The sequence below is a fragment of the Phyllobates terribilis genome, unplaced genomic scaffold, assembly GCF_046119375.1.
Source record: "Phyllobates terribilis strain yellow unplaced genomic scaffold, ASM4611937v1 Scaffold_11__3_contigs__length_659146591, whole genome shotgun sequence".
Lineage (NCBI taxonomy): Eukaryota > Metazoa > Chordata > Amphibia > Anura > Dendrobatidae > Phyllobates > Phyllobates terribilis.
Window position 1 is genome coordinate 345,601,866 of NW_027362771.1, and position 133,525 is coordinate 345,735,390.

The 133,525-nt window shown below is 44.8% G+C and overlaps 2 protein-coding genes across 4 annotated transcripts; one reads left to right on the plus strand and one right to left on the minus strand.

Moving 5' to 3' along the window:
* Positions 1 to 60,697: 60,697 nt before the first annotated feature.
* Positions 60,698 to 90,938, plus strand: PPIB (peptidylprolyl isomerase B). The gene is made up of 5 exons (XM_073652841.1): positions 60,698 to 60,917; positions 82,510 to 82,623; positions 84,829 to 84,922; positions 86,604 to 86,788; positions 90,505 to 90,938. The coding sequence occupies exons 1-5, from the start codon at positions 60,783 to 60,785 to the stop codon at positions 90,625 to 90,627; spliced, it is 651 nt and encodes a 216-aa protein (XP_073508942.1). The 5' UTR covers positions 60,698 to 60,782; the 3' UTR covers positions 90,628 to 90,938.
* Positions 90,939 to 91,449: 511 nt separating this feature from the next.
* On the minus strand, positions 91,450 to 121,471 carry SNX22 (sorting nexin 22). 3 transcript variants are annotated; one of them, XM_073652843.1, is made up of 7 exons: positions 121,149 to 121,471; positions 112,121 to 112,204; positions 110,638 to 110,742; positions 100,907 to 101,001; positions 99,559 to 99,591; positions 95,396 to 95,463; positions 91,450 to 92,392 (listed from the first exon to the last, which is right to left on the minus strand). In XM_073652843.1, the coding sequence occupies exons 1-7, from the start codon at positions 121,209 to 121,211 to the stop codon at positions 92,280 to 92,282; spliced, it is 561 nt and encodes a 186-aa protein (XP_073508944.1). In that variant the 5' UTR covers positions 121,212 to 121,471; the 3' UTR covers positions 91,450 to 92,279. The 3 variants fall into 3 exon arrangements, with proteins under 3 accessions (XP_073508944.1, XP_073508943.1, XP_073508946.1); XM_073652842.1 differs by having other exon boundaries at positions 99,559 to 99,594; XM_073652845.1 differs by lacking the exon at positions 121,149 to 121,471 and adding an exon at positions 120,849 to 121,020 and having other exon boundaries at positions 99,559 to 99,594.
* Between the last annotated feature and the right edge of the window lie 12,054 nt (positions 121,472 to 133,525).

Genomic DNA, 133,525 nt, shown 5'->3' on the forward strand with positions numbered 1-133,525 from the left:
GATAGGGCAAACCTGATGAGGGCTCGAGATGATGATAGGCCAAACCTGATGAGGGCGCAATATAATGGTAGGCCAAACCTGATGAGGGCGTGAGATGATGGAAAGCCCAACCTGATGAATACGAGAGATGATGTTAGGCCAAACCTGATGAGGGTGCGAGATAAAGGTACGCCAAATCTGATGAGGGCGCAATATAATGGTGGGCCAAACCTAATGATGGTGCGAGATGATGGAATGCCCAACCTGATGAATATGTGAGATGATGTTAGGCCAAACCTGATGAGGACGCGAGATGATGATACGCAAAACCTGATGAGGGTGCGAGATTATGATAGGCCAAACCTGATAAGGGCGCGAGATAAGGGTACGCCAAAGATGATGGTATGCCAAACCTGATGATGGCGTGAGATGATGGCATACCAGACCTTATGAGGGTACAAGATGATGATAGGGCAAACATGATGAGAGCACGAAATGATGGTATGCCTAACCTAATGATGGCGTGAGATTATGTTAGGCCAATCCTGATAAGGGCACAAGATGATGATAGGTAAATCCTGATGAGGTCGTGAGGTGATATTAGGCCAAAGCTGATGTGGCCGCGAGATGATGTATGTCCAAACGTGATGAGGCCGCGAGATGATGGAAGGCCAAACCTGCTGAGGGCGTGAGGTGATAATAGGCCACACCTGATGAGGGCGCAAGATGATGATAGGCCAAACCTGAAAAGGCTGCGAGTTGATGGTAGGCCAAACCTGATGAGGGTGCGAAATGATGGTAGGCCAAACATGAGATCATGGTATGCCAAACTGATGAGGGCGTGAGATGATGTTAGGCCAATCCTGATAAGGGCGCGAGATGATGATAGGCATTTCCTGATGAGGGCACGAGGTGATAATAGGCCACACCTGATGAGGGCGCAAGATGATGATAGGCCAAACCTGAGCTCATGGTAGGCCAAACCTGATGAGGGCGCGAAATGATGATAGGCCAAACCTGAGCTCATGGTAGGCCAAACCTGATGAGGGCGTGAGATGATGTTAGGCCAAACCTGATAAGGGCACGAGATGACGATAGGCAATTCCTGAAGAGGGTGCGAGTTGATGGTAGGCCAAACCTGATGAGGGCTCAAGATGATAGGCCAAACCTGATGAGAGCGCGAGATAAGGGTATGCCAAATCGGATGAGAGCACAAGATGATGGTATGCCAAACCTGATGATGGAGTAAGATGATGATTGGCCAAACCTGATGAGGGTGCGAGATTATGATAGGCCATACCTGACGAAGTCTTTAGATGATGATAGGCCAAACCTGTTGAGGGTGCGAGATTATGATAGGCCATACCTGATGAGGGCTCGAGATGATAGGCCAAACCTGATGAGGGCGTGAAATGATGGTAGGCCAAACCTGAGATGATGGTAGGCCAAACCTGATGAGGGCACAAGATGATGATAGGCCAAACATGATGAGGGTGTGACATGATGTTAGGCCAATCCTGATAAGGGCATGAGATTATGATAGGCAAGTCCTGATGAGAGCGAGAAATGATGGTAGTCCAAACCTGATGTGATGGTAGGCCAGACCTGATGAGGGCGGGATATGATGATAGGCCAAACCTAATGATGGCACGAGATGATGGTAGTCCAAGCCTGATTGGTGCGCCAGATGATGGTAGGCCAAACTTGATGAGGGCGCGAGATGATGGCAGGCCAAACCTGATGTGGCCACGAGATGATTGATGTCCAAACGTGATGAGGCCGCGAGATGATGGAAGGCCAAACATGATGAGGCTGTGAGATGATGTTAGGCCAATACTGATAAGGGCACGCGATGATGATAGGCAATTCCTGATGAGGGCGTGAGGTGATAATAGGCCACACCTGATGAGGGCGCAAGATGATGATAGGCCCAACCTGAAGAAGGTGCGAGTTGATGGTAGGCCAAACCTGATGAGGGCGCGAAATGATGGTAGGCCAAACCTGATATCATGGTAGTTCAAACCTGATGAGGGTGTGAGATGATGTTAGGCCAAACCTGATAAGGGCACGAGATGATGGTAGGCCAATCATAATGAGGGTGTGAGATGATGATAGGCCAAACCTGAAGAGGGCGCGAAATGATGGTAGTCCAAACCTGAGATGATGGAAAGCCAGACCTGATGAGGGCGCGAGATGATGGTAGGCCATGCCTGGTAGTTGCGCCAGATGATGGTAGGCCAAACTTGATGAGGGCGCGAGATGATGGCAGGCCAAACCTGATGAGGGCACGAGATGATGGCAGACCAGACCTTATGAGGGTACAAGATGATGATAGGGCAAACATGATGAGAGCATGAGATGATGGTATGCCTAACCTGATGATGGCGTGAGATGATGATTGACCAAACTTGATGAGGGTGCGAGATTATGATAGGCCATACCTGATGAGGGCTCGAGATGATGATAGGCCAAACCTCATCAGATTTGGCCTATCATCGATATAATAGTAGGCCAAACCTGATGAGGGCGCGAGATAAGGGTACGTCAAATCGGATGAGAGCAAAAGATGATGGTATGCCAAACCTGATGATGGCGTAAGATTATGATTGGCCAAACCTGATGAGGGTGCGATATTATGATAGGCCAAACCCGATGAGGGCTCGAGATGATGATAGGCCAAACCTGATGAGGGTACGAGATAAGGGTACGCCAAATCTGATGACAGCACAAGATGATGGTATGCCAAACCTGATGATGGCATGACATGATGATTGGCCGGCACCTGATGAGGGTGCGAGATTATGATAGGCCATACCTGATGAGGGCTCGAGATGATGTTAGGCCAAACCTGATGAGGGCGTGAGATGATGTTAGGCCAATCCTGGTAAGGGCATGAGATGATGATAGGCCAAACCTGATGAGGGCGCAAAATAATGGTAGGCCAAAACTGAGATCATGGTAGGCCAGACCTGATGAGGGCGCGAAATGATGATAGGCCAAACCTAATGATGGTGCGATATGATGGTAGGCCAGACCTGATTGGTGCGCCAGATGATAGTAGGCCAAACTTGATGAGGGTGTGAGATGATGGCAGGCCAAACCTGATGAGGGTGCGAGATGATGGCAGACCAAACCTGATGAGGGTACAAGATGATGATAGGGCAAACATGATGAGAGCACCATATGATGGTATGCCAGACCTGATGATGGCGTGAGATGATTATTGGCCAAACCTGATGAGGGTGCGAGATTATAATAGGCCATACCTGATGAGGGCTCGAGATGATGATAGGCCAAACCTGATGAGGGCGCAATATAATGGTAGGCCAAACCTGATGAGGGTGTGAGATGATGGAATGCCCAGCCTGATGGCTACGAGAGATGATGTTAGGCCAAACCTGATGAGGGTGCGAGATAAAGCTACATCAAATCTGATAAGGGCACGAGATAATTGGCCAAACCTGATGAGTGCGCGAGAGGATGATTGGCCAAACCTGATGAATACGTGAGATGATGTTAGGCCAAATCTGATGAGGACGCGAGATGATGGTAGGCCCAACCTGATGAGGGCGCGAGATAAGGATACGCCAAATCTGATGAGAGCACAAGATGATGGTATGCCAAACCTGATGATGGCGTGAGATGATGATTGGCCAAACCTGATGAGGGTGCGAGATTATGATAGGCCATATCTGATGAGGGCTCGAGATGAAGATAGGCCCAACCTGATGAGGGCGCGAGATGATGTTAGGCCAAACATGATGAGTGCACAAGATGATGGTTGGTCAATCATGATGAGGAAGTGAGATGATGTTAGGCCAAACCTGATGAGGGTGCATGATGTTGATAGGCCAAACCTGATATGGACGGGAAATGATAATAAGCCAAACCTGATGAGGTCGCAACACTATGATAGGCCAAATCTGATGAGGGTGTGAGATGATGATAAATCAAACCTTATGGGGCACAAGAATGATACGCCAAACCTGAGATGATGATAGGCCAAACCTGATAAGGGTGCGAGATGATGGTAGGCCAAAACTGATCAGGGTGCGATATGATGGTAGGCCAAACTTGAGGAGGGTGAGAAAGGATGGTAGGCCAAACTTGATGATTCCGCAAGATGATGGAAGGCCAAACCTGATGAGGGCGTGAGATTATGTTAAGCCAAACCTGATGAGGGTGCGAGATGATAATTGGCCAAACTTCATGAGAGCGTGAGTTGATGGTAGGCCAAATCTGATGAGGGTTCGAGATCTTGATAGGCCAAACCTGATGAGACCACAAGATGATCGAAGGCCAAACCTGATGAGGCCGCGAGATGATGGAAGGCCAAACCTGATGAGGGCGTGAGATGATGTTAGGCCAGACCTCATAACGGCACGAGGTTATGATAGGCAAATCCTGATGAGGTTGCGAAGTGATGATAGGCTACACCTGATGAGGGTGCGAGATGATGATAGTCCACACCTGATGAGGGTGAGAGAACATGATAGGCTAAACCTGATAAGGGCATGAGACGATGGAATGCCCAAATTGATTAGTGCGTGAGATGATGGTAGGCCAAACCTGATAAGGGCACGAGATGATAGGCCAAACGTGATGAGGGTGCGAGATGATGATAGTCCAAACCTGATGAAGGCACAAGATGATGGTGGGCCAAACCTGATGAGGATGCGAGATGATGATAGGCCAACCTGATGAGAGCATGAGATAAAGGTAGGTCATACTGAGATGATAATAGGCTAAACCTGATGAGGGCGCGAAATGATGATGGGCCCAACCTGAAGAAGGCGCGAGATGATGGTAGGCCAACAATGATGAGGGCGTGAGATGATGTTAGGCCAAACCTGTTGAGGGAGCGAGATGTTGATAGGCCAAACCTGATGAGGACGGGAAATGATAATAAGCCAAACCTGATGAGGTCGCGAGATGATGATAGGCCAAATCTGATGAGGTTGCGAGATGATGATAAATCAAACCTGATGGGGCACAAGATTGATACGCCAAACCTGAGATGATAGGTCAAACCTGATGAGGGTGCGAGATGATGGGAGGCCGAAACTGATCAGGGCGCGATATGATGGTAGGCCAAATCTGATGTGGGTGCAAGATGATGGTAGGCCAAACTTGAGGAGGGTGAGAAAGGATGGAAGGCCAATCTTCATGAGTCCGCAAGATGATGGTAGGCCAAACCAGATGAGGGTGTGAGATTATGTTAGGCCAATCCTGATGAGGGCGTGAGATGATGATAGGCCAAACCTGATGAGGGTGCGAGATGATGATTGGCCAAACCTCATGAGGGCGTGAGATGATGGTAGGTCAAACCTGATGAGGGCTCGAGATTATGATAGGCCAATTCTGATGAGGCCGTGAGATGATGGAAGTCCAAACCTAATGAGGGCGTGAATTGATGTTAGGCCAATCCTGATAAGGGCACGCGGTCATGATAGTGAAATCCTGATGAGGGCGAGAGGTGATAATAGGCCACACCTGATGAGGGCGCGAGATGAAAATAGGCCAAACCTGAAGAGAGCGTGAGATGATGGTCGGCCAAACCTGATGAGGGCGCTAAATGATGGTAGGCCAAACCTGAGACGATGGTAGGCCAGACTTGATGATGGCGCGAGATGATGATAGGCCAAACCTGATGAGGGCGCAAGATAAGGATACGCCAAATCTGATAAGGGTGCGAGATTATGATAGGCCATACCTGATGAGTGCTCGAGATGATGATAGGCCAAACCTGATAAGGGCGCGAGATAAGGGTACACCAAATCTGATGAGAGCACAAGATGATGGTATGCCAAACCTGATGATGGCGTGAGATGATGATTGGCCAAACCTGATGAGGGTGCGAGATTATGATAGGCCATATCTGATGAGGGCTCAAGATGAAGATAGGCCAAACCTGATGAGGGCGCGAGATAAGGGTATGCCAAATCGGATGAGAGCACAAGATGATGGTATGCCAAACCTGATGATGGCGTGAACTGATGATTGGCCAGACCTGATGAGGGTGCGAGATTATGATAGGCCATACCTGATGAGGGCTCGAGATGATGATAGGCCAAACCTGATGAGGGCGCGAGATAAGGGTATGCCAAATCTGATGAGAGCACAAGATGATGGTATGCCAAACCTGATGATGGCGTGAGATGATGATTGGCCAAACCTGATGAGGGTGCGATATTATGATAGTCCCAATCTGAAGAAGGCGCAAGATGATGTGAGGCCAATCCTGATAAGGGCACGAGATGATGATAGGCCAAACCTGATGAGGGCGCGAAATAATGGTAGGCCAAAACTGAGATCATGGTAGGCCAGACCTGATGAGGGCGCGAAATGATGATAGGCCAAACCTAATGATGGTGCGGTATGATGGTAGGCCAGACCTGATTGGTGCGCCAGATGATAGTAGGCCAAACTTGATGAGGGCGCGAGATGATGGCAGGCCAAACCTGATGAGGGCACGAGATGATGGCAGACCAAACCTGATGAGTGTACAAGATGATGATAGGGCAAACATGATGAGAGCACAATATGATGGTATGCCAGACCTGATGCTGGCGTGAGATGATTATTGGCCAAACCTGATGAGGGTGCGAGATTATGATAGGCCATACCTGATGAGGGCTCGAGATGATGATAGGCCAAACCTGATGAGGGCGCAGTATAATGGTAGGCCAAACGTGATGAGGGCGTGAGATGATGGAATACAAAGCCTGATGAGTACGAGAGATGATGTTAGGCCAGACCTGATGAGGGTGCGAGATAAAGCTACGTCAAATCTGATAAGGGCGCGAGATGATTGGCCAAACCTGATGAGTGCGCGAGAGGATCATGGTCCAAACCTGATAAGGGCGCGAGATGATGTTAGGCCAAACCTGATGAGGGCTCGAGATGATGGTAGGCCCAACCTGATGAGGGCACGAGATAAAGGTACGCCAAATCTAATGAGGGCGTTAGTAGATGGTAGGCCAAGCCTGAAGAGGGCAGGAGATGATGGTATGCCAAACCTGATGAGGACGAGATATAATGGCGGGCCAAACCTAATGAGGGTGCGAGATGATGGTATGCCCAACCTGATGAATACGTGAGATGATGTTAGGCCAATTCTGATGAGGACGCGAGATGATGATAGGCCAAACCTGATGAGGGCACGAGATAAGGGTATGCCAAATCTAATGAGAGCACAAGATGATGGTATGCCAAACCTGATGATGGCGTGAGATGATGATTGGCCAAACCTGATGAGGGTGCGAGATTATGATAGGCCATACCTGATGAGGGCTCGAGATGATGATAGGCCAAACATGATGAGGGCACGAGATAAGGGTACGCCAAATCTGATGAGAGCACAAGATGATGGTTTGTCAAACCTGATGATGGCATGAGATGATGATTGGCCAAACCTGATGAGGTTTGGCCTATCATCGCTATATTGGCAGGCCAAGCCTGATGAGGTTGCGAGATGATGGAATGCCCAACATGATGAGTACGTGAGATGATGTTAGGCCAAACCTGATGAGGGCACATGATGTTGATAGGCCAAACCTGATATGGACGGGAAATGATCATAAGCCAAACCTGATGAGGTCGCAACATTATGATAGGCCAAATCTGATGAGGGTGTGAGATGATGATAAATCAAACCTTATCGGGCACAAGAATGATACGCCAAACCTGAGATGATGAGAGGCCAAACCTGATAAGGGTGCGAGATGATGGTAGGCCAAAACTGATCAGGGCGCGATATGATGGTAGGCCAAACTTGAGGAGGGTGAGAAAGGATGGTAGGCCAAACTTGATGATTCCGCAAAATGATGGAAGGCCAAACCTGATGAGGGCGTGAGATTAAGTTAGGCCAAACCTGATGAGGGTGCGAGATGATAATTGGCCAAACTTCATGAGGGCGTGAGATGATGGTAGGCCAAATCTGATGAGGGATCGAGATCTTGATAGGCCAAACCTGATGAGACCACGAGATGATGGAAGGCCAAACCTGATGAGGCCGCTAGATGATAGAAGGCCAAACCTGATGAGGGCGTGAGATGATGTTAGGCCAGTCCTCATAACGGCACGAGGTTATGATAGGCAAATCCTGATGAGGTCGCGAGGTGATGATAGGCCACACCTGATGAGGGCGCGAGATGATGATAGTCCACACCTGATGAGGGTGAGAGAACATGATAGGCTAAACCTGATAAGGGCGTGAGACGATGGACTGCCCAACCTGATTAGTGCGTGAGATGATGGCAGGCCAAACCTGATAAGGGCACGAGATGATAGGCCAAACGTGATGAGGGTGCGAGTTGATGATAGTCCAAACCTGATGAAGGCACAAGATGATGGTGGGCCAAACCTGAAGAAGGCACGAGATGATGGTAGGCCAATCATGATGAGGGCGTGAGAGTATGTTAGGCCAAACCTGATGAGGGCGCGAGATGTTGATAGGCCAAACCTGATGAAGGTGCGAGATGATGATAAATCAAACCTGATGGGGCACAAGATTGATACGCCAAACCGGAGATGATAGGTCAAACCTGATGAGGGTGCGAGATGATGGGAGGCCGAAACTGATCAGGGCACGATATGATGGTAGGTCAAATGTGATGTGGGTGCAAGATGATGGTAGGCCAAACTTGAGGAGGGTGAGAAAGGTTGGAAGGCCAATCCTCATGAGTCCGCGAGATGATGGTAGGCCAAACCAGATGAGGGTGTGAGATTATGTTGGGCCAATCCTGATGAGGGCGCGAGATGATGATAGGCCAAACCTGATGAGGGCACGAGATTATGATAGGCCAATTCTGATGAGGCCATGAGATGATGGAAGTCCAAACCTAATGAGGGCGTGAGATGATGTTAGGCCAATCCTGATAAGGGCACGAGGTCATAATAGTCAAATCCTGATGAGGGCGCGAGATGATAATAGGCCAAACCTGAAGAGAGCGTGATATGATGGTCGGCCAAACCTGATGAGGGCGCGAAATGATGGTAAGCCAAACCTGAGACGATGGTAGGCCAGACCTGATGATGGCGCGAGATGATGATAGGCCAAACCTGATCAGGGCGTAAGATAATGATAGGCCAAACCTGATGAGGGCTTGAGATGATGATAGGCCAAACCTGAAGAGGGCGTGAGATTATGTTAGGCCAATCCTGATAAGGGCACGAGATGATGATAGGTAAATCCTGATGAGGGCGCGAGGTGATGTTAGGCCAAACCTGATGAGGGCACGAAATTATGGTAGGCCAAACCTGAGATGATGATAGGCCATACCTGATGAGGGCGCGAGATGATGGCAGGCCAAACCTGATGAGGGCATAAGATGATGTTAGACCAAACCTGATGAGGGAGTGAGATGATGGTAAGCCAAACCTGATGAGGGCGCGAAATGATGGTAGGCCAAACCTGAGATTATGGTAGGCCAGACCTGTTGAGGGCGTGAGATGATGATAGGCTAAACCTAATGATGGCGCAAGATGATGGTAGGCCAAGCCTAATTGGTGCGCCAGATGATGGTAGGCCAAACTTGATGAGGGCGTGATCTGATGTTAGGCCAATCCTGATAAGGGCATGAGATGATGATAGGCAATTCCTGATGAGGGCGTGAGGTGATAACAGGCCACACCTGATGAGGGCGTGAGACAAGGATACGCCAAATCAGACGAGAGCACAAGATGATGGTATGCCAAACCTGATGATGGCTTGAGATGATGATAGGCCAAACCTGATGAGGGTGCGAGATTTTGATAGGCCATACCTGATCAGGGCTCGAGATGATGATAGGCCAAACCTGATGAGGGCCCGAAATGATGGTAGGCCAAACCTAAGATGATGGTAGGCCAGACCTGATGAGGGCGCAAGATGATGATAGGCAAAACCTGATGAGGGCGTGAGATAATGTTACGCCAATCTTGATAAGGGCACGAGATTATGATAGGCAAGTCCTGATGAGAGCGAGAAATGATGGTAGTCCACACCTGATGTGATGGTAGGCCAAACCTGAGATTATGGTAGGCCAGACCTGATGAGGGCGTGAGATGATGATAGGCTAAACCTAATGATGGCGCGAGATGATGGTAGGCCAAGCCTAATTGGTGCGCCAGATGATGGTAGGCCAAACTTGATGAGGGCGTGATCTGATGTTAGGCCAATCCTGATAAGTGCATGAGATGATGATAGGCAATTCCTGATGAGAGCGTGAGGTGATAACAGGCCACACCTGATGAGGGCGTGAGACAAGGGTACGCCAAATCAGATGAGAGCACAAGATGATGGTATGCCAAACCTGATGATGGCGTGAGATGATGATAGGCCAAACCTGATGAGGGTGCGAGATTTTGATAGGCCATACCTGATCAGGGCTCGAGATGATGATAGGCCAAACCTGATGAGGGCCCGAAATGATGGTAGGCCAAACCTAAGATGATGGTAGGCCAGACCTGATGAGGGCGCAAGATGATGATAGGCAAAACCTGATGAGGGCGTGAGATAATGTTACGCCAATCTTGATAAGGGCACGAGATTATGATAGGCAAGTCCTGATGAGAGCGAGAAATGATGGTAGTCCACACCTGATGTGATGGTAGGCCAAACCTGAGATTATGGTAGGCCAGACCTGATGAGGGCGTGAGATGATGATAGGCTAAACCTAATGATGGCGCGAGATGATGGTAGGCCAAGCCTAATTGGTGCGCCAGATGATGGTAGGCCAAACTTGATGAGGGCGTGATCTGATGTTAGGCCAATCCTGATAAGTGCATGAGATGATGATAGGCAATTCCTGATGAGAGCGTGAGGTGATAACAGGCCACACCTGATGAGGGCGTGAGACAAGGGTACGCCAAATCAGATGAGAGCACAAGATGATGGTATGCCAAACCTGATGATGGCGTGAGATGATGATAGGCCAAACCTGATGAGGGTGCGAGATTTTGATAGGCCATACCTGATCAGGGCTCGAGATGATGATAGGCCAAACCTGATGAGGGCCCGAAATGATGGTAGGCCAAACCTAAGATGATGGTAGGCCAGACCTGATGAGGGCGCAAGATGATGATAGGCAAAACCTGATGAGGGCGTGAGATAATGTTACGCCAATCTTGATAAGGGCACGAGATTATGATAGGCAAGTCCTGATGAGAGCGAGAAATGATGGTAGTCCACACCTGATGTGATGGTAGGCCAGACCTGATGAGGGCGGGATATGATGATAGGCCAAACCTAATGATGGCACAAGATGATGGCAGGCCAAACCTGATGTGGCCACGAGATGATGGCTGTCCAAACGTAATGAGGCCGCGAGATGATGGAAGGCCAAACCTAATGAGGGCGTGAGATGATGTTAGGCCAATCCTGATAAGGGCATGAGATGATGATAGGCAAGTCCTGATGAGGGCGCGAGGTGATAATAGGCCACACCTGATGAGGGCGCAAGGTGATGATAGGCCAAACCTGAAGAGGGTGCGAGTTGATGGTAGGCCAAACCTGATGAGGGTGCGAAATGATGGTAGGACAAACCTGAGATCATGGTAGGCCAAACTGATGAGGGCGTGAGACAATGTTACGCCAATCCTTATAAGGGCGCGAGATGATGATAGGCATTTCCTAATGAGGGCGCGAGGTGATAATAGGCCACACCTGATGAGGGCGCAAGATGATGATAGGCCAAACCTGAAGAGGGTGTGAGTTAATGGTAGGCCAAACCTGATGAGGGCGCGAAATGATGGTAGGCCAAACCTGAGATCATGGTAGGCCCAACCTGATGAGGGCAAGAGATGATGTTAGGCTAAACCTGATAAGGGTACGAGATGACGATAGGAAATTCCTGATGAGGGCACGAGGGGATAATAGGCCACACCTGATGAGGGCACGAGATGATGATAGGCCCAACCTGATGAAGGCGCGAGATGATGGTAGGCCAAACATGATGAGGGCACGAGATGATAGTAGGCTAATCATGATGAGGGCGCGAGATGATGGTAGGCCAAGCCTGATTGGCCTACTATCATCTGGTGAACCTAACTTGATGAGGGCGCGAGATGATGGTATGCCTAACCTGATGATGGCATGAGATGATGATTGGCCAAACCTGATGAGGGTGCGAGATTATGATAGGCCATACCTGATGAGGGCTCGAGATGATGATAGGCCAAACCTGATGAGGGCGCGAGATAAGGGTATGCCAAATCGGATGAGAGCACAAGATGATGGTATGCCAAACCTGATGATGACGTAAGATGATGATTGGCCAAACCTGATGAGGGTGCGAGATTATGATAGGCCATACCTGACGAGGTCTTTAGATGATGATAGGCCAAACCTGTTGAGGGCACGAGATAAGGGTACGCCAAATCGGATGAGAGCACAAGATGATAGTATGCCAAACCTGATGAGGGTGCGAAATGATGGTAGGCCAAACCTGATGAGGGTGCGAAAAGATGGTAGGCCAAACCTGAGATCATGGTAGTCCAAACCTGATGAGGGCGTGAGATGATGTTAGGCCAAATCTGATAAGGGCATGAGATGACAATAGGCAATTCCTGATGAGGGCATGAGATGATGTTAGGCCAAAGCTGAAGAGGGCGCGAAATGATGGTAGGCCAAACCTGAGATGATGGAAAGCCAGACCTGATGAGGGCACGAGATGATGGTAGGCCATGCCTGGTAGGTGCGCCAGATGATGGTAGGCCAAACTTGATGAGGGCGCGAGATGATGGCAGGCCAAACCAGATGAGGGCACGAGATGATGGCAGACCAAACCTGATGAGGGTACAAGATGATGATAGGGCAAACCTGATGAGGGCTCGAGATGATGATAGGCCAAACCTGATGAGGGCGCAATATAATGGTAGGCCAAACCTGATGAGGGCGTGAGATGATGGAAAGCCCAACCTGATGAATACGAGAGATGATGTTAGGCCAAACCTGATGAGGGTGCGAGATAAAGGTACGCCAAATCTGATGAGGGCGCAATATAATGGTGGGCCAAACCTAATGATGGTGCGAGATGATGGAATGCCCAACCTGATGAATATGTGAGATGATGTTAGGCCAAACCTGATGAGGACGCGAGATGATGATACGCCAAACCTGATGAGGGTGCGAGATTATGATAGGCCAAACCTGATAAGGGCGCGAGATAAGGGTACGCCAAAGATGATGGTATGCCAAACCTAATGATGTCGTGAGATTATGTTAGGCCAATCCTGATAAGGGCACAAGATGATGATAGGTAAATCCTGATGAGGTCGCGAGGTGATATTAGGCCAAAGCTGATGTGGCCGCGAGATGATGTATGTCCAAACGTGATGAGGCCGCGAGATGATGGAAGGCCAAACCTGCTGAGGGCGTGAGGTGATAATAGGCCACACCTGATGAGGGCGCAAGATGATGATAGGCCAAACCTGAAAAGGCTGCGAGTTGATGGTAGGCCAAACCTGATGAGGGTGCGAAATGATGGTAGGCCAAACATGAGATCATGGTATGCCAAACTGATGAGGGCGTGAGATGATGTTAGGCCAATCCTGATAAGGGCGCGAGATGATGATAGGCATTTCCTGATGAGGGCACGAGGTGATAATAGGCCACACCTGATGAGGGCGCAAGATGATGATAGGCCAAACCTGAGCTCATGGTAGGCCAAACCTGATGAGGGCGCGAAATGATGATAGGCCAAACCTGAGCTCATGGTAGGCCAAACCTGATGAGGGCGTGAGATGATGTTAGGCCAAACCTGATAAGGGCACGAGATGACGATAGGCAATTCCTGAAGAGGGTGCGAGTTGATGGTAGGCCAAACCTGATGAGGGCTCAAGATGATAGGCCAAACCTGATGAGAGCGCGAGATAAGGGTATGCCAAATCGGATGAGAGCACAAGATGATGGTATGCCAAACCTGATGATGGAGTAAGATGATGATTGGCCAAACCTGATGAGGGTGCGAGATTATGATAGGCCATACCTGACGAAGTCTTTAGATGATGATAGGCCAAACCTGTTGAGGGTGCGAGATTATGATAGGCCATACCTGATGAGGGCTCGAGATGATGATAGGCCAAACCTGATGAGGGCGTGAAATGATGGTAGGCCAAACCTGAGATGATGGTAGGCCAAACCTGATGAGGGCACAAGATGATGATAGGCCAAACATGATGAGGGTGTGACATGATGTTAGGCCAATCCTGATAAGGGCATGAGATTATGATAGGCAAGTCCTGATGAGAGCGAGAAATGATGGTAGTCCAAACCTGATGTGATGGTAGGCCAGACCTGATGAGGGCGGGATATGATGATAGGCCAAACCTAATGATGGCACGAGATGATGGTAGTCCAAGCCTGATTGGTGCGCCAGATGATGGTAGGCCAAACTTGATGAGGGCGCGAGATGATGGCAGGCCAAACCTGATGTGGCCACGAGATGATTGATGTCCAAACGTGATGAGGCCGCGAGATGATGGAAGGCCAAACATGATGAGGCTGTGAGATGATGTTAGGCCAATACTGATAAGGGCACGCGATGATGATAGGCAATTCCTGATGAGGGCGTGAGGTGATAATAGGCCACACCTGATGAGGGCGCAAGATGATGATAGGCCCAACCTGAAGAAGGTGCGAGTTGATGGTAGGCCAAACCTGATGAGGGCGCGAAATGATGGTAGGCCAAACCTGATATCATGGTAGTTCAAACCTGATGAGGGTGTGAGATGATGTTAGGCCAAACCTGATAAGGGCACGAGATGATGGTAGGCCAATCATAATGAGGGTGTGAGATGATGATAGGCCAAACCTGAAGAGGGCGCGAAATGATGGTAGTCCAAACCTGAGATGATGGAAAGCCAGACCTGATGAGGGCGCGAGATGATGGTAGGCCATGCCTGGTAGTTGCGCCAGATGATGGTAGGCCAAACTTGATGAGGGCGCGAGATGATGGCAGGCCAAACCTGATGAGGGCACGAGATGATGGCAGACCAGACCTTATGAGGGTACAAGATGATGATAGGGCAAACATGATGAGAGCATGAGATGATGGTATGCCTAACCTGATGATGGCGTGAGATGATGATTGACCAAACCTGATGAGGGTGCGAGATTATGATAGGCCATACCTGATGAGGGCTCGAGATGATGATAGGCCAAACCTCATCAGATTTGGCCTATCATTGATATAATAGTAGGCCAAACCTGATGAGGGCGCGAGATAAGGGTACGTCAAATCGGATGAGAGCAAAAGATGATGGTATGCCAAACCTGATGATGGCGTAAGATTATGATTGGCCAAACCTGATGAGGGTGCGATATTATGATAGGCCAAACCCGATGAGGGCTCGAGATGATGATAGGCCAAACCTGATGAGGGTACGAGATAAGGGTAGGCCAAATCTGATGACAGCACAAGATGATGGTATGCCAAACCTGATGATGGCATGACATGATGATTGGCCGGCACCTGATGAGGGTGCGAGATTATGATAGGCCATACCTGATGAGGGCTCGAGATGATGTTAGGCCAAACCTGATGAGGGTGTGAGATGATGTTAGGCCAATCCTGGTAAGGGCACGAGATTATGATAGGCCATACCTGATGAGGGCGCAATATAATGGTAGGCCAAACCTGATGAGGGCGTGAGATGATGGAATGCCCAGCCTGATGGCTACGAGAGATGATGTTAGGCCAAACCTGATGAGGGTGCGAGATAAAGCTACGTTAAATCTGATAAGGGCACGAGATAATTCGCCAAACCTGATGAGTGCGCGAGAGGATGATTGGCCAAACCTGATGAATACGTGAGATGATGTTAGGCCAAATCTGATGAGGACGCGAGATGATGGTAGGCCCAACCTGATGAGGGCGCGAGATAAGGATACGCCAAATCTGATCAGAGCACAAGATGATGGTATGCCAAACCTGATGATGGCGTGAGATGATGATTGGCCAAACCTGATGAGGGTGCGAGATTATGATAGGCCATATCTGATGAGGGCTCGAGATGAAGATAGGCCCAACCTGATGAGGGCGCGAGATGATGTTAGGCCAAACATGATGAGGGCACAAGATGATGGTTGGTCAATCTTGATGAGGAAGTGAGATGATGTTAGGCCAAACCTGATGAGGGCGCATGATGTTGATAGACCAAACCTGATATGGACGGGAAATGATAATAAGCCAAACCTGATGAGGTCGCAACACTATGATAGGCCAAATCTGATGAGAGTGTGAGATGATGATAAATCAAACCTTATGGGGCACAAGAATGATACGCCAAACCTGAGATGATGATAGGTCAAACCTGATATGGGTGCGAGATGATGGTAGGCCAAAACTGATCAGGGTGCGATATGATGGTAGGCCAAACTTGAGGAGGGTGAGAAAGGATGGTAGGCCAAACTTGATGATTCCGCAAGATGATGGAAGGCCAAACCTGATGAGGGCGTGAGATTATGTTAAGCCAAACCTGATGAGGGTGCGAGATGATAATTGGCCAAACTTCATGAGAGCGTGAGTTGATGGTAGGCCAAATCTGATGAGGGTTCGAGATCTTGATAGGCCAAACCTGATGAGACCACGAGATGATGGAAGGCCAAACCTGATGAGGGCGTGAGATGATGTTAGGCCAGTCCTCATAACGGCACGAGGTTATGATAGGCAAATCCTGATGAGGTTGCGAAGTGATGATAGGCCACACCTGATGAGGGTGCGAGATGATGATAGTCCACACCTGATGAGGGTGAGAGAACATGATAGGCTAAACCTGATAAGGGCATGAGACGATGGAATGCCCAAATTGATTAGTGCGTGAGATGATGGTAGGCCAAACCTGATAAGGGCATGAGATGATAGGCCAAACGTGATGAGGGTGCGAGATGATGATAGTCCAAACCTGATGAAGGCACAAGATGATGGTGGGCCAAACCTGATGAGGATGCGAGATGATGATAGGCCAACCTGATGAGAGCATGAGATAAAGATAGGTCATACTGAGATGATAATAGGCTAAACCTGATGAGGGCGTGAAATGATGATGGGCCCAACCTGAAGAAGGCGCGAGATGATGGTAGGCCAACAATGATGAGGGCGTGAGATGATGTTAGGCCAAACCTGATGAGGGAGCGAGATGTTGATAGGCCAAACCTGATGAGGACGGGAAATGATAATAAACCAAACCTGATGAGGTCGCGAGATGATGATAGGCCAAATCTGATGAGGTTGCGAGATGATGATAAATCAAACCTGATGGGGCACAAGATTGATACGCCAAACCTGAGATGATAGGTCAAACCTGATGAGGGTGCGAGATGATGGGAGGCCGAAACTGATCAAGGCGCGATATGATGGTAGGCCAAACTTGAGGAGGGTGAGAAAGGATGGAAGGCCAATCCTCATGAGTCCGCGAGATGATGGTAGGCCAAACCAGATGAGGGTGTGAGATTATGTTAGGCCAATCCTGATGAGGGCGTGAGATGATGATAGGTCAAACCTGATGAGGGTGCGAGATGATGATTGGCCAAACCTCATGAGGGCGTGAGATGATGGTAGGTCAAACCTGATGAGGGCTCGAGATTATGATAGGCCAATTCTGATGAGGCCGTGAGATGATGGAAGTCCAAACCTAATGAGGGCGTGAATTGATGTTAGGCCAATCCTGATAAGGGCACGCGGTCATGATAGTGAAATCCTGATGAGGGCGATAGATGATAATAGGCCACACCTGATGAGGGCGCGAGATGAAAATAGGCCAAACCTGAAGAGAGCGTGAGATGATGGTCGGCCAAACCTGATGAGGGCGCGAAATGATGGTAGGCCAAACCTGAGACGATGGTAGGCCAGACTTGATGATGGCGCGAGATGATGATAGGCCAAACCTGATCAGGGCGTGAGATGATGATAGGCCAAACCTGATGAGGGCTTGAGATGATGATAATCTCACGCCCTCTTCAGGTTTGGCCTATCATCACCTCGCGCCCTCATCAGGATTTACCTATCATCATCTTGTGCCCTTATCAGGATTGGCCTAACATAATCTCACGCCCTCTTCAGGTTTGGCCTATGTTAGGCCAATCCTGATAAGGGCACGAGATGATGATATGTAAATCCTGATGAGGGCGCAAAATTATGGTAGGCCAAACCTGAGATGATGATAAGCCATACCTGATGAGGGCGCGAGATGATGGCAGACCAAACCTGATGAGGGCGTGAAATGATGTTAGGCCAATCCTGATAAGGGCACGCGGTCATGATAGTGAAATCCTGATGAGGGCGAGAGGTGATAATAGGCCACACCTGATGAGGGCGCGAGATGAAAATAGGCCAAACCTGAAGAGAGCGTGAGATGATGGTCGGCCAAACCTGATGAGGGCGCGAAATGATGGTAGGCCAAACCTGAGATGATGGTAGGCCAGACTTGATGATGGCGCGAGATGATGATAGGCCAAACCTGATCAGGGCGTGAGATGATGATAGGCCAAACCTGATGAGGGCTTGAGATGATGATAATCTCACGCCCTTTTCAGGTTTGGCCTATCATCACCTCGCGCCCTCATCAGGATTTACCTATCATCATCTTGTGCCCTTATCAGGATTGGCCTAACATAATCTCACGCCCTCTTCAGGTTTGGCCTATGTTAGGCCAATCCTGATAAGGGCACGAGATGATGATATGTAAATCCTGATGAGGGCGCAAAATTATGGTAGGCCAAACCTGAGATGATGATAAGCCATACCTGATGAGGGCGCGAGATGATGGCAGACCAAACCTGATGAGGGCGCGAAATGATGGTAGGCCAAACATGAGATTATGGTAGGCCAGACCTGATGAGGGCGTGAGATGATGGTAGGCTAAACCTAATGATGGCGCGAGATGATGGTAGGCCATGCCTGATTTGTGCGCCAGATGATGGTAGGCCAAACTTGATGAGGGTGCGAGATGATGGCAGGCCAAACCTGATGAGGGTGCGAGATGATGGTAGGCCAAATCTGATGAGGGCTCGTGATGATCGAAAGCCAAACCTGATGAGGGCGTGAGATGATGTTAGGCCGATCCTGATAAGGGCACGAGATGATGATATGCAAAAACTGATGAGGGTGCGAAATGATGATAGGCCAAATCTGGTGAGGACTTGAGATGATGATTGCCCACACCTGATGAGGGTGCGAGATGATGATAGGCTAAATCTAATAAAGGCGCAAAATGATGGTAGGCCAAACTTGAGGAGGGTGTGATATGATGGTTGGCAAATCCTGATGAAGGCACAAGATAATGATAATCCAAACCTCATGAGGGCTCGAGTTGATGATAGGGCAAACCTGATAGGGACTCAAGATGATGATATGATGATAGGCCAAACCTGATGAGGGCTCGAGATGTTGATAGGCCAAACCTGATGAGAGAGCGAGATGATTGTAGGCCAAACCTGATGAGGGCGTGAGATGATGTTAGGCCAATCCTGATGAGGGCACGAGATGCTGGTAGTCCAAAACTGATCAGGGCGCGAAATGATGGTAGATCAAATCTGATGTGGGTGCAAGATGATGGTAGGCCAAACATGATGAGGACGTGAGATAATGGTACTCCAAATCTGATGAGGGCGTAAGATGATGGTAGGCCAAACCTGAAGAGGGCGCGAGATGATGGTACCCCAAACCTGATGAGGGCGTGAGATGATGAAAGGCCAAACCTTATGAGTGCGTGAGATGATGATAGACCAAACCAGATAAGGGTACGCAAAATCTGATGAGGACGCGATATAATTGTAGGCCAAACCTGATGAGGGCGCAAGATAAAGCTACGCCAAATCTGATGAGGGCACGAGATGATGGTAGGCCAAATCTGATGAGGGCGCGAGATGATAGGCCAAACCTGATGAGGGCGCGATATAATGGTGGGCCAAACCTGATGAGGATGCGAGATGATGGAATACCCAACCTGATGAGTACGTGAGATGATGTTAGGCCAATCCTGATGAGGGCACGATATGATGGTTGGCCAAATCTGATGAGGGCGCGAGATAAGGGTATGCCAAATCGGATGAGAGCACAAGATGATGGTATGCCAAACCTGATGATGGCGTGAACTGATGATTGGCCAAACCTGATGAGGGTGCGAGATTATGATAGGCCATACCTGATGAGGGCTCGAGATGATGATAGGCCAAACCTGATGAGGGCGCGAGTTAAGGGTACGCCAAATCGGATGAGAGCACAAGATGATGGTATACCAAACCTGATGATGGCGTAAGATGATGATTGGCCAAACCTGATGAGGGTGCGTGATTATGATAGGCCATACCTGATGAGGGCTCGAGATGATGACAGGCCAAACCTGATGAGGGCGCAAGATAAGGATACGCCAAATCTGATAAGGGTGCGAGATTATGATAGGCCATACCTGATGAGTGCTCGAGATGATGATAGGCCAAACCTGATAAGGGCGCGAGATAAGAGTACACCAAATCTGATGAGAGCACAAGATGATGGTATGCCAAACCTGATGATGGCGTGAGATGATGATTGGTCAAACCTGATGAGGGTGCGAGATTATGATATGCCATATCTGATGAGGGCTCAAGATGAAGATAGGCCAAATCTGATGAGGGCGCGAGATAAGGGTATGCCAAATCGGATGAGAGCACAAGATGATGGTATGCCAAACCTGATGATGGCGTGAACTGATGATTGGCCAGACCTGATGAGGGTGCGAGATTATGATAGGCCATACCTGATGAGGGCTCTAGATGATGATAGGCCAAACCTGATGAGGGCACGAGATAAGGGTATGCCAAATCTGATGAGAGCACAAGATGATGGTATGCCAAACCTGATGATGGCGTGAGATGATGATTGGCCAAACCTGATGAGGGTGCGATATTATGATAGTCCCAATCTGAAGAAGGCGCAAGATGATGTGAGGCCAATCCTGATAAGGGCACGAGATGATGATAGGCCAAACCTGATGAGGGCGCGAAATAATGGTAGGCCAAAACTGAGATCATGGTAGGCCAGACCTGATGAGGGCGCGAAATGATGATAGGCCAAACCTAATGATGGTGCGGTATGATGGTAGGCCAGACCTGATTGGTGCGCCAGATGATAGTAGGCCAAACTTGATGAGGGCGCGAGATGATGGCAGGCCAAACCTGATGAGGGCACGAGATGATGGCAGACCAAACCTGATGAGTGTACAAGATGATGATAGGGCAAACATGATGAGAGCACAATATGATGGTATGCCAGACCTGATGATGGCGTGAGATGATTATTGGCCAAACCTGATGAGGGTGCGAGATTATGATAGGCCATACCTGATGAGGGCTCGAGATGATGATAGGCCAAACCTGATGAGGGCGCAGTATAATGGTAGGCCAAACGTGATGAGGGCGTGAGATGATGGAATACCCAGCCTGATGAGTACGAGAGATGATGTTAGGCCAAACCTGATGAGGGTGCGAGATAAAGCTACGTCAAATCTGATAAGGGCGCGAGATGATTGGTCAAACCTGATGAGTGCGCGAGAGGATCATGGTCCAAACCTGATAAGGGCGCGAGATGATGTTAGGCCAAACCTGATGAGGGCTCGAGATGATGGTAGGCCCAACCTGATGAGGGCACGAGATAAAGGTACGCCAAATCTAATGAGGGCGTTAGTAGATGGTAGGCCAAGCCTGAAGAGGGCAGGAGATGATGGTATGCCAAACTTGATGAGGACGAGATATAATGGCGGGCCAAACCTAATGAGGGTGCGAGATGATGGTATGCCCAACCTGATGAATACGTGAGATGATGTTAGGCCAAATCTGATGAGGACGCGAGATGATGATAGGCCAAACCTGATGAGGGCACGAGATAAGGGTATGCCAAATCTAATGAGAGCACAAGATGATGGTATGCAAAACCTGATGATGGCGTGAGATGATGATTGGCCAAACCTGATGAGGGTGCGAGATTATGATAGGCCATATCTGATGAGGGCTTGAGATGAAGATAGGCCCAACCTGATGAGGGCGTGAGATAAGGGTATGCCAAATCGGATGAGAGCACAAGATGATGGTATGCCAAACCTGATAATGGCGTGAACTGATGATTGGCCAAACCTGATGAGGGTGTGAGATGATGATAGGCCAAACATGATGAGGGCACGAGATAAGGGTACGCCAAATCTGATGAGAGCACAAGATGATGGTTTGTCAAACCTAATGATGGCATGAGATGATGATTGGCCAAACCTGATGAGGTTTGGCCTATCATCGCTATATTGGCAGGCCAAGCCTGATGAGATTGCGAGATGATGGAATGCCCAACATGATGAGTACGTGAGATGATGTTAGGCCAAACCTGATGAGGGCGCATGATGTTGATAGGCCAAACCTGATATGGACGGGAAATGATCATAAGCCAAACCTGATGAGGTCGCAACATTATGATAGGCCAAATCTGATGAGGGTGTGAGATGATGATAAATCAAACCTTATGGGGCACAAGAATGATACGCCAAACCTGAGATGATGAGAGGCCAAACCTGATAAGGGTGCGAGATGATGGTAGGCCAAAACTGATCAGGGCGCGATATGATGGTAGGCCAAACTTGAGGAGGGTGAGAAAGGATGGTAGGCCAAACTTGATGATTCCGCAAAATGATGGAAGGCCAAACCTGATGAGGGCGTGAGATTATGTTAGGCCAAACCTGATGAGGGTGCGAGATGATAATTGGCCAAACTTCATGAGGGCGTGAGATGATGGTAGGCCAAACCTGATGAGACCACGAGATGATGGAAGGCCAAACCTGATGAGGCCGCTAGATGATGGAAGGCCAAACCTGATGAGGGCGTGAGATGATGTTAGGCCAGTCCTCATAACGGCACGAGGTTATGATAGGCAAATCCTGATGAGGTCGCGAGGTGATGATAGGCCACAAATGATGAAGGCGCGAGATGATGATAGTCCACACCTGATGAGGGTGAGAGAACATGATAGGCTAAACCTGATAAGGGCGTGAGACGATGGAATGCCCAACCTGATTAGTGCGTGAGATGATGGCAGGCCAAACCTGATAAGGGCACGAGATGATAGGCCAAACGTGATGAGGGTGCGAGTTGATGATAGTCCAAACCTGATGAAGGCACAAGATGATGGTAGGCCAAACCTGAAGAAGGCGCGAGATGATGGTAGGCCAATCATGATGAGGGCGTGAGATGATGTTAGGCCAAACCTGATGAGGGCACGAGATGTTGATAGGCCAAACCTGATGAAGGTGCGAGATGATGATAAATCAAACCTGATGGGGCACAAGATTGATACGCCAAACCGGAGATGATAGGTCAAACCTGATGAGGGTGCGAGATGATGGGAGGCCGAAACTGATCAGGTCACGATATGATGGTAGGTCAAATGTGATGTGGGTGCAAGATGATGGTAGGCCAAACTTGAGGAGGGTGAGAAAGGTTGGAAGGCCAATCCTCATGAGTCCGCGAGATGATGGTAGGCCAAACCAGATGAGGGTGTGAGATTATGTTGGGCCAATCCTGATGAGGGCACGAGATGATGATAGGCCAAACCTGATGAGGGCACGAGATTATGATAGGCCAATTCTGATGAGGCCAAGAGATGATGGAAGTCCAAACCTAATGAGGGCGTGAGATGATGTTAGGCCAATCCTGATAAGGGCACGAGGTCATAATAGTCAAATCCTGATGAGGGCGCGAGATGATAATAGGCCAAACCTGAAGAGAGCGTGAGATGATGGTCTGCCAAACCTGATGAGGGCGGGAAATGATGGTAGGCCAAACCTGAGACGATGGTAGGCCAGACCTGATGATGGCGCGAGATGATGATAGGCCAAACCTGATCAGGGCGTAAGATAATGATAGGCCAAACCTGATGAGGGCTTGAGATGATGATAGGCCAAACCTGAAGAGGGCGTGAGATTATGTTAGGCCAATCCTGATAAGGGCACGAGATGATGATAGGTAAATCCTGATGAGGGAGCGAGGTGATGTTAGGCCAAACCTGATGAGGGCACGAAATTATGGTAGGCCAAACCTGAGATGATGATAGGCCATACCTGATGAGGGCGCGAGATGATGGCAGGCCAAACCTGATGAGGGCGTGAGATGATGTTAGACCAAACCTGATGAGGGAGTGAGATGATGGTAAGCCAAACCTGATGAGGGCGCGAAATGATGGTAGGCCAAACCTGAGATTATGGTAGGCCAGACCTGATGAGGGCGTGAGATGATGATAGGCTAAACCTAATGATGGCGCGAGATGATGGTAGGCCAAGCCTAATTGGTGCGCCAGATGATGGTAGGCCAAACTTGATGAGGGCGTGATCTGATGTTAGGCCAATCCTGATAAGGGCATGAGATGATGATAGGCAATTCCTGATGAGGGCGTGAGGTGATAACAGACCACACCTGATGAGGGCGTGAGACAAGGGTACGCCAAATCAGATGAGAGCACAAGATGATGGTATGCCAAACCTGATGAAGGCGTGAGATGATGATAGGCCAAACCTGATGAGGGCCCGAAATGATGGTAGGCCAAACCTAAGATGATGGTAGGCCAGACATGATGAGGGTGCAAGATGATGAAAGGCCAAACCTGATGACGGAGTGAGATGATGATAGGCAAAACCTGATGAGGGCGTGAGATAATGTTACGCCAATCCTGATAAGGGCACGAGATTATGATAGGCAAGTCCTGATGAGAGCTAGAAATGATGGTAGTCCACACCTGATGTGATGGTAGGCCAGACCTGATGAGGGCGGGATATGATGATAGGCCAAACCTAATGATGGCACAAGATGATGGCAGGCCAAACCTGATGTGGCCGCGAGATGATGGATGTCCAAACGTGATGAGGCCGCGAGATGATGGAAGGCCAAACCTAATGAGGGCGTGAGATGATGTTACGCCAATCCTGATAAGGGCATGAGATGATGATAGGCAAGTCCTGATGAGGGTGCGAGGTGATAATAGGCCACACCTGATGAGGGCGCAAGATGATGATAGGCCAAACCTGAAGAGGGTGCGAGTTGATGGTAGGCCAAACCTGATGAGGGCGCGAAATGATGGTAGGACAAACCTGAGATCATGGTAGGCCAAACTGATGAGGGCGTGAGATGATGTTACGCCAATCCTTATAAGGGCGCGAGATGATGATAGGCATTTCCTAATGAGGGCGCGAGGTGATAATAGGCCACACCTGATGAGGGCGCAAGATGATGATAGGCCAAACCTGAAGAGGGTGCGAGTTAATGGTAGGCCAAACCTGATGAGGGCGCGAAATGATGGTAGGCCAAACCTGAGATCATGGTAGGCCCAACCTGATGAGGGCAAGAGATGATGTTAGGCTAAACCTGATAAGGGTACGAGATGACGATAGGCAATTCCTGATGAGGGCACGAGGGGATAATAGGCCACACCTGATGAGGGCACGGGATGATGATAGGCCCAACCTGATGAAGGCGCGAGATGATGGTAGGCCAAACATGATGAGGGCATGAGATGATAGTAGGCTAATCATGATGAGGGCGCGAGATGATGGTAGGCCAAGCCTGATTGGCCTACTATCATCTGGTGAACCTAACTTGATGAGGGCGCGAGATGATGGTATGCCTAACCTGATGATGGCGTGAGATGATGATTGGCCAAACCTGATGAGGGTGCGAGATTATGTTAGGCCATACCTGATGAGGGCTCGAGATGATGATAGGCCAAACCTGATGAGGGCGCGAGATAAGGGTATGCCAAATCGGATGAGAGCACAAGATGATGGTATGCCAAACCTGATGATGACGTAAGATGATGATAGGCCAAACCTGTTGAGGGCACGAGATAAGGGTACGCCAAATCGGATGAGAGCACAAGATGATGGTATGCCAAACCTGATGAGGGTGCGAAATTATGGTAGGCCAAACCTGATGAGGGTGCGAAAAGATGGTAGGCCAAACCTGAGATTATGGTAGTCCAAACCTGATGAGGGCGTGAGATGATGTTAGGCCAAATCTGATAAGGGCATGAGATGACAATAGGCAATTCCTGATGAGGGCATGAGATGATGTTAGGCCAAAGCTGAAGAGGGCGTGAAATGATGGTAGGCCAAACCTGAGATGATGGAAAGCCAGACCTGATGAGGGCACGAGATGATGGTAGGCCATGCCTGGTAGGTGCGCCAGATGATGGTAGGCCAAACTTGATGAGGGCGCGAGATGATGGCAGGTCAAACCAGATGAGGGCACGAGATGATGGCAGACCAAACCTGATGAGGGTACAAGATGATGATAGGGCAAACCTGATGAGGGCTCGAGATGATGATAGGCCAAACCTGATGAGGGCGCAATATAATGGTAGGCCAAACCTGATGAGGGCGTGAGATGATGGAAAGCCCAACCTGATGAGTACGAGAGATGATGTTAGGCCAAACCTGATGAGGGTGCGAGATAAAGTTACGCCAAATCTGATGAGGGCACAATATAATGGTGGGCCAAACCTAATGAGGGTGCGAGATGATGGAATGCCCAACCTGATGAATATGTGAGATGATGTTAGGCCAAACCTGATGAGGACGCGAGATGATGATACGCCAAACCTGATGAGGCTGCGAGATTATGATAGGCCAAACCTGATAAGGGCGCGAGATAAGGGTACGCCAAATCTGATGAGAGCACAAGATGATGGTATGCCAAACCTGATGATGGCGTGAGATGATGATTGGCCAAAACTGATGAGGGTGCGAGATTATGATAGGCCATATCTGATGAGGGCTCGAGATGAAGATAGGCCAAACCTGATGAGGGCGCGAGATAAGGGTATGCCAAATCGGATGAGAGCACAAGATGATGGTATGCCAAACCTGATAATGGCGTGAACTGATGATTGGCCAAACCTGATGAGGGTGCGAGATTATGATAGGCCATACGTGATGAGGGCTCGAGATGATGATAGGCCAAACATGATGAGGGCGCGAGATAAGGGTACGCCAAATCTGATAAGAGCACAAGATGATGGTTTGTCAAACCTGATGATGGCATGAGATGATGATTGGCCAAACCTGATGAGGTTTGGCCTATCATCGATATATTGGTAGGCCAAACCTGATGAGGTTGCGAGATGATGGAATGCCCAACATGATGAGTACGTGAGATGATGTTAGGCCAAACCTGATGAGGACGCGAGATGATGATAGGCCAAACCTGATGAGGGCGCGAGATAAGGGTACGCCAAATCGGATGAGAGCACAAGATGATGGTATACCAAACCTGATGATGGCGTGAGATGATGATTGGCCAAACCTGATGAGGGTGCGATATTATGATAGTCCCAATCTGAAGAAGGCGCGAGATGATGTTAGGCCAAACATGATGAGGGCACAAGATGATGGTAGGCCAATCATGATGAGGAAGTGAGATGATGTTAGGCGAAACCTGATGAGGGCGCATGATGTTGATAGGCCAAACCTGATGAGGACGGGAAATGATAATAAGCCAAACCTGATGAGGTTGCAACATTATGAAAGGCCAAATCTGATGAGGGTGCGAGATGATGATAAATCAAACCTTATGGGGCATAAGAATGATACGCCAAACCTGAGATGATGTTAGGCCAAACTTGATAAGGGTGCGAGATGATGGTAGGCCAAAACTGATCAGGGCGCGATATGATGGTAGGCCAAACTTGAGGAAGGTGAGAAAGGATGGTAGGCCAAACTTGATGATTCCGCAAGATGATGGAAGGCCAAACCTGATGAGGGTGTGAGATTATGTTAGGCCAAACCTGATGAGGGTGCGAGATGATGATTGGCCAAACTTCATGAGGGCGTGAGATGATGGTAGGCCAAATCTGATGAGGGTTCGAGATCTTGATAGGCCAAACCTGATGAGACCACGAGATGATGGAAGGCCAAACCTGATGAGGCCGCGAGATGATGGAAGGCCCAACCTGATGAGGGCGTGAGATGATGTTAGGCCAGTCCTCATAACGGCACGAGGTTATGATATGCAAATCCTGATGAGGTCGCGAGGTGATGATAGGCCACACCTGATGAGGGCGCGAGATGATGATAGTCCACACCTGATGAGGGTGAGAGAACATGATAGGCTAAACCTGATAAGGGCGTGAGGCGATGGAATGCCCAACCTGATTAGTGCGTGAGATGATGGTAGGCCAAACCTGATAAGGGCACGAGATGATGATAGGCCCAACCTGAAGAGGCCGTGAGATGATGATAGGCCAAACCTGATGAGGGCGCGAGGTGATGTTAGGTCAAACCTGATGAGGGCACGAAATGATGGTAGGCCAAACCTGAGATGATGGTAGGCCAGACCTGATGAGGGCGCGATATTATGATAGGCCAAACCTAATGATGGCACGAGATGATTTTAGGACAAGCCTGATTGGTGCGCCAGATGATGGTAGGCCAAAGATGATGAGGGCATGAGATGATGTTAGACCAAACACGATGAGGGCGCGTGATGGTGATAGGCCAAACCCGATGAGAGCGCGAAATGATAATAAGCCAAACCTGATGAGGGCACGAAATAATGTTAGGCCAAACCTGATGAGGTTGCGGCATGATGGTAGGCCAAGCCTGATGAGGGCGTGAGATGATGGTAGGCCAAATCTAATATCAAACCTGATGAGCGTGCGAAATGATAGGCCAAACCTGTTGGGGGCACAAGATGATGATATGCAAAACCTGAGATGATAGGTCAAACCTGATGAGGGCGCGAGATGATGGTAGGTCAAACCTGATGAGGGCGTCAGGTGCTGTTAGGCCAATACTGATAAGGGCACGAGATTATGATAGGCAAGTCCTGATGAGAGCTCGAAATGATGGTAGTCCAAACCTGAGATGATGGTAGGCCAGACCTGATGTGGCCGCGAGATGATGGAAGGCCAAACGTGATGAGTACGTGAGATGATGTTAGGCCAAACCTGATGAGGGCGCGAGATAAAGCTGCGTCAAATCTGATGAGGGCGCGAGATGATGGTAGGCCAAACCTGAAGAGGGCGCGAGATGATAGGCCAAACGTGATGAGGGCGCGAGATGATGATTGGTCAAACCTAATGAGGGTGCGAGATGATGGCAGGCCAAACCTGAAGAGGGCGCGAGATGATAGGCCAAACCTGGTGAGGGTGAGAGATGATGATAGGCCATACCTGAGATGATAATTGGCTAAACCTGTTGAGGGCGCGACATGTTGGTAGGCCCAACCTGAAGAGGGCGCGAGATGATGTTAGGCCAAATCTGATGAGGGCACGAGACAAGGCTACGCCAAATCTGATGAGGGTGCAAGATGATGATAGGCCAAACCTGATAAGGGCACGAGATAAGGGTGCACCAAATCTGATGAGGGTGCGATATAATGGTAGGCCAAACCTGAACAGGGCGCGAGATGATGAAAGGCAAACCTGATGAGGGCATGAGATAATGATAGGACAAACCAGATAAGGGTACGCAAAATCTGATGAGGGCGTGATATAATGGTAGGACAAACTTGAATAGGGCGCGAGATGATGATATGCCCAACCTGAAGAAGGCGCGAGATGATGATATGCTCAACCTGAAGAAGGCGCGAGATGATGGTAGGCCAATCATGATGAGGGCATGAGATGATGGTAGGCCAATCATGATGAGGACGTGAGATGTTGTTAGGCCAAACCTGATGAGGGCACGAGATGATGATAGGCCAAATCTGATGAAAGTGCGAGATGATGATAAATCAAACCTGATGGGGCACACGAATGATACGCCAAACCTGAGATGATGATAGGTCAAACCTGATGAGTGTGAGAGATCATGGTAGGCCAAAACTGATCAGGGCGCGATATGATGGTAGGCCAAATCTGATGTGGGTGCAAGATGATGGTAGGCCAAACTTGAGGAGGGTGAGAAAGGATGGTAGGCCAATACTGATGACGGCGTGAGATGATGGTAGGCCAAACCTGATGAGTCCGCGAGATGATGGAAGGCCAAACCTGATGAGGGCGTGAGATTATGTTAGGCCAATGCTGATGAGGGCGCGAGATGAAGATAGGCCAAACCTGTTGAGGGCGCGAGATAAGGGTACGCCAAATCTGATGAGGGCGCGATATAATTGTGGGCCAAACCTGATGAGGGTGTGAGATGATGGAATGCCCAACCTGATGAGTACGTGAGATGATGTTAGGCAAAACCTTATGAGGGCGCAAGATGATGATAGGCCAATCCTGATGAGGGCGCGAGATAAGGGTACGCCAAATCTGATGAGGGTGCGAGATGATGATAGGCCAAACCTGACAAGAGCACGAGATAAGGGTACGCCAAATCTGATGAGGACGCAATATAATGGTAGGCCAAACCTGATCAGGGTGCGAGATGATGGAATGCCCAACCTGATGATTACGTGAGATGATGTTAGGCCAAACCTGATGAGGGTGCGAGATGATGATAGGCCAAAGCTGTAGAGGGCGTGAGCTAAGGGTACGCTAAATCTGATGAGGGCGCGAGCTAAGGGTACGCTAAATCTGATGAGGGCACGAGATGATGATAGGCCAAACCTGATGACGGTGCCAGATAAGGGTACGCCAAATCTGATGAGAGCACAAGATGATGGTATGCCAAACCTGATGATGGCGTGAGATGATGTTTGGCCAAACCTGATGAGGGTGCGAGATTATGATAGGCCATACCTTATGAGGGCTCGAGATGATGATAGGCCAAACCTGATGAGGGCGCGAGATAAGGGTATGCCAAATCTGATGAGAGCACAAGATGATGGTATGCCAAACCTGATGATGGCGCGAGATGATGATTGGCCAAACCTGATGAGGGTGCAAGATTATGATAGGCCATACCTGATGAGGGCTCGAGATGATGATGAGCCAAACCTGATGAGATTTGGCCTACCATCGATATAATGGTTGGCCAAACTGATGAGGGTGCGAGATGATGGAATGCCCAACATGATGACTAGGTGAGATGATGTTAGGCCAAACCTGATGAGGGTGCGAGATAAAGCTACGCCAAATCTGATGAGGGCGCAAGATGATGGTGGGCCAAATCTGATGAGGGTGCGAGATGATGGAATGCCCAACATGATGAGTACGTGAGATGATGTTAGTCCAAACCTGATGAGGCCGCGAGATCAAGCTTCGCCAAATCTGATGAGGGCGCGAGATGATGGTAGGTGAAATCTGATGAGGGAGCAAGATGATGGTAGGCCAAACCTGAAGAGGGCGCGAGATGATGATAGGCTAACCTGATGAGGGCGCGAGATTATGATTGGCCAAACCTAATGAGGGCGCGAGATGATGGTAGATCAAATCTGATGAGGGCTCGACATGATGATTGGCCACACCTGATAAGGGCGTGAGATGATGGAATGCGCAACCTGATGAGTACGTGAGATGATATTAGGCCAAACTTGATAAGGGCGCGAGATAAAGCTACGCTAAATTTGATGAGGGCACGAGATGATGGTAGGACAAACCTGAAGAAGGCGCGAGATGATGGTAGGCCAAATCTGATGAGGGATCGAGATAATGATAGTCCAAACCTGATGAAGGAACAAGATGATGGTGGGCCAAACCTGGTGAGGGTGCAAGATCATGATAGGCCAAACCTGATGAGAGCGCGAGATGAAGATAGGCCATACCTGAGATGATAGAAGGCTAAACCTGATGAGGGCGCGAGATGATGATATGCCCAACCTGAAGAAGGCGCGAGATGATGATAGGCCAAACATGATGAGGGCACGAGATGATGGTAGGTCAATCATGATGAGGGCGTGAGATGATGTTAGGCCAAACATGATGAGGTCACGAAATGTTCATAGGCCAAATCTGATGAGGACGGGAAATGATAATAAGCCAAACCTGATGAGGTCGCGAGCTGATAATAGGCCAAATCTAATGAAGGTGTAATATGATGATAAATCAAACCTGATGGGGCACAAGAATGATACACCAAATCTGAGATGATGATAGGCCAAACCTGATGAGGGTGCGAGATGATGGTAGGCCAAAACTGATCAGGGCGCGATATGATGGTAGGCCAAAATTGAGGAGGGTGAAAAAGGATGGTAGGCCAATCCTGATGAGGGCGTGAGATGATGATAGGCCAAACCTGATGAGGGCGTGAGATGATGATAGGCCAATCCTGATAAGGGCACGAGATGATGATAGGCAAATCCTGATGAGGGTGTGAAATGATGGTAGGTTAAACCTGAGATGATGGTAACCAGACCTGATGAGGGCGCGATATGATAGGCCAAACCTAATGATGGCACGAGATGATGGTAGGCCAAGTCTGATTGGTGCGCCAGATGATGATAGGCCAAACTTGATGAGGGCGCGAGATGATGACAGGCCAAACCTGATGAGGCCGCGAGATGACGGAAGGTCAAACCTGATGAGGGCGTGAGAATATTGTTAGGCCAATCCTGATAAGTGCACAAGATGATGATAGGCAAATCCTGATGAGGGCGCGAGGTGATAATAGGCCACATCTGATGAGGGCGCAAGATCATGATGGGTCAAACCTGATGAGGGCGCGATATAATGGTAGGCCAAACCTATTGAGGGCGTGAGATGATGGAATGCCCAACCTGATGAGTACGAGAGATGTTGTTAGGTGCGAGATAACCTGATGAGGAAGCGAGATAAAGCTACGCCAAATCTGATAAGGGCGTGAGATGATGGGCCAAACCTGATGAGGGCGCGAGATGATGATTGGCCAAACCTGATAAGGGCGCGAGATGATGGTAGGCCAAACCTGACGAGGGCTCGAGATGATGGTAGGCCAAACCTGATGACGGCGCGAGGTAAAGGTACGCCAAATCTGATGAGGGCACTAGTAGATGGTAGGCCAAGCCTGAAGAGGGCGCGAGATGATGGTATGCCAAACCTGATGAGGGTGTGAGATGATGATAGGCCAAACCTGATGAGGGCGCGAGATGATGGAATGCCCAACCTGATGAATACGTGAGATGATGTTAGGCCAAACCTGATGAGGGTGCGAGATGATGATAGGCCAAAGCTGATGAGGGCGTGAGCTAAGGGTACGCTAAATCTGATGAGGGCGCGAGCTAAGGGTAGGCTAAATCTGATGAGGGCGCGAGATGATGATAGGCCATACCTGATGAGAGCACAAGATGATGGTATGCCAAAATTGATGATGGCGTGAGAGGATGATTGGCCAAACCAGATGAGGGTGCGAGATTATGATAGGCCATACCTGATGAGGGCTCGAGATGATGATAGGCCAAACCTGATGAGGGCGCGAGGTAAAGGTACGCCAAATCTGATGAGGGCACTAGTAGATGGTAGGCCAAGCCTGAAGAGGGCGCGAGATGATGGTATGCCAAACCTGATGAGGGTGTGAGATGATGATAGGCCAAACCTGATGAGGGCGCGAGATGATGGAATGCCCAACCTGATGAATACGTGAGATGATGTTAGGCCAAACCTGATGAGGGTGCGAGATGATGATAGGCCAAAGCTGATGAGGGCGTGAGCTAAGGGTACGCTAAATCTGATGAGGGCGCGAGCTAAGGGTAGGCTAAATCTGATGAGGGCGCGAGATGATGATAGGCCATACCTGATGAGAGCACAAGATGATGGTATGCCAAAATTGATGATGGCGTGAGAGGATGATTGGCCAAACCAGATGAGGATGCGAGATTATGATAGGCCATACCTGATGAGGGCTTGAGATGATGATAGGCCAAACCTGATGAGGGCGCGAGGTAAAGGTACGCCAAATCTGATGAGGGCACTAGTAGATGGTAGGCCAAGCCTGAAGAGGGCGCGAGATGATGGTATGCCAAACCTGATGAGGGTGTGAGATGATGATAGGCCAAACCTGATGAGGGCGCGAGATGATGGAATGCCCAACCTGATGAATACGTGAGATGATGTTAGGCCAAACCTGATGAGGGTGCGAGATGATGATAGGCCAAAGCTGATGAGGGCGTGAGCTAAGGGTACGCTAAATCTGATGAGGGCGCGAGCTAAGGGTAGGCTAAATCTGATGAGGGCGCGAGATGATGATAGGCCATACCTGATGAGAGCACAAGATGATGGTATGCCAAAATTGATGATGGCGTGAGAGGATGATTGGCCAAACCAGATGAGGGTGCGAGATTATGATAGGCCATACCTGATGAGGGCTCGAGATGATGATAGGCCAAACCTGATGAGGGCGCAAGATAAGGGTACGCCAAATCGGATGAGAGCACAAGATGATGGTATGCCAAACCTGATGATGGCGTGAGATGATGATTGGAAAAACCTGATTAGGGTGCGAGATTATGATAGGCCATACCTGATGAGGGCTCGAGATGATGATAGGCCAAACCTGATGAGGGCGCGAGATAAGGGTATGCCAAATCTGATGAGAGCACGAGATGATGGTATGCCAAACCTGATGATGGCGTGAGATGATGATTGGCCAAACCTGATGAGGGTGCAAGATTATGATAGGCCATGCCTGATGAGGGCTCGAGATGATGATAGGCCACACCTGATGAGATTTGGCCTATCATCGATATAATGGTTGGCCAAACTGATGAGGGTGTGAGATGATGGAATGCCCAACATGATGAGTACATGAGATGATGTTAGGCCAAACCTGATGAGGGCGCGAGGTAAAGGTACGCCAAATCTGATGAGGGCACTAGTAGATGGTAGGCCAAGCCTGAAGAGGGCGCAAGATGATGGTATGCCAAACCTGATGAGGGTGTGAGATGATGATAGGCCAAACCTGATGAGGGCGCGAGATGATGGAATGCCCAACCTGATGAATACGTGAGATGATGTTAGGCCAAACCTGATGAGGGTGCGAGATGATGATAGGCCAAAGCTGATGAGGGCGTGAGCTAAGGGTACGCTAAATCTGATGAGGGCGCGAGCTAAGGGTAGGCTAAATCTGATGAGGGCGCGAGATGATGATAGGCCATACCTGATGAGAGCACAAGATGATGGTATGCCAAAATTGATGATGGCGTGAGAGGATGATTGGCCAAACCAGATGAGGGTGCGAGATTATGATAGGCCATACCTGATGAGGGCTCGAGATGATGATAGGCCAAACCTGATGAGGGCGCAAGATAAGGGTACGCCAAATCGGATGAGAGCACAAGATGATGGTATGCCAAACCTGATGATGGCGTGAGATGATGATTGGAAAAACCTGATTAGGGTGCGAGATTATGATAGGCCATACCTGATGAGGGCTCGAGATGATGATAGGCCAAACCTGATGAGGGCGCGAGATAAGGGTATGCCAAATCTGATGAGAGCACGAGATGATGGTATGCCAAACCTGATGATGGCGTGAGATGATGATTGGCCAAACCTGATGAGGGTGCAAGATTATGATAGGCCATGCCTGATGAGGGCTCGAGATGATGATAGGCCACACCTGATGAGATTTGGCCTATCATCGATATAATGGTTGGCCAAACTGATGAGGGTGTGAGATGATGGAATGCCCAACATGATGAGTACATGAGATGATGTTAGGCCAAACCTGATGGGGGCGCGAGATAAAGCTATGCCAAATTTGATGAGGGTGCAAGATGATGGTGGGCCAAATCTGATGAGGGCACGAGATGATGGTTGCCCAAACCTGAAGATGGCGCGAGATGGTAGGCCAAACGTGATGAGGGCGCGAGATGATGGAATGCCCAACATGATTAGTACGTGAGATGATGTTAGGCCAAAGCTGATGAGGGCGTGAGATAAAGCTACGCCAAATCTGATGAGGGTGCGATATAATGGTAGGCTAAACCTGATGAGGGTGCGAGATGATGGAATGCCCAACATGATGAGGGCGCGAGATGATGGTAGGCCAAACCTGAAGAGGGCGAGAGATGATAGGCCAAACGTGATGAGGGCGTGAGATTATGACTGGCCAAACCTAATGAGGGCGCGAGATGATGGTAGGTCAAATCTGATGAGGGATCGAGATGATGATAGGCTAACCTGATGAGGGCGCAACATGATGATAGGCCAAACCTGATGAGAGCGCGAGATGATGATATTTCAAATGTGATGAAGACATGAGATGATGGTAAGCCAAACCTGGTGAGTGTGCGAGATAATGATAGGCCAAACCTGATGAGAGTGCAAGATGAAGATAGGCCATACCTGGGATGATAATAGGCTAAACCTGATGAGGACGCGACATGATGATAGGCCCAACCTGAAGAGAGCGCGAGTTGATGTTACGCCAATCCTGATAAGGGCATGAGTTGATGATAGGTAAATCCTCATGAGGGCATGAGGTGATGATAGGCCACACCTGATGAGGGCGCGAAATGATGATAGGCCAAATCTTGTGAGAGCTCGACAGGATGATTGGCCACACCTGATGAGGGTGCGAGATGATGATAGGCTAAACCTGATGAGGGCGTGAAATGATGATAGGCCAAACCTGATAAGGGCGTGAGATGATGGAATGCCCAACCTGATGAGTACGTGAGATGATATTAGGCCAAACTTGATAAGGGCGCGAGATAAAGCTACGCTAAATCTGATGAGGGCATGGGATGATGGTAGGACAAACCTGAAGAGGGCGCAAGATGATGGTAGTCCAAACCTGATAAGGGCGCGAGATGATAGGCCAAACGTGATGAGGGCGTGAGATGATGATTGGCCAAACGTGATGAGGGCGCAAGATGATGGTAGGCCAAATCTGATGAGGGATCGAGATAATGATAGTCCAAACCTGATGAAGGAACAAGATGATGGTGGGCCAAACCTGGTGAGGGTGCAAGATGATGATATGCCCAACCTGAAGAAGGCGCAAGATGATGATAGGCCAAACATGATGAGGGCACGAGATGATGGTAGGTCAATCATGATGAGGGCGTGAGATGATGTTAGGCCAAACATGATGAGGGCGCGAAATGTTCATAGGCCAAATCTGATGAGGACGGGAAATGATAATAAGCCAAACCTGATGAGGGCGCGATATAATGGTGGGCCAAACCTGATGAGGGTGCGAGATGATGGAATGCCCAACCTGATGAATACGTGAGATGATGTTAGGCCAAACCTGATGAGGGTGCGAGATGATGATAGGCCAAAGCTGATGAGGGCGTGAGCTAACGGTACGCTAAATCTGATGAGGGCACGAGCTAAGGGTACGCTAAATCTGATGAGGGCGCGATATAATGGTGGGCCAAACCTGATGAGGGTGCGAGATGATGGAATGCCCAACCTGATGAATACGTGAGATGATGTTAGGCCAAACCTGATGAGGGTGCGAGATGATGATAGGCCAAAGCTGATGAGGGCGTGAGCTAAGGGTACGCTAAATCTGATGAGGGCGCGAGCTAAGGGTGCGTTAATCTGATGAGGGCGCAAGATGATGATAGGCCATACCTGATGAGAGCACAAGATGATTGTATGCCAAACCTGATGATGGCGTGAGATGATGATTGGCCAAACCAGATGAGGGTGCGAGATTATGATAGGCCATACTTGATGAGGGCTCGAGATGATGATAGGCCAAACCTGATGAGGGAACAAGATAAGGGTACGCCAAATCGGATGAGAGCACAAGATGATGGTATGCAAAACCTGATGATGGCGTGAGATGATGATTGGCCAAACCTGATTAGGGTGCGAGATTATGATAGGCCATACCTGATGAGGGCTCGAGATGATGATAGGCTAAACCTGATGAGAGCGTGAAATGATGATAGGCCAAACCTGATAAGGGCGTGAGATGATGGAATGCCCAACCTGATGAGTACGTGAGATGATATTAGGCCGAACTTGATAAGGGCGCGAGATAAAGCTACGCCAAATCTGATGAGGGCACGAGATGATGGTAGGACAAACCTGAAGAGGGCGCAAAATGATGGTAGGCCAAACCTGATAAGGGCGCGAGATGATAGGCCAAACGTGAAGAGGGCGTGAGATGATGATTGGCCAAACCTGATGAGGGCGCGAGATGATGGTAGGCCAAATCTGATGAGGGATCGAGATAATAATAGTCCAAACCTGATGAAGGAACAAGATGATGGTGGGCCAAACCTGGTGAGAGTGCAAGATGATGATAGGCCAAACCTGATGAGGGCGCGAGATGATGATATGCCCAACCTGAAGAAAGCACGAGATGATGATAGACCAAACATGATGAGGGCACGAGATGATGGTAGGTCAATCATGATGAGGGCGTGAGATGATGTTAGGCCAAACATGATGAGGGCGCGAAATGTTCATAGTCCAAATCTGATGAGGACGGAAAATGATAATAAGCCAAACCTGATGAGGTCGCGAGCTGATAATAGGCCAAATCTAATGAAGGTGTAATATGATGATACATCAAACCTGATGGGGCACAAGAATGAAACACCAAATCTGAGATGATGATAGGCCAAACCTGATGAGGGTGCGAGATGATGGTAGGCCAAAACTGATCAGGGCGTGATATGATGGTAGGCCAAACTTGAGGAGGGTGAAAAAAGATGGTAGGCCAATCCTGATGAGGGCGTGAGATGATGATAGGCCAAACCTGATGAGGGCGTGAGATGATGATAGGGCAAACCTGAAGAGGGCGTGAGATGATGATAGGCCAATCCTGATGAGGGTGCGAAATGATGGTAGGTTAAACCTGAGATGATGGTAACCAGACCTGATGAGGGCGCGATATGATGATAGGCCAAACCTAATGATGGCACGAGATGATGGTAGGCCAAGTCTGATTGGTGCGCCAGATGATGATAGGCCAAACTTGATGAGGGCACGAGATGATGACAGGCCAAACCTGATAAGGCCGCGAGATGAAGGAAGGCCAAACCTGATGAGGTTGCGAGATGATGGAAGGTCAAACCTGATGAGGGCGTGAGAATATTGTTAGGCCAATCCTGATAAGTGCACAAGATGATGATAGGCAAATCCTGATGAGGGCGCGAGGTGATAATAGGCCACATCTGATGAGGGCACAAGATGATGATAGGTCAAACCTGATGAGGGCGCGATATAATGGTAGGCCAAACCTATTGAGGGCGCGAGATGAAGGAATGCCCAACGTGATGAGTACGAGAGATGATGTTAGGTGCGAGATAACCTGATGAGGAAGCGAGATAAAGCTACGCCAAATCTGATAAGGGCGCGAGATGATTGGCCAAACCTGATGAGGGCGCGAGATGATGATTGGCCAAACCTGATAAGGGCGCGAGATGATGGTAGGCCAAACCTGATGACGGCGCGAGGTAAAGGTACGCCAAATCTGATGAGGGCACTAGTAGATGGTAGGCCAAGCCTAAAGAGGGCGCGAGATGATGGTACGCCAAACCTGATGAGGGTGTGAGATGATGATAGGCCAAACCTGATGAGGGCGCGAGATAAGAGTACGCCAAATCTGATGAGGGCGCGATATAATGGTGGGCCAAACCTGATGAGGGTGCGAGATGATGATAGGCCAAAGCTGATGAGGGCGTGAGCTAAGGGTACGCTAAATCTGATGAGGGCGCGAGCTAAGGGTACGCTAAATCAGATGAGGGCGCGAGATGATGATAGGCCATACCTGATGAGAGCACAAGATGATGGTATGCCAAACCTGAAGAGGGCGCGAGATGATGATTGGCCAAACCAGATGAGGGTGCGAGATTATGATAGGCCATACCTGATGAGGGCTCGAGATGATGATAGGCCAAACCTGATGAGGGCGCAAGATAAGGGTATGCCTAATCGGATGAGAGCACAAGATGATGGTATGCCAAACCTGATGATGGCGTGAGATGATGATTGGCCAAACCTGATTAGGGTGCGAGATTATGATAGGCCATACCTGATGAGGGCTCGAGATGATGATAGGCTAAACCTGATGAGGGCGTGAAATAATGATAGGCCAAACCTGATAAGGGCGTGAGATGATGGAATGCCCAACCTGATGAGTACGTGAGATGATATTAGGCCAAACTTGATAAGGGTGCGAGATAAAGCTACGCCAAATCTGATGAGGGCACGAGATGATGGTAGGACAAACCTGAAGAGGGCGCAAGATGATGGTAGACCAAACCTGATAAGGGCGCGAGATGATAGGCCAAATGTGATGAGGGCGTGAGATGATGGTGGGCCAAACCTGGTGAGAGTGCAAGATGATGATAGGCCAAACCTGATGAGAGCGCGAGATGAAGATAGGCCATACCTGAGATGATAGAAGGCTAAACCTGATGAGGACGCGAGATGATGATATGCCCAACCTGAAGAAAGCGCGAGATGATGATAGGCCAAACATGATGAGGGCACGAGATGATGGTAGGTCAATCATGATGAGGGCGTGAGATGATGTTAGGCCAAACATGATGAGGGCGCGAAATGTTCATAGTCCAAATCTGATGAGGACGGAAAATGATAATAAGTCAAAACTGATGAGGTCGCGAGCTGATAATAGGCCAAATCTAATGAAGGTGTAATATGATGATAAATCAAACCTGATGGGGCACAAGAATGATACACCAAATTTGAGATGATGATAGGCCAAACCTGATGAGTGTGCGAGATGATGGTAGGCCAAAACTGATCAGGGCGCGATATGATGGTAGGCCAAACCTAATGATGGCACGAGATGATGGTAGGCCAAGTCTGATTGGTGCTCCAGATGATGATAGGCCAAACATGATGAGGCCGCGAGATGAAGGAAGGCCAAACCTGATGAGGTTGCGAGATGATGGAAGGTCAAACCTGATGAGGCCGTGAGAATATTGTTAGGCCAATCCTGATAAGTGCACAAGATGATGATAGGCAAATCCTGATGAGTGCGCGAGGTGATAATAGGCCACATCTGATTAGGGCGCAAGATGATGATAGGTCAAACCTGAAGAGGGCGCGAGATGATGAATGGCCAAACCAGATGAGGGTGCGAGATTATGATAGGCAATACCTGATGAGGGCTCGAGATGATGATAGGCCAAACCTGATGAGGGCGCAAGATAAGGGTACGCCAAATCGGATGAGAGCACCAGATGATGGTATGCCAAACCTGATGATGGCGTGAGATGATGATTGGCCAAACCTGATGAGGGTGCAAGATTATGATAGGCCATACCTGATGAGGGCTCGAGATGATGATAGGCCAAACCTGATGAGATTTGGCCTATCATCGATATAATGGTTGGCCAAACTGATGAGGGTGCGAGATAAAGCTACGCCTAATCTGATGAGGGCGCAAGATGATGGTGGGCCAAATCTGATGAGGGCACGAGATGATGGTTGCCCAAACCTGAAGATGGCACGAGATGGTAGGCCAAACGTGATGAGGGCGCGAGATGATGTAATGCCCAACATGATTAGTACGTGAGATGATGTTAGGCGAAAGCTGATGAGGGCGCGAGATAAAGCTACGCCAAATCTGATGAGGGTGCGATATAATGGTAGGCCAAACCTGATGAGGGTGCGAGATGATGGAATGCCCAACATGATGAGTACGTGAGATGATGTTAGGCCAAACCTGATGAGGCCGCGAGATCAAGCTTCGCCAAATCTGATGAGGGAGCAAGATGATGGTAGGCCAAACCTGAAGAGGGCGCAAGATGATAGGCCAAACGTGATGAGGGCGCGAGATTATGATTGGCCAAACCTAATGAGGGCGCAAGATGATGGTAGGTCAAATCTGATGAGGGATCGAGATGATGATAGGCCAACCTGATGAGGGCGCAACATGATGATAGGCCAAACCTGATGAGAGCGCGAGATGATGATAGTTCAAATGTGATGAAGGCATGAGATGATGGTAAGCCAAACCTGGTGAGTGTGCGAGATAATGATAGGCCAAACCTGATGAGAGTGCAAGATGAAGATAGGCCATACCTGGGATGATAATAGGCTAAACCTGATGAGGGCGCGACATGATGATAGGCCCAACCTGAAGAGGGCGTGAGATGATGTTACGCCAATCCTGATAAGGGCATGAGATGATGATAGGTAAATCCTCATGATGGCACGAGGTGATGATAGGCCACACCTGATGAGGGCGCGAAATGATGATAGGCCAAATCTTGTGAGGGCTCGACATGATGATTGGCCACACCTGATGAGGGTGCGAGATGATGATAGGCTAAACCTGATGAGGGCGTGAAATGATGATAGGCCAAACCTGATAAGGGCGTGAGATGATGGAATGCCCAACCTGATGAGTACGTGAGATGATATTAGGCCAAACTTGATAAGGGTGCGAGATAAAGCTACGCCAAATCTGATGAGGGCACGAGATGATGGTAGGACAAACCTGAAGAGGGCGCAAGATGATGGTAGGCCAAACCTGATAAGGGCGTGAGATGATAGGCCAAACTTGATGAGGGCGTGAGATGATGATTGGCCAAACCTGATGAGGGCGCGAGATGATGGTAGGCCAAATCTGATGAGGGATCGAGATAATGATAGTCCAAACCTGATGAAGGAATAAGATGATGGTGGGCCAAACCTGGTGAGGGTGCAAGATGATGATAGGCCAAACCTGATGAGAGCGCGAGATGAAGATAGGCCATACCTGATGAGGGCGCGAGATGATGATATGCCCAACCTGAAGAAAGCACGAGATGATGATAGGCCAAACATGATGAGGGCACGAGATTATGGTAGGTCAATCATGATGAGGGCGTGAGATGATGTTAGGCCAAACATGATGAGGGCACGAGATGATGATAGGCAAAACCTGATGAGTGTGGAAGATGATGGTAGGCCAAAACTGATCAGGGCGCGATATGATGGTAGGCCAAACCTAATGATGGCACGAGATGATGGTAGGCCAATTCTGATTGGTGCGCCAGATGATGATAGGCCAAACTTGATGAGGGCGCGAGATGATGACAGGCCAAACCTGATGAGGCCGCGAGATAAAGCTACGCCAAATCTGATGAGGGCGCAAGATGATGGTAGGCCAAATCTGATGAGGGCGCGAGATGATCGTAGGCCAAACCTGAAGAGGGCGCAAGATGATAGGCCAAACGTGATGAGAGTGCGAGATGATAATAGGCCATACCTGAGATGATCATAGGCCCAACCTGAAGAGGGCACAAGATGATGTTAGGCCAAACCTGATAAGGGCGCGAGATGATGATAGGTCAAATCTAATGAAGGTGTGATATGATGATAAATCAAACCTGATGGGGCACAAGAATGATACACCAAACCTGAGATGATGATAAGCCAAACCTGATGAGGGTGCGAGATGATGGAAGGCCAAAACTGATCAGGGCACGATATGATGGTAGGCCAAACTTGAGGAGGGTGAAAAAGGCTGGTAGGCCAATCCTGATGAGGCCGTGAGTTGATGATAGGCCAAAGCTGATGAGGGCGTGAGATGATGATAGGCCATACCTGATGAGGGCGTGAGATGATGATAGGCCAAACCTGATAAGGGCACGAGATGATGATAGGCAAATACTGATGAGGGTGCGAAGAGATGGTAGGTTAAACCTGAGATGATGGTAACCAGACCTGATGAGGGCGCGATATGATGATAGGCCAAACCTAATGATGGCACGAGATGATGGTAGGCCAAGTCTGATTGGTGCGCCAGATGATGATAGGCCAAACTTGATGATGGCAGGCCAAAACTGATGAGGCCGCGAGATGATGGAAGGCCAAACCTGATGAGGCCGCGAGATGATGGAAGGTCAAACCTGATGAGGGCGTGAGAATATAGTTAGGCCAATCCTGATAAGGGCACAAAATGATGATAGGCCAATCCTGATGAGGACGCGAGATGATGTTTGGCCAAATCTGATGAGGGCACGAAATGATGGTAGGCCAAACCTGAGATGATGGTATGCCAGACCTGATGAGGGCACGAGATGATTATAGGCCAAACCTAATGATGGCGCGAGATGATGGTAGGCCAAGCCTGATTGGTGTGCGAGATGATGGTAGGCCAAACTCGATGAGGGCGCGAGATGATGTCAGGCAAAACCCCATGAGGGCACGAGAAGATGGAAGACCAAACCTGATGAGTGTACAAGATAATGATACGGCACACATGATGAGAGCACGGGATGATTGAATGCCAAACCTGATGATGCCGTGAGATGATGATTGGCCAAACCTGATGAGGGCGCTAGATGATGATTGGTCAAACCTGATAAGGGTGCGAGATAAAGGTATGCAAAATCTGATGAGGGCACTAGTACATGGTAGGCGAAACGTGAAGAGGGCACGAAATGATGGTACACCAAACCTGATGAAGGCGCAAGATAAGGGTACGCCAAATCTGATGAGGGGGCGAGATGATGATAAATCAAACCTGATGGGGCACAAGATTGATACGCCAAACCTGAGATGATAGGTCAAACCTGATGAGGGTGCGAGATGATGGAATCCCCAACCCGACGAGTACGTGAGATGATGTTAAGCCAAACCTGATGAGGTCGCGAGATGATGATAGGCCAAATCTGATGAAGGTGCGAGATGATGATAAATCAAACCTGATGGGGCACAAGATTGATACGCCAAACCTGAGATGATAGGTCAAACCTGATGAGGGTGCGAGATGATGGAAGGCCGAAACTGATCAGGGCGCGATATTATGGTAGGCCAAATCTGATGTGGGTGCAAGATGATGGTAGGCCAAACTTGAGGAGGGTGAGAAAGGATGGTAGGCCAATCCTCATGAGTCCGCGAGATGATGGTAGGCCAAACCAGATGAGGGTGTGAGATTATGTTAGGCCAATCCTGATGAGGGCGCGAGATGATGATAGGCCAGACCTGATGAGGGTGCAAGATAATGATTGGCCAAACCTCATGAGGGCGTGAGATGATGGTAGGCCAAACCTGATGAGGGCTCGAGATTATGATAGGCCAAACCTGTTGAGGCCGCGAGATGATGGAAGGCCAAATCTGATGAGGCCGTGAGATGATGGAAGTCCAAACCTAATGAGGGCGTGAGATGATGTTAGGCCAATCCTGATAAGGGCGCGAAATTATGGTAGGTCAAACCTGAGATGATGATAGGCCAGACCTGATGAGGGCACGAGATGATGGCAGGCCAAACCTGATGAGGGCGTGAGATGATGTTAGACCAATGCTTATAAGGGCATGAGTTGATGATAGGCAAATCCTGATGAGGGCGCGAGGTGATAATAGGCCACACCTGATGAGGGCATGAGAGGATGATAGGCCAAACCTGATGAGGGCGCGAGATGATGGTAAGCCAAACCTGATGAGGGCGTGAAATGATGGTAGGCCAAACCTGAGATTATGGTAGGCCAGAACTGATGAGGGTGCGAGATGATGATAGGCTAAACCTAATGATGGCGCGAGATGATGGTAGGCCAAGCCTGATTGGTGCGCCAGATTATGGTAGGCCAGACCTGATGAGGGCGGGAGATGATGGTAGGCCAAACCTGATGAGGGTGCGAGATGATGGTAGGCCAAATCTGATGAGGGCTCGTGATGATGGAAAGCCAAACCTGATGAGGGCATGAGATGATGTTAGGCCAATCCTGATAAGGGCATGAGATGATGATATGCAAAAACTGATGAGGGCGCGAAATGATGATAGGCCAAATCTGGTGAGGACTTGAGATGATGATTAGCCACACCTGATGAGGGTGCGAGATGATGATAGGCTAAACCTAATAAGGGCGCAAAATGATGGTAGGCCAAACTTGAGGAGGGTGTGATATGATGGTTGGCCAATCCTGATGAAGGCACAAGATAATGATAATCCAAACCTCATGAGAGCAGGAGATGATGGTAGGCCACAACTGATTTCAAACCTGATGAGGGCTCGAGTTGATGATAGGCCAAATCTGATGAGGGCGCGAGATGATGATAAGCCAATCCTGATGAGGGCGCGATATGATGGTTGGCCAAATCTGATGTGGGTGCAAGATTATGGGAGGCCAAACTTGAGGAGGGTGAGAAAGGATGGTAGGCCAATCCTGATGAGGGCGGGAGATGATGATAGGCCAAACCCGATGAGGGCGCGAGATAAGGGTACACCTAATCTGATGAGGGTGCGATATAATGGTGGGCCAAACCTGATGAGGGTGCGAGATGATGGAATACCCAACCTGATGAGTACATGAGATGATGATAGGCCAAACCTGATGAGGGCACGAGATAAGGGTACGCCAAATCTGATGAGGGTGCGATATAATGGTGGGCCAAACCTGATGAGAGTGCGAGATGATGTAATACCCAACCTGATGAGTACATGAGATGATGATAGGCCAAACCTGATGAGGGCGCGAGATAGGGGTACGCCAAATCTGATGAGAGTGCGAGATGATGGAATGCCCAACCTGATCAGTACGTGAGATGATGTTAGGCCAAACCTGATGAGGGCGCGAGATGATGATAGGCCAAACCTGATGAGGGCGCGAGATAAGGGTACGCCAAATCTGATGAGGGCGCGAGATGATGATAGGCCAAACCTGATGAGGGCGCGAGATAAGGATACGCCAAATCTGATGAGGGCGCTATATAATAGTAGGCCAAACCTGATCAGGGTGCGAGATGATGGAAGGCCAACCTGATGAGGGCGCGAGATAAGGGTACGCCAAATCTGATGAGGGCGCGAGATGATGTTAGTCCAAACCTGATGAGAGCACGAGATAAAGCTGCGCCAAATCTGATGACGGCGTGAGATGATGGTAGGCCAAGCCTGATGAGTCCACGAGATGATGGAAGGCCAACCTGATGAGGGCGTGAGATTATGTTAGGCCAATCCTGATGAGGGCGTGAGATGATGATAGTCCAAACCTTATGAGGGTGTGAGATGATGATTGGCCAAACCTCATGAGGGCGTAAGATGATGGTAGGCCAAACCTAATGAGGGTTCGAGATTATGATAGGCCAAACCTGATGAGGCCGCGAGATGATGAAACCTAATGAGGCCGCGAGATGATGGAAGGCCAAACCTGATGAAGACGTGATATGATGTTAGGCCAATCCTGATAAGGGCACGAGGTTATGATAGGCAAATCCTGATGAGGGCGCGAGGTGATGATAGGCCACACGTGATGAGGGCACGAGATGATGATTGGCCTACGTGAAGAGGCCGCGAGATGATGGTAGGCCAAACCTGATGAGGGCGCGAGATGATGATAGGCCAAATCTGATCAGGGCGTGAGATGATGATAGGCCAAACCTGATGAGGGCGTGAGATGTTAGACCAATCCTGATAAGGGCACGAGATGATGATAAGCAAATCCTGATGAGGGTGCGAGGTGATGTTAGGCCAAACCTGATGAGGGCGCAATATGATGATAGGCCAAACCTAATGATGGCATGAGATGATGGTAGGCCAAGCCTGATTGGTGCACCAGATGATGGTAGGCCAAACTTGATGAGGGCGCGAGATGATTACAGGCCAAACCTTATGAGGCCGCAAGATGATGGAAGGCCAAACCTGATGAGGCCGCAATATGATGTAAGGCCAAACCTGATGAGGGCGTGAGATGATGTTAGGCCAATCCTGATAAGGGCACGAGATGATGATAGGCAAATCCTGAAGAGGGCGCGAGGTGATAATAGGCCACACCTGATGAGGGCGCGAGATGATGATAGGCTAAACCTGAAGAGGGCGCAAGATGATGGTAGACAAAACCTGATGAGGGCGCAAAATGATGGTAGGCCAAACCTGAGATGATGGTAGGCCAGACCTGATGAGGGCGCGAGATGATGATAGGCGAAACCTAATGATGGCGCGAGAAGATGGTAGACCAAGCCTGATTGGTGCGCCAGATAATGGTAGGCCAAACTTGATGAGGGCGCGAGATGATGGCAGGCCAAACCTGATGAGTGCACGAGATGATGACAGACCAAACCTGATGAGGGTACAAGATAATGATAGGGCAAACATGATAATAGTATGAGATGATGGTATGCCAAACCTGATGATGGCGTGAGATGATTGGCCAAACCTGACGAGGGTGCGAGATTATGATAGCCCATACCTGATTAGGGCTCGAGATGATCATAGGCCAAACCTGATGAGGGCGCGATATAATGGTAGACCAAACCTGATGAGTACGAAAGATGATGATGTTAGGCCAAAGCTGATGAGGGCGCGAGATAAAGCTACGCCAAATCTGATAATGGCGCGAGTTGATTGGCCAAACCTGATGAGGGCGCGAGATAATTATTGGCCAAACCTGATAAGGGCGCGAGATGATGGTGGGCCAAACCTGATGAGGGCTCGAGATGATGGTAGGCCAAACCTGATGAGGGCGCGAGATAAAGGTACGCCAAATCTGATAAGGTCGTGAGATGATGGTAGAACAAACCTGAAGAGGGCGCGAGATAAAGCTACGCCAAATCTGATAAGGTCAAGAGATGAGAGGCCAACCTGATGAGGGCGTGAGATGATGATTGGCCAAACCTGATGAGGGCTCGAGATGATGATAGGCCAAACCTGATGAGGGCTCGAGATGATGATAGGCCAAACCTGATGAGGGCTCGAGATGATGATAGGCCAAACCTAATGAGGGCGCGAGATGATGGTAGGCCAAACCTGATAAGGGCGTGAGATAAGGGTACGCCAAATCTGATGAGGGCGCAAGATGATGGTAGGCCAAACCTGAAGAGGGCGCGAGATGATGGTATGCCAAACCTGATGAGGGCATGAGATGATAGAATGCCCAACCTGATGAGGGCGTGAGATGATGATAGGCCAAACCTGATGAAGGGGCGAGATAAGGGTACGCCAAATCTGATGAAGGCACGAGATGATAATAGGCCAAACCTGCTGAGGGTGCAAGATTAAGGAAGGCCAAACTTGAGGAGGGTGAGTAAGGATGGTAGGCCAATCCTGATGAGTCCGCGAGATGATGGTAGGCCAAACCTGATGAGGGTGTTAGATTATATTAGGCCAATCCTGATGAGGGCGTGAGATGATGGTATGCCAAACCTGATGAGGGCTCGAGATTATGATAGGCCAAACCTGATGAGGGCGCAAGATAAGGGTACGCCAAATCGGATGAGAGCACAAGATGATGGTATGCCAAACCTGATGATGGCGTGATATGATGATTGGCCAAACCTGATTAGGGTGCGAGATTATGATAGGCCATACCTGATGAGGGCTCGAGATGATGATAGGCCAAACCTGATGAGGGCACGAGATAAGGGTATGCCAAATCTGATGAGAGCACAAGATGATGGTATGCCAAACCTGATGATGGTGTGAGATGATGATTGGCCAAACCTGATGAGGGTGCAAGATTATGATAGGCCATACCTGATGAGGGCTCGAGATGATGATAGGCCAAACCTGATGAGATTTGGCCTATCATCGATATAATGGTTGGCCAAACTGATGAGGGTGCGAGATGATGGAATGCCCAAACCTGAAGATGGCGCGAGATGATGGTGGGCCAAATCTGATGAGGGCGCGAGATGATGGTTGCCCAAACCTGAAGATGGCGCGAGATGGTAGGCCAAACGTGATGAGGGCGCGAGATGATGGAATGCCCAACATGATTAGTACGTGAGATGATGTTAGGCCAAAGCTGATGAGGGCGCGAGATAAAGCTACACCAAATCTGATGAGGGTGCGATATAATGGTAGACCAAACCTGATGAGGGCGCGAGATGATGGAATGCCCAACATGATGAGTACGTGAGATGATGTTAGGCCAAACCTGATGAGGCTACGAGAGCAAGATGATGGTAGGCCAAACGTGATGAGGGCGCGATATTATGATTGCCCAAACCTAATGAGGGCGCGAGATGATGGTAGGTCAAATCTGATGAGGGATCGAGATGATGATAGGCCAAACCTGATGAGAGAGCGAGATGATGATAGTTCAAATGTGATGAAGGCATGAGATGATGGTAAGCCAAACCTGGTGAGTGTGCGAGATAATGATAGGCCAAACCTGATGAGAGTGCAAGATGAAGATAGGCCATACCTGGGATGATAATAGGCTAAACCTGATGAGGGCGCGACATGATGATAGGCCCAACCTGAAGAGGGCGCGAGTAGATGTTAGGCCAAACCTGATAAGGGCGCGAGATGATAGGCCAAACCTGATGAGAGCGCGAGATGATGATTCGACAAACCTGATGAGGGCACGAGATAAGGGTATGCCAAATCTGATGAGAGCACAAGATGATGGTATGCCAAACCTGATGATGTCGTGAGATGATGATTGGCCAAACCTGATGAGGGTGCAAGATTATGATAGGCCATACCTGATGAGGGCTCGAGATGATGATAGGCCAAACCTGATGAGATTTGGCCTATCATCGATATAATGGTTGGCCAAACTGATGAGGGTGCGAGATGATGGAATGCCCAACCTGATGAATGCGTGAGATGATGTTAGGCCAAACCCGATGAGGACGCGAGATGATGATAGGCCAAACCTGATGAAGGCGCAAGATGATGGTGGGCCAAATCTGATGAGGGCGCGAGATGATGGTTGCCCAAACCTGAAGATGGCGCGAGATGGTAGGCCAAACGTGATGAGGGCGCGAGATGATGGAATGCCCAACATGATTAGTATGTGAGATGATGTTAGGCCAAAGCTGATGAGGGCGCGAGATAAAGCTACACCAAATCTGATGAGGGTGCGATATAATGGTAGGCCAAACCTGATGAGGGCGCGAGATGATGGAATGCCCAACATGATGAGTACGTGAGATGATGTTAGGCCAAACCTGATGAGGCCGCGAGAGCAAGATGATGGTAGGCCAAACGTGATGAGGGCGCGATATTATGATTGCCCAAACCTAATGAGGGCGCGAGATGATGGTAGGTCAAATCTGATGAGGGAACGAGATGATGATAGGCCAAACCTGATGAGAGAGCGAGATGATGATAGTTCAAATGTGATGAAGGCATGAGATGATGGTAAGCCAAACCTGGTGAGTGTGCGAGATAATGATAGGCCAAACCTGATGAGTGTGCAAGATGAAGATAGGCCATACCTGGGATGATAATAGGCTAAACCTGATGAGGGCGCGACATGATGATAGGCCCAACCTGAAGAGGGCGCGAGTAGATGTTAGGCCAAACCTGATAAGGGCGCGAGATGATAGGCCAAACCTGATGAGAGCGCGAGATGATGATTCGACAAACCTGATAAGGGCGTGAGATGATGTTACGCCAATCCTGATAAGGGCATGAGATGATGATAGGTAAATCCTCATGAGGGCACGAGGTGATGATAGGCCACACCTGATGAGGGTGCAAGATGATGATAGGCTAAACCTGATGAGGGCGTGAAATGATGATAGGCCAAACCTGATAAGGGCGTGAGATGATGGAATGCCCAACCTGATGAGTACGTGAGATGATATTAGGCCAAACTTGATAAGGGCGCGAGATAAAGCTACGCAAAATCTGATGAGGGCACGATATGATGGTAGGACAAACCTGAAGAGGGCGCAAGATGATGGTAGGCCAAACCTGATAAGGGCGCGAGATGATAGGCCAAACGTGATGAGGGCGTGAGATGATGATTGGCCAAACCTGATGAGGGCGCGAGATGATGGTAGGCCAAATCTGATGAGGGATCGAGATAATGATAGTCCAAACCTGATGAGTGCACGAGATGATGACAGGCCAAACCTGTTGAGGGCACGAAATGATGATTGGCCAAATCTGATGAGGGCTCGAGATGATGATTGGCCACACCTGATGAACGTGCGAGATGGTGACAGGCTAAACCTGATGATGGCGTGAGATGATGTTAGGCCAAACCTTATGAGGGCGCGAGATAAAGCTACGCCAAATCTGATGAGGGCGCGAGATGATGGTAGGACAAACCTGAAGAGGACGCGAGATGATGGTAGGCCAAACCTGACAAGGGCGCGAGATGATAGGCCAGACGTGATGAGGGCGCGAGATGATGATTGGCCAAACTTCATGAGGGCGCGAGATGATGGTAGGCCAAATCTGATGAGGGATCGAGATGATGATAGGCCAAACTTGATGAGTGCGCGAGATGATGATAGTCCTAACCTGATGAAGGCACCAGATGATGGTGGGCCGAACCTGGTGAGGGTGCAAGATGATGATAGGCCAAACCTGATTAGGGCATGAGATGATGATAGGCCAAACCTGATGAGGGCGCAAGATAAGGGTACGCCAAATCTGATGAGTGCGCGAGATGATGATAGGCCAAACCTGATGAGGACGCGATATAAGGGTACGCCAAATATGATGAGGGCGCATGATGATGGTAGGCCAAACCTGAAGAGGACGCGAGATGATGGTATGCCAAAGCTGAAGAGGGCACGAGATGATGATTGGCCAAATCTGATAAGGGCGCGAGATGATGGTAGGCCAAATCTGATGAGGGCTCGAGATGATGATAGGCCAAATCTGATGAGGGCGCGAAATGATGATAGGCCAAACCTGATAAGGGCGTGAGATGATGGAATGCCCAACCTGATGAGCGACGTGAGATGATATTAGGCCAAACCTGATGAGGGCACGAGATAAAGCTACACCAAATCTGATGAGGGCGCAACATGATGGTAGGACAAACCTGAAGAGGGCACAAGATGATAGTAGGTCAAACCTGATAAGGGCGCGAGATGATAGTCCAGATGTGATGAGGGCACAAGATGATGATTGGCCAAACTTGATGAGTGCGCGAGATGATGATAGTCCCAACCTGATGAAGGCACGAGATGATGGTGGGCCAAACCTGGTGAGGGCGTGAAATGATGTTATGCCAAACCTGATGAGGGCGCGAGATGTTGATAGGCCAAACCTGATGAGGATGAGAAATGATAAGCCAAACCTGATGAGGTCACGAGATGATGATAGGCCAAATCTGAAGAAGGTGCGAGATAAGGATAAATCAAACCTGATGGGGGCACAAGAATGATACGCCAAACCTGATATGATGATTGGCCAAACTTGATGAGGGTGCGAGATGATGGCAGGCCAAAACTGATCAGGGCGCCATATGATGGTAGGCCAAATTTGATGTGGGTGCAAGATGATGGTAGGCCAAACTTGAGGAGAGTAAGAAAGGATGGTAGGCCAATCCTGATGAGGGTGTGACATGATGGTAGGCCAAACCTGATGAGTCCGCAAGATGATGGAAGGCCAAACCTGATGAGGGCTCGAGATGATGGTAGGATAAACTTGATGAGAGCATGAGATGATGGAAGGCCAAATTTGATGAGGGCGCGAGATAAGGGTACGCCAAGTCCAATGAGGGCGCGAGATGATGATAGGCCAAACATGATGAGGGCGCGAAATAAGGGTACGCCAAATCTGATGAAGGCGCGAGATGATGGTAGGCCAAACATGAAGAGGACGCGAGATGATTGGCCAAACCTGATGAAGGCGCAAGATGATGATAGGCCAAACCTGATTAGGGCGCGAGATAAGGGTACGCCAAAACTGATGAGGGCGCGACATGATGATAGACCAAACCTGATGAGTGCGTGAGATAAGGAAGGGTACGCCAAATCTGATAAGGGCTCGAGATGATGCTTGGCCAAACCTGAAGAGGACGCGAGATGATGGTACGCCAAACCTGAAGAGGGCGCGAGATGATGATTGGCCAAACCTGATGAGGGCACGAGATGATGGTAGGCCAAATCTGATGAGGGCTCGAGATGATGATTGGCCACACCTGATGAGGGTGCGAGATGATGATTGGCCAAACCTGATAAGGGCGCGAATTGATGGTAAGCGTTTGTCAAGCGTTTTTAGCATGCGATTTCGCATGCTTTTGTCAAGCGCTTTTCCAAGCGATTTTAGCATCACTTGGAAAAGGGATTGAAAGTTGATCACACAATATAAATCCATGCAACTGCCATGGATTTATATTGTGTGACCAACATAATGTTGAAAAAAAAAAAGAATCATTACGTAAAAAATAACCTTATACACACCTTTCCGGCGGCCTTGGTCTGCTCCCGGCGTCGCTGCTGGCTCCGTGGCGGGTACTGGTAACGTAAAAGGACCTTCCGTGACGTCAGTGGTCATGTGACAAGTCACGCGACCGCTGAAGTCACGGAAGGTCCTTTTACATTACCAGTACCCACCACGGAGCCAGCAGCGACGCCAGTAGCAGAGCGAGGGCCATCGGAAAGGGGTGTATAAGGTTATTTTTTATTTTAATTCTTTTTTTACTTACAGGTGCTATCGTACCCGGGTCTGGAGGAGAGTCTCCTCTTCTCCAGACCCGGGTACCATCCTCGCATTAATCGCATAAGATCCGCATGATTACATGTAGTCATGCGGATCTTATGCGATCCAATGCAAGTCAATGGCGGCAATTTTGCAGCGAAATTGCACTAGAACTGGTCTTGCTGCGGTTTTTACCGCAATGCGAATTCGTAGCGGAAATTCCCGCATGATATGCACAAGCACATGCGGATTTGCATTGCAGTAAAGGGCAGACCTATTACAAGTGATTTTAATGCGTTTTTGCTGCGAAAATACGCTGCAAAACCGCATTAAAATCACTGCATGTGCACATAGCCTAACACAAGTCTTAGGAGACCATTGCTGGCACAGTGCTGATGCGGGATGTCCATATGAGAGCTTGTTCTTTTACAACGAGGAATTTAGTAGTGGGGTGTTGGGCTTATAGCTGCCGCTCACTGTGCTATGGGCACATTTCTATGACTGAGAGCTGCCACCACCTGGGAGAAATAAACTTAAAGGGGTAGTCCACTACTTTAGATTACCCCCCGTCCCCACCAATGTATCCCCCCCCCTAAGACTTTGTAAATGCCTTCCATTGCAGATAATGCCTGTGAGCGGCGCTATCACTGGACGCTCACAGGCATCACGTGACCCCCGGCTGCAGCCGGCTCTGACATCGGCTGATGTCACGACAAGTGCTGGCAGCAACCGGGGGTCTTTTGTCTTCCTGGTTCCACGGTGAGAGATGGGCTGTGGGCGGGGTTACCCCACACGTCACACCCGGCATCCACTGCGCGCTCTGCCTCTCCCCATTCATTGGGAAAGCGCGCGGTGGATGCCGGGTGTGACGCAGGGGGGAGCAGCCATTGCAGGAACCCCAGCACTGAGTCACGCCTCACTTGTCGTGACGTCAGCGGGGCGTCACGTGATGCCTGTGAGCGGCCACCGATAGTGCCGCTCACAAGCAGAAACAACAACGTAAGGTATTTACAATAAGTCTTAGGGGCCCGGGGGGATACATTGGGGGAATAATATAAAGTAGTGCACAACTTCTTTAACCCCTTAATAACATCTGACGTACTAATACGCGTCTGTGCCCTGGGACTTAAGAGCCAGACCCGTATTAGTACGTCATCGCGATCGCGCGCGCACACAGGCTGTGCGGGCGCGATCGCCGCCGGGTGTCAGCTGATTGTCACAGCTGACACCCGGTACTATGTGCAGGGAGCGGTCCTGCACCGCTCCCAGCACATTAACCCCCGAGATGCTGCGATCGAAGTCGATCAAAGTCGATCGCGGCATTGCGGGGGCAAGGGGAGGTGATCGGCGATACTCACCTCCTCTTCCGGCTTCCAGCGCAGTCTGCAAAGGCTTCCCGGGTGTTGCCATGACGACCCGATGTCGTCATGACAACATCCGGGTCACCAGATTGCAGGAAGATTGCTTGGACATGCGCAGTGCATCTCCAAGCAATCTTCACACTGTGCACTTCTGACAGCCTTCATGGCATAGGGATGGTGCTCCATTCCTGTGCCATGCAGGCGATCAGAAAAAAAAAAGTGAAAGTCCCAGAGTGGGACAAAGTAATAAAGTGTATAAACTGTGTGAAAGTGGAAAAAAAAAAAAAAAAAATGTGCAAAAATATTATAAAAAAATAAAAAAAAATAATACACCAAAAATAAAAATATAATGTACCCATCAATAAATATTATTATAAAAAAAATAAAAAAAAAACAATAAAAGTACACATATTTGGTATCGCCGCGTCCGGAACAACCTGACCTATAAAACTGTCCCACTAGTTAACCCCTTCAGTGAACACGGTAAAAAAAAAAAAAAAAAAACGAAGCAAAAAACAATGCTTTATCACCATACCGCCAAACAAAAAGTGGAATAACACGCGATCAAAAAGACGCATATAAATAAAAATGATACCGCTGAAAACGTCATCTCGTCCCGCAAAAAACAAGCCGCCATACAGCTCCATCAGCCGAAAAATAAAAAAGTTATAGCTCTCAGAATAAAGCGATACTAAAAAATATTTTTTTCTATAAAATAGCTTTTATTGTGTATAAGCGCCAAAACATAGAAAAATGATACAAATGTGGTACCGCTGTAAACGTACTGACCCGAAGAATAAAGCTACCTCATCAATTTTACCACATGCGGAACGGAATAAAAAAAAATAAAAAAACAATTCCTGAATTGTTGGTTTTTGTTTATTCTGCCTCCCAAAAATCGGAATAGAAAGCGATCAAAAAATGTCACGTGCCTGAAAATGGCACCAATAACAACGTCAAGTCATCCCGCAAAAAACGAGCTGTCACATGACTGTCTGCCAAAATCTGGAAAAATTATAGCTCTCAAAATATGGCGATGCAAAAACTAGATTTTACAAAAAATGCGTCTTTTAGTGTGTGACAGCTGTCAGTCATAAAAACCCCATATGATTCTGGCATTGCTGTAATCACACCGACCCGAAGAATAAAGTCGTCTAATCACTTATACCGCACAAGGAACGGCGTCAAAAATAAACTCTTGGGTTAGGATTGGGCTAGGGTTAGGGCTGGGTTTGGGGCTAGGGTTGTGCTGGGGCTAGGGTTGTGCTAGGGTTAGGGCTGGGGTTGGGATTTTTTTCAAAAGTAAGAGAAAAAGATGACGATATGGCGACTAGTGTTGAGAGCAAGTGCTCGCTACTTGAGTTTGCATCGGGTGCTCTGGTATGCATTGAGTATCGTGGGTATTTGAGTGACATGCTCGAGTCTCTGCCCCATATGCTTCGCGGCCAAAAAACTTTACGGGGATTGCCTGCCATGCACGAGCGATCCCCGCATGGTTTTTTTGGGGTGTCTAATAACCGTGAAACATGCGGAGCAGGGACTCGAGCATGTCACTCGAGCACACGCTGTACATGGTGCATACCTGAGTACCCGATGCAAACTCAAGTAGCGAGCACTTGCGCTCAAGAATAATGACAACTTATTCAATATGATGACCTAATGTAAACAAATAATGTGCCGTACCTCTGGGTTCAAAATGTTCACTATACACCTTAATAAAATCCTTGAGGGGTATAGTTTCCAAAATGGGGAAACTTGTGGGGGAGCTCCACTGTTTAGGCACATCACGGGCTCTCCAAACGCGACATGGTGTCCGCTAACAAATTGAATGGAAAATCGGATCAAATTGTTAGCGGATGCCATGTTGCGTTTGGAGAGCCCCTGTGTGCCCAAACATTGGAGCTCCCCCACAAGTGACCCCATTTTGGAAACTAGACCCCCCAAGGCACCTATCTAGATGCATAGTGAGCACTTGGAACCCCCAGGTGCTTCACAAATTGATTCGTAAAAATGAAAAAGTGAAAAAAAAAACACTTTTTCATTTTTATGAATCAATTTGTGAAGCACCTGGGGTTCCAAGTGCTCACTATGAATCTAGATAGGTGCCTTGGGGGGTCTAGTTTCCAAAATGGGGTCACTTGTGGGGGAGCTCCAATGTTTGGGCACACAGGGACTCTCTAAATGCAACATGGTATCCGCTAACAAATTGAATGGAAAATCGGCTCAAATTGTTAGCGGACACCACATTGCGTTTGGAGAGCCCCTCTGTGCCCAAACTTTGGAGCTCCCCCACAAGTGACCCCATTTTGGAAACTAGACCCCCCAAGGCACCTTTCTAGATGCATAGTGAGCACTTGGAACCCCCAGGTGCTTCACAAATTGATTCGTAAAAATGAAAAAAAAAAACACTTTTTCATTTTTATGAATCAATTTGTGAAGCACCTGGGGTTCCAAGTGCTCACTATGAATCTAGATAGGTGCCTTGGGGGGTCTAGTTTCCAAAATGGGGTCACTTGTGGGGGAGCTCCAATGTTTGGGCACACAGGGACTCTCTAAATGCAACATGGTATCCGCTAACAAATTGAATGGAAAATCGGCTCAAATTGTTAGCGGACACCACATTGCGTTTGGAGAGCCCCTCTGTGCCCAAACTTTGGAGCTCCCCCACAAGTGACCCCATTTTGGAAACTAGACCCCCCAAGGCACCTTTCTAGATGCATAGTGAGCACTTGGAACCCCCAGGTGCTTCACAAATTGATTCGTAAAAATGAAAAAGTGAAAAAAAAAACACTTTTTCATTTTTATGAATCAATTTGTGAAGCACCTGGGGTTCCAAGTGCTCACTATGAATCTAGATAGGTGCCTTGGGGGGTCTAGTTTCCAAAATGGGGTCACTTGTGGGGGAGCTCCAATGTTTGGGCACACAGCAGCTCTCCAAACGCAACATGGTGTCGCTAACAATTTGAGCCAATTTTGCGTTAAATTTGTTAGCGGACACCATGTTGCATTTAGAGAGCCGCTGTGTGCCCTAATATTGGAGCTCCCCCACAAGTGACCCCATTTTGGAAACTAGACCACCCAAGGCACCTATCTAGATGCATAGTGAGCACTTGGAACCCTCAGGTGCTTCACAAATTGATTCATACAAATGAAAAAGTGTTTTTTTTTTTCACTTTTTCATTGTTACGAATCAATTTGTGAAGCACCTGGGGGTTCCAAGTTCTCACTATGCATCTAGATAGGTGCCTTGGGGGGTCTAGTTTCCAAAATGGGGTCACTTGTGGGGGAGCTCCAATGTTTGGGCACACAGGGACTCTCTAAATGCAACATGGTGTCCTCTAACAAATTTAACGGAAAATCGTCTCAAATTGTTAGCGACACCATGTTGCGTTTGGAGAGCCGCTGTGTGCCCAAACATTGGAGCTCCCCCACAAGTGACCCCATTTCGGAAACTAGACCCCCAAAGGCACCTATCTAGATGCATTGTGAGCACTTGGAACCCTCAGGTGCTTCACAAATTGATTCATAAAAATGAAAAAGTGTTTTTTTTTTTCACTTTTTCATTGTTACGAATCAATTTGTGAAGCACCTGGGGGTTCCAAGTGCTCACTATGCATCTAGAAAGGTGCCTTGGGGGGTCTAGTTTCCAAAATGGGGTCACTTGTGGGGGAGCTCCAAAGTTTGGGCACACATGGGCTCTTCAAACACAACATGGCGTCCGCTAATTATTCAAGCAAATTTTACAATCAAAAAGTCAAATGGCGCTCCTTCCCTTCCGAGCCCTGCTGTGCGCCCAAACAGTGTTTTTTTCCCCAAATATTGGGTATCTGCGTGCCCAGGGGAAATTGCACAACAAATTTTGGGGTCCATTTTGTATTGTTACCCCTGTGAAAATAAAAAAAATTGGGTCTAAAGTAACATTTTTGTGAAAAAAGTTAAATGTTCATTTTTTTCTTCCACATTCAAAAAATTCCTGTGAAGCACCTGAAGGGTTAATAGAGTTCTTGAATGTGGTTTTGAGCACCTTGAGGGGTGCAGTTTTTAGAATGGTGTCACTTTTGGGTATTTTCTGTCATAAAGACCTCTCAAAGTGACTTCAAATGTGATGTGGTCCCTAAAAAAATGGTTTTGTAAATTTTGTTGGAAAAATTAGAAATCGCTGGTCAACTTTTAACCCTTATAGCTCCCTAACAAAAAAAAATTTTGGTTCCAAAATTGTGCTGATGTAAAGTAGACATGTGGGAAATGTTATTTATTAACTCTTGTGTGACATATCGCTCTGATTTCAGGGCTTAAAAATTCAAATTTTGAAAATTGCAAAATTTTCAAAATTTTCGCCAAATTTCCGTTTTTTTCACAAATAAACGCAAGTGATATCGAAGAAATTTTTCCACAATCATGAAGTACAATATGTCACAAAAAAACAATCTCAGAATCAGGGGGATCCGTTGAAGCGTTCCAGAGTAATTACCTCATAAAGTGACAGTGGTCAGAATTGTAAAAATTGGCCCGGTCATTAACGTGCAAACCACCCGCGGGGCTTAAGGGGTTAATTCTCTTCACCGCTTCATAACTCTATTATCCTGCCGATTAACCCTGTAGCTGCAGGTTAAAAGCGTTTGAGGACGTGACAGGTTCTCTTTAAGAAAAGTGTTGAGCTAGCGGACGACCCCTGTAACCAGGCCTGGTACGGCAGCTCTAAAGGAGCCGGCCTCTCGCCTGCTGTTGCAGCAGACACTTCTCGCTAGTATTACGCATTAGGACCCCAGCCGCTCCGCTACCGGCAGCTCCAACACACAGCCCTCAAAGCACCTACTGCCTGAGCCGCGCTGCAGCTCTCCACACAACTGTGTACGAGCCGAAGGGTGATGGTACCACGCCCCTCCCACTCGTACAGCGACCAGTTCTATTGGCTGAATTGTCTGGCATGTCCGCTTCTTATTGGCTGCTCTGACACCCAATAATAAAATCGTAACGTGGCACACATCTGCAGCCTTAATAGGGGTGGCAGAAATATGGACGCGTCTTAATCTAATTCTATTACTAATGCTAAAGAAAGGTCGAGCGACACGTCAGAACTGCTGGAATAATAGTAACCTTAGGAAAGAAACACAAAAACCAATGTTGTGCTATGAGGTCATTAGTTATAAGACGTTAAGTAAACGTGGCTAAGCCTGTTGGTTGTGCGCTAATGCGCCTACTAATCCTATAACTTAGTGTATAAAGTGTCCCTTAAAGGTTATAAGTGGTAATTACTGCCCTTCCCGACATCGGAGTGAACGCTGAATTCCCACACTGTACACCCCTCCACTCGGCGCTTGATGGAATGCTCCGGTCACGGTGACGTCACACCGGCCGGAGCCCATTTTTCTTCCTCTCCGAGGCCTGCTCTCCTCTTTGATGCTTCGGCTGCTGGAGAGAAACATGAAGCTGCTTTTTGCTATTGCCCTCATTGCCGGCTCCATCATCTTCCTGCTCTTCCCTGGAGGCTCCGAGGCTGACGAGAAGAAGAAGGGGCCCAAGGTCACCGTGAAGGTAATGAGCCAGTACAACGGCCCCAGACACTGCAGTCATTGCAGATGCACGAGACGTCCCACAGACGTGACCAGACGTGGCAGGGCCGGGGGAGGCCGGCAGGGTGCTTTGTCCTGTCTGCAGTGTGGTGGCAGAGCAGAGAGCCCCCTCACCCAATGGAAAGAGCAGCAGGAACTGTGTGTGTAGAAATATGGGTGTGTACTTTGTATGCACGTGTATGCATGTGTATATATATGTGTGTGTGTATATACATACATACATACATACATACATACATACATACATACATACATACATACATACACAGGGTCGGACTGGGGTGCCTAGGGCCCACCAGGGGAACTGACTCTAGGGGCCCACACTACAGCCCACCATAAATGGTTTTATTACTTGTTATGCTTTTCTATAATGTACTATGGTTACATGATTGGCCGCGCTGTGGAGCACCAAGCGGCAGGACTTTGTTCGAACAGTCATTCCGTACTGCCAGAGTCCCTTTAATGGTAACTTGTCACCTTGAAAAACGCTATTTATCTGCAGATATAGGGGTAATCTGCAGGTAAATAGGGTTTAAAGCCTGGTTAGACGGCTTATTGGAAAAGCGTTGGCTACACGGAGAAAATGGCATTTTATTCTCCCTGTCGCCACTCCCTTCCTGTTATTGGGTCGGTGCAAGGAGGGAGACATTACAGTCACCGCGAACTACAAAGTAAGCATACTGCAATAACGTCCGGCACCTTGATTGTGACACTTCCATGGAGCCCAACCTCAGGCTGAGCTTCATTGAATGACTAACATGGCAGCAGCACCTGGCAACTAGTGCTGAGCGACCGTGGACGGATAAGGTGTGATCCCAGCATGCTCGAGTGTTGTCTGAGTATCTTGTAGTGCTCTGCTAATATGGTCGAGTCCCTGGGGTAGCATGTTTTGCGGCGGTAGACAGACGCAACACATGCAGGAATTGCCTGTTTGTTAGGTAATCCCTGCATGTGTTGCTTCTGTCTACCGCCGCAAAACATGCTACCCCGGGGACTCGACCATATTAGCAGAGCACTACAAGATACTCAGATAACACCCGAGCATGCTGGGATCACACCTTATGCGACCACGGTCGCTCAGCACTAGTTGCCAGGTTCTGCTGCCATGTTAGTCATTCAATGAAGCTCAGCCTGAGGTTGGGCTCCATGGAAGTGTCACAATCAAGGTGCCGGACATTATTGCAGCACGCTCACTTTGTAGTTCGCGGTGACTGTAATGTCTCTTATCCGACCACGCGCACTCAGTACTACTGGCAACCGAACAGCAACCTGCAACTGCGTCACAGGGGGCTGAAGGGAACAGGTGACTGCATGCACCGGCCATTGTGCTATCTAAATGCTGCTGTCAGTGATTGACAAGGGCACTTAAATACTCAAAACAGCAGCAATCAAGGCGAGCTCTGATCACTGCTGTCACATGCAGACGCTGGCTATGTAACACAGCCGACATCTGCCCAGTATGGAGCAGGCTCAGCTCCTGAACCCGCTTCATACAAGCACATCCCAATGGTGACAGTTATGACAAGGTTAGCAAATTTCACTTGTCTGTTCCTAAATGTGGAAAGACAAATGAAATTCCCTAACACATGTGAAAGATACCTAATAGATTTAGTAAAGGTGCCTCAAGCATATGAATGTTATTACACACCACAATGCACAGTTACATACACGCATCTTACAAAAATACATATTATTCCAGATATGCAGACGCGCACAAACACGTCAGTACATGAATACATCATCTGAACCACCATAAATTGTAATGTCAGGTCAGACCCATATATCTTTGTATCACATAAACCTACAACTCCCAGTATGTTATTAACAATAGAGATACTGGGAGTTGTTATCAGTCATCATCAGACTGCGGACCATACAGGAACCACAGTACTGATGAGACACTGGCCGGATCACAAATGAACATTTACATCCAGGTATCTTACCTGAGACGTCTTCTCTGATTAGAGTCATTCGCTTTCTTTTCGTCTTCTTCTTGTCCAGACCCCTTGATGACTTTTCTCATCCACAGCTCGTCTCTGCAGACTTCCATCTTCTCCGGTCTTCTGCAGCACATCCCGACACGATGCCCTTAAAGATAGCAGCGTCATTATAATGCTCCTGAATAAAAATATCTACACTGAGCCCCTGAATAAACCTAACTCTTACAATGCTCCCTGCACAAAACATGACATACACTCTACCCCTCTTATGGTACCTGCTCTCCACACTGTCCTCTCCTTACCATACTGGGCCCCCTCTTCACACTGTCCTCTCACTCTGTTCCCCCCCCCCCCATACTGCCGCATCTCTATACCTTCCCCCACACTACCTAGTCTCTGTGCTGTGTCACCTCACACTTTTCTCCCTCCATACTGTCTCCTCACACTATTCCCCTACTCTCCATACTGTTTCCTCATACATCCCCATTCTGTTCCCGCACCCATTCCCACCCCTCCCCTAGTTCACCATACTGTTTCTTCACACCTCTCCCCATTATGTCTCCTAAAATTTCTCTCCCATCTCTCCCCAAATATAATAAATCTTCGGAAGAGCACACAGACATGCAGAAGCACGCTTACACACACGAAAACAAGCGCACAAAGACACATACTAAGGGCTCTTTCACACGTCAGTACGTGCGGTGACAGTTTCCACACGTACCAGAGACATTCAAATGAATGTGCACATGTCAGTGTGTGTCCACTTTCCACAGACAGACCATGTGGTGTCCGTGGGCAAAACACGCTGACATGTCTGTTTTTTACCTGCTGCACCTCCCGCAAAACGTCCCGCACACTGATGACAGTTAGCGCTGTTCCCAAGCACCGGGTGCTGAGTGCTGCCCTCATCATAGATCCCTGCCGGCCCTGATAGCAGCAGCAGGGTCAATGATGAGCGTAGTAGTCTAGTCCCGCCGTGTCCAACTGTAAAAATAGGAATAAAATAAAAAAATCCTTATACTCACCTCTCCTAAGTGTCACCCGCTGTAATCCGTGCGAGCGCTCACGCCGAGGAGAATAACTCCTGCAGCGAGTGGACCCCGGAGCTGCGCTCAACAAGCGATGCCCTGTCAATCACTGAGCGCAGCTCTGGGTCCCGCTCGCTGCAGGAGTCATTCCCCTCGGCGTGAGCACTCGCACGGATTACAGCGGGTGACACTTAGGAGAGGTGAATATAAGGATTTTTTTATTTTATTCCTATTTTTACAGTTGGACACGTCGGGAGTAGACTACTACTCTCATCATTGACCCTGCTGCTGCTGATTGCAGCACTGGCAGGGATCTATGATGAGGGCAGCACCCGGCTCTTGGGAACTGCTCTAACTGTACACTGATTACCAAGCGCCGGTATGTGTCACACGGATGACACACAGGTGGACACTGATATCTCCAGTCCCGTAAATATCAGGACATGTGAAAGAGCCCTAATATACACACGCAGATACACATACTCACAGAAATGGGGACACGTACACATACAGGCAAGCACAGACACACTCAGACAATCACACACAAAAATACAGACACGCAGGGAAGCACGCACACACTTGTGAAGACACATATACACACGTAGACATGCAGGCACTCAAATACATACACACAAACACATGCAGGCATATACACACACACAGACACACACACACAGGCATATATATACACACACAGGCATATATATACACACACAGGCATATATATACACACACACAGGCATATATATACAGTGCCTACAAGTAGTATTCAACCCCCTGCAGATTTAGCTGGTTGACACATGCGGAATTAACTTGGCATTGTGACATTTGTACTGTAGATCAGCCTGGAAGTGGGAAATGCACAGCAGCAAATATTGTTTTTGTTTGTTTTTTTTGTTTTTTTTTAAAACGTTAAAAGTTAATTCAGAGTGTCATTTATTATTCAACCCCTCAAACCACAAGAATTCTGTTTGGTCCCCCTAAAGTATTAAGAAGTAGTTCAGGCACCAAGAATAATGAGCTTCACATGTGTGGATTAAAGATCTCTTTTGCCAGCCTTTTCTGACTATTTAAGACCCTCCCCAAACTTGTGAACAGCACTCAGACATGGTCAACATGGGAAAGACAATGGAGCATTCCAAGGCCATCAGAGACAAGATCGTGGAGGGTCACAAGGCTGGCAAGGGGTACAAAACCCTTTCCAAGGAGTTGGGCCTACCTGTCTCCACTGTTGGGAGTATCATCCGTAAGTGGAAGGCTTAGGCTGTGTGCCCACGTAGCATTTTTCAAGCGTATATGCTGCGGAATTTCCGCAGCGTAAACGCTTGAAAAACGCATGTATATCCGCACCCCATGGTCCCCAATGGGATTCCGCAAGTTCTATGCACATGCTGCGGATTTTTCCGCAGCGTTTATGCCGCGTTCAAAAATCCGCAGCATGTCATTTAATTTTGCGTTTCCACAAGCGGAATTGCCTTTGTCCAATGCATAAAAAACGCAAGGCAATTCCGCATGTGGAAAACGCGTGATAAACGCGTGCGGAATTCCGCATGCGTTTTTCCGGGAGAGAACTTGCATTTATGCAGCAGAAATTTTCGGCTTCATAAATGCAACGTGGGCACATAGCCTTATGGAACTACTGTTAGCCTTCCACGACCTGGACAGCCTTTGAAAGTGTCCTCCTGTGCCGAGGCCAGGCTTGTCCGAAGAGTCAAGGCTAACCCAAGGACAACAAGGAAGGAGCTCCGGGAAGATCTCATGGCAGTGGGGACATTGGTTTCAGTCAATACCATAAGTAACGTACTCCTCCGCAATGGTCTCCGTTCCAGACGAGCCCGTAAGGTACCTTTACTTTCAAAGCGTCATGTCAAGGCTCATCTACAGTTTGCTCATGATCACTTGGAGGACTCTGAGACAGACTGGTTCAAGGTTCTATGGTCTGATGAGACCAAGATCGAGATCTTTGGTGCCAACCACACACGTGACGTTTGGAGACTGGATGACACTGCATACGACCCCAAGAATACCATCCCTACAGTCAAGCATGGTGGTGGCAGCATCATGCTGTGGGGCTGTTTCTCAGCCAAGGGGCCTGGCCATCTGGTCCGCATCCATGGGAAGATGGATAGCACGGCCTACCTGGAGATTTTGGCCAAGAACCTCCGCTCCTCCATCAAGGATCTTAAGATGGGTCGTAATTTCATCTTCCAACAAGACAACGACCCAAAGCACACAGCCAAGAAAACCAAGGCCTGGTTCAAGAGGGAAAAAGTCAAGGTGTTGGAGTGGCCTAGTCAGTCTCCTGACCTTAACCCAATTGAAAACTTGTGGAAGGAGCTCAAGAATAAAGTCCACATGAGACACCCAAAGAACCTAGATAGCTTGGAGAAGATCTGCATGGAGGAGTGGGCCAAGATAACTCCACAGACCTGTGCCGGCCTGATCAGGTCTTATAAAAGACGATTATTAGCTGTAATTGCAAACAAGGGTTATTCCACAAAATATTAAACATAGGGGTTGTATAATAATTGACCCACACTTTTATGTTTAAAATTTAATAAAATTCAACTGAGCAACATAACTTTTTGGTTTGTAAGATTTATGCTTCTGTTCATAAAACCTACTCTCGTTTGCAGTTTGAAGGCTCTAACTTATTTGCATCTTATCAAACCAGCTAAATCTGCAGGGAGTTGAATACTACTTGTAGACACTGTATACACACACACACGCGCATACACACACAGGCAGCATATACACACAAATTCATCAAATTCATACAAACACCCACAAATATTACACTACCTGTACAGTACAGACGCACTCTTAAGGCGGGAGACTGCAGTGCAGGGTGCGATGTGACGTCACTTTTAGCAGACGTGCAGCCCTGTCTGCTGAGTGTGACGCTGCAGTGCGGCTCCTGCTCAGCTCCTAGGCTCTCCTGCTCCCAGGCCCCTCCCGCTACTGTCCTGGGCATCGCGGCGGTGAGAGTGCGTGCGCGCGCCCTTAAAGGGCCCGTGACCACTTTTTTTTTTTTTTTTTAAATTCTCCTCTGTCTTCTCTGCAGGGTCCCACCGAGAAATTTCCCGGCACCCCACCAGGCCAGCCCGAGCCTGTGTGTGTGTGTGTGTGTGTATATATATATGTATGTGTGTATATGTATGAGTCATTCCATGTCAAGTGGACCAGTGGTCCCCACTCGACCTTCTCAGATTTTGCTGAAAATTTATAAGGATGTACATGTATGTTTGAAAAGAGGTTCTGTAAATTTTTAGGGCCAGTTCTCAAATACATTGGGCACTGTTGACCTTTTACTGGAGGTTCCACCAAGCCTGCGGCTTCAGCTAAGAGGATTTTGCAAACTTTGGCACATAGCCAGTATAGAACTCTAATGGCTATGATGCTGAAATTTGGCATACTAGCTCAACTTTTGCTGCTAAACACGATAAAATTATTACCGGCTATGACAAAACAATATTTCGGCCGCAATTTTGTGTCAAAGTAGCTTGTAAAACGCGTCGCATAAAATTTATGCCAAACTTTGCCCATATATAACTCAAGACCAAAAACCAATAGTAACTGGTGCTTTGCCCTGTACACCAAACATCTACATGACTTTGCATTGCTGCAATATCACGGTCAAATCATATGTATTTGTGGAAATATTCATACCCACATATGATGAAAAACTTAAAAATAGGTAAAATTCGTTTTTTTTTAGGTCAAATTTCTCAAAAAGGGTACCCCTAAAATATATTAATTCTGATATCATTAGAAAGAGCACATTTTTCTCTACAAGGATCATTGTTTTTTTTTTTTTTTGGAGTCTCTCAGTTTAAGAAAAGAAAAATGCCACTGAACATGGTGTTATTTATGCGCGTAATGCATTGATTTTCAGATTCTTATCACATGTTACAGAGTTGTATTGTTGCTAGCAATGTCTATTATAATCAAAAACCTATAAACCTTTTTGTTTATGAAAAGTTATTGACTATTGTTACATTTTAATGCATATATTTATTTTTTAACGATGGAGAATGAAATTGATGAAGAATCGGCCCAGTGCTCTATCGGCCTTGCGAACAATTCGAAGTGCCACCTTAAGACATTCACCCATAGCAAGGATGAGTTGAAATTGTTTACAAGCTTTGGATTGGATGAACAGAAATTGCTGCGTCGACGAGTGGGACTAAATTTTGACGAACATTCACAAATCTGTTTACACCATGAAGCTTCATTTTGACCAAATATGAGCATTTGCAAAAATCGTGTTGCAATCCTTTTGGGAAGAAAGGTCATAACACCAAAAAGAATTTGCGAGCTATCAATTTGTTAGCAGCTGACCAGTTGAACGAATTTACAAAGAATGTTGTGAAGCCTGGCCAGAAGAGGTGTGCATCATGTCGAAAAGAATTTGCTAACAGGAAAAAATCAGCTGATCCAGTTTCCTCTGAATCAGATCCAGATGGAATGGAATGTTCTCCTGAAAGTCTAAATTCAAGCTTAACATCCATTGGCATCTCTCCTCTGATATATCCACGGGTAAGCCAGCGGGATTCACTTGGATATGCAAGGAGAAAGATAAGCCAGGTACAAAATGCATTTTCTAGCAAGATTGCTTCAATTGGAGGGCTTGAGCCGAAAGACATTGAGCAAACAAAAACAGCACAGTGCAAATTGTGTCTGGATTACAATCACCTTTTGGCAGATTTGAAGCAAAAGCTGCAGGTGTCCAGTCGGGCAGAAAAGGTCCAAATCTTGACATTGGCACCTAAAAGTTGGTCCATTAAGGCTATATCAGACAAATTCAGTGTCTCTGAACGAATGGTCAAACAAGCTCGAAAGCTTAAATGTGAACATGGGATCTTAGCCTTACCTAGAATCAAATGTGGCAAGAAAGTTTCTGAGGAAGTGAAGAAAAAGGTGCAGGCATTTTTTGAGGATGATGAATTCAGTCGAATGTGCCCTGGTAAAAAAGACTATGTATCAGTGCGAATAGCAGGAGATAAAAAAGCTGATACAAAAGCGACTATTACTGAGCAATATGAGGGAAATGTTTGTTGCCTATCGGGATCGGAATGGCCCTGAAATTGGATTTTCCAAGTTTTGTGAGCTTCGGCCAAAGTGGTGCGTAACCGTTGGATCTGCTGGAACACATTCCGTTTGTGTGTGTACCTTTCACCAAAATGTCAAACTAATGCTTGCAGCATGCCCAATCAATGATGACTACAAAGAGCTCATATGCAAAATGGTCTGTGGAATTGAATCCAAGGACTGTATGCTTGGCCGTTGTGATAAATGCCTGGGTCCTGAAGTTTTAAAAGAATTTCTAGTCAATGTGTTTGTCAACAGTGACCCTGAAGATATTATTGAGTTCAAACAATGGATTCACACTGATCAAGACACGCTTGATACCTAACAACTGACTATAGAAGATTTCATTGAAGAATTGGTTTTGAAAATTTCTAAACTTTGTTGCCATCACTACATCGCCAAGCATCAAAGTAGCTATTTGAAATCGTTGAAGGAAAATCTGAGACCTGGAGAGCTTGTGATCCTTATGGACTTTGCTGAAAATTACTCATTTATTGTTAAAGATGCCATTCAAGGTTTCCACTGGGAAAATAGTCAAGCTACAGTACACCCATTTGTAATTTACTTCAAGGAGTTAAATGGTGAAGCTGCGCAGAACATCAACTTGTGCATAATCAGTGATTGCTCACGACATGACACAGTTGCAGTCCACACTTTCTTAACAGTAATTGTGGAGTATCTCAAGACTCTCATCTATGGGATTCGTCATATCCACTACTTCAGCGATGGATCTGCAGCCCAGTACAAAAATTTCAAAAATTTTCTCAACTTGTGCCACCACAATGCTGATTTCAATATCAGCGCTGAATGGAATTTTTTGGTACCAGTCATGGAAAGTCGCCCTGTGATGGGATTGGAGGGACAGCAAAGAGGTTGGCAGCTCGTGCCAGTCTTCAACGCCCAACTGAAAACCAAATACTGACCCCGGTGCATTTATTCAACTTTTGCAACGAGCAACTGCATGGAATCAAATTTTTTTTTTTTTTTTGTTCCAAAAGAAAAAATTGACGAAATACGGGTAGTTCAAGAGGAAAGGTTCAAAGATGGACATACAATTGCTGGAACAAGAGAAAATCACCAGTTTGTGCCAATTGATGACAAAAAGATTTGCATTTCAAGGGTGTCAAATGACCCATCATCTTTCATTGCCCATGTAGATAGATCTGTCAGATCAGAAATGCCTTTTGTGCCAATTGCAAACCTCCAGCCAGGGCAATACACTGCCTGCATTTACGATAGGAACTGGTGGATTGGAAATATTTCTGAAATTTCAGTCGACGACCATGATGCATTAATAAATTTTATGCTTCCTCATGGACCAGCTAGCTTCTTTCACTGGCCTGTGAGAAATGATACATGCTGGATTCCCGAGCAGTCAATCATTGCAATAATTCCAGCACCAGCTGCAACAGCAATGGGCCGACAATACAGCTTCTCTGAACCGATTATGTTGCAAATTCAGCAACAATTCCAGACCACTTAGACTGAACATTATGGCTTGGGAACCAACAAAAGATACCCAATATTAGGCTTGGGATCCTAGGCAAAGACACCCACCCTCAGGCTTCGGAACCTGTGATAAAGAGACCGCCCGCGGCTGGCCTTGCACGGCTATCGGCCATGGCTCCTAGGCGATGGGGCTGCCAATTCTCGAAAGACAGCATTATTACAATTCTTAATAGCATTATAATACCAATTCTTAGGGAATTGGTTGTGGTATAACCACCATGGACCAACGCAAGGGTTTGAATAGTGCAGTTACCATTCATTGCTTATTAATAAATAACACAATGTTCAGTGGCATTTTTCTTTTCTTAAACTGAGAGACTCCAAAAAAAAACAATGATCCTTGTAGAGAAAAATGTGCTCTTTCTAATGATATCAGAATTAATATATTTTAGGGGTACCCTTTTTGAGAAATTTGACCTAAAAATAGGTAAAATTCGTTTGTTTTTTTTAAGTTTTTCATCATATGTGGGTGTGAATATTTCCACAAATACATATGATTTGACCGTGATATTGCAGCAATGCAAAGTCATGTAGATGTTTGGTGTACAGGGCAAAGCACCAGTTACTATTGGTTTTTGGTCTTGAGTTATATATGGGCAAAGTTTGGCATAAATTTTATGCGACGCGTTTTACAAGCTACTTTGACACAAAATTGCGGCCGAAATATTGTTTTGTCATAGCCGGTAATAATTTTATCGTGTTTAGCAGCAAAAGTTGAGCTAGTATGCCAAATTTCAGCATCATAGCCAGTATAGAACTCTAATGGCTATGTGCCAAAGTTTGCAAAATCCTCTTAGCTGAACCCGCAGGCTTGGTGGAACCTCCAGTGAAAGGTCAACAGTGCCCAATGTATTTGAGATCTGGCCCTAAAAATTTACAGAACCTCTTTTCAAACATACATGTACATCCTTATAAATTTTCAACAAAATCTGAGAAGGTCGAGTGGGGACGATTTTTAAAACTGGTCCACTTGATGTGGAATGACCCGTGTGTGTGTGTGTATGTATGTGTATATATATATATATATATATATATATATATATATATATATATATATATATATATATATATATATATATATATATATATATATATATATATATATATATATATATATATATATATATATATATATATATATAATATTCTACGAAAGGATCAGCATGTATACACAGTGTTTAATATATTAGTGTGTGTACATGTATATAAATGTTTACATACTATAAGTACACACGCACACACGTGTGAGGCCACATTTCCATTTCCTCCACTTCCTTTAATCTTCTTGTACATTGTATATCGTCTATATTCCTGTATGGTGCTATCTGTACACTCCCAGAGCTCACAGCCAGTGGTACCTTCTTAGCTGGCGATGGTTGGACTTTAGCCCATAAAAGTACCCTATAAAAATGGATGGTATCAGGTGCAATATAAAACTCTGAACCGTTGGCCAAATCCTGCATCTCCCATTCAGCAGTGAATAGCAGGTACCAATCAGTATGTGCTGTGATTGGACGACTGTGTTCCATCCTTCTCTGTATGGTTACTAAGCTGGTGCCCTCTTGGGTTACCCTTGTAATGACCAGATGATGCAGTCTATTGATTGACTAGTGAGTTTATTTGTTGCAAAAATACATTGATAGGCTGCCCTATTCATCTAAATGAGTGAGACTTATGTAGAAGGGTATGTTCACAGATTCGCTGCTCATTTCCTGTACAGGTTTTCAAGAGGAAGATCCACAGTGTAATACTGTAGTACCAAAGTAGTTGAGCTATTAAGAATTTTTTTTTCCACACACTGCAAACAAAGTTCTGCAAGGAAATTGACAAGCAAAGTGGATTTTAAATCTGCAGCATGTCACTTCTTTCTGTGGAATTTTACTCAATTATTACCACAAAGAATTTTTTTACCAGGATGTATTATAATAACCCAGTAAAACATGAAGTACCAAAATAATTTTAAAATAAATATTTTATTTTAGACACGTTAAAATCCAGAATTAAACCATAAAAAGAGAAAGGTACCAAACATGAGGAGGCAGGAGAAACAATATTAAAATCTTTAGGAAAGCTTGAGTAGTCTTATAATGATTTAATTATGCTGTGGATGAAGCACTCATCATAAAGAAAGAGGTATAGTAGTGTTATATGTAACAGCATGGAGTGTCAAAAAGGAATCCATTTATGCCACACATTGGACCGAATCAACAGGGCAGCAGTGCTATAGCATACTGGTGTTCTCGTGCACAAAGGTGCATAGATCAGCACTATTTATTAATTGCATGACCAGCACCTGCGGCCGAAGTGATCGATCCAGTGCATATAAATATATAGAAATCTCCTGCTGTCACCAACACTTTATACTAAATGAGTACATTCAATACATAGGCATATCTAAACAGTAAAGTGTAAAGTACTTATTCCATACCAATGTAGATACTCCTGCTTCCTGCCCCGACGCGCACGTTTTGCATTAGCTTCTTCGGGAGGCGTGTCACACTAAGGGGTGTGCTCGTTTTTTATGTGGCAACCAGCCAATGAGGGGATAGTGGGCGGAGACGAAACAAATGATGCTAACAGCGTGGAACCAATGGCGCGTGCGAAGACTGAGGCGGCATCCAGGAAAGGAGTCCCGTGATCAGCGGTCACATGCTGGATGACGCTCTCGTCCCCAACAGTAAGTGAAAGCGAGGCTTGATCCGCATTAAAAGACCACGGTACTCAGGACTCGGGGCCGCAACAGTCCGCGCATGCGCACTTACCACATGAAGAGCAGATCATAGATTGGAACGATAAAGAATGAAGTAGAAATAAGAACAAATAAAAGAAAAATTAATAAATAAATAAAAGGGGAATGATACGAAGCTGAATAGATGTGTATATAGAAATAAAAGAATATATAAAAATAAAGATAAAAGAATAATAATAAATAAATAAATAAAAAAAAAAAAAAAGGAGAAAAGCATAAACTCAAAGCGAATGTGGCTTAAATACTTATACCGCGAATGAATGTGCAAATAATCAGCAGATAATAATCTAGCTGATAGATTAATAACACGGATGGTGGTATAAAGTGACAGTGCGAACTAAAAAAGTATAGATAAGTGCTGATGTCATAAAGTACATATTGCTGATGTCATAATGTACATATATAATTATATACTTGGAAATCGAATGCTATGACTACATAAAGTGACTGTACATTACTCACATAAAGTCAACATTATAAAGTGGCAATGTGTTACTCACAACACCTAGACATTATAAAGTGACAATGTGAAATAAATTAATTGCAAAGTAGGTAATATAAAGTGACAGTGCAAACGTAAACAGATGAATAAATGCTGATATTGTGATATACGTATGTATAATTTTATACAAAAATAAAGTGCAATGACAATATAAAGTGACTATACCATAATCACATCACATAAACATTATAGGGTGACGATGCAAAAACGCCAATCAAAAGGTATATTAAAAATAGTCCAAAGAAAAGGTTTATAATAATTTATTCTATCCAGATTCTTCATCATTTCGTACATCAACAATGGTTGGCATCTGCGCATCACAGTCTCATCTCCATCCATATTTGCTAAACCCCAGGTACCAAATACTAAAGATTAAAAAAATTAAAATTAAAATCAAGACAAACAGCACACATCAAATATACGGTTTCAAATCTCATATATCTCAAATAACTCATATAACTCTCACAGGAAGACCCCAAATCCAAAACTCTCATTCAAGCCTTGAGGGGCCAGAGAACCCAACCGATATATCCATCTACTTTCGGTTTTTGCTAATCTTTTGTGTAAATCACCCCCACTAATGCCCATAGTGACTACGTCAATGCCCCTAATTTTTAATAAATGAGGATTACAGTTGTGATACCTCTTAAAATGTTTGGGGATCGTTTTAAGAAGGGAGTCATTAGTGTTAGTTTTGGCTTTCTCAATGTCTAAGCAGTGCTCACGAGTCCTTACCTTGAGTTCTCTACTGGTCAGCCCAACATAGATTTTATTGCAGGGACATTCGGCCAGATAGATGACACCCTTGGATGCACAGGTGATATGGTGGCGAATTTCAAATGTCCGAGACCCATCATGGTTTCTGAAGTTTGTTGTTTTGATTAAATTGCCACAAGCCTTGCATAGACCGCAAGGAAAAAAGCCATTTTTGTATTTAGATGTCTTCTGGGCCTTTGGTTCATAATGGCTATGGACCAGAATGTCATTTAAATTACGAGAGCGTTTAGCAATAATCTGTGGTGAGTCAGGTAGGATTCGTTTGAGAATTGGGTCAGTGGAGAGGACATCCCAATGCTTCAAGATTATGTTTTTAAATTCCGTCCATTGAGAGTGGTAATTGGTAATCAGGCGTACTTGATTGTCAGCCACAGATGATTTTTTGCTGAGTTGATTATTATAGAGCAAAGAATTCCTAGGAGTGATTTTGGCACGTTGGTAGCCTCTCCTAATTGCTCGATGGCTATATCCTCTGGCCCTGAACCGTTCCGATAGTTCATGTGATTGTATTTCAAATTGTTCGTCATTTGAACAGATCCTTTTAATGCGTAAGAATTGGCCAATTGGAATGCCATTGATGGTAGATTGTAGATGTGATGACGATGCATGAAGCAAGGAATTTGTTGCTGTGGATTTCCGGAACAAAGTGGTGGATAACTGGCCATCTGGGTTAGTAGAAATAAGAATATCTAAAAATTCAGCAGTTCGGCCAAATTTATATGTGAGCTTGATATTGTATTCATTGCAATTCAGGTTATCCATAAATACTTTCAATTCATCGCTGGAACCCTCCCAAATGAACATAAGATCGTCAATATAACGAAGCCAGTTGTGGATTTTGTCGATACCAGGCCTTGTTTCGTCTTGCAATATTTGACGTTCCCAAAACCCCATAAATAAATTAGCGTAAGCGGGAGCACAAGATGCCCCCATGGTGGTCCCCTGTAGCTGTAAATAGGTTTTATTGTTAAAAGTAAACACATTGTGAGTTAGTATGAATTCCAGCAAAGCCAAAATTAATTTAGTTAGAGAGTGATCAATATTGCTGGATTGAAGAAACCAGGAGACCGCCATGAGGCCATCACTGTGTCTTATAGAGGTATACAAGGCCTCTACATCTGCTGTCACAATCAGCATATTGTCATTTAGTTGTATATTGTCAAGGCGACGTAGGACCATGGTAGTATCCTTAACAAATGAAGGTAATTCAGAAACAAGTGGTTTAAGATAAAAATCCACAATCTTGCTTATAGTCTCACAGAGACTTTCATTTCCGGAGACAATCGGTCTCCCTGGAGGGTCCAGCGTGTTTTTGTGTATCTTAGGAATCAAGTATAGTGTAGCCAATCTAGGGTTCAGATTCTTATACAGATCCAGAAGTTTTTTGGGGATGATGTGGTCCTCAAAGGCTGATGACAAAAGGCCAAGAAGTTCAGAGTGAAATGCGGTGGTAGGGTTAAAGGTCAATTCTTTGTAGCATTTACGATCCCCAAGTAATTTATTGGCTTGTTTCTCATACATTGAGTTAGGCCACACCACCACATTACCACCTTTGTCAGCCATTTTGAAGACCACATCATCCTAACCCTTCATTTCATCTATAGCTTTTCTTTCTCTAAAACTCAAATTAGACTGGCCTCTAGATTTAAGGGCCAGTTTTTCAAGATCATGTGATACTATTTTAGTAAAAACTTCAACCGCCGGTACAAGAGATAGAGCCGGGAATTTTTTAGTTTGACCTACCAGATGTATAGGGAAGGCATTCACATCTGCAGAACTTTCTTCAGCTAAAGATTGCAAAGTATCCACAGTGTAATACTGTAGTACCAAAGTAGTTGAGCTATTAAGAATTTTTTTTTCCACACACTGCAAACAAAGTTCTGCAAGGAAATTGACAAGCAAAGTGGATTTTAAATCTGCAGCATGTCAATTCTTTCTGTGGAATTTTACTGCAGATTTAACCCTGGTGGGCTTTACCAGTCAAAACAAACAAAATAAATAAGGATGATTTTGTATCCAAGGTGAAACTGTTTTGTATCTGTGCATTTAGATCCATTAACTTGGGATGAGGGAGACTTGTTTAAGAATGAGGCCAAAGTGCATGCTGCAATTTTCTGTGCCGAGATCGCCTGTCCACATGGAAGATTGTACATGTGAATTGGTCCATAGCTCTAATGGGTCAGTGCTGTCTGATACACTTGGACAGCATTCACACATGAACATCATATGTATGAATCTGAAGGCAGAGCTCAAGATTTCTCTGAAATTTTGGGTACAAATCTAAGGATTTTGAGAGATTAGTCTGTGGTTTCCTGTCTGGCATTACTGATGGTGGTGTACACAGATACATGCATACAGGAAACCTTACAGTGCTCCCAAAAATTCTGGCATGTCAGGACGTCTTCCGCATAGCTGCAATGTCCGGTTTCCTGATGCCAGAGGACAGGTGTGCACACATCAAAACTCTAATTTCACATGTTTTTTTCACGTGGAACTTGAAGCAGATGGACTTCCAAATTCGGTGTGAACGTTCCCTAAGTAGGCTGCCTGAAGTACTGGTTCAGCAATGAAGTCTATAGAAAGCATGCATGAGCCTGCAGTGTCAAATATCGATTATCAATGCGTCTTGCTATTCGGATACGCTCACATCTGCTTATAAAATCGGCGAATGAAATGTGAGAAAAAAAATCGCATTGCACTCGTAACAATGTTATTCAATGGAGCAGTGTTCATCTGCAAGTTTTTTTCTCACCTGGAATTGGGGTGACGACAAAATCTGCAGCATGCTGCTCATCAGGGCTGTGGAGTCGGTAGCCAAACCTCCGACTCCTCAATTTCCATGACACCAACTCCACGACTCCCTCATACATGGCTCATGTTTAACCCCTTTACAGCCTGTGCCGTATTAGTACGCACAGGCTGTAATCCCCCGGTTCAGCAGGGGCTCCGGCGTTGAGCCCACACTGAACCGGGCACATGTCAGCTGATTATTACAGCTGACATGTGCGCGCAACAGCCGCGGGTGGAATCGCGATCCACCCGCGGCTGTTAACATGTTAAATGCCGCTGTCAATCTCTGACAGCGGCATTTAACATCGCCGCGCTGGAAGCGCGTCACTTACCCCGCCCATCGGTGACCCCGTCACGTGATCACGGGTCACCGATGGGTGGTCATGACAACCCTGGGTCTGCAGCAGACACCAGTGGTTGTCATGAGCGGGTCGCTATGAGCGCCCCCTAGTGGTCGGCGCTCATAGCACAGGACCATTTCTGCTACATACAGGTGATCTGCTCATCATCTGTATGTAGCCGAGGCGATCAGACAAGTGCTGCGTCTAGTCTCCTATGGAGACTATAGAAGCAAGCAAAAAGTGAAAAAAAAATTTAAAAAAAAAAATAAAAAAAATAAACTTTAAATCACCCCCCTTTCGCACCATTCAAAATAAAATAATAAAAAAAACCGCTACATACACATATTTGGTATCGTCTCGTTCAGAATCGCCTGATCTATTAATATAAAAAAAATTAATCCGATCGGTAAACGGCGTAACGAGAAAAAAATTCTAAACGCCAGAATTACTTTTTTTGATCACCGCAAAATTGCAATAAAATGCAATAACGGGTGATCAAAACAATGGATCTACCCCAAAATGTTATCAATAAAAACTTCAGCTCAGTGCGCAAAAAATAAGCCCTCACCCAGCCCCAGATCCTGAAAAATGGAGATGCTACAGGTCTTAGAAAATGGCACTATTTTTTTTTTTTTTTACCAAACTTTGGAATTTATTTTCACCACTTAAATAAAAAACAACCTATACATGTTTGGTGTCTACGAACTCTTAATGACCTGGAGAATAATAATGGCAGGTCAGTTTTAGCATTCAGTGAATGTGGTAAAAAATAAAAATAAAAAACAACTGTGGCATTGCACTTTTTTTGCAATTTCACCGCACTTGGAATTTTTTTCCCGTTTTCCACGATATGGTAAAACTAGTAATGGTGTTGAAAAGTACAACTCGTCCCGCAAAAAATAAGCCCTCACACGGCCATATTGACCAAAAAATAAAAACGCTATGGCTCTGGGAACAAGGGGAGCAAAAAATGAAAATGCTAAATCCCAGGGTTGCGAAGGGGTTAAGTGATAAATTTACTGTAGCACAGATTCATCTCAGCTAAAATCCTAGACCCTTAGATCAGGAATAGGGCAGACAGTTATAGGACATTTCATAACTTTCCAAAATTCTTATGAAAAAATATTCCCCACAAACTGCATTGAACTACAGTACCCAATTTATTATATATTTTAGGAGTCTGAGTTGATCCATTTTATTCCGACTCCACCAAAACGGGCTCCGACTCCACAGCCCTTCTGCTTATGGCATCGTAAAACGTCTGAGACTCTCCAATGCAAGTCATCGGGTGCGAGAAAAAAAATCGCACAGCACACAGACCATGCGTGTCGTCCGATTTTTGCGCACCCATCTCAAGGGAAACCGACACTTCATCAGCCAAAGTACAGTAAATTCACAGCGTGAACCATCAGAATTGATGTCAGTGAGATTTATAATCAGTTCTTGCATGTGTAGCTTACTGTACATGTATAGCTAATAAAGAAAAAAATGGCATGGCGGTCCCCCTTATTTTTATTACCCAGCTGAGGGAAAGCAGACCGCTGAGAGCTTGTCTTAATAGCCTGGTAAGCAGGCAATAAACATGGAGCTTCCCAGGCTATTATTATTAGCTCACAGTAGTCTACTTAGCCTTTACTGGTTATTAAAATGGGGGGGACCCAAAAGAAAATGACATGCGGTATCCCCTATTTTTAATAACCAGTAAGGGCTAAGCAAACAGCTGCTGACTGATCTTAATAGGCTGGGAAGGAGCCATGGATATTGACCCCCTCCCAGACTAATCACACTAGCCCTCAGTCGCCCCAGAAATGGCGCATCCATTAAATGCTCCCATTCTGGCACTTAGCCTCTGCTCTTCCCGATTGCCCTGGTGCATTGGTAATCGGGTAATAATTTTGGGGTTGATGTCAGCTGTCTAATGTTCGCATACATAAAGCCCATGGATTAGTAATGGAGAGGTGTCTGTCCGACACCCCCATTACTAACCCCTTAATCAAAAATAAATAATTACAGACCCAAAAGTCCTTTAATTGTAAAAAGCACTCTCCGACCTTACTGAAGTCAGCGATCACAGTTCATAGCCGATGAATTGCGATCACCTTACTGACGTTACCGCTTGTCACAGCAGCCAGATTCACATGTTACTCTGTGTGTTCCAGCTGCCGTGCTGAGCCTTCACATTACTACTCATGTCACCACTGACCACCGCATCCAGATGTACCAGAGTCTGAGATTGTCGTAGGTTGTTCTGATTATGGATTTACTGTGGACCCCTTTGCATTATTTTAATTTTTAAAGGTGATAAATTAGTAAAAGAGGGTTGGGGAGTGACTTTTTACAATTAAAGGGCTTTACTGTGTGTATTTCTTTTGACTACGGGGTTAATAATAGGCGTGTCTGATAGACACCTCTCCATTACTAACCCCTGGGCTTGATGTCAGCAGACATTGGACAGCTGACATCAACCCCAAAACTATTACCCCGATTTCCACTGCACCATGGCAATCGAGAAGAGCCAAGGCTAAGCGCCAGAGTTCGCACATCTAATGGATGCGCCATTTCTGGGGCGGCTGAGGGTTAGTGTTTAGTCTGGGTGGGGTCAATATCCATGGCCCCTTCCCAGCCTATTAATATCAGTCTCCAGCTGTCTTCTTAGCCTTTGCTGGTTAATAAAAATAGAAGGGGGGACCCCACTTAATTTTTTTTTTTTTTTTTGGGGGGGGGGGTCCCCCATTTTAATAACCAGTAAAAACTAAATAGACAGCTGTGAGCTGATATTAATAGCCTGGGAAGCTCCATGTTTATTGCCCCCTTCCAGGCTATTAAGACTAGCGCTCAGCAGTCTGCTTTCTCTCAGCTGGGTATTAAAAATAAGGGGGACCCCCACGCCATTTTTCTAAATACAAGTGCATTAAACTACACACGCAAAAAACTGATTACATATGTCTCACTGACATCTTTCCCTCTCTCTGTTTGATTGTTTTATTAGTTAGAAAACTAGCTTGAAATGACAGAGAATTACTGTATGTAAAAGCTGATGTTAAAACCCCACTGCATACGCATGAGAAAAAAAAAATGCACTCTCGCATAGCACTTGCATGACAGGTGAGACAGGTGCTAGGTGAGAAAATCAACGCATGACACTCACCTGACACTTCAACTTTTCTGGCTGAGAATGTCAGCTAATTTATATGCGCAGATATGAGCGAACCCTTATTTTCACTGCAGGAGGCAGCTTTCTATAGTTGTGCTATGTACTCACATTATTAGGACTTAATTTTATGCAGACAGAATAGAATCAAGCCGGCCATAGACATTAGACCAGTCTTAATTCACTGGGGATTTACCATAGTTACTTCTAAACAAGGAAACGAGCTTTGGTAGAGTTTAGTCATCAATATCAAAGTAGCGAGCAACCCAATTCCTTTTTTGTAGTGTCCCACAATCTTTATTGCTGGGCTCTATTACATTGGTCGGCCTCTACAGTTCAGTGTAGTTGATTTTTTATTTTATTTTTTTAGCACATGGAGCAATACACTGATCAGTTTTTCTCACCTCATCAAGCAGGATATCCTCAGAGTACTGAAAACGCATACTAGTTAGTGGGTCAATGTGATAGAGGTATGGGGTGGTCCAGGATTATAAAAATGGTTCTACCTTCTCCAAGAACAGTGCCACCCACATCAGTGGGCTGTGTTTGGTATTGCACCTGATAAAAATAAGTAGGACTAGGTTGTTATGGAAGTCACAGCCAATGGACAAAAGTTGTGCTGTTTGATGTGTGTGTAAAAATAAATAAATAAATAAATATATATATATATATATAATATAAAAAATTATATATCTTGGAGACCCTTCTATTCTTATCTATTTATTTCAAAGTGCCCATGTACCATGACTCTCTTCCTATTGTAATAGCTGAGCTGGGAGGACATGACACACAGTCGGAGAATGTGTCATGGGGTGTCTGGTTTAGACAATATATTATGTGCCTAGTCACATTAATGACAACCTTTATAATTAATCAGATAAACTTAAATGCAGCCTAATAAATGTATGGCACTACCATATAAATAACAAAAACCTACAATGAGTTTGAAGTCAAAGCCATTATAATGCAATGCATCAATCTTTATTAATCAGCAAATAAAAACAAATTTAAAAACTGGGGAAAAAAGTATGGCAGAATCTAAATCCATTCACTGGTCATACAAGATCAATCCACAAGGGGGAGCTCAAACTCCAAATATATTTGGGTTCTCCTATATCTATATTGTGACTATCTATTGCACATGTCACAAAAATGAGAAACGTGAGCTCTGAGACCCCACTTGTGCCCTAAACAAAGGCTTCCCATGTTTTCATGCACAGCCTTATGATTGGGGGTTGGGTTTTTTTGGGCTTCTTGTAAAGCTTTGATACATAGAGGCCGTGTAGGAGGTGGCACGATCTGACCTTTATTTGTATCCTGTTATTATTTTTTTAAATAAACTGTCTTAATGTCAGGATTATTTTTCGGGGCAGACCTGAATCGTAGTGCACCGTCCAGAAAAAAAATATTAACCTTTCGGACTTGAAAAGGACATGTTAAGATTGTATCACGAGCCTTGTCTTAGTCGCAGTGACACTGTATGATTGTTCTATACATCACATTTTATCTGCCAGCTATGGGAAGAATGGGTCTAGCTGCCAACACTGAGTACACTGAATTGTAGGCTGTAAATGTCACTTCTGGATCAATGTTATCAAGTGTTTTCTTTACACACCTCCCGATAAATGTATGATTTTAGAGGCTGACTTGTTGTTTTCCTGAACTTCTCTCTAAAGGTGTTCTTTGATATCAAAATCGGAGATGAAGAGGTTGGACGTGTAGTCATTGGACTTTTTGGCAAAACTGTTCCCAAGACTGTCGACAACTTTGTTGCACTTTCAACTGGAGAGGTGAGAACAGGAGAGCATATACAGGCCTATCCTCATGTAGTATCAATGCTCCTTCCTAGACTGGCACAAGATCTGCAGTCGCACAAAAATAATGAAGTGATTGTCTTATAAAATATTAATTTCCAAGATCATCTGTAACTTTGGCAGGAGACATGATACACATGTAATAGAATGGATTATCAGCAAATCTACTAATGATTATGTATTAATTGGTGTAAAGCTTGCGGTCATATAGATACAATGCTGATCTATTTAATATTAATATTTGACCAACTTTTCTATAGCTTGTCTTTAGCAAGTCCATTGTGTCATTCTGCTGACATGTTTTGAAAGGGCGACACAATGGCTTGTCATTCTTCAGGTGATCAAAATGCCACACTGCAGTTCACACTGAGTTTTTACCCTACATTAAGTGTGTGTGGTTGGAATGCTCTTGACTTGCACACAGGCGTAAAGCCTATAATTACTAAACGGAGGCCAAAAGAGTGCCCATTAAAAATATAGCATCGTTTTGATTTTACAAGCTGTTTTTCTGTACATTCAACTTTGATGTGGTCTGTGGCCATAAATCAGCTGAGAGGAGCTCAGAAAAAGACCATCATAACAGGCTGACTATGGTATTTCATTCTGAAATAACTCATTCATTAGCTAGCAATAGACTGTGCAACACATATCCTATAGAAGCCAATCAGTGCAAAATTTTAATGACAACCAATAGCAAACATTATATTTTGCTCCAGTTACATGCAGTTGAATTGGGAGAAAAAAATACCCCAAAGGTGGACAACCTCTTTAAAGATGCCATTTATGTGCTGTCCGTAATTTTCACTTACCCATAGAATTGTATGGCTAATTTTGATCTGTGACTGGTCAAAAATGGACATGTCTCACAGACTTTTTTTGTAGACCACTCGTTCCGCAAAAAAACACGGACATATGAACAGCCCTACAGACCATAATAGGTACAAGTTCTAACTGTGAGCAAGAACATGCACAGGATTCCCAGACATCTAAATGAAGCCTTATAATGAATGCATAAATAATGCAAAAAAAAAAGTAAGAACTCCAGTTTGCATAAGAACTTCTTAAAGGGGTTTTCCAAGCTTGAGGTAAATATTTGCAATCACTCTATGACTCTTGATTGTCAGATCCTGACAGTGTGCATTGCAAACACTGTTGGCATTCCCCTCAATTGCCAGATCAAGAGGGTGGTCTCATGGCTGTTAGCATATGATCGGCATACTGTCAGTAATATGCCAACAAGATTCTCATCCACTTCTCTCACTATTGAGAGCTATTTGCCTGCAGAGCATTGGGAGTGCCGCTAAATTTGGTGAGAAATGCTAGCGCATCTGATGTATGCGCTGATCATACACATTAAATGCAGATTTTACTGAAACTGTATTAGATAATGATTTGCAGAAATCTCATGTCTATGGCATTCTTAAAGTACAGCTGCTATTCTATAAATGAAGCAGATATGCTTGAGTATCCCTTTTAGTTATGATTGGCTCTGCTCCTTTTGTCTAGTGATCAGGATTCTGAAGTAGTGATGGGTACCCTTTAAAAAGATGGCTCTAATAACTAATGGTTGGTTATATAAGCTAAGCTTTTTCCATTGGAAAATTGCAAAGATTTCTTTTGAATGACTGCAAGCAGAGCTCTTAAACAGAATTAAAGGGGTGGTCCACAACTGGACAACCCCTTCTCAATTGCTATACTCCTCCTTATGAAATAGCAGCCAATACTAGCCTCAGGGCCAGAGAGCAGCAGCTCCCGCTTCTTCCAAGTGTCAGTTTAGTCTGAAGGACGTGAGAGTAAAGTGGCCGCTGATTGGCTGCAAGACTCCCACGACATATCATGCAAGCCCCGGGAGAGCCAGTACGGTCATTGCTGGAACGCCGCCGTCACCGAATCCAAGTATAGATTATTATTTTATAAGGGGGAAATATAGCAATTAAGGAGTTATCCAATTAGTGGACAGCCCCGTTGTACTTTTTCCATATTCAAGGAATAACATTTACCAATATCACACCTTTTTTTCCGGCAGCTGAAATACATTTCTATTTACTCAATTGGACAATGTGGTTATTCATTTTTATTCACCTTCTATTTTAAGGAGTTGTCTAGATTTAATAATATTTGTTATTCTGTTTTTGGATGCAAGTTTCAACGTATCTGATTGGCTTCTTTGTTTTCTTATAGAAAGGGTTTGGCTATAAGGGCAGCATGTTCCACCGTGTGATCAAAGACTTCATGATTCAGGGAGGCGATTTCACACGAGGAGATGGTACTGGAGGTAAGTAAACAGGAAAATATATATAATACTTTTTATTTTTCTATATATAACAAAGGTATTGCGAGTTGGTTTAAAAGTAAGGCATACAGTGCCAGGCTATTTCTGCAGCCCCCTTACGGGTTAATGGTGAGAATCATGCACTTTCACAACTACCTATTATTCATTCCTTGCCTGGATGAGGTTTTCTCTGGCCTCCATTTAGGTATGGTTTTGAAGAGTTAATCCATGTAAAATACTGATCAGATACTGAACATCAGTATTTGTAAGCCAAAACCAGGAGTGGAACAATCAAAGGAAAGTATAATAGAAACACGTCACCACTTCTGTATTTATCACCCACTCTTGGTTTTGGCTTACAAAAATGTAAAATACCGATGTGAATGTGGCTTTTAGACCATATCTGCTAGACATTTCTGACTTACCCTGGAAATGTGGCACAAATGTTCATTGTGGGAAAACGCTGCTAAGAAATAGTGGACAGCTGACTGTGTAATAAGTGTAATTCTATAATTCTGTGTATTTGAGGACTCAACTGCTATTACATAAACCAAGCTTTGCAACCTGTCACATTTGTCTTGTTACTATAAAAAAAAAAGGGAAATAAAGCCAGCACCCATTCATAGAAAAAAAAATTACTATATTGTAAAATCCAGTGATGTGACATTTAAATTGCACCTGTCAGCAAGGATTGTGCTTGGTAAACCACATACACTGTCAGGTGGGCGCCATTACACTGAGTAAAATGATACCTTTGTTGATGAAATCCGTCCAGTGGTTCTTTTATAAACTTTACTTTAATTTCTGATATAATGATATGCTTGTGCTCCGGTGCTCTCATTCTGTATTCATGTTTGCAGGCGCCATTTTGCTTTTGGAAAAATAATTTCTCGGCAATCGAGAAATGCTACTGCGCAAGCGCGGGGGCCATATTGCTGCACACAAATTTCTTTTTCCTCTAGCAAAATGGCATGCGCAGTAGCATCTTGGCAGACGTTAGATGGTACTGCACATGCGCTGGCCGCTACCATTTTGGGGGGAATGTAAATTTCACTTTGTGACACAAATTACACAGTCAGTATGTAAAATAGTATGCAGGTCACTGAAAGCACAGTGACCTGTCAAGAGACCAAAGATAGGAATACATGAATACATAATGATGGCACCAGAGCACATGCATTTCATTATGTCAGAAATTAAAGTAAAGATTATAAAAGAACCACTGGATGGATTTAATCAACAAAGGTATCATTTTACTCAGTGTAACGGCACCCACCTGACAGTGTATGTGGTTTACTAAGCACAATCCTGCTGACAGGTGCGCTTTAAAGGCTTGAAAAGAGTTGCATAGCGTATATGTGTATTGTCTTCATATTCGTTTGGTACATCAGACCAAGCCCACTAGAAGACGCTCACTTCTAAGTGTAAGCAAGGATGCTGTTAAGTGGGATTTTTGGGCGCTTTTATGTGTACTACAAAAGGTGATCTAGAAAATATCTATAGTAAATTGTACTTGTAGTCTTTAGTTACCTTAGAAGTAGTAAATGTCAGTTATCATTTGAGATGCCACATCCAACCTGAAGATGTGTGACAGCTTTGTTTTGGAAGATAGAAGTTGTGTTTTTATAATCTTTGACAAGCCTTTTTTAGTGGAAAGAACCTTCATCTTCTACTTCTAATATAGGAAAAAGCATTTATGGAGATAGATTCCCTGATGAAAACTTCAAGCTAAAACACTACGGTCCATTCTGGTTGAGCATGGCCAATGCTGGAAAGGACACAAACGGTTCCCAGTTTTTCATTACAACTGTTAAAACTACTTGGTTGGATGGAAGACATGTGGTATTTGGCAAGGTTCTGGAAGGAGAGGTAAGATGTTGATTCAATACAGTTACATTTGTGAATAAATTGGCTTAAAAAAAAAAAATTGGATTTTGGGGTCAGACAACTTCTTTAACTAATCTGTGCTGTATTGTATTATAAAACCCAAAATGTATAGGGGTGTTGTTTCTCTCTTTCTGTAACCGCGCTCCCAATCTTGACTGACACTCCCTCTGCATTGGTGCCAGCTGTCAGTCAGGGCCGTGGGCATGGTTACAGCCGCTGTTCGGCTACGTGCAGGCGCCGACCAGAATAACAACGCTATTAACCTGCAGAGTAACCCCCATATCAGCAGGTTAGTAGCGTTTTTTCTGGCGATAGGTTCCCTTTAAACATGTTCAAAGATAATGATACATACAACCCCTGGCAAAAATTATGGAATCACTGGGCTTGGAGGATGTTCATTCAGTTGTTTAATGTTGAAAAAAAGCAGATCAGACATGGCACAAAACTAATTTCAAATGGCAACTTTAGGGCTTTAAGAAACACTAAAAGAAATCAAGATTAAAAATGTGGTACTCAGTAAGGGTAATTTTTTTCAGACCACACAGAGGGAAAAAATTATGGAATCATGAAAAAAACACACAAAAGAACACTCCAATACATCACTAGTATTTTGTTGCACCACCTCTGGCTTTAATAACAGCTTGCAGTCTCTGAAGCATGGACTTAATGAGTGACAAATAGTACTCTTCATCAATCTGGCTCCAACTTTCTCTGATTGCTGTTTCCAGATCAGCTTTGCAGGTTGGAGCCTTGTCATGGACCATTTTCTTCAACTTCCACCAAAGATTTTCAATTGGATTGAGATCTGGACTATTTGCAGGCCATGACATTCACCTTATGTGTCTTCTTTCAAGGAATGTTTTCACAGTTTTTGCTCTATGGCAGGATGCATTATCATCTTGAAAAATGATGTCATCATCCCCAAACATCCTTTCAATTGATGGGATAAGAAAACTGTCCAAAATATCAATGTAAACGTGGGCATTTACTGAAGATGTAATGACAGCCATCTCCCCAGTGCCTTTACCTGACATGCAGCCCCATATTATCAATGACTGTGGAAATTTGCATGTTCACTTCAAGCAGTGATCTTTATAAATCTCATTGGAACGGCACCAAACAAAAGTTCCAGCATCATCACCTTGCCCAATGCAGATTTGCAATTCATCACTGAATATGACTTTCATCCAGTCATCCACAGTCCACGATTGCTTTTCCTTAGCCCATGGTAACCTTGTTTTTTTTCTGTTTAGGTGTTAATGATGGCTTTTGTTTAGCTTTTCTGTATGTAAATCCCATTTCCTTTAGGCGGTTTCTTACAGTTCGGTCATAGACATTGACTCCAGTTTCCTCCCATTCCTTCCTCATTTGTTTTGTTTTGCATTTCCTGTTTTGGAGACATATTGCTTTAAGTTTCCGGTCTTGACGCTTTGATGTCTTCCTTGGTCTACCAGTATGTTTGCTTTTAACAACCTTACCAAGTTGTTTGTATTTGGTCCAGATTTTAGACACAGCTGACTGTGAACAACCAACATCTTTTGCAACATTGTGTTATGATTTACCTTCTTTTAAGCGTTTGATAATCCTCTCCTTTGTTTCAATTGACATCTCTCGTGTTGGAGCCATGATTCATGTCAGTCCACTTGGTGCAACAGCTCTCCAAGGTGTGATCACTCCTTTTTAGATGAAGATTAACGAGCAGATCTAATTTGATGCAGGTGTTAGTTTTGGAAATTAAAATTTACTGGGAGACTCCATAATTTTTTCCTCAGAATTGAGTGATTACATAATTTTTTCCCTCTGCTTGGTCTGAAAAAAATTACCCTTACTGAGTACCACATTTTTTTATCTTGATTTCTTTGTGTTTCTTAAAGCCCTAAAAGTTGCCATTTGAAATGACTTTAGTTTTGTGCCATGTCTGTGATCTGCTTTTTTTCAACAACATTAAACAACTGAATGAACATCCTCCGAGCCCGGTGATTCCATAATTTTTGCCAGGGGTTGTAAATAGACACAGATATATAACTTAACAACCACACAAGACATTATAAAATTGCACCCTTTAATGCCTGGCCTGTGGAGCTTATTGTCCAGCTTTGTATTAACCCAATTAATTGAAAAAATGGCGTGGGATACCCCGACCCATTTTTGATAACCAGCCAAGGTAAAGCATACGGCTGTAAGAAGATATCAGGCTGGGAAGGTCCCAATTCTGGCGCTTTATCCAGCTCTTCCCGATTGCCCTGGTGCTTTGGCAATCGGGGTAATATTTTTGGGGGGTTGATGACAGCTGGCATCAAGCCCTGGGGTTAGTAATGGAGAAGCAGACACCCCCGTTACTAGCCCAGTAATAAAAAGGAAAAACACACACACAAAACTACTTTATTGAAATAAACACTCCCCCACACTTTCCTTTGTTCACCACTTTATTTAAAAAAAAAAAAAAGTCCCGCCCAGGTCAGTCGTAGTCCACCTAATCTGACAGTCTATGAGCCTCGTTGTGACACTCCATAGACTTTGCCAACAGCCACTGTAGGGTCACACTGCCTGTGAATAGCCAACTGTACACTAGATAGATAATAGTCAGACAGATATACACACAGCACATTATACTCGCCTATAAAGAAGCCTTTTCTTTTCTGGGGTTTCAGGACAGCATTGGGTGTTCAGCACCTAGTCACATGAGGCTTTCATGTGACCCAAAGGTCCAGGCTGGATTTTCAGACTATTCTGAGATTGAACAGTGGAGAAAGCTTTCAGCGTTATTCTCCACCATTCTCTGTCTCTGGTAACAGGTGACTGGAGGAGTCCCCTGCTGCCTCACTGTGAGCTGCAGGGGAGAGTCTGGCAGAGACTGGGGGAAGTGTCTGCGGCTGGAGGAGGGGGAGGATCTGGCAGAGACTGGGGAAGGTGTCTGTTGTGACATCACAGAGGAAAACTCCAGTTGGGGAGTGAGCAGCTCCTCCAGAATCAGGAGAGAGCTGCTCACGTGACTCGGTGTGCTACCTAGGACACCATGCAAAATGCTGACAGGGCGTATACTACAAACTGTCAGCATTCTGCAGCTTAGATACACACAAATTATACAGAAAGCCCAGACAACCCGTTTAATGTGTGAGTATACTTGGTGAAATTTGGAGCAACTTCTAGAATTCAATTCCTATAAATTTTTATTTTAAATGTGGGAGGAAATCCAAAAAATGTGCAAAGCTCCTCGGATGGGTTCTAAATAAAAAGTTAAAGTGCAACTGTTTTAGGAAAAAAAAAACACAGAATTCCCTGCTGATCCAGGAGAGCTTTTCCAATGGGCCTTCTCTGCTTCTATGGCAGGTGACTGTCACGTGCCATGCTGTACAGGCATCATGCCACAGCCATGATAGAAGACCGCTGGAGCGTCCACAATGGATATTAGAGTACATTTCTCCTGCTCAATCATTGTATAGTCCAAGCTCTGTGGAATTTGTTGGAGCTATATAACCAACAAGAATTTAATAATGAAGCAAAAATACAACCTAGATGTTCTCTTAAAGGTGGTGTTCCAGTAGGACTCCACCTGTCCGTATAACCTAGCATAGCACACTATCAGAGCAGTTTTAGCGTAATCGCCCTGACCTTTGTATTTCATAGTCTCTGCTACTACATTCCTTTTGTGAGCTTGGGTTTTCATTTCTGTACAATCATGTGTTGTCTCATTTCAGGATGTGGTGAGGAAGATTGAAGCCACCAAAACAGATTCTCGAGACAAGCCTCTTAAAGATGTGGTGATTGTAAACTCTGGCAAGATTGATGTGGAAAAGCCATTTGGAATTGCTAAAGAGTAAACTTCTTGCAGCGTCAACTATACCAGAAATCGCTCTTCCATCACTTGATCAATCGGAGCTCGAGGATATGTTTAACCAGTTGCCTTTGTTCTGTGATGGGCAAAAAGCTCTTTGCCATCTATACAGGGATGTCTGTGTAGCTCAGAACTGATCTATAAGTGACCAAAACAATATGCTGCCCAACACTGTTGGAGCTCCCAGTATACTGACTTACACATTCCACCCACCTCGTGTTTAATGTGTCCAAATTGGGTTGGGGAAAACATAAGAAATGTGTACAATTCCTTGAAATAAACTGGTTTCTACAAAAACTATTGGTTATGAGTAATATTGCTATGCTCTCTTGACACAGTGGTGAGTCTGCCTGCCACGGCCCCATTATCAGTATTTTTTCTCAGGAGTGGGAGCCCAAACCAGGAGTGGGTGATAAATACAGAATGGATGACTTGTTTCTATTATACCTTTTCTCTGATTGTTCCACTCCTGGTTTTGGCTCTCACTCCTGAGAAAAAATACTGACCAAATACTGATAGTGGGGCTGTGGCCTAAAGAGCACTATTGCAAAACTAATCTTATTCACAGCACTGATGGGAAAAGTCAGTAGATGAGATCTTTCCCAGATCTCTCACCACTTGTGAGACCAACACATATTGCAGCAGTTGGCCAGTTGAAACTGCCCATTGATATATTCCATTTCTTGAGAGTTGCTGATAGTTTAATAGCTATGGGTGCTGACAAACACTTGACACTTCATTTTGTATTAGTTTGGAAATGGTTTTCTGTAGTATTATTTATTGTAAGTCACCTGTAAGCTTTCAGAAATATTTTACCCCATCTTTATTTTGCATTAGCCAAAACTTACCGGTACTTCTCTACTTCATAGACAAGTGTCAAGGGAAAATAAAGTGTAAACACATTGCAAATGGTCCCCAAAAAATCTATTCAAATCCACATTACCAGCCAAGGTACATAAGTGTTGTCAGTTTCACATTTCAGCCATTAAAAAAAAAAAAAATTTGAACATACAATTCCTGCTTTACTATAGTGTTAGGATTTCTGATTCACAATCTGTATAATCCGTGGGCTACATTACAGCGGTCACAGTGCATTGGAATCCTAGACGTCCATACGCTGCGCTTTATAGGTGCTCCACTTGATAGTGTTCTGGGGTATTCTGGAGAAGCCCTGTCTGTTGTAAAATTGCTTTGCTTTCTGAAAAATGTACAGTTACATTGCATCATGTCATTATAATATGGTGCTTCATTCATTATAAGTAATTTGTCACCAATGTCTGAAGATATCCCCATAATTGACATTGGTTTTCTGGAGAAAAAAAAAACCTGAAACTAAATTCAGTCCACCAAGGTCACAGTGTGGGGACTTCTTTCCACTGTTTGTACAACATGGTACTGAAAATGGTTTACATCTGTTAATACCATAAGTAGTAATGTGCTTCTCCAATGTTACATGTCATGGTACCGGGGGAAAGTAAAGTCCAGTTGTGCAGGTTCTTGTCTGAACATGACGTGCTTTCTATCCCTAAAATACTGAATCCATATTTCTCAATATGCATATTGTCTATTTATGTTGCAGACAGAAAAGGTAAAATTAACAGGTCCAAATGGAATGATGGTCTTATCAGATTGACATGGTCATGGAGCGGTGTTGCTTGTAGATAACTTTTGCTTGGCTACAGGAGGCTTCTTGTGAGTCTGCTGGTATAGTCCTTGAATTACTCCTTGTAACACTACGTCCTCAAGCAAATCTAATACATAAAAACAAATACATTAAAATATGCCTTTCTGCTGGCAGTATGCAAGTCTGTCCACGCTAAGCATTGCTCCTGAGTGCTAATGAGCTAGGACTTCTACTAATGGACGCCAGGGTATTTTACCGACTGCCAGTACTCGTTTGTTTTTTTTCTTAATTGAATAATATTGATATTCCATAAACTACTAAAAGTGTATTTTTCTTGTAGTCAAAAATAAGGCTGCATTACTTAAGCCAGATGAGTAGAGAAATACAGTGGCTATAAAAAAAAAAAAAAAAAGTTGCATATCCCTGATCAAATGCCACGTAGTCATGTAAATAAAAAAATCAATCAAATTCAGAACCTTTTTCCCCTCCTTTTATTAACCCCTATAATGTGTGCCAGATCCACTGGGAAACACAGCAATTTGAGTGGAAAAAGAAAATAGCATGGTTGCATAAATATGTACACCCTTAAACACTAGTACTTTGTTCAAGTATCCTTTGACTTACTCCTACCCAGAGACTGAATGCTGTGAATCAGCATGGCACATATAGAATTAGCAATCTTTGCCTACTCTTCCTTGCAGTCATGCTCCAAAGCTGTCAGATTGGGAGGGTATCTTCCATGTACAGCATTCTCTTAAAATCACCCTTAGATTTTTAATTGGATTCAGGTCTGGGATCTGGCTAGGCTACTCCAAAACTGATCTGGCAAAGCCATTCTTATTGATTTGGAGGTATGCTTAGGGCCATTGTCATGCTAAAAGGTGAAATCCATCTTTAGCTTTTTGCAAAAGTAGAAAGGGATATACGGATAATTCTGCCGGTCAAAAAGATTTCCAATTGAGGTGATGGTATTGAACAAAGAGCAGTTTTACTAATCTATGTATTTCAGAGTTCAACAACCGCCATCAGGGAAAAAACGCATTGTGGCTTAACCCTTTTTTTTTTTTTTTATTATTCTCCTGATGAAGGAGTTCAACACCGAAATGCCTAGATTAATGAAACTGCTTTGTTCAATACCATCATCTCTATTGGAAATCTTCTTGAACAGCAGCGCAGTAGAATTATTCATATATCCCTTTCTACTATTGTATTTACTAAAGAAGAAAATGAAAAGCTCACCCTCCTTTCTAGTATTGGAGTTGGCTGAAAGGAATCTTTACCGATGGGTGCAGTCTTCAGCTGGCGTGCGCCGCAATGTGAAGAGAAGAGGAATTCCTCTTCCTCTCTCATATTGCATTTACTGCTGGTTTTATTCCAGCAGTTGTGGCTGACGCAACCCAACCAGGGGAGTAATACCATACTGTTTCGCATATGGAAACACTTCTATAAAACACACCTGTAAAAGCGTCTCCATACGCGAAACGGCACCACTGTTTTTCACTGGCTTATTTTTATCATGCTACATGTGCATTTGCTGATGGCTCCATTTTAAGCAACGTTGATAGTGTCGAGGTGTTTCCTTTGTTCTTCCTGGGTTGTGGAGCACTACCATACTATTTACAGTGTTTATTGCCCAGGTGATGCCTTATTGTGCACTTCTTGTGTCACTTTTTAATTATACCATATCTTTAGCTTTTTAGCAGAGGCCTTTAAGGTTTTGACTTAAAAATTGATATTTGGAATTATTCAGAATTCCCTCCACCTCTACTAAAGACAAGTTCCAGATGCCAAAAAAATAGCCCCAAAGTATATACTATTGCCTCCACTGTGGGGGTATGGTGTTCTTTTTCTGAAGCGCAGTGTTGACGTTGTACCAAACATCTTTTGAAATTATGGCCAAAAATGTTCAACCTTTATCTCGTCAGGCCGTAACACGTATTTCCACAGGGTTTTGACAGACTTGATGTAGAGTTTGGCAAAACATAGTTGGGCTTGGATGTTTTTCTTTATAATAAGTTTCCGTTTTGCCACGCTACTGCACAGGCAAGACATATGAAGAATGAGATTATAGTCACATGCAGTACACAACCAGTACTTGCCAAAAATTGCTGCAGCTCCTTTACTGTTGCTGTAGGCCTTTTGGCAGCCTCCCAGGCCAATTTTATTTTTGTCTTTTAATAAATTTTTGAGGGATGTCCAGTTTGAGGTAATGTCACGGTTGTGCCAAGTTTAAAATACTTATAGATGACCACCCTTACAGTATTCCATAGTATATCTAAAGCCTTGGAAATGTTTTTATACCCTTCTGATGACTGTCAACAATATGATCCTTTTGCTTTGTTGTAACCTGTCTACTTATGGCTTTTGCTGTAATATGCAACTAAGAAAATGTCAGGAAAACTCTTCTAGAACATCTGAACTTCGCATGGAATTAATCTGAAGCAATGTAAATGATGGCAGCTGTGTACTGACAGCTATTTACCATGTGTTTAAATGTGATTGGCTAATTTTGAACATAACCACATCCACAATTATAAGAGGGTGTTCACACTTATGCAACCACTTCATCCCCCCTTCCTTTTTTTTTTTTTTTTTTTTTTTAGTTTCTCAATGGATTGTGTACAGGGTATGGGTGACATTAAAGTGTACAGGGTATGGGTGACATTAAAGGTAGAAGAAGTTTTGAAATTGTTCTTTCTAGTATGATTTTTTTTTTTACATGACAAATCTGGCATTTTAACGGGTGTGTAGACTTTTTATATCCAATGTTCTTTAATTATATAGGAATTTCAGTTTTTATTGTAGGTATAAGTCAGAATATCTTTGACTGCAAATGTTGGAAGGCTTTACAGGGGTGGGGTATAGGCTAGCCAACTATTTCTCAGTTTTAATAGTAAAAGCGAGTTTAAAAAAATAAAATTAGTCAAGAAATTACAAGTATATTTTTTATGCATTATCTATGTTTGATGTATTCTAAAGGAACCCTAAACACGGGTAGTAAAATAAAGATGCCCTTTTTTGTTCATGAAAAACATGTGAATTTGCTTTTATACACGAAGGAAAAAGCCTATAATGCCAAATGAATGAACAAGTATTAACAGAATGTCTTTATTAACGGTACATTTCTTACCTGTATCTGGAGGAAAAATATATAGATCCTTGTAAAATCCTACTACTGCCTTGTGTGCTAATTGTGAACTGCAAAGGAAGTCAGGATAAATGTCAATATTTTGTCATTCAGTTATGGCAGAGTACAGACATTGCAGCTGTGGTGTAGTTACTGTTTTTTTCCTTTCTAATTTTCTCACGTTCTCTTTAAACAGAATCTGGGAACCACATAATTAAGAGGAAGAGGCCCTGATTCTAGTGGGGTCATTCCTGGGCTTCTTGCTGTAGTTTTAGTAAAATCACAGTTAGCAGGAGATTAGCCCTATAGGACTATTAAACCTGCTGCAATGCAGTCCTCCATATTCATGAGCTCTGTATAACCCTGCCCCCACCACTGACTGGTAGCCTTCTGCCTATGCACAGTTTACTCAGTGTGGACGGGGTTACACAGAGCTCCGCATTCTCTAACTGCTTGAGCTGCAGCAGAAACAAAGTTATCAAAATTGCAACAAGCAGCCCAGTAGGTGATACAGGGTCTGTGCCCTTACATCTTGCTCTCAGATGGCATAGTAAATTCCTGGTGACAGATTCCCTTTAAATCTTCATTGTCTTAATGAAAAGCCATCCTTTTTTCTGTAAACTACCAACTGTGTGCTGCTTTTTTTTTTACCTGATTGAACAAGGAAATAAAAACCACAAGGCATGCATGTCTCCCATTCTATAAAGTTAATTATTGAAGGCTTGCTGATCTCAAAATATGTTTGTTGAAATTACATGTGTGACCACTAGATGGCGCACTGGATTAAGCAGATGATCACTGAACCAGTAGACAAGTGATAATTAATACTCACAAAACAGATACTAACATTTATATGAATTCCCATAAAGCTGGAAAATTATTATTACATAATAAATATGCCTCAGAGAAATTTAAAACGCAGATATAACTCCAAGTAAATCAAACTTCTGTGAAATCAAACTGTCCACTTAGGAAGCAACACTGATTGACAATCAATTTCACATGCTGTTGTGCAAATGGAATAGACAATAGATGGAAATTATTGGCAATTATCAAGACACCCTCAATAAAGGAGTGGTTCTGCAGGTGGGGACCACAGACCACATCTCAGTACCAATGCTTTCTGGCTGATGTTTTGGGCACTTTTGAATGTTGGTTGTGCTTTCACACTCGTGGTAGCATGAGACGGACTCTACACCCCACAGAAGTTGCTCAGGTAGTGCAGCTCATCCAGGATGGCACATCAATGCGAGCTGTGGCAAGAAGGTTTGCTGTGTGTCAGCGTAGTGTCCATAGGCTGGAGGCGCTACCAGGAGACAGGCCAGTACACCAGGAGACATGGAGGGGGCCGTAGGAGGGCAACAACCCAGCTGCAGGACCGCTACCTCCGCCTTTGTGAAAGGAGGAACAGGAGGAGCACTGCCAGAGCCCTGCAAAATGACCTCCAGCAGGCCACAAATGTGCATGTGTCTGCACAAGCGGTTAGAAACCGACTCCATGAGGGTGGTATGAGGGCCCGACGTCCACAGATGGGGGTTGTGCTCACAGCCCAACACCGTGCAGGACGCTTGGCATTTGCCACAGGACACCAGGATTGCCAAAGTCGCCCCTGGTGCCCTGTGCTCTTCACAGATGAAAGCAGGTTCACACTGAGCACATGTGACAGACGTGACAGTCTGGAGACGCCGTGGAGAGCGATCTGCTGCCTGCAACATCCTTCAGCATGACCGGTTTGGCAGTGGGTCAGTAATGGTGTGGGGTGGCATTTCTTTGGAGGGCCGCACAGCCCTCCATGTGCTCGCCAGAGGTAGCCTGCCTGCCATTAGGTACCGAGATGAGATCCTCAGACCCCTTGTGAGACCATATGCTGGTACAGTTGGCCCTGGGTTCCTCCTAATGCAGGACAATGCCAGACCTCATGTGGCTGGAGTGTGTCAGCAGTTCCTGCAAGATGAAGGCATTGAAGCTATGGACTGGCCCGCCCATTCCCCAGACCTGAATCCGATTGAGCACATCTGGGACATCATGTCTCTCTCCATCCACCAACGTCACGTTGCACCACAGACTGTCCAGGAGTTGGCGGATGCTTTAGTCCAGGTCTGGGAGGAGATCCCACAGGAGACTATCCTCCACCTCATCAGGAGCATGCCCAGGCGTTGTAGGGAGGGCATACAGGCACATGGAGGCCACACACACACACACACACACACACACACACACTATTGAGCCTCATTTTGACTTGTTTTAAGGACATTACATCAAAGCTGGATCAGCCTGTAGTGTGTTTTTCCACTTTAATTTTGGGGGTAACTCCAAATCCAGGCCTCCATTGGTTAATAAATGTGATTTCCATTGATGATTTTTGTGTGATTTTGTTGTCAGCACATTCAGCTTTGTACAGAACAAAGTATTCAATGAGAATATTTCATTCATTCAGATCTAGGATGTGCTATTTGAGTGTTCCCTTTATTTTTTTGAGCAGTGTACATAACATATTAGTATGCTGTATATGAGGGCTGAAAGGTGGTGGCTGTATCCCATATGGTGCAAACCTGGTGACAGGTTCCCTTTTAAAGCCTGTAAAATAAGTAGACATAACAATGTTGTATACAGAGCCTTATTAACCCCTTAATGACCAGGCCAGAAAGAGCCTTAGTAAAAAAAAATATATATAAATAATGTAAAAATGAAAAAATTAATTGACATGACAGTCTGTTTTATGTAAGATAGATTATATGTACCCCAAAACAGAATACAATTTGTGTAATTTACCAAGTTTTTTTGCAACGTAAATATAGGAAAAAAAGCATTGTTTGGTTTAGTTTTATTTTGTTTATATTTTTTACTGTTCATGCTTCACGCCAAATAACCCGTAGAGTGAATGCTTCAGGTTTATAAGGTTCCAAGGATACCTAATATGAGAAGTATAATTTTTGTTACATGGGTGTAATGCTTATTTTAGATGAAAAACATTGGATTTTTTTAAGGTTTTTTTGCAATGGTGACATTACTTTTTTATATATATATTTATTTTTTTTCGCAGAGATCATATAATGTGAATTTTTTTTACATGATCAAGAGATCATGAAAGATTTCTGACGAACATTTTTCTTTTCCACTATAACTGTGTCATCTATAGTAGCCCCAGTTACAGAGGAAAACAGCCCACTGCAGTGGAAAAAGTAAATGGCAGAGCTGATTTTGGTCTGCCCGGACCCAGCAGCTCTGCTATGCTGGCAGGTACCCGATCATCATGCAGGCTCAGATAAGCCCAGTGCAGTAGTGACCACCCACCCTACAATATGGCACAATACCCTTGATTCACTATACACAAAGGCAGCATCTCATCATAGATTCAACAATCTACCCAGTGTATTATTATATTGAATCACAGGTACATTTGTGAATGAAGGGATTGTAATATTTGCATGTAATTGAACAGTGGGCTCTTAGAGTCAATGTTACAGGTGGGCCCTTGGTGCCAAACAGTACGATCATTTTATTGTCAGGTCCTAGAGAAGCACTGGCAGCGCTGATGCCTCTGTACACTACATAACGCTCATTGAGCGCTGTGTAGCCGGCAAAATACAATACAGAACAGGTGATAAACCGCTTCTGTCTTCTTCCCTGGCAGTCTCTCGACAGCTGGGGACCAGGCTTACTCTGCCTAGATTGCAGGAGCTTTAACCCTGCGCCATAAATTTACAATAGTGCTAGGTTAAAGTCTAGAACCATGTGCTACAAATTGACAGTGCTAGGTTGTTATGGTGTTGATGAAAATTAATTAAATTAATATTTGTAAATCATATAAAGGCCACGTTCACATGTTCAGTATTTTAAATCAGTATTTGCAAGACAAAAGCCTGAGCGGAACAATCAGAAGAAAAGTAGAATAGAAACACGTCACCACTTCAGTATTTATCACCCACTCCTGGTTTTGGCAACAAATACTGATGTAAAATACTGACCAAATACTGAACGTAGCCAAATACAGTTAATAGTTAAGTAGTCATTAACTACTCCCTCTCCATTAGCTGAAAACCTCCGCTTCACTGGTATTAAAGGGGTTTTATAATAACAAATACAAAATTACTGATGTCATAATGAAAACAACTACTTGAAAAATTGGTAAAGCATTAAGTGAATGATCAAGAAGAACACTGTACCTGTTTTCTCCTGGAGTGATGTTCGTTAAGAGTCTGCTGGAAAGAGAAGTTGTACATAACTATTTAGTAAACCGCCTTGTTCTCAGTACATACACAATTTTGTTTTGCAGCAAAAATAAAGAAAATTAGGATTTATGGGCCATTTCTCTTTATAAGCTAATTATGTGTCTTGCAGGAGAAATGACAGTATCTAAATCAGGTAACAACAATAGCTATTTGTACCTGCTAGTGAAAATTACAAAGCCTTATAATCGTTCATATTTCCACTTTCTAAGATATCATGGACATAGGCCAGCACGTACCCTTGTAACGCTTCCAAGTGATAACAAATCTCCTAATCAATGCCTTCCCTTCCAGTATATGCGGAAGATTTGTTGCAGACATTTCTACAACAATCATGTGAATTCACTTGGGTTCTTTTCACATCATGTTTTGTCTTTATGTTTGGCCTATACTATGTGTCTGAAAGTTCTTCTAACATAGGCACCAACCCTAAAGACCCAAAATATGGCTACCCCCAGTGTTGGCAGCTGCTGTTCGTGATTTGCACTATTTGCACCAGGAGATGTCATGGCTTTACCAAAGGATGCTAGGACACGGCATTACTTTGTGATATGTAGGATCAACGGGCTGGTCTAGCACTGCGTCCCCTATAACATTTAACCTGTAATATATTCTAATTTAGAGTGATGGGAATATACCTTTTTGGGGGTCTTGCTGGAGATTTTGTATTGGGGTCCAGGAGCATGTTACACCTTAACTATTTTACTCATTTATGTTCTATTTGAAAGGTAAGGAACTTCTGCCTAAGGGTATGTTCACACAATGCGTGTAACTGTAGCAGCAAAATGAATGAGACTCTGAAATCTCATGTACACGCTGCTTTTTTTTTCTTGCAGGTTTGAAGCAGATTCAAATTTCCAGCATGTCAATTCTTTCAGTTTTTGTAGCGTTTTCATCCATTTATAAGAATGGGGAACAAAAAACTTTAAAAAAAAATAATGCATCAAAAACGCTTGTATTTTACGCAGCATTTTTCCTGCCAACAATCCAGTATTTGCAGCAGATTTTTCTGCTGCAAATACTGATCATGTGCACATACCCCAAGAGTGGCATTAACAATATTTACTTTAATTTTATTTATAATACTAGTGTTAAAAGCCCCATCCACTTCCAGTAAAGAAAAGTCCCAGAGTACCCAATCATGTTCTCCTATTTTGTCTTTTCATCCAGATAAATACCATGGGCATCTTTTTCTCTGTCAAGTCAATGTTCCTTAGTGTTGGTTGATCAACCTCGCCATCATGTTTCTATCACATTGTAGAGCACCAAACATTGGAATACTCACCCCAAGCTGCAGTTCTTTTTGCTCTGTGGAAAATGTTTCAGTTTTAAAAAATCTAACAAATCCTTGGGAACTTCCTTGTTAAACCACAAGACTCCCTAAAACAGAACAAATATTTTATTTAAAAAAAAAAAAACAACAAAACATCAGAGGTGGTAAAAAGATTAGACCCTAGACTGCCATGGTACCCAATCACTAACCCTCAATCACTATGTGGAGTGCCTATGGGCTGTCGGAGAAAGCCATTTTTGCCTCTCTCGGTTCCTTTAGATGCTGCAGTCACTAATGACCGCATCTTCTAATGAGTTAGACGGAAGATTCTCTGATCTCGGGCGTTACAGGAGAAGCCCAATTGTCACTCACGGCCAGGCTCCTCATGCAATTTGGGTTGGCACAGCTACTGTGCCCAAGATATCATCCTGATGTTAATGTATGTATTTGAGCCTATAGGTAAGGCAATGACTACATTTTATTGCAAGTAGCTGTCACCATCACTGCCAGGGACCACTGCAATATATTACATTTCCAACGCTCAATATACTGACTTATTGATGACAATGGCATTGTAGCATGATATTATATGGCCACTTTCTTACAAGCACAGTTTGGTCAGTATTTGTAAACCAATACCAAGAATGGAAGAAGTGCATATCTCGCCATGATACATTCTTTTTGCTTTGGCTTTCAAATATTGATACAGAATAATAAATAAAAGGGCATTAAGAGTTATATATTTTTTTTATAACATACATGATTGTGCAGATTTTTCAGCTTATACATTTCATGTTAGATCCTACAATGAAGCCATTCAGTCTTTTGTAAACAATGGCTTCTTGTGAGCATATGGAAGCAATTTAAGGGCTACTCCTGGCCCTCATCCTGGTCAGCCAAGTTGCCATTTCTGTACTTATAGTTCATTTTATTTACAAGTCCAACCGCTCTTCTACAGATTTGTGTAGATTAATTATTGAATTGTGGAAGAAATAATTTAGTGCCTGTGTTAAATAGAGGGACACTATCACTTTCTGATCCTAATTTGGATAAAGTATCTAAAAGTTTGATACAGGATGTGTATTCAACATATTTTAAAAGATGATCTTTTGAGGGAAATATCCTCCATATTGCACCCACATCCATTAGACCCACCTCGCCTCCCATCTACATAGAATTGTATCCATAGAAACTGTCCTCTTCTATGACACCGAGGACACTGGTCAAAAAAGCACGTCAGTGGTCCGTGGCAACCAGATCAGAGCCCTGAGAGCATCCTCATAACTGCCAGCATCCCTGGAGACTCTTGATTTGTAGTCCTTGCGTGATGTCATCTTTGCGGTGTGACACATACATGACATTGTGCCAGGCTACGAATCAAAGGAAGAGAAAGAGGATGCCCTCAGATAGGAGGTGGCACAGGGCTCCTATCCAGCAGCCACTGAATATTCATTTGACCACTAGAACACAGTCCTGCAAATTAAATGGCTCATCTCTATATACCAGTTATATATTCTATGTATATTGTATTGTATGGGGTATACTATATATACACTTTCTGCACAGACACCAGATGGTACACATAAGTCACTGGTACTATAACATTTTTTCATTGCTGTCGAATTAAAATTTACATTGATGACTTGTTTGATCAAGTATGTTTGAAAAAATACACAAAACAATGTATTCATAGATCATGATCTAGTAGACCTATACTTATGTGTGACCACCTTTACTCCAGGAATATGTTTTTTTGTTTAGAAGTGTAGAAAAGCACAGCTCGCGTAGCTTTGCTACACCTCTGAAAACATATATCTAGCTTAAAGATATACGCAAGCATAATATGTAATATGTCTCACCACTATAAACGCTCATCTGAACTGGTCCGAGTGCCATCAGTTTATTCCACGGGCAGCACACAGACAATACAGTCTTGTGAATGTAGCCTATGTAGCAGTCAGAAGTAAATATATTAAAGGGGTTGTCCGGTCTTAATCTACAAGTCTGCATCACTCTATGTGACTGCAGACTTGTGAATGTTCACATCGCATGCACCGCTCACTATGAGGATTCTTCAGTGCCGCTAGTGGCAGGCACGTGACCGCAAGCACATGATATGCATACTTCCGGCCACATTACGACTAGATGTGCCTCACTCAATACAAGTGTATTGCGTGAGCCTGGAAACAGAATACTTGGAATGTGGCCGGAAATACACATATTACATACTTGGGGTCCCATGACGCCAGAGAGTCCTCACAGTGAGCAGTGTGCGCAATTTGAACATTCACAAGTCTGCAGTCACAGAGTGATCACAAACTTGTCGATTAAGACCAGACAACCTCCTTAAGGATGGGCCGCTACTCATGGTCCACTGCTGTGTGCTTGCCCCCCAGGCAAAAATTTGCCAGCCAGCCCCTACCGACGACCCATCTATATACTCTATTTGTGGGGGAAGGGAGGTTCTTTGATAGGAACCATCATGTATGAGCAAGAATGGAAAGACACCCTGTTAAAGATACTGCCATTATGGCAGACTAGAGCTTCCTCTGCAGGGGAAATTCATGGTTGGCAGCAGCTTCTTAAAGTCGGACCTGGTTTCTGGCAGGGTGGGCACTTCTCCTTGAGTGACAGTTGTGATGAGTAACAGAGCTGTAGTATTAGTAGAACTATAAAGCTCAGCACAAGTTCTGATAGAACACATTCAGCCATCAGTGGTTTGCTTTGTTTGTTCTGGAGTATGCACTGCTATCACTATATTTACACAGAATTTCGACAAGCACACAGTTCAGGAAAGTGAGAGCCCTGATTAGGAGACCTGCTCTAAAAGCAGCCAATGGTGGAGGCTGGTGATTTTGCAAGATTGTCAGGCGCTAAGAGGGAGGGGCAGGGAAATGAAAAGCTAAATATTTAGGTACTTTTTTTTTTAAATCAAATATTTATTATTGTTAAAACTTTTTTTGTAACACAACAGTAAAACAAATAAAACAACCCAACCAAAGAAGGGACCCAGTCCCTATTCTATCCCTCCCCCCACAACACATCGCCCTTTCAAACAAAACATTGTGAGTTAAATGTTCCACAGTTCTGTCCACAGCAAATTAACAATCTTACAGTATGAATAGTCACAATTGTATTAAGGGGTATCTAACTCTTGCTTTGGAGCAGTTATATACATGTCTAAAGCAGCCCAATGTAGGATTTTGCACCTGTCAAGTAATCTATACATCAATCATAGCAGACCAAGTCGAAATCTATGCAGTTCTCTGGATGCTAGGCCGGAGCCGTCAATCCATGGAGCCCATATTTTTTCAAATTTAGAGATGGCCTTCCTTTTCAGATATATACTTTTTTCCAGATTTAATAACCAATTAATCTTATTTATAAATTCTGTCACCGTGGGCGCCTGCTCTGATAACCAATGTTGGGCTATTAGTTTCCTGGCCATGTATAACATGCGTGCCACCGCTCTTTTGCCATGTCCGTCAGTGCTCAGATCTTCTATATATCCCAGTATACATACTAATGGTGAGGGATCTGAATCGACTGAGTATGTCCTATCAATGATCGTTATTACATCCCGCCAGAAGTTTTCCAGAGCAGGCAGGTCCACATCATATGAAGCATGTTAGCCGGGGATGTTTTACATCTAGCACATAGGGAGTCTGGTCGAAGCCCTATATCGTGGAGAAATTGGGGTGTTCTATATGACTGGTGCAGCACCTGTAAGTGGGAGAATCTATGTGACTCACTCAGAGATAACTGGGGAACTCTTTCCAGTATTTCAGACCACAGCCCCTCTTCAATAGGGCCTATCAAGCCCTCCCATTTTTCTTTTGATCTTATGGGGTGTTTTGCTAATACCAGGTCCAGCCGACCCCTATAAAGCAATGAGATTAGAATTATGTGAGCTAGCCATTCTCTGTATTATAGCATTTTGAGGAACTCCATTATTTAGGACAAGACCCTCTGCCTGATATGCATGTCGTAACTGAAGGTACTTATAAAATTCGGTGTTGGGCAGTCCATATTCATTTTGTATCTGTGAAAACTCCTTGAGTGAATCTCCCGCTAAAACATGAGTGAATCTTTCTAGTCCTTTTAGACTTCAATTTTTAAACCCTTCCAATTTATATAGGTTAGGGAGCCATGGCGTTTCCCACAGTGATGCAAATTGTGAGATCCCTTGTATCCCCTGTAATTTCCTCACTGCCCACCAAAGTTTGTGCATTAACAGATTAGTTGGAGTTCTGCAAGAGGGTGTCTTAAATTTGTGAGCCTCCAATGCTTCATAGAGTCTGAGTGATTTAAAATGTGATTGGAGTAGAAGACGTTGAGCCCCCCCTCCCACTCCAGGGTCATCCCACCCACGAATATGCTGGAGCTGAGCTGCCATATAATAAACCCACGGATTTGGGACAACAAGGCCACCCATTGTTTTATCTCTTTGCAAAGTTTCCAGTTTAATTCTTGGAGCTTGTTTTCCCCAGATTAGGTCCCTGAACATGCTGTTTACTTTAAGGAAATATCTCTGGGGAAGCCATATTGGAGAATTATGCAATACATATAGCAATTGTGGCATCCAGATCATCTTGACCAAGTTAGTGCGGCCCACCACTGACAGTGGCAATTTAGACCACGTGTCCAGTTTACACTTGAATCTGGCCAGTATTGGGTTGAGGTTTAGTTTCTCATAGTCAATTACTTTAGATGTTACATTAATACCCAAATATTTAAATTCATTAACCACTTGTAAGCCTGAGTCAGTATAGTGAGGTGCATTAATGTTCCCATTATCTATTGGAAGCAGTACTGACTTAGTCCAATTAATCACCAAACCCGAAAATTTCCCAAACTTCTCGATTGTCTCCATAGCTACAGATAATGTTTTGGAGGCTTCCGCTAAAAATAGTAGTGCATCGTCAGCATAAAGCGAAAATTTTCTCCTCTATATTCCCTCTGCGAAATCCCATTATGCCAGGGTGCATCCTGATAGCCGCAGCTAGTGGTTCAATGGCCAGTGCAAACAGTAAAGGGGACAATGGGCAGCCCTGCCGGGTACCCCTCCCCAGTTCAAAGGCTGAAGTAAGACGCCCATTTACCCTTAATCGTGCCAAGGCCTCTCATATAGTAGCTTGATCCATGAAATAAATCCAGCGCCCATACCAAATTTCTCCAAAACTACCCATAGATATTCCCATTCAACAGAGTCAAATGCTTTAGCAGCGTCTAGCGAGCAAATAACCCTGTCTCCTGCATAGTCCACTGGCAACTGAAGATTAAGAAATAGTCTATGGATATTAACGGCTGTAGACCTAGCTGGCATAAAGCCCGATTGATCACTATGTATAACATTAGATATTATGTTATTTAACCTGGAGGCCAGAACTTTTGCTATAATTTTAATGTCCGTAGGTAGCAGGGATATAGGCCTATAGGATTCGGGGAGCAATGGATCCTTACCCGGTTTGGGTATCACTACAATAACTGCTTCTCTCATTGAGAGGGGCACAATGCCTTCCCTGGCTGTCTCCTGGAAGGTGCACCGCAATTGAAGTAGTAATATATCCTCAAATTTCATGTATATTTCCATAGGGAACCCGTCCAACCCTGGTGATTTATTATTGGCCATTGAAGCTGTGGCCATTTGTAACTCCTCTAATTGCAGGGGACTATTTAAGTATTTTTTATCTGCCTCAGAGATAGCTGGAAGATCAATCCCCTCCAAAAAGTCAGGATTTGTTCTCTGCTAAACCGTGTTTTGGTTCTGTATAAGTCCTGATAAAATTCTCTGAAAGTATTTGATATTTGATCTGGCTGATTAACCATTGCACCTTCCTTATTTTTTAAAGCGCCTATAAAGGATGTCCCTATTTGAGCCCTTGCAATCATAGCCAGTAAATGCCCTGCCTTTTCCCCTTCTTCATAAAAATGTGTTTGGGAAAATAGTCGCTTATTCTTATTCTTGGCCTTCTCCCTAATATGTGTGGAGTATGCCTCCTGCGCCTCTTTCCAGGTCATTAGGTCCTCCTCTGTACCTGATTGGACAAATTTATTTTCCGTGAGTCTAACCCTGTCTTGCAAGAATTCCCCAAATTGGTTAGTTTTAGTCTTGGATCTATTTATAGCTTGTATCAAGACTCCCCTCAGACAGGCCTTCATAGCGTCCCATAGTGAGTTCTGCATCACAGAGCCCTTATTTTCTATAAAATTGTTTTGAAGAGCTGATGTAATCAAATTTGTGTCTATGATTTGCAACCAAAAGGGATTCATGGACCATCTAGTAAGGGTAGCTTCCAATCTGGGCAAAAGACATAGGCTCATCATCAAGGGTGAGTTGTCCGACAGTACTCTAGGTAAATATTCCACCCTTTCCACTAAAGGGAGAATGTGTTCTGTTCCTAGTACTAAATCTATGCGGGAGAGGGTGTTATGTGATTTAGAGTATCAGGAGAATTGTTGTGTTTTGGGATATTTAAGACGCCATATATCAGTCAAGGATAACTCTGATAGGAGCTCACCAAACTTAGTTATGGGGGTAGCCTCTGTAGCTGTGTCTGATCTGAATCTATCCCAGTATGGGTGTACAATATTGTTAAAATCTCCCATGCATAGCACAGGGACCCCCGGTACTTTGTCTATGAGTGACGCAATTTCCTTCATAATATTATTATTATAGGGAGGGGGAATGTAGACTGCCACTAGTAATAATTCTTTGGTGAATATTCTACAATGAATCCCAATGAATCTGCCCTCCTCATCCACCTTAGCGGATATCAATTCAAAAGGGATAGATCTATGTACTAAAATACTGACACCCCTCGAGTAACTTGAAAAGGTAGAATGAAAACTATGGCTGATCCATGAACGCTTCAGGGCCGCTATATTACTTTTTTTCTAGATGCGTTTCCTGCAGACATACCACTGCTGGTGAATTTCCCCGTATATATTCCATGACAGCTGTCCTCTTTAAGGGGTCTCCCAACCCTCTCACGTTCCAAGAAAGGAATTTTACTTGGTTAGCCATTAGCATATAACGCATAGGGGATGGACAGGATACGTATGACAAGCGTTAACATAACTCCGGTTCCCAAATACAAGGTTATGATAATACCCCTTTTCCATACAAGATCACTGTAATCCATACGGGTGGCAGAACTGCGCAGTACAATCTATAAACATACAACTTACAAAAACATACAAACAGAAAAATACCGATCCATCCAGAAAAATCAGATGGATGGGGGTACCAGTCCAACTCGCATCCGCACATGAAGCAAGCGAGCAACCTACTAAAAGAGAAAAATAAACGTTTCTTGGGAGCCTGCCATTTTAGGATAATAGACAGAATATCCATTTTCCACTGGGCCGTGGGTTACTTGGTAAGAATTATGACTTCAACAGTCAATGAGATATCTTCTGATGGCACATGACTTAAGTTATACGGCTTCATTCAACGTTGTGGGTTCTGGCGAAGTTGCTGTTCATTTAGATCAAGCCAGCGGAGTGCTTCCTTAGGATTTTCAAAAAAGGAGGTCCCTCCTAGGGCGGCCACTCTGAGTTTCGCCGGGTAAAGCATGGAGTATGGTATTTGTAGCTGGCGTAGCCGTCGTTTCACATCCACAAATTGTGCCCTGCATTTTGACACTTCAATGGAGTAGTCAGGGAAAAAGGACACCTTTTGGCCATTGACAGAGATGTCCCCTTTATCACGAGCTGCCTTAAGGATGCCGTCACGGTCCTTATAGTGGAGCAGCTTCATTAGGACTGGCCGCGGCGGGGCTCCGGGTAACAGCCGAATAGGAACTCTGTGCGCCCTTTCCACAGCAAATAGAGGGGTCAGGTGTTCTGCCCCAAACAGGGAGAGCAGGCATTTCTCAAAATACTCAGTAGGGTTATTGCTCTCGGTTTTTTCAGGGATGCCACTTACCCTTATATTATTCCGCCTGAGTCTGTTCTCCAGATCATCAGTTTTAGCTAGCAATGCCAGGATCTGTTGGTCATGTCTGCAATTGTCACTGATAATTTGAGGCTGTTTATCCTCCAAATCACTAATTCTCCTCTCAGCTGCTGTGGTGCGATCTGTTACTTTATGCAGCCCCTGTCTCATATAGGAAAGTTCTTCCTTAATCTCACCCATTTGATTACTAAGTGAGGACAGGACAGATCCATACTGTGTAACAACCATGAAAACATCCTTAATTGTAGGCTCTTCTGTCTGCTGGGTTGAGAGAGTGCTGAAGGGGTTAACCTCTGGCCGAAGCTGCAGGCAGTTATCTGAGGGGTCAGTATTATCTGTATTGTCACATTCTCCTGGGAGAGCAGAGAAGCCATTAGCCATCCCCTTCATCTGTGCCTGCACTGTATTACTCAAGGGGGCTGCTCTGTTTGTCTTAGCATAACTAGCTAGTTTAACTGCAGCGTTCATGGAAGTAGACTTGCCTGGTGCATCTGGGGATGTGGAAAGCTTCAGTTTCTCGGCGCCATCTTGAGATTGTCTGTCTGCTCCTGCAGTTACCTCACAGTGCCTTCTGCCTGCTTTCCCAGCCATAAAAAAAACTCCTCTGTTGTGCACCAATGGTTACAGGAGCTCAGAGGGAGATGTTATCTCTGGTTTTATTACTATTTAGGGCCCAGTGGAGACTTTTACAGGCTATTGCTCCCAGAGCTGATCTGTCCTGGACCGCTCACATGTCCAGCCAAGCCACGCCCCCAATTTAGTTACTTTTTAATTGTGTCTAATTCACGCAACATTATTTTTTTCTGCTTGTATTATCTCATTTTTATATGACAGGTAAGTCTCATGTGTTTTTTTACATGGCCATTGAGATTGTAAATATAAAAGCAGAAAGCACAACAACACAATACCAATTCAACATGCAAACAGTGGGGGTACGTTATTGACTTGTATCTGTGCAATGTTTTAGCTCCAGACATAAAACGAGCCACTCTCAAGGATCAAAGGCTCATTGTTGGTCTGGAGATATGTGTTAATGAAGTACCCCTACTTTTTAGCATTTTTAATTGCAGTGCTGCCTGCTTTTGTTTTTTTGTCTATTAAGTGTGTATGTTGTAATAGCCAAGGATCCTGAACCCACTTTTTTCCATACTATACTAAGATAGTTATAAACATCCAGATATAATGTATAAATGTAATGCTAAAAATAAACATAACAGACAATCAATCTTTTGTGCAGCCCAAAAAGCAATGGTCACATGTGCTAGAACATTTTCCATTCTCCATTACTGATGGTCTTGTATAAAGATCTTTTGCTGCACTTCTAATACCTTATGTCGTGTTATGTCACGCATGTAATCTGGTGTTGTATCTATATCTATTTATAATTATTTTGACTGTTTTTACATGATTTCTGTTATTTCCCACCGGTGACTGGTGGTTTGTGAATTCCAACCATTTCAGTTCCCTTCATGTTCTTGCTTCTTCTTCCACATCTCCTAAGACAGGACATCATGAATCACTTTCTGTAAATTAGTACTGAACTTCCTCAGACCTTTTTCTTTGTGTCTGTATATATTACACGCACACACACACACGTGTATATTGATGATATTGATAGAACTTACTATTAATATCCTTTCTATGGGGCTGCCAGCAAGATCCCTAATGGAATCCAGGTATCTGAAGGGATGGGTTTTTATTCGGGATCAGAAGGGTTTGGTTTTTACTAGGGTCTTGCATAGCCAATTGTGAACAAATTACTGGCAAAAAAATACTTTCTTACTTGGATGTATGCCTCAAGTCCTTGCCGCCTTTGCTCTTGGACCTTGGACATCCAATTTGGAACCCGTTTAGGTGGAAACTCAGGAACTTTGCATGTCTTCTTGAGCTGCGAAGACAATAAGAATTTCACCCACTTAGCATGACAATTTGGAAAAGGGCGATTGGTGTTGCGCAGCTGCAGACTCTGACAGGAGTAAGCAAGTGACATGGTTTCCTTGTAGACAGCTAAAAATAATTATTATGAAGCCCAGTAGCCCTGTAAACTTGTAGGCAAAACATAAGCTCAAACCGGCACATGATGCCACAACATCCTTATGAGGTTTTGGAGCTAGCAATGAATATTGTGGTACATCACGGAGCATCCCATCATAAATCCCCCTTGTCAATCATTATTAATAAGGTGTTACAACACTGGACTAGTGATAACTGTGTTCTTTTACGGTTTTCTTAAGTGTTTATTTTAATTACAAGTACATTCACATCCTTAGATCAGAATGAGGTGTGGTCTAGTAAACTATGACCGAATCATTCCTGCATTGGCAGAGGCAAGGGAAATCTGTGCATGCATTTCCATGACTGCAAGTACACGTCCCATGAGATTGGACACAAACAATTATTGTTTACAACTGGAATATACAGGGTTCCACAGAGCGCACCTGATGGTCACATTTTTATATATTAAAAGTTATACTGTATTCACTACATATTGAAGTAAAAGCCGATGGAATAGAAAATGTTCAGCTCCCTCAATCTCTGTGGACACCAGCGAAGAACATTTCAGCACAAATCTAGAAAAATCACTGTAGATTGCCTAAGAAAAAAAAAGAAACTACAACATCCATGCCTACCGTGATGCTTCAGTGGTAAACCAAGCGTTATCACTGAAGGCCAAGTGTACAGAGCCCCATGGGGGACTAGAGAAAAGTGCCATTGTGGCACCAGGTGAGGAGAGTATAGTAAAACTTTGAGTGTTTTCTTCTAAATATGAAGGCTATGGATCTGTAGGTATTCCACAGAAATTGGGGATTGTCAAAAGAGAAAGTCTGCAACTAATCAGTCACAAATATTGACATGCTGCAGTCTCAAAAATTAGCACTTTCAGTCAATTTCTCAGTAGAAAAATTCTACAGCGATTGAATGAGATTTGAAGTTTCATCCAACTTGCTGGTACTGTATTCCTCTGTGGATTTCATCCTTAAAATCAGGATGAAAATTCTGCAGGTAAATGTAAATACTCTCTTAAACAGACCTGTTATTTCTGCAATTTTTTTGAATAGTAAAATAAGCTTACATGATCTTAAACCCCTCTAAAAATGCCACTGGGTAACAGTGCAGATTTGTGTAAATAGAAATACATTGTGAAATTATCAATTTGATTTTAGAAATTATAGATCGAGGGATCTATGAGCATTAAGGTTAAGCATCATAGGTTCAATACTTGAAAGTGTACAAACAAATCTAAAAGATGAAGGAAAAATACTTACCACCTTATGGAGTGTATAAAATTCACTATATCGGCGGTCCAGGGTATGTCGACGGCCATTGCATAAGACATCTAATTTGAAGACCTAACAAGAAGAAAGGATTTAATTTATAGCTTATATACAAGAACACATAATGAAAGTTCACATTAAACGTATGTAAACAAAGAATAAAAAAGAGAAAAGTATAGAGCTCACCACGCTTATCCAAACCATGTGAAGCAGACAATAGTGCATCGATGGGTGCCAAATCCTGCTCGTGCGGCACAGCAAAAATAAACCAAAATAGAGGAATTTTTCACACTTCCATCCAATGAATAAAAATGCTTTATTGTAAATCCATAAAAACTAGCAAATACATTTGGAGGTGAATTCAAATAATGAATTTTAAGATGCCTGCAGTCTGATTTTGTATTACCCTTAGCAGACAACCAGTTTCCCGCTTCCCATTAGAATAAACCTGCATGTGTTAAAGGGAGTCTGTCATCACAGAATGACTGTTCAACCCAAGTACAGGCGCTCGGTGCATCATGGCGTGGCCAAACAGTTAAGCGCACCTTCCAATCTAGTACTTATGTTCCCTCTATCTCCACCCCTCCCCACATTCTTTGACAGCTCTGGCTTCATAAAGTCTGAGAACGGCGGAGATAGATGGAAAAGAAGCAGGTGGGAAGGTGTACTTAAATGTTGGCCCTGCCATGATGCACCGAGCTCCTGTTCTTGGTTTTACCACTCATTCTGTGCTGACAGAGTCCCTTTAATGGTGGAGTTGGGTTAAAGAAAAAAAAAAGTTGTTTCTCGGACAGCTATCTTACAGTGCTGGCCAAAAGTATTGGCACCCTTGCAATTCTGTCAGATAATACTCAGTTTCTTCCTGAAAATGATTGCAATCACAAATTCTTTGGTATTATTCTCATTTAATTTGTCTTCAATGAAAAAAACACAAAAATAATTGTCCTAAAGCCAAATTGGATATAATTCCACACCAAACCTAAAAAAGGGGGTGGACAAAAGTATTGGCACCCTTTGAAAAATCATGTGATGCTTCTCTGATTCGTGTAATTAACAGCACCTGTAACTTACCTGTGGCACCTAACAGGTGTTGGCAATAACTAAATCACACTTGCAGCCAGTTAACATGGATTAAAGTTGACTCAACCTCTGTCCTGTGTCCTTGTGTGTACCACATTGAGCATGGAGAAAAGAAAGAAGACCAAAGAACTGTCTGAGGACTTGAGAAACCAAATTGTGAGGAAGCATGAGCAATCTCAAGGCTACAAGTCCATCTCCAAAGACCTGAATGTTCCTGTGTCTTCCGTGCGCAGTGTCATCAAGAAGTTTAAAGCCCATGGCACTGTGGCTAACCTCCCTAGATGTGGGCGGAAAAGAAAAATTGACGAGAGATTTCAACGCAAGATTGTGCGGATGGTGGATAAAGAACCTCGACTAACATCCAAACAAGTTCAAGCTGCCCTGCAGTCCAAGGGTAAAACAGTGCCAACCCGTACTATCCGTCGGCGTCTGAATGAAAAGGGACTGTATGGTAGGATACCAAGGAAGACCCCACTTCTTACCCCAAGACATAAAAAAGCCAGGCTGGAGTTTGCCAAAACTTACCTGAGAAAGCCTAAAACGTTTTGGAAGAATGTTCTCTGGTCAGATGAGACAAAAGTAGAGCTTTTTGGGAAAAAGCATCAACATAGAGTGTACAGGAAAAAAAAGAGGCATTCAAAGAAAAGAACACGGTCCCTACAGTCAAACATGGCGGAGGTTCCCTGATGTTTTGGGGTTGCTTTGCTGCCTCTGGCACTGGACTGCTTGACCGTGTGCATGGCATTATGAAGTCTGAAGACTACCAACAAATTTTGCAGCATAATGTAGGGCCCAGTGTGAGAAAGCTGCGTCTCCCTCAGAGGTCATGGGTCTTCCAGCAGGACAATGACCCAAAACACACTTCCAAAAGCACTATAAAATGGTTTTAGAGAAAGCACTGGAGACTTCTAAGGTGGCCAGCAATGAGTCCAGACCTAAATCCCATAGAACACCTGTGGAGAGATCTCAAAATGGCAGTTTGGAGAAGGCACCCTTCAAATATCAGGGACCTGGAGCAGTTTGCCAAAGAAGAATGGTCTACAATTCCAGCAGAGCATTGTAAGAAACTCATTGATGGTTACCGGAAGCGGTTGTTCGCAGTTATTTTGGCTAAAGGTTGTGCAACCAAGTATTAGGCTGAGGGTGCCAATACTTTTGTCTGGCCCATTTTTGGAGTTTTGTGTGAAATGATCAATGATTTGATTTTAGCTTCATTCTCTTTTGTGTTTTTTCCTTGCAAGCAAATTAAATGAAGATAATAATACCAAAGAATTTGTGATTGCAATCATTTTCAGGAAGAAACTGAGTATTATCTGACAGAATTGCAGGGGTGCCAATACTTTTGGCCAGCACTGTATGTATATGACCAGCTTTACAGAGAATGGGATGAATACTGTATTCTGCAATAATGAATAGCCATCTGCTGGAAATAAAGTCAGTGCAATGACTATTAAAACATAACCTTTAGCTTAACTTCACTTAGATTGGTATGTAATAAAAAGCTTGGATTTCTGGAGTGCTATCTACAATGAAGACAAAGTAGTTTTGCAGAGTGCACATCATAAACTTTGCAGCATATGTACAGCAAGGAGTCTGCTGATATTAATGATACGCGGGCTCCCCCTGCCACCAGTGATTGACAGTTGTCTCCCAGTGCAGAAAGCGGCCAATCACCAGCTGCGGGGAGCCAGTATATCATGCATACATCGATATCTCGCTGGCCGAGTGCGGCAATACTTAAAGATGTAAGAGCTACAGCATAACACCCCTGACAGGTTCCCTGTAATAAGCCAAGATACTAGCAAGTACATTGCTATCGCACTACTTGTCTTGTCATTGTAGGTATTGCCACATAAGTCAGAGCTCTTTATTACAGACCAATAAATGATAACGTTCAGTGAATATTCATGACAAAACACTGCAATAATATCAGTCCAGCAATTTTCTTGTTAGCACATTTTCCATAAATGCTGTATACTAATAGACAACATCTAAATTTATTAAGTAAAGGAGCAGAGCTATTGGGTAAGGAATGTCACAGCCTAAGCAAAGCAATGATGAGATAGAACTATATTCAGTACCACGTTGTCTACATATAATCAGTCAGTCACTCAATTTCATTACTTAGTACTAAAACTATAACCATCTGTATTCTTCCTGGTCAGCCATTAAAAACATGACATGCCAACTCCTAAATAGATATAGCTCTCCAGTTGAGTAAGCGGTGGGATGTGTGGGGGTTTATTAGGGCCACTCAAATATTATGGGGCCACCCATCTTAGACATATTCCGACATGAACCTCACATACGACTTAAAGGGACAGAAATAGAAAAGTGGTGGCTTGTGCCGACATTTTCCAACTCACTAATGTGGAACAACCCTCCTTCCCTCTGCAGTCATTGCTAGGCAAGATCAAATAAAGTGCTGAACCCTATATGTTTATGATTTATATTATGTTGTAAAATACAAAAGTGTAATAGGTAAAAGCATCATAAAAATCTCAACACTTCACAAATGTGACGTGTACAAGTGACAAGCAGGATAATTGTGTAATTGACGTGTTCTCGCCTGTTCTAACTTTTGACATTTGATCTAAGGTCAGATCATGTGACAGACCTGAACTCAGATTCTTTGGCTCTTGGTGAACAAAAACATTCCCCACACCCAAATCCTGTACAATAAAGCGTGTACGATTTCTGCAAACCAGACTGCACAAATCCTGCCCAAAAGAAAGTGACATCCAAGCAGAATCTACACAAGAGGTCTACTTAGGTAATCTCCAAGGGATAACTGCAGTTCTGTCTTTTAGTAAAGCAGTAAAATATATATAGATTTTTGGGGGACTATCAGATTTATCGCAAGACACATTTAGAAGGGTCTATCGCTCTATCTGCAAAATGAAAGATTATAGTTAAAGGGAATCTGTCGGTAGGATCAACTCTCTAAGCAGTCTATATGGGCATGTAGGTCATATATGGGAAGTTGAGTAAAGTGATACCTTGATATCTGTGATCCAATGTCATTTTCTTATAAGTAAATAAGCTGTTAAGATCTATGGGCCGGACACTGATCTGCATGAGGATCTGCCTCCAGAGCTTATTTCCTTGGCAGATTACCTTTATTAATCACCCAATAAAGGCAACAATCTCTACATTCTATCTATAAAAGTGGGTTTCCTAAAAATTCAAATATCACTTCCAAACTTCACTTATCCTAATCACAAAGCCTCATGCACAACAATATTTAGGCTGCGTGCCCACGTTGCGGATTACAAGCGTTTTTAATGCGGAATTTCCGCAGCGGAAATGCTTGTAAAACGCTTGGTAATCCGCACCCCATGGTCCCCAATGGGATTCCGCAAGTTCTATGCACATGCTGCGGATTTTTCCGCAGCGTTTATGCTGCGTTCAAAAATCCGCAGCATGTCAATTAATTTTGCGTTTCCGCAAGCGGAATTGCCTTTGTCCAATGCATAAAAAACGCAAGGCAATTCCGCATGTGGAAAACGCGCGATAAACGCGCGATAAACGCGTGCGGAATTCCGCATGCGTTTTTCCAGGAGAGGACTTGCAGAAATGAAGCAGAAATTTTCTGCTTCATTTCTGCAACGTGGGCACATAGCCTTAGGATCATACAAATATCAATTACAGAAGTAAACCATCTGCTGCCATCTTCCAGGATGATGAAGAGGAAACGAGGGTGGACATTTCAGCAAGGCAATGATCCCAAACACACAGCCAAGAAAACTCTCAATTGGTTTCAGAGAAAGAAAATAAAGCTGCTAGAATGGTCCAGAGAAACACCTGATCTGAACCCAATAGAAAAAGTTTATGGAAAGAAACAATATATTTACTTAATAAATTGGTGATGTGTTAAATACTTATTTCACGTGCTGTATGCTTTATTTTTGCAGTTTACCCTCTTCACTATATAAATTGCTCCACTTTATCTTTTTATTAGTCTATTGTTGCTTTTTATCTTTATAATGATGCATGAGGTTTGAGGGAACATGCAAAGGAAAAGTGGAGGTATGACCGTAGCAAGCTTATTTTAACTGAAGTATGACTGCTTGATGTCTATAGCTCCTTGCCTCTTTTTTGCTTAAAAGAAAAAATATTTATTACCGCCCTAAAGGGTAACCCGAAGTGGAGACGGCAGCTTCATCACAAGTGCTCCTTACATGACCAGCACACTGCCAAGTCACCAATATTGGTTCTTTTATCACACAGTAAATAATGTGCTTGTGACACAAGATAGGGAGACACCTTACAGCAGGTAACCTGATCTGAACAAGGGAAGAACACTACATAGCAAAATGGAAACAAAACCTTTATAAAGGAACAGTCACGTTAATCTAGGCCAGACGTCATATACTGTAGAAGTTATCGCCAGGTCCAGGAATGAGCTTCACTGACATGTGTTTTCTGGTTTGTGAGAGATGCAGTTTCTAAATCAATAGGAGACACTTCAGCAATCAGAGCCGAGGAACCATCTGATGTTTATATTGTTGTATTATTACCATTATTATTAAGCAATGTCTTGCAAATATATTTCTTTGAGGCACAAAAAGGGTTTTGCACCAGGGGTCCAGTTACCTATCAAGATATCCCCATTCTAACCTGAATGCTGATATGGGTCACTACACTTGGCATGTCTGTGGTTTCCCATCTGTTTTGTTACAATAGTCAATCTCCTGGAAATGAAATTCATTAACATCAAAGTAATCTAAATGACTTATGTGCTCGCTTGCTGCCATTGATTGGTCACAAGTTAATGCAATAAGAGAAGAATAGGAGAAAGCAGAATAAAAACAATAGGATCTTCAGCACGTGTGTTACAACTAGAAGAACTACCATCTGAACCAGCATACACAAATACTTCAGTTGTTTGCTTTTTTATTACCTAAATATATTCTATGGGAGCTTTCTACGATTGACAACGGGAAATGGCTGAACAAGTTTTATAGTAGTGTAAAGAAGATGGAAGGCATTTACAACCACACTGACCTCCATTCAATGTATTACTTTAGTAAGAATGGCCACTAAGGGCAGGGGTAGAGTCACAGATGGGCAATTGCCCTAACCATTACCTAAATAGCCTGGGCTAGTATCTTGGTAATGATCCTCCCTCTTCACCACCTTCCCCCCTCCTCTGTCCCCTTCCTTTTTACTCCTCAGTGAGGTTTTAAAACTATTAACTATTGAATTACTTTTTATGAACCTGAATAAGATGTAAACCTATTGTCACAAAGTCAATATTTGGCACTTTGTAAAAACCACATTAACAAAGAATGAACCAGCAGTCATTTTGGTCATTTAGACCCCCAATAATCAACTAATCTTGAGGGGGACAGTGCTGGGAGCTGTAACCTGTTTAACAGAAGAATTATGTCACTACATATTGGAAGATCCAGGATCACATATTTAATAATGCAATACCAGTTTAATAATGATGTACCACTTTACAGTACACCAGTAAATGTGCCCGGCTGTTATAACAACGCTTCACACAGTGCCCTTCCTAATTGTCACGGCCCACTTATAATAATCACAATATGAATATAAGTATACAATCAGCACTGTAATAGAGCGTGCGTGCGTGAATGAGGAAAGGGCAGATAATCTCCAACAAGAACAAAAGCTTGGGAATGGTAATATCCAACAGCTCAATCTTTTTTTGTTCCTCTGACCTCTGCTGTGGAGTTAGGATTCCTCCTTACACAATAATCGTCAGCTAGGTTTGGCCAACATCAGTCTAATGCGTATGGCCAGCAGGTGCAGCAAGCCACTCTGTCTTAGGCTACATTCACACATGCGTGTTACCATCCGATAGAAACATACAGACTTTTCTCAAGTGTCATCCTAGATGTGACAGATTTTTATTATCAGTTTGAATTTTTTCATTGACACAGGCAGACTGTCTGGACTATTTTAATCCATTTGCTCTTAAAGACGTTGTCCACTACTTTATCATTGATGACCTATCCTTAGCATAGGTCATCAAGGTCTGATCGGTTGGGGTCCGACACCTGACACATCAACTGTTATCAGTGTTGGCAGCCACTGGATGGAAATGCTCAACTGCGGAGCTGCTCCGCCTTTGGATAGTGTCCGCAGCTGGGTACTGCACATCCACCTCCTATTCAAATCAATAGGAGGCGGATGTGTAGTACCCAGCCATGGCCACTATCAGAAGGCGGAGCAGCTCCAGTCTACACCGAGAACAGCTGATCGGCGGGGGTGCCGGGTGTTGGACTCCAACTAATCAGACATTGATGACCTCTCCTAAGGATAGGTAATCAATGATATAGTAGTGGACAAACTCTTTAACATATCAGTTCAAAACTGTTGAAATTCAGATAGAACTCTGAAGTACAAAGTCTGTCTTCAGAGTCATCTGTTTTACAGGGATCCCCTTAGAATTTGAAGTTCCACTCCTGCAGGGTCTTTATATTGCCCTTAGTCTTAGACTCACCAGCCGGAGTCTTCACTTTCAATCAGTTTGTGACCTGACAGTTCAGTCCAGTGGTTACCAGGTGAGCCAGAGGTCACTTTTCAATGCAAATCTAGCTCATAGATTTGCATGAGAGCTTATGACCGTTACCTCGGACTTCCAGTCAGTCAGAAGTTGCAGTCACAAGATGGCGGAGCAGGACTGGAGTGGCGCCGATAAAAATTGAAGATACTGGCGGGTAAGTATGAGACTAAGGCTAGGGACCTTAGATCAGTAGCACCACTCCAGCACTGAAATAAAATGCTGGAGTGGTGCTTTAATGGCTGAGACTTATCTGCAAAATAGATAAGTGTACGTGCCCACGATCAGGAGCCGCTGCGTGTTTATGCAGTGTCAAATCCACAGCGTCCAGATGTTACAGCATAGTGGATGGATTTCTAGAAATCCCATGTCCACTATGTGTTGATCTGTGCACCTGCGGATACGGACATGCGGCGCATCCTTCAGACCCGCAGCATGTCGATTTTTCTTGCAGGTCCGCATGTGGACTTTTCCAATAGACTAACATCAATGAGGAAAGTCCAAAAGGGAAAAAAAACATGCGCTGCTCATTTGCATAATGAGGACAGAATCCATGCGGATCCATTTTTAAAACTGAAGTACGTATGTATCAATGAAACTCTATGGGTCTGTGTGCTGTCCGAGAAAAAAAATGTCAGCACTAGGACGTGTCACATGGATGAGTGAATGTAGCCTTATCCTGAATATTTCGGACTATCGCGGGGAAATGTATCTTAGTCCTGGGAAAGAAAAGCCTATCCATGGCACATGAATAGAAAATGGGAAGGTTTTTATCCCCTTCTCCAGTGAGAAAGAAAAGGGTCCAGCTCCGAGCAGAATCTATTATCCCTCAGTATTAGCAGTAAAGCAGAACAGGAGAGTGAATCAGAGGAACTGACTCCAAACCACAGATCAAAGTCTAGACTGGGGGACAGTGCACCATCCTGTAGGGAGGAAGCTTAGGAAATAGGACAACTGGCAGATACACCAACATCAGCAATGCTACATGTGGTACACAGGGACCCCCAATGCCAAGTGTGCCAGGAGGGTCTAAGGAGACAGCATTCATACATTACCAGTAATAAGCATGCCATCTTTATGCTAAAGTTATCATTAGTGCCGAACCTGTGAGGAAACTTGATTTTTTTCCATCTTTGCTTGCTGGTAGTGGTGCCATGCCCTGGCAGGAGTGCTGCAGCCCTGGGGGGCACAGATATGTGAGGACTATGGGACGATACAAGACGTCTGCTGTGTAATACTAAGTGCAAAGCGACTAGGAGGGTAAAGCGATGCCAGCTAGTGTCCGCCTCACACTGTGGGCAGATGTGCCAGCTGAGGCTGTCAGGGCACCGTGCAGACAAAGCCCCCAGCTGCCCCCTCACAGTGCCCGGCAGCTGAGAAGAATGGGCAGAGGCTGCCACCTACCGTGTGGGTCTTGTCAGACTTGTACAGCTGGTGCCCCACTGACGGGACGTGCACTTCCAGCATTCTCCCCCTCCGTGCAGCCAGGATGGAGCTGACAAGGCGCCAGGCTCAGGGTCTCGCCATGCCCCCGGGATGTCTGTGCCCTGGCAGTGTGCGGGTCCGCAGTGCCCCGGGCTACACACGACATCTGATGTGTCTGTGCCACCCCACCCCCACCTGTGCCTTCAGCTGTTAGAAACTTGGTAACACTGCCCTCCCCGGCTCCATTCATGGCAGCACAGAGCCGCCCTCCCTCCGTCCCTCCGCTCCTCACAGCGGTCCCGCCCTCCTCCGCCTCTCACCATGGCCGTCCCCCAGAGACATGGACGAGATAAGAGGGGGCGGCCAGCTCTGCCGGCTCACGGTGTGGAGTCACATCATAGGATGTAGTTTGTTCGCCCTCAGGTGCCCGGGCAGTGCCATGTGCTGAGGAAAATCACATTACTCACATAGGACTAGAATCAAAAATACAATCTGTGGTTTCTTTCTTTGAAGACAATGCAAAAAAACTACAGAAAAAGCGCATTAAATGTAAATAGATATGGAGACAGATCCAACAATGTGCACCAAGTATTCAAGTGACTGGGAGGAAAATGGCAGCCCCTAAAAGTGTGGAGACTCGGTGGTCCACTGTGTACATCACTTACATCCGATAGTTGATCACCAAGTGTCAGACACCCACCAATCCCATATTGATGACCGATCCTACAGAAAGATCATCAATGTGATAGTCCAGGACAACCTCCTTTAATTTAAAGGGATAACCCCACCCAATAGCAGCTTGCTAGTGTCTTTCCATAGCTCTCATAGAGTTCAGTAGAGGCAGACATGTCAGCACGCCATCTCTCCGCTGAAATGCACGAAGAATGTGGCTGCCGGGCACGGACGATAGGAGTCCTTGACCGTTGTACTGTCAGAGAGGGTCCTAGAGGTAGATGGGCCGTAAATGCCTAAGATGGTTATACCCTTTAACACCTGGACACTGCACTTTTTGTGCATAAACATTTCATGAAAACTCCAGGACAAATCTTGCTTTGAGGCCCCTTCACAAACTCTTATTTTTCACTTATACTTGTAGGAAACACCATGAATTTCTATTGCTTTTCACTGCGTTTTTACAAGAAATTTTCAGTGACGCTTTTAATTTTTTTACATTTGTATCATAACTTTTTTTCCCTAATCGGTGAAACAAAAAATCCCAAACCATGCACTGACCCCAAAATAGCACAAACCCAAAGACTTTGTATGTGGTGTGTTTTATATTTCATTATAGTCTTTACAGGGGATGAGCGATAAAAGCAAGTTATCACCTATCAATGGGATGGGTAATTACTTGCTAATCGGTAAATGTCTCCCATTCCTGGGACGCCCTGATCTGCAGAAGGGGGCGCTTTGATCCCTGCTAGTATGGAGTGACAGTGCACAGCATGACCCCTGCGCCATTCATTCCCTATGGGGCTGCTGAGATCTGTGCTCGACTTTTCTCAGTAACCCCACAGAGAATAAAAGAGAATAAACCCCATAGAGAATAAAAGTGCCCTGTCGGGTTGGGGTGATAAAAATTCCCCTTTCTGCCGATCAGTCCAAATCCCAGCAGTCACACCCCGAGCAATCATCAAGTTATCACCTATCCTATCCTCAGGATAGGTGATGAATTGTTTTCACTACAGAACTCCTTTCTTGCTTCAACTTTTTTTTTTTTGTTTTGGAGGGGAAAATGCACACAAAGATGTCATGAAAAACATTGTTGTTGTCCTCCATTTCGTATTTTCTGGTGTTGGCTAAAACATGCATTAAAGGGCGTCATATGACCCTGGCCTAAGGCGTAATACACACATCAGGGTTATATTAATAGAATCACTAAGAAGGTACATGGCGTTCCTGTAATTCCATACTAGACAGCTGTAAATGTTGCATATGTGGCACCCCAGGGGTCTGGTTTCCACAGTAATAGCAGTATTACGTCTGTGAGCAGGTGGGAGGTCTCCTGGGCAGGAATCCTAAGCATGCCACACCTCCTGCCCAGTCCTGGGAGGGGAAGAACATAACTGGGGCTGAGGCAGGGTTAGGGAGAGGAGTTCCAGACAGAGACGGAGTCTGGTCTGGACACGCAGAAACAGGGACAGATAGACATCAGGAGCTCTGTAGGAGCCAAGGAGAAGCGCCAGGGGCTGGAGCTGTGCAGAGCTCGCCCTGGGAGAAGGTACTAAAACCGGACACAGGAGTCCGAGGCTGTGGGGACTAAGATATACCCAGCAGCAGAATCCATCCGGCAGGGGATTCCAGGTCCTCTGGCCATAAAAGCCCGGAGGCTCAGTCACAACGAAGGGACCAGCACCACCATCCCAGAGCGGAGGCTAACAGGAGGCCCCAGGTCACCAGCCATACGGGTGAGCACCACACGGTATACCCAGGGACGTGGGCTACTTGTAACCGCCGAAAGCAGGGTAGCCAGGAAGGGTACAGACTAACGGGAAGGCCTACAACTCCACCTGGCCAGGGGAACTCCGGCTTACTCGCAGACTAACCAGGCCCCAACTGCTAGCCCGTACTCCCGGGGGAATTTGCCTTGTACCATCAGTAAAGGCCCTGAACTGTACCCTCGCGTCTCCGTGCTTCCTTGTCGCACCGTTAGTGCTGGGACATCCACACCATCACTCCCAACATCACCCACATCCGCTGCCCTGAGGCCATACCTCTCCCGTTGGGGGTTATATCAACATTGCTGCACACCTATACCACCGGCCTCAGCCGTCTGCCCTGCAGCGGCGGTTTCATAACCGCATTCAACGGGTGGCGTAGTCGGACACTAATACCATCATACCAATAACTGCCACTTAGTTTGACCACCCTGGGCGCGGACCGGGTCACCGCCACACGAAGACTACTACCCCCATCGGATCCGGCTCCAGGTATCCCACGCGCGCCGCGCTACAGCACTGGCCCAGGGGGTGAGTCACATATACCACTGTATGGCACAGTATAATGGAGATAAGGCTCCCTTTGAAGCAAAGCTATTTCTTTTTTTTTATATTAATCTAGCTAAAAATGCCCTGTGAAATAAGCTGAATAATTCTTGATAGCAGACCCCAAATAGTTTCTGCTGCTAAAGTATTTTAGGGCAAGTTGGTGGTCATATGCAGCCAAAACCGCTCCCACCATGATGGCCAATTGCCAAACAATTTTGTTTCAAAATCATTGAACACCGGCCCGCCACAGGGAGCCCCGAAATCTCTGCTAGCCACTTGTGTGACCACACACATTCTGTCACTAATAACAAGCACTAAGAATTGTTCAAGTGCAGCTGAGGAGGATGTCTTGACAAATGATCGCCATATCACATTGGTACGTTACAATTGGTACGTGACATTAGTAAATTTGGGTGTGTTGCAGCTTGCATGTTAAATAACTGTGACAGTCTTTAAAAATATAAACTTTCTGTATGTCAACCTGAAATATACAGTGTGGAAAATAAGTATTTGATACACTATCAATTTTGCAAGTTTTCCCTTCTACAAAGAAGGGAGAGGTCTGTAATTTTTATCGTAGGTCCACTTCAATTATGACAGACAGAATCTAAAAATAAAAAACAGAAAATCACATTGTATGATTTTTGCATAATTAAATTGCATGTTATTGCATGAAATAAGTATTTGATCACCTACCGACCAGCAAGAATTCTGGCTCTCACAGACCTGTTAGTTTTTCTTTAAGAAGCCCTCCTACTCTGCACTCATTACCTGTATTAATTGCACCTATTTGAACTAGTTACCTGTATGAAAGACCCCTGTCCACACACTCAATCACACTCCAAACTCTCCACCATGGCCAAGACCAAAGAGCAGTCTAAGGACACCAGGCAGGGACAGGCTACAGGACAATAGGCAAGCAGCTTGTTGAGAAAACAACGACTGTTGGCACAAGTATTAGAAAATGGAAGAAACACAAGATGACTGTCAATTTTCCTCGGTCTGGGGCTCCAAGCAAGATCTCACCTAGTGGGGTAAGGATGATTCTGAGAAAGGTCATGAATCAGCCCAGAACTACAAGGGGGGACCTGGTCAATGACCTGAAGAGAGCTGGGACCACAGTCTCAAACATTACCGTTAGTCATGGATTAAAATCCTGCAGGGCATACAAGGTCCCCCTGCTCACGCCAGCACATGTCCAGGCCCATTTGAAGTTTGACAATGACCATCTCGATGATCCAGAGGAGGCATGGGAGAAGGTCATGTGGTCAGATGAGACAAAAAAAATAGAACTTTTTGGAATCAACTCCACTCGTCTTGTATGGAGGAAGAAGAAAGATGAGTACAACCCCAAGAACACCATCCCAACCGTGAAGCATGGTGGGGGAAACATCATACTTTGGGGGTGCTTTCCTGCAAAGGTGACAGGACGACTGCACCGTATTGAAAGGAGTATGGATGGGGTCATGTATTGCAAGATTTTGGCCAACAACCTCAGTTAAAGCCTTGAAGATCAGTCGTGGTTGGGTCTTCCAACATGACAATGACCCGAAACACACAGCCAGGGCAACTAAGGAGTGGCTCTGTAAGAACCATTTCAAGGTCCTGGAATGGCCTTGCCAGTCTCCAGCCCTGAGCCCAATTGAAAATCTTTGGAGGGAGCTGAAACTCAATGTTGCCCAGCAACAGCCCCGAAACCTGAAAGATCTGAAGATCTGTGGAGGAGTGGGCCAAAATCCCTGCTTGGTCAAGAATTACAGGAAACGTCTGACCTCTGTAATTGCAAACAAAGGTTTCTGTACCAAATATTAAGTTCGGTTTTTCTATTGTATTAAATACTTATTTCATGCAATAAAATGCAAATGAATTATGTAAAAATCATACAATGTGATTTTCTGGATCATTTTTAGACTGAATCTCACAGGTGAAGTGTACCTACAATAAAAATTACAGACCTCTCCATTCTTTGTAGGTGGGAAAACTTGCAAAATCGGCAGTGTATCAAATACTTATTTTCCCCACTGTACATACTATTAGGATTTGGCTTTGCTTGCCAGTTTGAGTAGTTGTCAAGTGACCGCAAATATGCAATTTTTTTATACTTACGGTCACGTGCCCACTAGCTTATCCTTCCTCCTTCTTTGTATTTCCAGTTTCAAACAGCCAAAGCTTTTGTATTTCATTGTGTAATACACACACTGTTAGGCCACGGCCCCACTCTCAGTATTTGGTCAGAATTTTTTCTCAGGAGTGGGAGACAAAACCAGGAGTGGGTGATAAATGCAGAATTGGTGCACTTGTTGCCATAATACCTTTTCCCTGATTGTTCCTCACCTGGTTTTGGCTCCCTCTCCTGAGAAAAAATACTGACCAAGTACTGATAGTGGGGCCGTGGCCTTAGGATTCGGCTCTGCTTGCCGGTTCGAATAGCCATCATGTGACTGTATTGCATACTTGCAGTCACGGGCAAACTAGCATCTCACTATGAAAATGCGAAAAGTTGTCCTAGCTTGGAAAAGTCCTTTAATGTTTTGCAGTTAAAATCACCTTGTAGCTCTATCATTGGGTATGCTCTCAATGTTTTATTGGTGAAGGCTGATCAATACCCTCCTCCTTACTAATTCAGAGAATAAAAGGGCAACCCCAAATTGTATAAATGTTGAGTGGAAAAGAATCGTCCTCTATTGTCCACTTAAGGGCAAAGTCAGACGATCGCATCACAATGCTCGGACTGGCCGGTGGCTCTCCTGACTCGAGTGTGACAGATGCATAGAAATATATGCTGTCATGGTCGGCTCAGGAGAGCCACCAGCCAGACCGAGCATTGTGATGTGATCGTCGACCGTGTTATACAGCTGTCTGACTGTGCCCTTATGGGAAGACTACGTAAGCTGGAGCAGGACCAGCACAAGCATTAAGGGAAGCAAATAACCCCGTTAGTGTGCCCACTCAGCACCAAGCAGTGGGGACCACTTATCCGAAATAAAAAAAAATTCTTGAGGCCTTTGGCTGCTTAACATTGTAAAAAAATGTTGCCATGCAAATTTGTAACCTGCTAAGGTAGCCCTTTACCCAGCAGTTAAACTTTGGCCTCCTGTTCCAATTAATAACTCCCTCCTCATACTGACAGAGGGGCTCATTAACCTATGATCAGTCTTTGTGAGGAAGAAAGGGCTTATTGCAACAGGGCGCTATGAAGCAGTGAGCACACACAGCTGATCATTCCCTGGATCCTGATGCTGACTGGTGATGGTGCAAGGCGGAGAAGAGGACCAGGGAGCAAGGACTTAATATGTGGAGGTATTCGGTCCAAGATCTGAATTAATTTTGTGGAGTAGAACATTTTCTAGTTATAGTCTTCTTTCATCTGCATCCAATTCCTCGGCACTATTATCTGGGTAGTAATGTATTTGGGAGCATTAAGAAGCACTTTCTATGGGATAGGGAAATAAGTTTCGTATGGTTGACCTCTTCACCATTCACATGGGCCCCATTTCTTGGGATTGGTGGTGGTCCCTGCAGTCGGACCCCCAGCGATCGAGAAGTTATCCCCTATCCCTTGATATGGGATAACTTCCAAACTTGAGAATACCACATTAAGTACAGAATTGGGGGGCCTCAGACAGCAGTAGTCACAAAACGATCACAGTGTTGGTGTTAGCAGCAGGATGGCAGTGGTAAAGGATGGTGGGAAGCGGTCAAAGATGTCTTGGTAATCATCAGGAGAAGCAATCATGGTTTCATTGGTTGAATGGAGAATAAATGGAAAGTGAATGACTCCAATCCGAGAAGACATCACCTGGACTCTGTGTGCCTGAGACTGGGTTTTCCAAAAAATAGAAAATTACCTTAAAAAATGTCACTTCTCTCATTATTATATTACCACGATACAGTCACTCCTCGCTGTTTAATGCTATAATAATAGAGAAAATGTCAGCATTTGTTTCTTAATTTCCATATTTCCTTTATATCAAGCAATATATGTATATACAGTTATATGAAAAAGTTTGGGCACCCCTATTAATCTTAAGCTTAATGTTTTATAAAAAATGGTGTTTTTGCAACAGCTATTTCAGTTTGATATATGTAATAACTGTTGGACACAGTAATGTTTCTGCCTTGAAATGAGGTTTATTGTACTAACAGAAAATGTGCAATCTGCATTCAAACAAAATTTGACAGGTGCATAAGTATGGGCACCTCACCAGAAAAGTGACATTAATATTTAGTAGATCCTCCTTTTGCAAAAATAACAGCCTCTACTCGCTTCCTGTAGCTTTTAATGAGTTCCTGGATCCTGGATGAAGGTATTTTTGACCATTCCTCTTTACAAAACAATTCCAGTTCAGTTAAGTTTGATGGTCGCCGAGCATGGACAGCCCTCTTCAAATGATCCCACAGATGTTCAATGATATTCAGGTCTGGGGACTGGGATGGCCATTCCAGAACATTGTAATTGTTCCTCTGCATGAATGCCTGAGTAGATATGGAGCGGTGTTTTGGATCATTGTCTTGCTGAAAGATCCATCCCCTGCGTAACTTCAACTTTGTCACTGATTCTTGAACATTATTGCCAAGAATCTGCTGATACTGAGTGGAATCCATGCGTCCCTCAACTTTAACAAGATTCCCGATGCCGGCATTGGCCACACAGCCCCAAAGCATGATGGAACCTCCACCAAATTTTACTGTGGGTAGCAAGTGTTTTTCTTGGAATGCTGTGTTTTTTTGCCGCCATGCATAACGCCTTTTTGTATGACCAAACAACTCAATCTTGGTTTCATCAGTCCACAGGACCTTCTTCCAAAAAGAAATTGGCTTCTCCAAATGTGCTTTTGCATACCTCAGCCGACTCTGTTTGTGGCGTGCTTGCAGAAACGGCTTCTTTCGCATCACTCTCCCATACAGCTTCTCCTTGTGCAAAGTGCGTTGTATAGTTGACCGATGCACAGTGACACCATCTGCAGCAAGTTGATGCTGCAGCTCTCTGGAGGTGGTCTGAGGATTGTCCTTGACTGATCTCACCATTCTACTTCTCTGCCTTTCTGATGTTTTTCTTGGCCTGCCACTTCTGGCCTTAACAAGAACTGTCCCTGTGTTCTTCCATTTCCTTACTATGTTCCTCACAGTGGAAACTGACAGGTTAAATCTCTGAGACAGCTTTTTGTATCCTTCCCCTGAACAACTATGTTGAATAATCTTTGTTTTCAGATCATTTGACAGTTGTTTTGAGGAGCCCATGATGCCACTCTTCAGAGGAGATTCAAACAGGAGAACAACTTGCAAGTGGCCACTTTAAGTAGCTTTCCTCATGATTGCATACACCTGGCTATGAAGTTCAAAGCTCAATGAGGTTACAAAACCAAAAAAAGTGCTTTAGTAAGTCAGTAAAAAGTAGATAGGAGTATTTAAAACAAGAAAATGATAAGGGTGCCCATACTTATGCACCTGTCGAATTTTGTTTGAATGCAGATTGCACATTTTCTGTTAGTACAATAAACCTCATTTCAAGGCAGAAACATTACTGTGTCCAACAGTTATTACATATATCAAACTGAAATAGCTGTTGCAAAAATACCAATTTTTATAAAACATTAAGCTTAAGATTAATAGGGGGGCCCAAACTTTTTCATATAACTGTATATATTCATTTTCATATTTCAAAAATAGAAGTTACATATAGAATAAACACCACAGTTTATCAATTCCAAGAACAGTATGGTGTAGACAGAAGTTTTAATCCAAATAGCAACAAGCAGAGACGCTACGCCACCCTATTTTTCAAGCACGCACTAGACCGTCATATCCTCCATTAAAACCTTCACATCAGGTGACACCCATGAACATGCCTAAAACCGGTACTACCAACATTATAAAAATAGTTTAGACATTCCATAAATAGCGACAGTTAAATTAACTTTTCTACATTAATAGAATATTTCTCATTAATTCACATATTATTCTTATTCCAAACCGTCACATTAATTGCGTAAATAAGTCAGGTGCAGAATATCCGTAAAATAAACATGCAGGTTTTTGGGGTTTTTTTTATAAGAAAACACTAACACTGACTGGGTTTTATCAGTACAGTTTTCACTTGTCTAGTCTGCAGCCTTGCAAACCTCCTGTGCAGAACTGACATTAGACCACAATATAGTCACTGTACAGAGGTAGTATTCGTTATACTGGTATTTGTATTGTATTAGACAACACTTGTCTTTGCAACAGCATTGAACGTCTGCCGACTATGTGATTAGGTGTTTGTGTTCCCCTTTTTGTGCAACTTTGAAAATCCCCATAACACACTGTAAACATTTTTTTCTGCTTTATTAAATGAAAAAAAAAATTCAATCACTGAATGCTTTGTTTTCTTCACCCCCCTGATATTCCTGACACATGTCCCACATGTTTGGATCCACAACCACCGATATTGGGGTGTGTAACAATTGTACTGGCAAACATAAGTGGGCATCCTAAAATTGTTTACGACTGAGCATGACCAATGCAAGAGACTGGAAACAAGACAGCAAATATCATGTCTCAGGTGTATAGTGCATAACCTACAGCACTGGCAGAAGTGAAAGCATTGGATCCTGTGACTTGGACCTGAAACAGTCGATGTGTAGGTTTTTTTATAAAGGAGTAAATTTTAAACTCGGACAACAGTGAATTGTAAATTGCTTTATGAAAAAATATATCTTTTATAAAACGTATTTTTACTAGAATTTGCTTGTAATCTATGTACATAAGGGTTGTCCGGTGAAAACCTTGTTGATCAGTGGGGTCAAACCGCTCCGGCCCACACTGATCAGCAGAACAGGGAACTTTAATCCCCATTAGAATGGAGTGACAGTGCGCATGCACAACCAGCGCGCTATTCATTCCTTATTGGGCTGCGATTGGCTTTTTCCGGACGCCCCATAAAGAATGAATGGAGTGGGGTTGGGCATCCGACCTACTGCGCCATTTTGTAATGGGAATAAAAGTTTCCCATCATTGATAAAAATTCTCTGATATGTTCATGGGAGCAGGTCCAAGCAGTGGGACATCCACTGATCAACAAGTTATCACCCAGCTTAAGCATAAGTGATAACTTGCTTTCACTGGACAATCTCTTGGACAACCCCTTCTCAATCTGAATGTTTGCCCCTGTTAAAAGAAAAACACTTATACTGCTTTCTGGTGCTGGTGCTGTTCCAGCGGTGTCGAAACTTGCTTTCACGATGCTCACATGTGGTTGCTATGTCACATGAGCCCTACGCCCAATCAGTGCTGGCATCACTGTCCCCCACCTTCAGGCTAATAAGTAATCAAGAGGAAGTCAGAGCTGCGTCTGCCCTCTCACTTCCGGGAAGGCAAGTTTCGACACCGCTGGAACGGCACCAGTACCGGAAAGGAGTATAACTGTTTTTATTTTAGCGGGGCAAATATTCAGATTAAGAAGGGGTTGCCCTAGTAGTGGACAACCTCTTTAACTCTTATTAGCACATATATTTGATTTTACCTGGTAGTGGGGAGGGGTGAAGTGCAATTTGCCTGACCTGCCTATGGCACAAAAAGCCTGTCTAGTCATACATTCCTTTTAATAGAAAATGAATGTGTTTTGACAAGAAGTTCCTCTTAGGTCACCAATCTGATATTAACCGACTCCTGTACATGAACATCCAGCTGGTTTGGAATACTTACCATAATAACATACCAAGCTGCAGGAAGTCTGTGTGGGAGTAAAATTCCCTGAAACCAACAGACTACAATATTTTGAGTCAGGTGAACTAATCAAGGATTTTTTAAGCATTACAGTACTGTGAAAAAGTATGTGCTCCCTCCCAAATTTCTTCTATTTTTGCATATTTGTCACACTTGTTTCAGATCATCAATCTACTGTTAATATTTGACAAGGAGAACTTAATTATTAATTTATTGAAGGTAAAATGCTGCTCAGTCCTACTATTTTAAAAAGTAATTGCTCGCTGATCTACAAAATCAGCTAGAATTTCAAAGCCAGAGCAAACCACAGTGGGAGCCATTACCCACAAAATGGAAAAACTGTGGAACAGTGATGAACCTTCCCAGAAGTGGCCACCCTACCAAGATTTCACCAAATGTGTAGCGACAACGCATCAAGGGGGTCACAAAAGATCCCAGATGAAGAGCTAAAGAACTGCAAACCTCACTTACCTGATTCACAGTCAATGTACATGATATCACAATGAAAAAGATATTGAGCAAAAATGGCATCCACGGGAAAGTGGCAAGATGAAAACCTCTGTTGACCCAAAAAATTGAAAAGGCTCATTTCACATTTGCTAAAAAAAAACATATCAAGACTTTTGGGATAATATCTTGTGGACTGAGGAGTCAAAGGCAGACTTTTGATTTGGGAAGAGATGGATCCCATTATATCCGGTGTAAGAAATGTATATAGTTTTGATACGTATTTGTTTTTAGGTCCAGCTCATAATATTTTTGCTTGCTATTTTGATGTCATATCCCTTTCAAAACTAAATGTAATCATGTAAATGATCAACAAAACTCCATGTACATTTGGAAATACCTGTTATATTTAAAATACTATGTTGTAAAAGAGCTGTACAGCATGTTTATTAGTAAGGACAATATCACACGCACCCACACACACATACTGGCTTCATTTTTCCAAGCTCCGCTTCATGTTTGTGCCAGAGCTGGTAATTGGGGGTAAGACACACACTGTGCTCTCTGTCCGTTAGCTGAGATGTTAGGGAAAAGAATAAGGCACTACTGTGTGCTTACGTCCGGCAGTGGAGTGGGTCAGGAAGGGAACTGCTGTTACTGGCACACAGACACTGAACACTTGTCTGCAGGTGCGTATCTACATTAAGCCTTATATTTGATGCACTTCTTGAATCCTATGTATATATATTATTGATATATAAATATTATTGATTATTATCTGTCTGCATCATCACCTTGAAGCTGTAATGCTGACTGGGCTGATTTGCAAATACCCAAGTTCCGGTACCTAAGGTAAGTTCTATCTACCAAAACATTTAAATATTTTGGATTTTAAAACCGTGTTCTATGAAAGGGAAGTATTTAAAGGGAACCTGTCTCCACATTTTCCATATATAATCTACATGCACCACTTTTCAGTCATCTTTAATAGCACTACTGCAACCCCTTCAGAAGATTCACAGCTTCCCCACATACCTAAGAAAATGCTTTTTAGCATTATTTCTCTCCATATGCTAATCGCCTCCTCTGTCCCTGCAATCACTGTATCTCTAACCTTGATTTACATGGCTAAGGTCTCCTAACTCACCCACAAAGTCTGTTCAAATCTGGTGCTTGCACAGTGGGGAACAAGAGCTGCACAGACTCGACAGGCAT

Bases quoted from the DNA above. Each gene is read 5' to 3' on its own strand.
- PPIB (XM_073652841.1), top strand. From the start codon at position 60,783: ATGCTTCGGCTGCTGGAGAGAAACATGAAGCTGCTTTTTGCTATTGCC. The intron at 60,918-82,509 runs GTAATGAGCCAG...TTCTCTCTAAAG, and splicing joins GGCCCAAGGTCACCGTGAAG to GTGTTCTTTGATATCAAAAT. The intron at 82,624-84,828 runs GTGAGAACAGGA...GTTTTCTTATAG, and splicing joins TTGCACTTTCAACTGGAGAG to AAAGGGTTTGGCTATAAGGG.
- SNX22 (XM_073652842.1), bottom strand. From the start codon at position 121,211: ATGCTGGAAGTGCACGTCCCGTCAGTGGGGCACCAGCTGTACAAGTCT. The intron at 112,205-121,148 runs GTAGGTGGCAGC...TCTTCTTGTTAG, and splicing joins AGTCTGACAAGACCCACACG to GTCTTCAAATTAGATGTCTT. The intron at 101,002-110,637 runs GTAAGAAAGTAT...GTTCTGTTTTAG, and splicing joins GACTTGAGGCATACATCCAA to GGAGTCTTGTGGTTTAACAA.